The sequence below is a fragment of the Atractosteus spatula genome, chromosome 20, assembly GCF_055471065.1.
Source record: "Atractosteus spatula isolate fAtrSpa1 chromosome 20, fAtrSpa1.hap1, whole genome shotgun sequence".
Lineage (NCBI taxonomy): Eukaryota > Metazoa > Chordata > Actinopteri > Semionotiformes > Lepisosteidae > Atractosteus > Atractosteus spatula.
The window spans coordinates 14,062,748-14,206,926 of NC_142725.1; the positions used below are offsets into that span (position 1 = coordinate 14,062,748).

A 144,179-nucleotide genomic window follows, 5' to 3' on the forward strand; every position below is an offset into this window, starting at 1 on the left:
CTGTCACAGCTTCTTAGTAGTGTGACATCTGTGTTTGACCTAATTTAGGAGGCTTCTGAGATGTGTGCTTAACTTTCCGACTTCATTTTGCATTGAATTGTTTTAGAAAAATCTTTTTTTTAACTGAAAGACAACCAAATGCATACAAGCTTGGAGACCACATGCCTCTGTTATCCCTTAATTTAAGGCTTCAAGACCTTTTGCACACGCTGTCCTGCCCTTTGAGAAAACTAGAACAGCACAGAACTTTGTAGGGATTTTAAAAACAGTTCTGTGAAAAGTTGCTTAAAAAGTTGTATTTTCTTTTTAAATTAAACCGGTGTTTTATTTTTTATTTTTTCTAATGCAGCAATTTAGTATTACAATGTCTTGTGAGATTTGATGGATCATCTAGTTGAAAATAGAAATTGAAAAACTGTCACAAATATAGCCCTGCCTTAACTCTGTATACTGTTGATAAGTACCACGTGTGCTTTTTGAAAAGGATATTGCATGCAGTTTAATATGTTGTTTTTCATTGACTTGCTTCAATAACAGCACTGGACATTAAAATGCTTTTCTTTTGGTTGCAACATTACTTGACCACTGTGGAAGCTACTGTCCACAGTAGCCTGACCAATAGAAGAGTGTGTGTGGACTGTAGGTGCCCACTGTGAACAGAATTTCCTACAAGGCATCACTTCTCAGTGCCAAATACTTCATGAGCCACTATAGAGCTTGCAGATCAAAGATTGACTTGATGGATGAGCGATCCGGAGAGGTCCGTCACCCCATCCTCGTTGTGCCTGGGCAGTACAGGAGATGTTGCTGTGAGGCAAGACGTACAGTAAAGGAACAGTTTGTAATTCTGAATTGGGTAAGTATAGAATGTGTGAAAACAATTGTTAAAACTGCTAAGTTTTCAGCACATTGAGCACATTGCTATTTGATCAATTTTCTATAGTTGAATCATTTTTACGTTGTGAATTATGTAGTTCTGTTGTATTTAAATACATTTTGATTAGTTTCACACTGCATACAATACACAGTTAGCTTGTGTAGTGTAATTTAATATATTTTCTGGCACTGTGGATTATGTAGATAATGTCAGCTGTCAGTGTGTTTATTTTATAGAGCTGGCTCTTGGAATACCAGGCCCATCTCAAACACATCTGTATGTAGTTTAAAAAAAAACTTTTAAACAAGTCTTAATTGCAGAAGGGTGAATATAAATTTTAGAACACTCAGAATTATTCACCCAACTCCCCCCATCCTAAGTGACAGGTTGACAAAAGCTTATGTTGAACTCAGGCTGTGGTTGCCACGACAACAGCCACCGGCATGATCTCCGCTTTTAGATCTCGCTGTGGCACCACAAACTTTCCTCAGATTTATGCGGTTTGCCAAGTGACAGAAATTGTCCCCTATTGTCACTCCCACAAAAGATGTCTTCATTAGAATTCCAGCAGCACTCCAACTTACTTCAAATCTGTATTTATCGAATGTAGTTCCACTCTCAAATCTCAACTTGAAGTCTATTGAATGCAGTGAGCTGAGGGAATGTTGTTGTCACTTGGGTTGAAAACCCCCTGATGTCTTTGATCAGGACGTCTGGGCATGTGGACAAATTAAAAAGTGTAAAATGAACCAAAGAAACTCTGGAGATTAAAAATAAACTTTTTTGTGCAATTATTTTCTTGATGGAAATTGTTCTTAAAGCCCTGCCTGAAAGTTTCACAGGAACAAAGGTGAGGCGGGTGTCAGAAACATTTGTGTTGCATTTCTGACTGTTATAATTCTCATAAATCTGCCCTGGCTTTTTAAAAAAGGCGTTTTTGAAAAAAACATTTATTTCTGAACCCATAGAGACTGAAATCCTGTTTAATCCTGTCTGGTTTGTGATTTAAATTTCCTTTTTTGTTGTTGTGGAATGTATTTGCCAAAAGCAACATGCTTTACAAGTAAGACAAAAGCTTCATAGATGGTTGCTTATGTATCCTATTAATGACTGGCTGTCAGGAACAATAAACATCAGCTTGTTGTGCACTGAACAATCACATATTGCAAAGGGAAGAAAACTGCTGAAGGCGAATCTAATGGCTCACTCTTACACTATATGAGTTTCCCAGAGGTGACTGTCATTTATTAATGTGGCATCTTCTATGTAACATCATTTATCCCTGTAACAAGTATAAGCATCTAAGAGAAGCGGAACAAATATGCGTTTGCTTGCAAAGCACAAGCGGGTTTTCTCTTTCAGTGTTGATAAATGGCCAAAGATCCTTCTTTTTCCCAAATGTCAGGAACCTTTTTGTTCTTTTACTTGTTTTGTGATTTCTCTAATTTGGTTTTTGTTTTCCCCTCTAACTTCTAATTCATGTATTGAAAAATGTTTAATGTCTTGTTTTTTAAACTGGGCTAGACATGAACAGCTCAGCTACGGCATTAGTGTCTTTATCATAGCTCTTCTATAGCTTCCAAGTTTGTGAACGCAGAAATGTGTCCCAAGGCTAGATGCAATAGTACCATTAATGTGTTGAACTGTTGTTCACTTTATAACTTTTTTTTTGCCAAGGTTTACATAGTTGCAAGCCTTCTACAAAAGTCTTGTGATCAGAGTATCACAGTTTATTTTTTCTAGCTTTTTTCCAAAAAGATTATTTCACAATGTGATTAATTATGCATTAGTATGCTCCAAAGCCTAGTAAAGTGGCAAGCAGTCAGATCACTCCTGTTCTGTGGAAAAAATCTCTTTACAGTAGTCTTTAAAGGCAAGGCAATGCTTTTCTGTCTTTGAACTGGTTTACAGCAGAAAAGAACAGGAATTTCAAACACTTTGCTTAAGACATTTTCTAGGGAGAATACTATCTAGAAAATGGTCTTCTTGACCATTCTGGAAAAGGAGATTTATATTAGAGATGCAGTAAGTGTGTGGGCTGAATGGCTGTCTCTTGTTTACAATCTTATTTTTTATGGCGATAGCAAGAGAATATTATGAAAAACAAAACAGTACAATATTAGGAAATGAAGACATTAGAATTGTGACTACAGAGCTTTCCTGCAATTCTAGATAAGTGATTATTCCAAAATGTGTAAAATAGCAAATGCAGTTACATTTATTTGAAAATAAATAATGAATAAATGAAATGCTTTGTTCTGCAGCAGATTTTTTTCTTAAATCAACAGTTTCTGTGCACGTTCAGTATGTATGAGGAAAGAGACAAATGCCCATCCTGACAGACTGAGAAGTATTGGAAGTTATTTAAGATGAGATGCACTCCAAAAGCTCAGTATATTTGTTCTGTGTTGCAGCTGTGTTACATAACTGATCTGAACTGAGGAGGCACATTGAAGGGAGAGGAAAGAAAAGTATTTTTTTTCTGTGTGAAATTGACTGAAACTTGAATTCTGTTCCCCTTCTGCTCCCCCATCCCAGTGAAGAAGCCAAACAGAAGGTTCTCCCTGCACTCTGTGTCCCAACTGTAGTCTCTCCACCCACAAATTCTATTGGACACCCCACTTTCTCAAGGGGGTTTTGATGCATCATTTAAACCTCACTCTAATCCTTCACTCGAACACTTACAGTTCAAGGCACAGACAATAGTTAAGGTAAGAAATGCTTGTTTTCAGTGGGATTGAGCCTGCTTCACTCTAACTGTACTTGATATAAACAGTGTATGGATTTATATTAACAATGAGAAATAATCGAATTGTGCTTTTCACTTCTGTATTATTGTTTAGCATCCTTTTGCCCATAATTTGGAATTGCACAGCAAGAATTATTGTATTGTAATTGTACCATGTTATATACTGTATTTGCACCACCACTTGATACAATAGGAGTAATATGGATAAAGTACCCTTTCTGAAAACCTCAACAATCTAAATGATTAATTGGCATCTACTGTATCTTAAACCATCTATAAAACATCATCCATGAGGTTGTCTGTATTAGTATATCTATAAGAAATTATTAATGGTGATTTTGGACAAGTCAAGTTCTTGTTTTATATCTCAGGTGAAATTAATGCAACATAAATGTATTATAAATGTAAAAGTGACTTGCACTGAAATTCAAATTGGTACTGATATCACCATTATACTCTATAAATTCAAAAATGTGATTGTAAGCAGTATCTTGTAGTTTCTGTGACAATACTTTTTGAAATCAGACTGTAAACTACTGTTACATTGGTAGTAGAAAAAAACAGAAAGGAGAAATTTTAAATGTAGTTTTTGAAATTGTTCACACATTCTTTTTTACTTTGTTGCAGATAACATTATAAGTTTATATCATGTTTTACATTTTACATTGTATTAAAATAATCTAGAAAATATTTGTATTTAATAGTTTATTTTTACTTTTCACATCACAAAAGGGATGCAGCATGGTGCAGTGGTTAGCCTCGCACTGCTGGGAACTGGGTTCAATTCTTGGGGTGCTGTCTGTGCAGAGTTTGTTTGCTTTCTCTGTGTTCACATGAGTTTCCCCTGTGTGCTCTGGTTTCCTCCCACAGTCTAAACTCAAACTGGTAGGTTAAGTGGCTTCTGGGAACATTGGCCCTGGTGTGAGAGTGTGCATGTTTATGCCTGTGTGTGCCCTGTGATGGACTGGTGTCCCATCCAGGGTGTATCCTGCCTTGTGACCATTGCTTTCTGGGAAAGGATGGATAGATGGGCTTCACAAAAGGTTTCCACTTTAAAAATTCAAAATTCAGCAGTTTTAAGTAGGGATACTAATGTCATTAACATGTTCAGAATTTTTCACAAACTCTTAATATATCATGAAATTATATGTTATCTTGCATATTAATTATATTTGAATGTTCTTCTGTTTCATATACTGTAGTACTGTAGGTTATCTTATTTTCTTTAGCTGAAAGTGTGAATAACTATAAATAACCATACAGTATAGTGAAAATGTCAAAATAACATTGTCATTAAAATAATTGCTAATGGAATTATTTGTTAAGACTACTAGTATTTACCTTTGCTAGTTGCAAATATGCTGTTACTGTAATCATTGACTTGTACTGATGAATATGTCATGGTCAAAATGATGAATATACTGTAGCAGACACCTGAAATGTCTACCTCTAACAGTAATGAAGACCTCAGAATTTTTTAAAGATCTAATTATACTTAGACAGGGAGAGAAATTCCTAGTCACTTTGGAATTAATTTTACTAAGGCCACTCCTATTCATGCACTGTTTTTTAGGTCCAGATTGATTACAATGAAGGGGGCTACAATGCTGTTTCTGTGTTCTACTGTCCTGCTTCTAGTTGAATTCAGCTTTGCAGGTAAGGCTTCTAGAACAGGCATCATGAGCAGGCAGCCCAGCAATCAATGAAGTTATGTGCTGAAATTTGTGAAATGTATTCTTTAAAATCCTTAATAGTCTTTAACATCACTCGCTGGTGCTGCTGTTTGTGCACTAGTGATGGTTTACAGGCTAAATAAAAAAGGAAATTATTTCAAAGAACAGAAAGAAGAGACATTGAGCATTATTTCTGCTTTGCTTTAAGGAGCTGTTGAAAATGTCTGTCACTGCATAATTTTTGGCTGGCAATCCCTGTACTTTTTAGCTACCCTGCACAGATGCCCCTGGCTACCGTTATGATTGTGATCACCAGTCTAGGAAATCCTTGGTACTTTACTAATGGGGATGGCAGCTCTGGACTTGTAAGTGGAAGGTTATGGGTTCATATCCTAAGTGGGCACTGCTGTTGTACACTTGAGTAGTGTACTATACTTCTCTCATATCGTTCCAGTAAAATGCCCAAGTCACTAAGTGGGTATAAATCTAAGTTACAGTATAAAACGTTGCGATAAAGGCGTTGTTTAAATAAGTTAATAATACTTGTCTATTTGTAATAGATTTTTCTCAAGCTAAATTAAGCTGGGTGCCCATGCATTTTAATGAATTAGAAAATTGGAGTGCATCAGATCACTGTGTTTTATTGTTTGAAACAATACAGTAGTGTTTTTATTTTGGCTCATTCAGTCGCTCATATCCTGTCTATGATATTCAGATTAAAATGGAGAGGCCAGACATCTTCAGCTTGTTGCTGATGGAGAAAGCTGTTTGGGTTTACACTGAGGAATTTCCGCTGGGCATAGCATCAGAGTATCAGACAGCATCCTGTTTGGCACACAGTATTTCGCTGTGAAGTCAAAAGAGACATTAAAAAAACAAAGATAGTAATAAATCAAATCCATCTTTGCTGCCTAACTAGCAGCCAATGTGCAAGAGGAAAAAAAGAACGATAGGACTTTTAAGGCTTGTAATCTGTCATATTTTGAAAAGGAGGCAATGATGCATGTCACCAGCTCTCCATGATACTGACAGACCCCTGTGACTGTGTCTGCTCTCTGGCCTGTCTTTCTGACATGCTGAATTGACATGGCTAATGGCATTGGTCACACTTTGTGGTAACAAACAAATGTCGGTGCTGGAGGAGCTGCACCGGCCGAGCCAAACGGTCTCCGTTTTGGCAAGGCCAGTCCTCGGGGGCGCCGGAACACATCGCTGGCTGGCCCCCTCTTAAGTGCCGCGGCGGGAGGGGCGCAAGGATGTCAAAGCAGGCCCTTGTTTGACTCTCACGACTTCCTTGTGAGCCTTTTGTACAGCACTAAGAAGTGTTTTGACCGAGGAGAGAGGGGCTTCGGGGGGAAAAAAAATGCCAAAGTACAAGAGTGTCTTTGTCTGTGCCTGGTAAAGTAAGGAATTAGCAACCCCCACAAGGAAAATAAAAGGCACAATAATAGCCTTTACAAAGCCACAACACAGTTAGAGGAAATTATGCATTAAAAACAGATAATAACTTTAAACAAACCATTTATAAAGCTCGAGAGGCTGGAGACTGGAGAACTGTGTGTGGGAATAATGGGCTTTTGAAGTCTGTAAGTGCTTTTCTTCTTTGTTTACAATTTATTGTTGCGTGTTTGTTACTCTTTTCACCTACACCTTTGGTCTGATTTAACCATTTCCCTTACTATGGAAAGCAAACCAAATAAATCACTTTAGAAAGTGACAGGACAAATACACACACATCAGGAAAACTACTGTATATGCAACCTTGAAAGAGGTCTTTAGACACTTCTTTTGGAAATAGAACAACACGGAAAGGACTCATCAGGTTTAAATCCAGGTGAATAAAAGCCAAGAGCAGTCCATGAATGCATTGTGATGTCAAATTTTAATACAAAATCCACAGGACTTTGACTAATATCTTTTACATGAAAACATGTGGATTCTTTTTGTGAATTGTGACTGAAAGGATATTTAATCATTTTTTTAAATGGAATTTTAATCAGCAAGAATCAGAGATAAATCTTTATCTCTTCCACTATGGATAATCACCACAATTCAAAAAAGGCTTGTCAAGTCTCATTTCCAATTAAAAGCTCTTTTGAGAGATCTTTTCTCTTCCCTTCCTGAAAAAAGTTGATATTGACACAAGTGACATGAAAATAGCCCATTCAATCACAGTGTCTAGCACATCTACTACAGTAGTTTTGTTCTTCTCTGAAGGCTTGTTGAGATGAACACTGTGCCAAAACTACCATGAAACCTTAGGTCCAAACGCCACCCTGACACCTTAATCTGCTCCACACCTGCCCTCACACCCTTAAATATTGTAAGATGCCTCCAATTTATTAAACAATTAAATACATGCTTAATCCATTAGTGGACATTTTATTCAGGAATTTAAAAGTGAGTCATTCTGCATCCAATAACATTTTATGCTAATCAAACATTACATTCTCTCTGTGTTTAGAAAAGGTCACCAATTAATTTGTTTTATTTGTTAAACTTCTTCATTATCAAAGTATGGGTATTAATTTTGTTCTCTTCCTTTCAGGGTCTGCTGACTTGGAGGTACAGTAGGCACTTTGTTTCTGGAACACATTTACTTTTTAGGATTTCTTGTATAACAAAAAAAATTGACTGTTGGTTACAGAAAGAGATTTTTAAATGTAATATGATTCGTGACGTCAACAGACAGAGAACAGCAATTTTGTCTTATAATACCCAAAGCAAACATATACACACATTTACATTGGTATATTTAATATACAGTAGTGCTATTTAAATTGAAGTTTAAATTACAATGTTCCTACGTCATCAGGAGATGTCTTTCAGGTACCCTTTTATGAGTTTCTATTTAAAAAAGTATCAGGTAATTTTGCAGATTCCTAATTTGTCATTTGACTTTGCTTTTTATGTCTCAGTGTGCTTTTGCCATGATAAAAAGGGTTGGTCAAGGTAGCATTTAATAACACAGAGAAATACAAGATAGATACTGTAACTTAAACAGAAACATGGAGATCATTCATAAGGGGAATTTAAACATTCTCACAGAAATTACAGGGTCAAAGACACAACAGTCATAAGATATGATGGCTGGTGAATTACTTGACATACCAGTACAACCAAATGAGATTACAAATACAGGTATACTGTATAAATATTTTTAAAATCTGTTGATAACTGAAATATGTGTTTCAGTATGGGTAAGAGGGACAAAAACAAATTCTACAGACTAAAATCGTGTTCTGTTTTTCCCCTCTTCCAGGATAAGAGCAGAATGAGACGAGAAGTGAAGGCATTAACAGTCACCACTATAAAGGTAGTTCATGGGAGAATATTTACTAAACAGTTAAGAAACGGTAGTAATGGAAGAATCTTTCAGGGGAAAGCATTTGTTAATTGGCCCATTTTAGTGAATGTGACTTTTCAACATCTCTTGTGCCAAAATCGGTCTCGCATACAAATTCAGTTCATACTCCTTAAATTTCAGTTTTCAGCCTGTTGATTTACCTTTTTTAAAATGACAGTGACAAATGATGGGGTTTCATCGTTGAGCCAAATTGAAAAAAGACATTCTGGTCAGTAGCTTGTACATTACCATTTTATAGTGCTGTAAATTAATTCATTTCCAAGGGTCTGTGAGTCAAAAAACAAAACATTTCATTTGTGAAAAAAAAAACAGAATTGCCATGGCTTAATACACTTTTCTGCTGTGCATTTGTTCTACAGCAAGAGCCATACACAATGGAGAAAGGCACAGAATTTGAAGGCTTCTGCATAGACCTTTTGAATGAGATCGCCAAGAAACTGGACTTTAGATACAACATTAATCTTGTCAAGGACGGATTCTATGGACGTCAGGATGCGGAGGGCCACTGGAATGGAATGGTTGGGGAAGTCGTCCGAGGGGTGAGCATCGGACTGACTCGACCCTCTGTGTGGCCGAGAGGCTGCTTTTCTGAGACACTTTTCAAGGGGAGAAGAGTGACCCAAAAAAAAAAGTTTTAGAAAAGCTTTGAGGGCTGAAGCGGGCCATTGTAAAGTTCTTCCCTGTTCTTCCAGGAGGCAGATCTGGCTGTGGCTCCTCTAACCGTCACTGCAGTCAGGGAGAAGGCTGTCGAGATGACCAAGCCTTTCATGCAAACTGGCATCGGAATTATCCTGCGCAAGGATCTGGTCACCTCAGAGGCGAACTTCTTCGAGTTCCTCAACCCTTTCTCCAAGGAGACCTGGATTGGGATATTAATTGCTTACTTAGTGACGGCATTCTGCCTCTGCATTGTGGCCAGGTACTACAGTCAACCGTGTGAAAATGCAAATATGCCTCTTTTTTAATATTCTCTACAGATCTTTTCCACAGATGTACTTGCAAAAACCTTGCATGCCTGTTGGTACCCGTCGGAGCCATTCCATTTCATCTGCCTGGGTAACCTTTTCTCTCCTTGTTCAGACAGCTGTGGTTTTCACGCCTGTCATTCAGTGTTTCTGAGCCCTGCTTTATGACTTTTCTTTTGCTGCTTTGAGTTCGATTTCTGAATGTAAAATCGAATAAAATAAACATACATCTAGGGTGCAAGGAGGGTGTAGGGTGCTAACAAAGTGAAAGGAGACACAGCAAAGCTAGTCATGCTGTGAGGTTGTCCTCCATGGCCTTGTAACATTTCTCTGTTGGCTGTGCTGTCATTCAGGATGAGCCCCTGTGAGTGGAGCGAGCCCCAGAGTGAAGACAATCACTTCACACTCCTCCACAGCCTCTGGTACGCCGCTGGAGCCCTGACCCTACAAGGTACCCATGAATGCCTTGTGTGCTCTGGGAGCATGGAAGAGCAGATTCTGACATTTCCAATGGGAGTCAGCTCAGTGGGGAACAGTGCAAGACAAGGCAAACATGTTGTAGCGAATTCATTCCAGAGGAAACAAGGGGGTGGAGAATTTTTTTTCTTCTTCTTCATGGTCAAGAATTCCTTGTGAGGCTGAAGGAGTGGAAATTTATGTATATGCATGAGCATCATAATAATAAAGATTGATTTATAAACTTACACTGTGTGTGCATTAGCAGAAGTAGTCATGACATGGTTTTGCAAGAGCTTGTCTTGTTTTCTTCACTCGTGCTAAATTAAGAAGATATGTCAGACAGATTGAGCTTTTGGCTTTGTACAGTATGTGAGCTGTTTTAAGAGGAAGTGCCCTTTAATCTCAAATTAAAAAGGTCTCTCCAGGTTCACCTCAGGGTGGTAGCTTGGCAACTGACAAGAAGATATAAAATTGGTGTAGGTTTATGACATATAAGGGATTTTTGCTTTTCAGTGTAAGTTACTGTACATGATGTTATCTTTCCATATACTGTATACTGTATACTGTACACACTGAAAACTGCTGATACCTCTCCTTTCTACCTGTACTGTGAGAGATGAAAGAGCTTCCTAAAGGCTATAATATACTTTTCTTTTAACTGTCTTTTCACCTTAAGTTTTTGGCTCACTATTTCTGCTTCTCCAAAGGAACCTTTTCCCTTACCCAAGACTTTAAGGCAGAGGCATACAACTGAATTTCACCTGGAAATAAAACAGGAAAAGAGTTAACACATGTTGTGATGAGCTTAGATAAAACGTTAAGAAATATTTCTTCTGAAATTTACTGTACAAATGTATATTGACAGAGGGAAAATATTCTACTTTTATGTCTGTCAGTATAATTCACAATGAATTATTGTACAATGTGCAATTAAAAATGTGCTTTCTCAAGTGTTACTGATGTGTGGATATTTTAAAAATCAACCTATAAAAATAGAATGAAGAAGCGTGAAACTATAAATATTGCTCAGAAGTGTATTTTAAGTTATCTTGCACAGTACATTTTAGAAGTTGTGCATCAAGTGTTCATTTTTTAGAAATTTAAAAGCATTATTTCTTGATTGGTTATCAGGTGCAGGGCCACAGCCAAAAGCCTTGTCTGTGCGAGTTATCAGCACCATCTGGTGGCTGTTCACAGTAGTGCTCCTGGCTTCTTACATTGCCAACTTCAGCTCCATGCTGGGCTCAGACACCACCCAGTTCTCCATCGGGAGCTTCGAGGACCTGGCCAAGCAGGATGTTATTGAGTACGGAACACTGCGAAGCTCCTCCACCCTCGCCTTCTTCAAGGTGAATAAATTCTATGTGGAAGTGCTTTGGTCATGGCCTGCGGTTCTGCCATCTGTAATTAACCTTTTCTGACAGGTACTATTAGGCGTCATAAAGGGCACAAGCGTAAAGATGCCTTTAGCTCGTCATGCTCATTTTGCCTTTTTCTCCACTGTCACATGAATCATACGAGTCTTACAGGGAACAACCCCCAAGGATGGTGTCCTTGAATTCCCTAGAAACCCCTTTGGAAAGGGACAATTACAGTAGCCAATCAAAATCAAACCTAGCTTGCATGTCTTTCTTTTGAGAGGAGGAGGAAGGTAGGGTATTCAGCAACAATGCACTCAAGTATGTGAAGATCATTCAAACTCCAGGCAGAGAGGCACCCCAAGACAATCAAACCCTGGGGGTTTGGTTTGGTAGTTCTAACCATCTTGCCTTAGATTATACAGTATGCCTATAGTCTACAGTGTGGACTTGAATTCACAGCTCTCCAGTTAGGAGTCCAAAGCCATAACTGTACACGACACTACAACTGTATGTCTTTCAAATTGCACCAATGAACGTCAGCTGAATTAGACATACTTGCAGATCTAAAAATCAAAAACTAATCATCACATTGCTCTTTTCATGCAGTCCTAACGCAGGAACATTTTACAGTCATTTTCTTAATCATCTTTGAATAATATGAGGAATGTTATTGTTAGCCAGTGGCAAACTGTTTTTTTTTCATTGCTGCACTTCAGATTTCCCATGTGTTGATGTTACACACTGATAAATGTGTTTCTTGCTTTTTAATATGTTAAGAACTCCAAGAACCCCACCTACCGCATGATCTATGAGCACATGGAGAGGAGGCAGAGTTTTGTGAGCTCAATGGATGAAGGGATTCGCAGGGCCCAGGAGGGGACCTACGCTTTCATTGGAGAGTCTGTGTCTTTAGACCTAGCTGTAGCCCGATACTGCAACCTCTTGAGAGTGCCTGAAGTGATTGGGATGAGAGGCTACAGCATTGCAACTTCTCTGGGTGAGCAAAATCCTTCCTTTTCATCAGCATTATTCCCGGTACAGCAGACCAAGCTGTGTTAATGGTAACATTAATAAAATGATGAAAGTGTAGAGAAAAAAAGATAAACCACAAATAAATCCTATGTAAAGACTGGTCACTGCAGCTGAAATCAATCTCTATTCTTCTTTCATCCAGTGCCCCATTTAATATGTGTGTACATCTACAGAATAGGCTCCATTTTATTCTGTAAATGTATTTCTATAAGATATATGTTTATAATAATACTTATCATCAAAATGTTTTCTTTAATCCTCAGGATGTTATTCCCAAATGTAGAGGTTCGGTAGCTTTTGTGTGGGACCTCAGAAACAGGATGGAAAATAATTTTCCCTAATAAATACACACATAACAGAAGATACTGTAGGTAATAGGAAACATACAGTAGTTCAAGCTCAGTACAAATACAATACGATATATTTTATATTTATATTAGTAACATGGAAGTATTAAACATCAGTACAAAATGTAATGTTTAATTATAACAGTCCACCATTATTACAGAATAATTACTACAGCACAGTTTATATGATCATTACTGAATTACAACGAATATACAATGCATTGTACAATAATGATATCTGACTGTTACACCAGTGTCATAAAACACTGTCATTGCTGAACAAAAGAGCTATTCTACATCATGGTTCAATATCATTACTGATTGTTCTTCTTGCACAATACATTCTAAACAAGTACTGTATTATTATAGATGGTTATTAGTTTATAGAATGTCTTATAATAACAGTAAACCTATTATAAGGAGATTAATTTCTAGAATTATTTGAAGGCTCTCCCTTGGTGAAGAACCTGAGTGTGGCCATTCTGGAGATGAGTGAATCAGGGGACCTAGACTACCTGCGGAACAAGTGGTGGGCGAGTACCTGCCTGCAAGGGGACGTCAAGGGCTCGCCACTGAAGCCTCACAGCCTGGGGGGCATCTTCCTGGTTCTGGCAGTGGGGCTGGCTCTGGGGGTCTTCTTGGCTGTGCTGGAACTGGCTTTCAAGTCCAAGATGAATGCGGAGCAGCAGAGAGTAAGTATAAGCTGCATTGCTCCCGCACAAACGGTATTTCAGAAGCTAGCTACTGGTTCTTTTTGAGAAAAGCCATACTGATTTTAAATATAACATGCTTTTAGCTTTTTTTATCTTTCTATATGTATCTTTTGTACCTTTGGCCTAATAAATATCTGGGTCATCAGATACGTGTATTTCAGTGAAAGGGAGTTATTATTTTTTGGGCTTATATACTGCTAAAGAGTAAAGTTTTGTTGCTTCATTGACATGCACTGCACTGCTTCAGTTTTATAGCACTACAGTTTTTGAAACCCTCTCTTCATTTACTAAATTAACAGTTTCGGTTTGATTAAAAAACATGTTTACTGTAGCATGGTTTGCATTTGGGAAGGCCTGCATTTTAATGGGATCTGTCTTTTATACAGCACTTTGACTGGGCAAGATGAAATGCCATAGAGAAAATGATTTCAAAAAGCTGTTGCCTTATTATTCAGTTTATTTGTATTGCAAACTGTACATCCACTGTGAAAAATGTAAGCTTAACCAGTTACAAAAATGTAAGCTTAATGAGTTGAAATGAAAAGATCCCAATTATAGGTGGAAAAATACAAGACAATTATTGAGTCAAGCATATTGGATAAAGGAGTAAGATGTGCAAATTTCAGTTAAAATTGCATCTTGTCTAACCTCGATGAAACTGAGGGGTTATCAGCTGAGCTCTTATTTTCTATAATTTTCCAGTGCCTTAGGAAATGGGAAGGAGATGTCACTCTGTGTTGTTCATAGGCCACAGATCTCCTTTTCCTTTTTTTTTGCAGAAAGCATGCTGCTCTGTTTTCTCTGATGAACTGAGTCAGCGCTTCCGAAGCAGCACTGTGAAGAAAACCCAGGAACCCTCAGAGAAGAGCAAAGCATAGAAACCTCCGTGCTTGATTTCGTACTTTCTTTTATTTCACATCACACCACAATTAACATCTGGTAGGCAGGATAACTAACAGTGGCAGAAATACTGGCTGTCAAGTACTCCTCTTTATTTTGCTGGTCTGTCTTCTAGACTATGCTAGAGGAATGATAACTTTTGCCACCATTGGAAAAAAAAGCCTTTTCAACTGTGAAATGTTCAAATATGTAGACATATAGTCTTCTCTTTGTAATTGCCATGCATACAATATACTTTATATTTACTATAGCTTAGTCAATGTATTGTCAAAACAAATATCTTTGGGTTGTTGGATCAAGTGTTCTGTATTTTTCATACCCACTCTAAGCCTCCACTTCTTAGTTACATATGGTGGGTCATAGGTCACGGTACCTTCCTCCACTCAAGCAGGATATACAGTCTCTGTTTCTGATTGGTAAACTGTTTCATGTACCATTTGTATGAAGACCCCCCAGAAAAACAAACCATCTGAAATCAGTTCAGATTACCTCCGAAAATGGAAAATTATGAGCCTTGTCAGGGTTCCCACACATCCTAAAAGTCCTGGAAAATATTTATTCATTTCCAGGTCTGGAAGATTCACAGAATATCCATAATAAATTTAACTCCAGTGGTTAAACTATGGAAAATGAAAGTTGGTTGTGAGAGGCAGTGACAGATGTTTCCTTTGTTGAATTTTTGTAGAAAAATTATGGAAATATTCCTTGTGGGATAGTTGGAACCTTATTTTCTGTTGTAGTTGTTATTGGTGATTGAGATTTGCAACTTAAATTGATTTTTGCTATCTATACAGGAAATAACTATTCTTTTCTAATAGTACAAAGGAGTTTATTAAATTCCCTGCCCCACCTGACTGTTAATATAATCCCCGATGCCTCTACTGCCAGGTTCCACAGCCACATTCTGACATGCTGTGTCGTCTCTGACTGCCAGGAAACAGGCAGATCTTTCTTTTGTTCAGACTCTTAATCATTTACTGCCTTTCTAGAAATGATTTTTATTTTTGCTGTTGTGGCTACATACAGTATGTAAAATTTCCTTTTGGTATTGTTAGAAAAGTTTGGAAGCAATTAACTGGCTAGTAAAGAAAATTTAGAAAAAAACACCAATTAAAGAAAGTTGTTAATAAAGAATTTGGCTGTTATCATTGGAATAGTTTCGTGAAAGGGGATAATATACAATATGTAAGTAATTTGTGTGGGAAATATTCTAATTATGTGGCATGCGCTTTTAAACATTCTGATAATTATTACATACCTGATTAAATGAAGAATACAAGAAGCATTCTTTAGCATTCGTAACTGGGTCTGTTTTTGAGTGTTTTTACTGCTACTTGTTATATTGCAACTACTATCAATTAGGTGATAAGAATCATGACATGGCCATCAAATATTCCTTAGACATAGCCTTAATATATACTGTACGTGAAATGTGTATGTAGTCTCCTTTGTGTAGTTAAAGATTTGACATTCTTTCTTATGTTATATTCATGTGCCAGTCAGAAAGGGTATCAGGTTTAAAAGCACACTGCATTGTTGAACGCTCTATACACTGTAGTAGTTTTCTTAAGTTTGCTTCTCCTCCCTTATTATTGTAGTGTCTCGTTATAAAGCTATAGTGTTCAATTACAACTGCGGCTGAAAATTATCAGAGGCATTACTTTCACGTTTTAAAACTTATATCCAGGAAATAGTTCTTAAATGTCAGTTTTTGATAATCAAAACAATTATGTGCTAGGATGAGTACATCATTTTTAAAGAATTACACTCTGATGTCCTTGGATAAAAAAAAATACAGTAACCAATTTTAGAGAAATTAGCGTTTTGAAAGGTGCCCTAAATGAAAGACTTCAAGCTTCATATTGCAGAGTGTTGTATTAATCTCACTAAATGTACAAAATAGATATACAGTAATGTTACTTTAGAAATAAAAATAGAATCAGCAAAGAAATGTACACCCATCACTTGTTGTTAGATGTTTAAAAAGAGGAAGTAAAGGATTCTTTCTTTTAAGTCATTTCAACAGTACTTGTTCTCTTAATGCTTCTTTTTATGCTTCTTAAATAAAGACAAGATCTAACAGACATATTTGTGTTTATTAACATAATTAGAAGACTCCTGGCCTGAGACCAAAATGTGTGTATACAGTATGTACGTTGTTCATTTTCTATTTCAAATGGTAATAAATCATTTTCCTTACTGCATTTGCACTGGGTGTTAGATTCATTTGAAATTTTACATTAAAGCAAGTAGTTTTGAACCTATTATAACAGAACTAACTTATATCAAAGGAATGCATCTTGACCTTCATATGCTTATTAAGGCTGCAAACTCTTACTGCCTTTGGGAAAAGACACCTAAGGAATTTAACAATAAAGAAAACTGGGATTCAAAAAAACTAATGATGAAGGAACACCAGCATGACAAAAATCTGAAACCCTGGCTTGAAGATGGCAAATTCAGCAGTCCAACAATATTAACGTCTTAACATCAAAAAGTGAAATGCAGAGTTTCCTGCAAAGCTTTAATTTAAATGGATTGTGAATCTGTCTACTTTTATTGAGTGAGCAAGATGCCAGATTGATGAATCTTGACATCCTGGATTTAATTGGGGGAAGTCTCACACCAGTTGAGCAAGACTTGGCGGGTAGCAGAAAGAACTGCTGCTAAATCACTGCTTGTGTGAACTTTTGTTTTACAAAATTAGTTATGTAACAGGTGTTACGAAGGGCTAGAGCTGTTGAGGCCCAGAGGGTTACCATAGAAACAATTCCTAGCATTTAAGGGGAGCTGATGTAATCACCTATCTGATTTCGTTTCCCTTTTCCATTATGTGGAACCTTTTAACAGATTCAGCCACCAGATGGACAGTGGGAGATGACTGGTCTCCACCCTCTGTCTTCAAACTGGAGAATGTAGAGGAGTAAAACAAAAATGTATCAGACATTTTAATGATTAACGCGTTAAACACATGGCATGATGAAATGATGAAATCTGGACTGTAAATCAAAATCGATATTTATTCATAACTTTTTTCAATTTGTTGTATAAGACATAAAGAGGTGGATCTCTGTTAATTCTTGTAGACGTCATTACAAATATAAATACATTTTCTATGAGAACATAAAGTTACAGGCAGCAGAAGACCAATGGGTCAGACTTGACTGTTTTCTAGTAGCTTAGTGGTCTAAAGATTTCACCCACCACCTTATAATAGTAATAATTACAATAATGACCTGATGCTTCTGGAAGTTTCATGTTTATATGACCATAACCAGGTGGGTTTCTGATAATGAATGAATTGAAAGCAGTGCATTTTCATGAACGTAGAAGAACATCTAAAAAAGTCTTCAGTCCCAACCATAAGAAGTCCCTATATACATATACACTATTTGAAGAGACAACTTTTGGATGCAAATGAAATATTAAGATATCTACTGTAGTGAAAAGTTTTGGAATGCGCTAGTTAGACCTAAATATGAATATTTTATACAGATTTGGTCATGTCACAAAAAAGATCTTGTTGCTCTGGAATTGGTTCAGAGAAGAGCAACAGGATATATTCTGAGCCTTAAAAGATTACATTACTCTCAGATTAAAATAACTGATTCTTCTCAGTCTTGAAATGAGAAAACCTCAAGGAGATTTAATTTAAGTATTCAAAATCCTCAAAGGAATTGACAGACAATTCACTTCAATATTAACAGTGAAACAAACAACAGTACTCAAGTGTAATCTAAGATGAAATGCATTTAAAATACATAACGTCAGACACTTTTTTACACAAAGGATTGAGGGAGCCTGGAACGAGCTACTCAGCCATGTCGAGGAAGCTGATTCCCTGATTTGTTTTAAAAAGCACTTGGCTGATCAGATCAATTAGCCACAAGTAACCAGATGAGTGAGATGGGGCTGAATTATAGTTGACACTTTGTTCTTAAGCTAGACATACGTCTTAGGCTAACAAAGAATAGGGATTCTAAAAATGCTGTCGTATGTATTTCTAATTTTAAAATCTGATATTTTATTGTACTTTATGCGAGTTCTGTAAAAACCAAGGTAGCAATTCCTCAACACCGTACGTGCACACTGCACTACTGCTCTTGATTTGGGCGTGTTTTCATTCCAACTGAGCTGTTATTCACTAGTGCTAATTAATCCCTTTAATTGATCTACTTGCTCGTTCAGACTTACAGTATACGTACTTCTGCACTCCGGTTTTTGTTGGAAAAAATGCCATACTTCATACTTCAGAGGTGCAATTGATTACATGTCGGGAGCGCACTTGGATGAGTAGAGTTCTGAAACAAAGAATTTGAAACAGGGTTGAAATTAATTGCAAATCGCATTCAGCCAGGAAAGTGAAATCAGAACACCTGGCTAGCTCACCTGACTCCCCCACCGCCCCCTTTCCGTTGCTAAGGACTCTGTGCAGAGAGGAAGATGGCTGCCTCCCAGAAACAGCAGAGAAACTCCCAGTACTACATTGGAGAAGTGAAAAGCCTCCTTCGAGACGGTGCGTATTAAAACTTTGTATGATCCCTGTAGTTTATGATGCTTGGTTAAAAGTCCGTGGTTTCATAATAAAGTTAAAATATTGGTCATAGGCTGCAGGTTTTAATTTTGCACTTTGTCTTATTGTTCTTAGGATACGGTTTGTACGTTTACCCGAACAGTTTCTTTCGTTACGAGGGACAATGGAAATTGGGGAAAAAACATGGTATGTGTTTGATTGTTTTCTTATTTTACTCCATCCCACTACGCACCATCTTACTGTTGCTGTTTCCAAGGAATACAATCCTATGTAAACTATCCAAAACTGAACTTTCATGTCAAGATTTATTGCAGAAGGAAGATCAGCATCCAGTGCTAGGATGACCAATGTAAACAATATGTACTACTGTAGGTTATCCTTGTGGTTTTATGATATAAGGAATTATTTAAATTGTTGAACGAGTAATGTTGATTTGCATTTAATAGACTTGAAAACTGTTTGGAGATTCAAACGCAACCGCCTTAGTGTAATGAAACGCAGAAAACGCACCAGCTGCGTGCGCGAGTTGACGATTTGTTTCACTAGACGCGCTTCACGCAAAGTTTAATTGTTGCAGGTCATGGAAAACTGGTGATGAAAGATGGAAGTTATTACGAAGGCGAGTTTGTCAACGGAGAAATAGAAGGAAATGGGTTGAGATATTGGGCTTGCTCAGGTGAGTTTTACACTTTACTTGCAGATGGGTTTTTTTTTAAAAACTAGGTATTATTAAGAAATAATTCAATCAGGGGAAGCTCTACAGAGGGAGGTGCTTCACTTTCTTGCCCATATTCAGATATCTAATAAATGATATCACCGTTTGCGTTGCCCTTTTGAACCTCTCTGAGCCTCCAAATGCTTTAACGCTTCGTGTTGTATTGGCTTTCAAACGACATCTTATAGAAATCATTGTGTGACTAAACTGGATATGCATTCAGCTTGTCAATGCCGTTGGAAATAGAACTCAAGCTGATTATATCTATAATGAGGTGATGTAACGGCAATATTTCAGTATGTGATTGCTGCATTTTTTGGCATGTTAAAAAAATAAACAAGCACAAACGTGTCTTAGTACAAAACATTTTTTTTTACAGGTGCAGATCATTTTACTTGCCTAGGAGTACTAGTGGTACAGATCACACGGGGAATTTTGGAAATCGCCACTTAAATAAGTTTAAAACATATACATTACATTATACATAAAATGGGTAAATCTGCACTTTTTAACTTATGCTACTGCATGAGCATTGCACTTACAAAGTGTTACAGACAGAATCATTAAAGGTTCATTTAATTAGAATGCGTTTTGGTCTGTGTAACTTTATTTTTTTCCATTAGGTAATACCTACTCAGGACAGTTTAACTCCGGAGAGCTGCATGGTTATGGGGTGATGCAGTATGGCACTGGTGAAAGGTTTGAAGGGGAGTTTTCCTTTGGATTAAGAGAAGGTATATTTCATTAGAAATATCAGATTCACTGTAGATATAACATTGATTTTCCCATTTATTTCTGACTCCGGAGCAAGAATAAAAAAAGAATAATGCTTATCTGTATGTATTTCTTTTATTTTACTGTATAGGACATGGGTTTCTTGTAGACAAGGAAGGTCAAATCTATGAAGGTTCTTTTCACAAAAATAAGAAACACGGGGAAGGACAAATGACTTACAGGTAAAGCTGCTTAAAAATGTAAATGTCTTTGGATGCGATGTGGAAGCTTTGGTACTGTATATACAGAATGTTATGTCCCCGTGCGTGTCCATGCTTTTTTTTCACTTCCTGTATTCAGGTAACCCCCCCCTATTGGTCCATCACTATGCCGTCACTGTAGTTGTGACATCATCAGTCAACTCCCGGCCAGTCAGCAACCAGACCTCAAGTTTAAATACCTGAAGAAGCTTCGACTCCCTTAGCTCTGGCTCAACCTACAACGCTTATTCCTTGACCTTTCGCTTGTTTTGTTAGCTTCGGCTTTTTTGTTGTTTTCGCTTGTGCTTGTATTGCTTTGGTCGTGCTCGTTACTTGTCGTTTCCTTTTTTTTACCTTGCTTGTTCTCATTTGTTACCCTGTTCCTTGCTTGTGTATTTTCTTCGGTATTACCTGTTTTCCCATAATCGTGCAATTGGTTCACTTGTGTCGTGTTATTGTTAACTGTGAATTTGTTGTACGCTTGGGGGAAAATATGAGTATTGTACCTTGTCGTTAATAAGCTTCCATAATGGCATGCTTTGTTTTTTTTTGTTGTTTTTTGAGTGGGTGTTGCAAAAATACTAATGTTCCACTTTTTTAGATTAAAGAATGAATAGCATAAGACAGGGGATAAACTGCAGATTACTGCTTAGTTTAATTTTATTTAATGTGTAGTGTCTGATATACTGTAAGCTCTGGTGATAATGAATAAAATTAAAAAGAAACATCTGTGCTGTGGCATCCTAAAGGTTTGTATTATTTGTGCTTTGCAGAAATGGGGATCAGTATGAAGGAGACTGGATTCTTGACCAAAGACAAGGTCATGGAGTGATGCACTTTGCAGATGGATCAATCTATGAGGTATTTGAAGATATTTTATTGACCAGTTTATTTTTCTTCTAGCCGGCTGCACTCAGGCTGGTGGTGCAAATTTGCAGAGTGCAGTTGGGTTAGGGTGGGTGTTCGTCAGCAAGGGACTTCTGGGCATTTGGTGATATAGTGGGTCCTGCGATGAACAGGGCTCACACAGTCTTGCAGGTGTGTTGGAGACATGCCACTCCTCCAAGAGAGGCTACCTCTCCTGTAGGGTGTTGTGAATCGTGGACCATGTGTTGTGGAGTATGCTGATGGATCCTCCTTGTTCTTCACTTGGTGTACAGGAGTTGTAGTCAATGGGTCTTGATTACCAATTCCAAGGTGAGTGAATATATGATGGCATCTTTCATTTTTATTTAAATATCTCTATTAATTTCTAAAAAGTAGAAATAGCATTTGTGAAGTTAATTTATTCATGACAAGTTGTCTCTACTCCGTGGTTGACATTAAATGTTGTCAGTTCTCTATTTAGGTCTAAGATGTGATTAGCTGATGATGCACAAGTGTTTTGGAAAAAATAAATACATCCCGTTGATCCATCATTATGTTCAGGTAATTGACTAAGGCCTTTGGTCAGTATGTGTCTTTAACGTGCCTCAGGTCTGTCTTGTTTGTTTTACAGGGTGATGCATAGTTTCCATCTGTTTAAGAATAGTGCAGTCAAAGTGGGTTTACAAAATGCTTCACAAAACATTTTTAATTGGCCGTTTTTTAAAATGCAAGGAACAGGCTTAATGTTAAAAGGCAAAGAAAAGAAACGTGATTCAGCTGCGGAGCCTTCTACACACCTGAAGAAGTCTCCACAGCCGAAACATCTGTTTCTTTTCTTTAACTTTCAGCATAACAAAATCCCAGTTGTGAAGCTTAAATTTCCTATAATTCTCAATGGAAAAAATTACACAAGCTTCCTATTTAGTCTTCACCGAAGTTTGAAGTCTAGGTATTCTTATGAGTCTTATTTATTCAGGCAACAAGCTTACCCTGTTCTGAAGTGACTTGCAAAATAGCAACAAGTAACAATGTTAGGTTTTTAAGGATTTATATGTAAGCTGTAGAAAATGGTGGTGTTTAAACTGATTCATTGAGTGTCTCAAGCTTGTTATTATTATTATTATTATTATTATTATTAATAATAATATTAACCAATGCCAGCATCTAACAGCAAAAGTGAATCTTTTCCCAGATTCATCAGTTGTTCAACACCAGTGGTCTACCACTGGATGTCACTGTTACATTGTGGTTGACTGCATCCAAAGTAAGACTGTGGAGTTTGCTTTTTCATATAGTATACTGTGGACTGTTAACTGGGAGCTTCTTGTTAAAAAATAAGAATCTGGTTTTCAGTCAGATTTGTAACTCTATCAAGGCCTTTGAACTTGTCTTATCTGCTTTGGTGTGGAGAAAATACCTAATTTAATTTTTCAATTTTTAACAGGCATACATTTGTAACTGCTTTTCAGTAGGAAGCAATGCATCCCTTCTTTTTCTTCCAAAGACTGATTTTCTATGTAGGTGTAGAAGGGTAAACTGAGCAACATTCTAAGCTTCAACCTGCGCTGGACAGTGCAGCCTTAACCATAAATGTGTTGCATGGTAGCTGTGATGCATCTCTGAAGTTTATTAACGAAAGCTGTACTAAATAGTCAGTATGGTTTTAAATATCTCTGGAAAAGGGCAGTATGTCATAAATATTTTAACATACAAAAACCATCAGTATCATAAGTGCATATTTAAAGTGCTGCTTTTCTAAATAATTCCTCAGGAGTGCGGCGCTCATCTGAGACATTCAGCAGCCTCACTGTACGATGAAGAGAATTGACCAGTCAAATGAAAGGGAAACTGTAGGAATGCTAGATTGTACAAGCCCAGAGTGGGCTTTGGGTTGGACACCAGGCTTAACACCCTTCTCTTTCTGACAGTCGTGTGGGATCATTAATGAGGAAGTAGTCAGGACCTTGGTATGGTACTGTATTTCATCTGAAGAATAGCACCAAGTGCAGCATGGTATCTCCGGTCATTAGGGACATTGGTTTGGAAATTGTGTTCTAGAAGAAAGTGCCACCTCCTGGTCCTCCATATCACTTGCAGCAGCAATGTTGATCTCTGTTTTAAAGAACCTCAGAACAGTACATAAAGATCCATAGCAATAGTTTGGTTAAAAACTGCTTTTCAGTTCATTGTAACCCCTGCACTGAAGACATTATTGTCTTATCTCAGTTTATAGTGAAGACATACTGTATATGGAATGTGTGTAGTGTGATGGTTCTAATATAAAAACAAATACTGAAATCTAAATTGTTAAAAACTAAGTAAAGTTTTAGCCCAATGAATATTTTTGGTTACTGTATACATTTTTCACGAGAAAGTTATAGTGAAGACATACTGTATATGGAATGTGTGTAGTGTGATGGTTCTAATATAAAAACAAATACTGAAATCTAAATTGTTAAAAACTAAGTAAAGTTTTAGCCCAATGAATATTTTTGGTTACTGTATACATTTTTCACGAGAAAGTGTGCTGCACTAGATTTGCTGACATCTGTGGAAAGTCTTTAATTCACTGATGTCTTTGTATGAGTTGTAAAAGGAAGTGACCCATATGCCCTGTGACAATTAAGTTTCTTAATTGAAAATTCAATACTTAGTAGCGTCACCATCTTAATTACATAAGTGATACTAGATTGAAATCACTTGCTAATAAAGCTCTATTCCTCTATTAAATGCTGCCAGAGAGTGTGAAGACGCTCTTGGTAATAAAGCATTCTTGTAGATATCGCTGTATCCCACAAATCAAATGCACAAAATGTGGTTGCAAAACAAGAGTTTTGCTACAGTGCTGATTCCTGATTAGTACCTGATTAAAATGTTTATTCAAGCCATTTGTAGCTTATGTAGCAAAAAACATTTATTTTAACAATTTCTCTCATTTTTCCTTGAGACCATTAGCACCACAGGTCAAAATAAAAGTTGAACTCTCAACGTCAATCCTATCATACAGTACTTCTGTTTCAAAGCTACAGTATACCTTTGTAAATCTGTAAGAAGGGTAAAAAGGAAAGGACATACTCTACTTACTTCAAGGAGGATAAGAGTTTTAGTTCAGATATGTTATACAGCACTGAATGAGCAATGCGAAGTACAAATAAAAAGGATGGATTCCCCTCCTTCACGCAGAGGTTCTTTCATTTCTTAACTGTGCAAGGCCAGCCCTTCTATTCCTGTGCATACTTGGTATGCAGAGCCCTGACACATTGATTCTGCATCGGCAGTGAGGTGTGAATTCATGGTTTCTGAGTGCTGGAGAGCAGCCCAGTGTAGGCATGTATTGATTGACTGAACTACCAGCTTCCCCTTTTCAGCAGAGAATACCTATCGTACTGTACAGCCCTACCTGAGGTTTGCCCTATGCAGAAGGATTGGAGAACTAAATCAATGTGTCCTTGGCTGAGTGCAGGAAGCAGTGGGTTTAGTATGTGAGCCATACTACAAGGGATTAAAAACAAGAACTTCCAATTTTACCTTACTGGAGTTTAAGAAGTATAGTGGTTTTGCTTTTGTCATTTCCTCTTAAATGTTTGTGTCTAGCAAAAAAGGTATTTTGCAGTTGCACTGTCTGAGACTTGAATTTGAAAATACCCGCCATTCTTTGTCATATCAAGGAAGGGTAGAATATTACAAAATCATAATGGTATGCTGTTGGTTTTATACATTCCTCTTGAATCTTATTTCTTGTCAATTTATATACAGCCTTGGCAAAATATTACAGAATGGTCTGTTCAGTAGGAGAGACCTATCCTGTTCACATTAGTGGTATTGACCCAGCATGAGACATCTCCCATTATTCCAGATTGTGAAGTGGTAGGTGACTAGGTGCTGTCCTCAGTGTGTTGTGCTAGGGGAAGAAGGGTGGTTGAATGCACTATGCTTATGGAAGGATTGTTCATCGCCTGAGCCGGCAGCAGACCTGTCTAATGACTTAGGTCAGATAGCCTCAAGAGTTTACAGGCAGTACCTGGCAGATGAAATAAACTGCCAAAATGAAGCACCATTCAGGCTGCAAAAAGTTCCTGAATCAAAGTGATAGATGAGTTTCCCAACTTGAGAAGACTCCTGAATGATCCTCTAGATACACAAGCATCTGTGAACAGCAAATGGAATTGATATCCGCAAATAATTGTACAGTATGTGCTGTAAGTTACAAGTTGTGACGTTTCTGTATGTCGGCTGACTATTGATGTCGGAGCAATGTTAGTTTGCAACATGGGTAGCAAGCAAGATGTTTGCATTAGAACTTAGATTCTATAGGTTTATGTTTACTATGTTTGTAACCTGAAAACAAGTATATTATTGGCATTCAGTTATCTAAATCTTACTATACTTTCCAAAGCTTTGAGTTAGGATGAGCCTGTAATGTTATAGAATCACACAAATGTACTGATTTCTAATTTATTTTACAATGATATTTGTAAAATAGGAATGCTGTTAAATGCTGGCAATACCCTCAGAAGACTTGTTAATGGAATTTGTTTTATCATCAATTTTCTTTAATCTTTAAATGCAATGATGGATTTTATACCAATTTCAAACTGACTGATAAATGGCAAAGCCTAGTTTTAAAGCAAGATTAATATTGGGGTTGTACAGTATGCATTGTAATTGGTTTAGTCTCTAGTATTTCAAGGTTCATATATCAGTCAAATGTTAGTTTTGAACTGTTGCCTTTTTTCTTTCAAAAATCTCAATTTTATTAATGGAGTTACAAGATTGTTCTATATTGGTCTTCTTTCCGATATCTTTATAGTTTGAGTGTTGAGTATAACAGCATGTATTAGCACACATAATTTTATAAGCTATTATGTAAAGTCATTCTTTTTGTATACCCAGCACGTTGGTATTTAAATATATATAGTGCATTAATCTCACTCAGCTAGAATGAAAGATGAAATCTTATTACAAATGATCTCCTGTCAGAAGATTGTGAGAGCGACTGATTGCTTTCCTGCAATATAATTTTATATTTTATTTAGATGAATATAAAATTATATAGCAGCCTTGAGACATTTAATAATTGCCTAATAGCAGCCCCACCTCAGCCCCACGGTGTCGTGATGCAGAGTATTTAAACAGCAGTAGACATTATTAGCGAGACGAGACGAGTGACCGCTCTGTGTTCCTGCAGTGATTGATGTTGTCTGCCTGCGGCGTCAGTGTCTATAACAAGACCTGTCTTCCATCGCATGCAAGTCCCTTATCGTTTTGACAGCAGAAGGGTTTACCTTTTATTGAGTCAAAGTTTTTTTTTCCCCCCTCTCCTATGCTGTCCAAAAAGAGGTACAGATTTGACTGCAGTCTCTTTTCACTTTAACTGCAGAGCAGGTTCTGTACAGCAGTAACATCACTTCACATTGCCCTTGAGTTCAGTGAACTTGAAGCCTGGTGGAGAATGATTGGCCTTTAAAAGCAAGGCACGCACTGGTCTTTGTTCACTACTACAGCTTGAAGACATAAATAAAATGATTCCTCCTTCCATCCATCTTAGAATCCATCAAAGTCTTATTAGAAGGGTGTGTATTAAACCACGAGAATTTGGAGACGTGGTTCAGAATTGCAGCAATCCTTAATGATCCCATTCAGAATACACGATGCAAGAAAGAAAAAACAGAGCTGTTACCATACCTGATCTTATCAATACCATTTTTCTCTAGGGTTCGGGAAAGCTGTGTCTTGAAGGGGATGTATTTGTTTGGGTATGCAGATGTACAGAAATTGTGTAATTCAGTTACACTTTGACAAGGTTTGATCAAATTTATTTGAATGTATGATCTCTAGCCCATCCAATTTGATTTTCTATTTAGTTTTCAGATTCACAGTTTCTCTTATTAGTGTGGATTTCCTGAGCTGCTATAAATGCTTTAAAACTGTCTAGTTGTATACTTTTCCTAGGTCTGTGCCATTTTTTAAATCATTTGAATGCGCCCCCCCCTCCTCCAATATCTTCTCCCCAAGTGATGGCCTAGTTTTCAAAAGCAGATTGTGCCCATTCCTCCTAGCACTAGGCTTGCTGATGTGATCAGGATTAGAAATTCAAATTGTCCCTGTCACAGCTTTGAAGTATTGGTTGAGGGCTCCAAGTCTGGGACCCCGTGGATATGCAAGCAAAGCCTCTGCATTGATCCAGCTAAATGTGTCTGACTTCTAGATTCGCATTTCAAAGCGATGGCATCACAGCCCTTTGTTGTGCTGCCTTATAACTACACATTCTGAAAGTCATGAATTATGTGCACTAAATCACAAATGGAAAGGGGTCTGTTTTAAGAAATATTCTAATAAGTTTTCTTTCAATTAATGTTAGATAATCAGAAAAAAATTGTGATCCAAAAAATGTTTTGAGTGAAAAGAATTTACTTGCTTGTTGGGTTCGGAAAGCAACTGTCATTTGATCCCACTATCTGTGTTCCTCATCTGTTTTTCTTCTCTTTTCTCTCCACTAATTGAGACATTGAGTTAGCAGAATAATCGAGGGCTGTTGAGATATTATGCATTTCTTTATTGATCTTCTTGACCAAGAGGAATCTTTATTGAATGTTATTGATGAGCTCTTTTCAGGTCAGAAGATATGTTTGGGTGCCCAAAATGTATTTATGAAAAAAAAATTCCTTGTGATGTCAGTATGATTATTTAAGCTTTGATTGTGAATGTAAAAACCTAAATTTCAGCTACTTTAATTGCGATTACTGTCCTGTGTTCATAAAATCACTTTTAATTTTTTTTTCACTCTTGCCATTTGCTATACCCAGGTAATTGTATGAATATGGGTGGTGCTACAGTGCTCATTGAAGGTTCATTTTCATCTGCTAAGTAGACTGTTGACTCTTACAATGTTATTCTTGGTAGAATACAGAAGCTCCAGGTCAGGTATGTTATAATTTAACAAGACAATGTCTTCCATGGTTTGTCAGTGACTCCAAAGCTCACAAATGTAAAGACTATAAGTTGGACCAGTGATGGAGATCAGCTGGGCTCTGAAATGATTTGCATATCTTGAACTTCCCTCTAATCCAAGAACACTCTTGCAAAAGTTAAGGCTGCTTATTTTTTCCAACTACCTGTAAGTTTAAAATGTCAACAATGACCTGCTACTGGTTTAAAAAAACGTCAAATCCGAAACTCCTTTCAATTTAAGTGTTTTTATTCGAGGAGTTCCAATATGTTTCAGAATCTCTCTCATTCTAGTTTATCTTTCTGCTTTAGTTTATTCTGCACATAGTCTAATTGGGGTTGTTTTCAAATCGTTTTCTCAGAACGATATTGATAAAGTAATTTTTGAAGCTACAGTACGTTGTACTTCAGGTAGATCCTGACCTTCCTGACTCTCATGTAAAAGCACATTCTGCCTCTTGGTCCTTTTATTTCTAATATTGTAAACTCTACATACCTCTCCATTGTAGTGCTTTTTGATCTGATGTTGCAGCAGCTTTGCCATATTCTTAAGAAATCCAACTTTTTGATCCACTTTGTAGTGGACGTTGGCTAGAGAAGTTTCAACATACAGTTTTTGCAGCTTCATTTTCCTGAAGGCTTTGTATTTAGTCCTCTGTTGTTCAGAGAGTATCGTTAGCTGCAAATTACATTTCTTTCATACCCTACAAAGTTCTCCATGATCACGATATTCTATGTTTCTTGGAGCAATGGTATATACTCCATGTGTTCTGGTATGATCTTTGAGATCTACTGTACAAATGCTGACTCTGGTTGAAACAGGCTGCCTGAAATCGGATGGATCTTCAGCTTTTCGCTATTATGTTCCCCATCCTATTTGATATTAGACTAAAATGCTGAGTTTTTAAGTCAAAGTAGAAAACCTTTCTATTTGAACATGCTTTTACTCACTGTAGATTTTTTTTTTCCCTATATGCCGTGTTTTACGTTTTTCTCTGTGCATGCTCAAAGATGCGTCACCAGGAAGAGCACTATACACTGTATAAATACATTTGACTTGAATTGGCTTGGCTTGTTTATAGCTGATGGTGATGAAAGTTTTCTTCAAAAATGTTTTTGAGACTAGATAACCACTAACTAAAATTCCTGCACGCCACCTGAAGAATAAGTGGAGAAGAAGCATACTCTTCTAATTTAGGAACCATTTCTTTTATAGGAGAATGCCAAATCTGAAACAAAATAGAAAACAAATGCATAAGAACGGAGTCTGTTTCCCTTTTCCCCTTTGATTTAAAACCTTGAAAGAAGAACTAGAGCTGCATAATGTTTTACTGCTGCTGAAAACCTCAGTGTAATCTGATAAATCCTTCTGAGCTGGGTGATTTTACCAGAATGTTGTTTTGTACAATTAGCCTTCATAACTGAAGGTCAAAATTGGCAATGCCAAGACCTTTACAAGCATTAATCATTTATAATAAATAATGAACTGCATTGTGATGATATACTCCATTATCATATTGTAACTGTATATACTAAAAATAGGGGAAAAAAAACTTTAACTATCTCCTTAACATTTTTCTCAGCCAGTTACTGTGGTCTTGAATTCTTTCCAGGGACAATGGAGAAACAATCTTTTTAATGGTCAGGGGACAATGATTCACTGCTCTGGTGTCATCTATGAAGGCTTATGGACAAGTGGGCAGCCTGCTGGTGAGTACCATTTGATTCCAAAGACTTATTAGCAGCAAGAGACAGGGGTCCCACCCTGCTGAGTCTCTCTTAATTGATATTGCCTGTCTGCTGGCCCTGATATTTCTTAACAGCCTTTCATTTGCTCCATACATGGAACTTATCGTCATAGCAACAGCTGAGAATGCAATAGTTCACATCTGTAGGAACAGTTAAATTGAGGAGAAAGAAAGCTAGCACCTGTGGCTACTATTGCAGACAGTTGACTACTGTTTTTTTAATGTTTATTAACATTAATGCTCTTTTTGTATGACTTGACTGTATAGCCATAATGACTTAATTCCTTTTCCGAAGCCTATATTTTAGTGTAATTTTGAGTTTCTTTACCTCCTTTTTGTAGAAAATCTAAATCTACTTGAGTATTTTCTCCAGTGCAACATAATTAAGGCTTTAATGCTTACCTGTATAATCAGTGAATGTTGTTTTGTTTGATGCAATAGTTAATCTGTGCACAGGCATATTTCTAATTTGGTGAATACAATTAATGAGGTGTGGGGCTTGACATCTGTGATTATAGGTTGTAATAAAAAAAAGGTATCATCTTACAATGATGCATCTGCTCTAGTTTTGCATTACAGAGTATTGACTGTATTGTACTTTTTCTTTTGGTGAAAAGTAGTTTCTGCTTTTTTCTTTTTTTTTGTTGCTTTGATTTTCTTTTAAGTCTTAATTTCTCCTTTCTATTTTAATCAGAACAAAAACAATGAAATGACTCTCCTTAATTCACTTCAGCCTCTTTAAAGGTGTGTCGTTAATTATAACCACAAATTACTACAAAGGAATGTGGCTTATTTTTTTCCTGATCTCGAAGACCGCACTCTTTTTACAGGTTTCTAGTATTTGTTCAGGGAACGTCTCGGCAGAGATTACGAAGACTGAAATGAAATCTAGAGTAACTGAATATAGAATTTTGTGTTCTGTGGTCCTGTTTTGATTTAAAATGTTAGCAGCCTGTCCCTTAGTTTGTCTCCATGGCAGTTTCACATCGTTCACATCGTCACTGAACTGGACACCTTCGGTCTGCTATGGATGCCTGAAGGTGTGACTGCATTCTAATGGGACTGCTAGGGAATTTACACAGACAGGATATGATCATTTTCAACAAGCCTTTTCAATTTTCAACAATGTTCTTCAACTAGACATGACATTGATTTAGAATTCCTGTGAATGAAGCATCCATTTATATTGCACGTATATAGCAGATAGTACTTGTAAACTGTGAGCTGTTGAATATTTTTATTTCCTTTCTTAATTTGTGTGGATGTTTGGAAGTTAAGCTCTTGTTTCTTGAGACAGTCCTGTTTTTTTTTCTTCATGTCTGTTCTAAGTATTTCTAACAGTGTTAAATTCATGTACACATAAGGGTATGCCAAATGTATTACCAAAGTTTGTAGATGATCCTGTTAGGGTACAGTTTCACATGTTTGATAGAAACTACATTCCTGAGCAGTCCAGAAAGCAAACAGAGAAATCTAATCGCTTACATACATAGGAAGATACAAGGTTTCATAGTTTAATTTGCAAGGCCTGACTATGTATTCTGTATGTGTTACACTGATAATTCTACCAAATTATTCATTACAGGAAAGGCATGATCTTTTTACAGATAAAATGTTATTTCCTTTTCAGAAAAAACATAAATATATTTATTGCATAATAATGCTGGAAGTCATAGGTTACTATTGAAAACAGAATTAGCACTGTGTAAATGTTAAGTGCTTCCTTGGAACATTAAGAAATGCAAGAGATTTAACTGTTGCAAGAATACGTTTACTGCTACATGTAATTGATAAATGTAAAACTATATAGTCCTAAACCCTGATATTGCCCTAATAGTCTACACGTTTTAAACTTTGAAGGATGAGAGTCTTTCCCCAGCCATTAATACTAAAAATGAAGCTTTTTGGTTCAGCCCAGAAGGCCACATTGGAATATATAGTACACCAATATTAAACTGTCTGTAACATAATTGGTAGTTTTTGCCAAAAGTCTTTTGTATTTCTTTTGCGAAGAGATTATAAAGATGCAAATGTATCAGGGTAGAGATTAACAGCAGCTGAAATTAAATTTAAGAATATATATGCAGTGATTATAATATGCTGGGAAAAGCCATGAAATAATCCAGTTAAAAGAGGCCACTCATCCATCAGTTTAACTGTTATAACTGCCATTAAGATTATTCTGTGTTTTGGGCTTGGGAAGTGAGGAAATGTGGTGTTGTAATGCGCTGGCTTTTTATTTCATCTGCCAAGATTACTATCTGCATCAATTTGATCTGAGTGAAGGGGAATGACAAATGGTAATTCTAATAAATTATATAATCTTTAGTTATCTTTGAAGTGTTGAGCCATGGTCTACATTTATTTTGTCACAATTTATTCAGAGTTAGATGGGAATCGGTTTGTAAGATCTGCCTCTTCGGAATGCAGCAGTCATGAGGCATTCTTATCGGCCAGATTGTTGATTTAAACTTTTTTTTAAATTCATTAATTTTAATTTAAAATTTAGTTAAGACGGTCCACTTAATGGTCCGCAATTCTACTTGTTAGCGACAGATTCAAGGATTGTAGTGCACTTGTATACTACGTCTTCATTCTCAGTGCAACACCCAGGAAAGCAATAAGATTTCTCAATTTTAAATGGCACAGTGGAATTCAATTCCACTTTCCGTGCATTGCATTTCATCAGTACGTTAGAATTGGGTGAAAGCATATTTTAAACACTTTTTTGCTCTTCTCTTAAAATGCAGCTGGTATAATTGGTACAGCAAGTGAATCATGCTTGTTCAACACTTTTAATATGCTGCAGGTGGTGCATCTAAGATTGTAATTGAAGGAGGAGATATGCTTGAAGTGTTCCAAAGATCACCTTTTACTCTTGAAGTACAACTTCAAAATGAAGAGGGGGAAATCATTACAGGTGAGTTCTTGAGCAGAACCGCTGCATCACATAGGGGAAAATGCCACTACCAAAATAGGATGTTCTTACGGTCTTGTACAGTGTTTCAGTAAATCTAGAGGTTAACTCAAATTTAGCTTTCAAGATTGTAGACATTAACCAAGGACTTAATCAAGTTAAGATATTTTGTCTGCTCTGTTGACAGTGAGGTGATTGAAGAAGTGTAAGGCAAATGTGAACTTGACAAAGTATTTATGGGCTCTTTATATTATCACCTGCACTTCAGTAAAATAGCAAAATTGCAGGACGACATTCAGATTTTAGGGGAATACAGTAGTTTATTTGGTTAAATTAGTCTTTAAACCTTTTTAAAGACGTTTTTTTTGGATTATAAGGGATTGTCTAAATGCAAATTATCTGTGCTTTTTAAGTATCTTGTATCCAAAAGTATTATTGTGAGTTCTTCATACTAAATATTAAATTCAGCAAGGAAAGTTAAATTACATGTCAATTTTATGCTGTTTTTATGTTATTTTTCTAACTGTAGTCTTTTAACATGGTAGTTAAATATGGTAGCTTTTGTAAGCAGTTGTGTGTCTCAGAAAGATAGAAAACATCCCGCATTCTTTCTTAATTGCACTGCACACAGTCGTACTCCTGTTATTTAATTAATGCCCCCCGTTTGTTCTGAAACGTTCTGTTTTGTGTTGTATGAATTCTGCAAGTCAACAAGGCATGGTATTTTAGGAAAGAGAAGGCACTACAGGCATAGTGACTGAGGAACTCAAATCAACTTCATGTGTTTGTAATTTATATGTACAGTTCAATGACAAAACATTGGAATGTATCTAGGGTTTAATGTTGATTCACCTAGGTACTACAATAAAAAGGGAGCTCTGTTTTTCTTTAATTGTACCTCCTCTCTGTTTGCAAGGTGAGAATGGTCGCGTTTTGCAGATTTGGGCTGGTGTTCGCAATGTGGAAGTCCCTCCCACCTCTTCCTGCACCACACTATTAAAGCTGATTGAAGACATAGAAGAGAAACCTGTTCTAACACCATTGTAAGTAAGCAGAGTAGTCTTTTAGATTGATATTGATATCGATCGAATTGATTCCAAGAACCTGAGATTTAAGACATAAGCTTGAAGTTTCTTCATAATCATGTATCTTGATTGAAATTAGGGTTGCATGTAAAATGGTCTCAAATGCCTGAATACTTTTAAAAGTTCCTTTTCATGTTGAGGCAAAGAATGTATTGTTCTATATACTGTAGTTCCAAAGCAAAACAGTGAATGAAGATTACCCCAACTCCAAAGAAACGTCATTCAGTTTCCTTATAAAGGGGTAATGGAAAATAGGTGTGTATGCAATGCGTACATCTTAGTCTGCAGTTTGTGTAGTTTCTTTAATCTGAAGGGAATACTACCCCTTATTATGTATAAGCAGCTTTGATAGACTGATTGAGCACAGTTTAATTTAGAAGTTCAGCCTTCACATTCTGCTATTAAAAATAAGTAATAGGTGGCAGGAGGCAGTGAGCTTATGTATTATGGGACATAAGGGAGGTTAGATTTCTGGCTATGAGCTTATCAGAATTGCTCAAGATACTGAAATGTCAGTTTTCCCTTGCCTTATGCACAGCGGGTTTGAGTGTATTAGCTACCCTTTGATGGAGCGAGTCTTTGAAAGCGATGACTCCAGAGGCTCAGCCCCCCTTGCTGTGGCTAAATCCGGATTTGTGCAGAGGGACTCGCCAATCCCTGAGGGGGAATCGCAGTCTGGAAGTGGATCAGACACCGTGGCACTCGGAGGGGGTACCCCTAGCTACCTGGATGGTGAGTGCAGATAATCACAGTGCTGATTTGTCATGCCCATCTGTTTAAACTTTTTTTTCTCTTCTGTCTGTGCTGATAGCATCCCAAACCCAACAGACTGAAAACTAAGTGTGCGCTAAATTCTAAAGCTGAGCCGGTTATACCTTTTAAAAGAGTTATTTCAAAAAGTATTGGTTGCTCTCATTGGCTGTATTTAAATTCTTAATTTTTTGGTTTAATTTAATTTATAAAATATACAAATATCAATTACAGTTGATGTAATTGGCAATTTGTGCTTTATATACCCCTGTCTTCCACTGATGTGCTAATGTGTTGGTGCTTCAACACGCACAGTAAGATTTTGAGTTTTAGAGCAAGAGAGTCTTTGACATATAGCAAGAACTAAAATATTTTGAAAATCTTGAAAATATTTATAATTTGGTTTGTGCATTTTGACCACTAATCTATTTTTATTCAAAATAGTTTGTAACTCTGGGTCTTTCCAGTTATTAAACCTAAAACATGTTAAAGCAAAGTGTTGCATACTGCTACATGCAAAGCTTTGGTTTATGGTTATTGTTTTCAATACCTTTGGAATGTGGCTTTTAAAAAAGTTAGTCTTATGCATTCTGTAGGAATAGCAAATCACTTTCAAAATTGTTTTATTTGTGAATAATATGGAAAGGAAAGCACAAAGGAATTAGTTTTGCTAAGAATGTACAATATAAACAATCCCAATTCACCATTCCAATATCCAAACAATGAATAATGATTTTTATTTTAACCAGCATTTATTTTTACATAGCCTTGAGTTATAATGTCATTATCAAATGTGACTAAAGATGGGTCACAAGCTAGAATGTTTCTGTTAAAAGTTCTTTAAGAGTATGAATCTCTTATAAAAGTGAAAAGAAGTCCACCATTGGGAGAAATGAATCAAATATGATTTAAAAAAAATGAATGGATTGAATAGCGTGGTTGTCATTGGTTTTTCCAGTTAATTTGTACCATTATTGTAAATACTGAATAACTTGGTCATATCATCAAATGATACATTCGCACCACTGCTTTTAATTGGTTTATATCTTTTCACCAAGTCCTTCGTTTCCCTCAGTTATTGATTCAGGAAGGCCCTTAGTTTGACCCAACAAGTTGCAATCATACTTGTTTGGCAATGAAACATATGTACTAATACAGCAACTTCTCTCATGCTTAATGTGATACCATAAGATGTTCATAAGTGTTTTGAATGATATGAGTGATTAAGATTATTAAAGGCTCCACAGGAAATTAATCTGTGAATGTTAAGCTGATGTTTTTTTTTAACAACAAACATCTCCAGCATACATAAGTGACCCTTGCTTTTTTCATTTCCTTGCTTGATTTGTACAGTTTTTTTTTCTGCAGCACCATCATTTTTATGAATAGCTTAATTTGGACTTTTGCTAGTGTTCTTAAATGGGGCTTAGATGACAATTGATTAAATTAGGTATTGAGCTTGCCTAATCAAGCACTAGACCACCTATGTTATGACTTTTGTTTACAGAGCTCTCCAAAAGTATAGTATAGTATAGTATTGTTGTCAAAACAGTTTAGCAGTTTGTGCTTGTGATCATGAGATTAAGATGAATAAGTAATATATAATGTAAATTTCTTTTGGGGTAATTACATTTGGTGACATTAGAACAAAAACATACTTTGTGGTCACCCCAGTGATTTTAAATGACCATACGAAATTGGACACATTCATTTTACACAAATTTCAGCTCGCAAAAGTATTTTGTTTGATTTACTACATGAAACCAGCAATCCACTGATGTCCCTAAGCTCGGAATATTTTGCTGCAGCCACTTCCCTGGGTCCCACGGGGTTTATTCCCTGTTTCTGAAGTGTTCTGACTTTTTTAGCATGTAAAGTGCATGCTCTATTTGGATTTAAATCAAAAGATTGACCAGTCTAGGGCTTTTTCGCTTTCCTCTCCTGATGAATTCCGTGGCTGCATTGCTCACATGTTTTGAGTCATTGATATGCTGCATAGTAAAGTGCCACCCAATAAGCATTAATTCTTTTTGTTCAACATACTGTAAGTAGACAAAATGTTTCATCCTTCAATAAGGATGGGTCCGACAGCTCCATAAGGGGTCATGCGTGCTCAGGCCATGACAAAATCTTCAGTGTTTCACAGAGGGGGTGGTGTCTTGGGAACATCTGCAATTCCTTTTACCACACGTTTACCTCTTCCATCACTGTGGTAAAGGTTTATTATCATGGCCTCGTCTGTCCATCTAAAGCTCACCTGGCTTGTTTTCGCGCTCGCAAGCGAATTCTAATCTGGGTTTTCTGTTCTTGGTGCTGGTGAGGTGTTTACATCATATGATGCAGCCTGTGTCATTCTGTTGTCCATCTTCTGTGAATTGAGCATTTTGATACCTTCACCCCTGCACCTGCATTAAGGGTCTTAATGATTTCCCTGGCATTTGTTTGGGGTTTTCTGTTATCGCTCTGTCTGGTAATTATTCTTGTGGTTTCTTATTTAGTCTATTGCAGATGTTTAGTTTTGGGATGTCCAATTTTTGTGCTTTGGTTCCAATCTGAATTTCTCTTATCTTTCTGCTTCCAAATTACCTGCTTTTATTTAATGAGAAAGTCTTTCACTTTCGTTTAGACTTTTGACTATGGACTCCAAACACTGAAGTCAAAGCAAGACAGGTTGATAGGAGGTTCACAGCTCTGTGTGCCTAATTACCCAACAATAAACACCTGGTCAACAAGGGACACCTGTCAGCAATTTCTCCTTCAAAATGAAGAGGTTCAACACTATCATTTTGTTTAATTCGCAGTAGACCCGAATTGACTTTATTAAAAATGAAAGACTTAATTGTCCTTCATTCTTTTTCCCCATAATTAATGATTATTTAGAGTTAATAATGAGAGTTCCAATTAAGATTTCACTGTCCAAGTATATTTGGAGGAACCTGTAATTTACCTGGAAATTTTTGCTACTTGTTTCTGTAAATCTATGAGCAATCAACCTTGAAGAGATTTGTCAGTGATATTTAGTTAAATAATATTTATCAGGCTTACCTGGTAAATAACAGTTTGAAAACGAGATGTTAATACTTTTGTGTGTATATGATTGTCTACTCTGTAATGATAGTTTATATGGTTCTGCTATAAAGAGTACTGTCATGATTACCTTGTTGCCTATAGTAAATGTGAATACTGATCAGTATGAATTTGTTGGACACATTTAAAACAAAACTATTGCTAAGATTATATTCATATAGCTCCTTGAGCACCAGTCAGACCATATCTTCAGGGAAGATATGGGTATGCACTCCTGATTTTTAGGCCTCTTGCAGTCTTTTATTTTCTAGTGCACATTGTTTAAATATGACAGAATTGTTAAGGAGAGCAGCTGTGCATCCTACTGTACCCATTTGCCCTTTTCTTATATTTACCTGCAAAAAAGAAAGTATGTCTGTAGTATAACTCAAAACCAATGCAATGTACTGTGGTCAAATAAGAGATGTCATGTACTGTATACCACTTATAACATGTATACCACAAATAACTCTTTTTGGTTAAGAAGTGAGATGCTGGGATTGGAGTAATTGCATTTCTAACATATCCTTATTTCTAATTGCGATGCTGTGCTTGGTTAATAAAGTCTGGGTTCAGACTTCACTGAAAAAGTTGTTTTGCTCACAAACGTTTGTTAATTTAAATATTTCATTTTTGCTCCATTATTCTAACAAGATCTTTCCCTTTAGACCAGTATGTTACCTGTAGAAATGAGTGGTGAAAGCATGTTACTGCTTGGAAGCAGGGTGAACAACAATCCAATTTAAGAAATAAAAATGGTGGGGTTGATTCAGACAACATGGAATACCTCCAGGTCTCAAAGGTTTTTATTGTAAACCACCTTGAGGATTCATAATCTTCTGTATCTGTCTCTTAAATCACTTGTAAATATGACTGCACAGCAGTATTTTTTTTAAATTTCAATCCCTTAGTCAAAAGAAGACCTTCCAGAGAAGAAAGCTCAAGTTTACAAAGGACTTTTCTTGCCTGAAGCCATTTGTAACACACAAAAATCCAATAGGCAATCCATAAATCATGAAAGGATATGATTAAAAGATGTTGTTGGCAGAATCTGTGAATTAATAATACATGTGTATTGAAGATCCATCTCATCAGGAAGACCTCTGAGGGTTTGGTGAGCAGGTACACGGAGAAGCTTTGGACTTGAGAGTCTGGAAGAAGGGCCAAGGGTATTGCAGAACTCCGAAGCTGTTAAGAAAGCACTGACTGTGTTCTCCCCTGGCGTTTCCTCTCACAGAACATCCTGCAGATTCTGAGAGAACCAGTTTTCATTTTAACGTATCGCTGGAGAATTCCTTAACTGAGCAGAAGTTTCATATACTGCACAAAGCTGGCGAGTGGGCAGCCTTCATTTTCCTTGCAGTGTGAGGTGTGGAAGAGGAGTGTCTGGCTGCGCGGAGGATGTTTTTTTTAGCTGTTGCCTCTATTGGAAAGTATGATTTTTAACTACTGAGACAGCATACATAAAGAGTGTTTTTTCAGAATGTTGATGACGATAAGATACTTTTTGACTATTTTACAATACATATATATGAAAGCAGCAGAAGTATACTACTCTAACGACCAAAAAATGCATAAGATCTACTGATTGTGTTAATCACAGAATGGAAGTGCTTTAAACCAACTGCTATTTACACACTTATTGGTAGAAATGACTTCAAGTGTTCCATAAATCATTCACTAAAGGTTGAGTGTAGTTCAGATCCAATCTTAATATCAATTTTCTCACTCAGAATACACGCTGATTGAATCAGTGTATAGCATGCTTAGCTTGTGTAAAGGAGTTGTAAAGAGGTTATTTGCATGTCCATTGTGTTTATAATATATTTTCTATATAACAAACAACAGGTACATACTAAAATATCATATTATATAATGCATACAAATTTTTTAAAATCAGTTTAGCGACCTTGGATCAGATGGCATCTGTTTCAGATTTTGTATTTACTTCTGAAATCTTAGAAAGGAGTGCATGATTTCTCAAAGAATCATTATCATGAAATGTTTTAATTTAATTACGGTTTTAAGTTTTCGAAGCAAATCAATGTGAAACATTCCTCCCACCCCACATTAAAATGATTTATTATGCTTAAATGACTTTTATGGATTGAGAATTATCAGATTTATATTGTTAAAAATTTTATTAGAAATGATTGAGACAATTGTGACCTCTAATGAACCTATATCATAAATGAGTAGTTTTGTTTACCATGATTAGAAGCAGTCCTAGACTTCCTCACCAAAACTAGCATAAGATGCTCTTGAATTAGTGATAATTTCAGTTTTAGACAACTGACACGATTTTCTATGGAAAGGATAATTTTTTAAAGGCTAAAATAACTTCACACATGTATGCGATATGGATGCCAGGTTCGGGTGACAAATGTATATGCAAGTACTCAGTGTAAGCCCTTGCTCATGTTAAATAAGGGAGATGACAGATCTAATTGTAATCGATATCATCAATCTAATCTAAATACCAATTACCTGCTGTCAGATTAAAGTCACTTAATCCTGAATCCCCACCAAGCTAGTTTGCAGTACCTTGCCGTGTCAGAGACTGTTATCATGTTTGAAACGATTACCTCAACAGGATGAAGTCTGATAAATATTTCATATTGGTCTCCATTAAAGAAAAATAAGCACTTCACCTAGAAAGATGAAAGCAGCAGCATTCTTGTTGTCTGCCAAGTTAACGATCGCATACTTAGAGGAGATCTATCACATTCTATGTGGGCAAGTTGTCACGCCTCCGGAAATTATGCCAAACTTAGCTTGTTACTTTAAGATTTTTTTTAATGCAACAGTAGTGTAATATATTGTATTTCTCGGTTATCTTTTTGTTTTGGTTTTCTACCAACTCCCTTTCTCCGTTTCGTATTTTTAACCTTTGGGTAATCCAAAGGTAACTTGAAATACATTTCTTTGCAAGTCTGCCTTGACTTGCCCTTCACTACAGGAGAGGCAGCTGAAAAGATTCTCAGACACTTGGTTTGAAATAAGGAAAGATGTTCACTGAGCAAGAACAACTTGCTGCTTGGATCTATAGCAGTGTAAGAAGGAGTAGTGGTGTTTTGGAACATAAATTCCCAGTGTTATTATTTATTGATTTCTGAGAAGATCTTTTAGATCAATCTCTAGTTTTTATGTGCAAATACTTAGTTACTTCTAGCACCAAAACAGAAGTTTATTCATTTTGATTCTGTTTTTTCTAAAAGGAGCTAATTTAAACTGGAAGGTAATGGGAAATACAGGGTGTGAAGCTTTTGAGTTACTCGTAACAGGATAAGATGTGTAAACTGTAATTCTTTTAAATTTCTGCTATCTCTTCATTATGACTGCAAAACTCCGCTGTTGTGGTTCTAGTTGCTCAGTTCTTGCTACATTTAAGATCCAAGCTTGTTTAAAAACATTGCCTAAATCCTGTTTTCAGATTGGATTCACACCTATGTATGACTATAGAGTAATGAAAAAGAGTAGAGTTGGGTTTTTATCCTTATGATCATTTATAGTGGTACAATGTTTTTACTGTAGTTTGATCGTGGATTTTTCTGTAGTTTCCCATAAATTTGCTACACTATATCATAGGAGTACAATTATCAATGTTTAAAGAATTCTTCCTATGGATCAGCATTGTGTTTCTATGGTCTAGTATAGTAAAAAAATAAACATTATGACAGTCTGAGGTTGTTTAGCTAACAATTAGAAAAGCCAGATAGTTGATGTTCACATCCTTTTTTTCTCTTCAATCACAAGGATGGCCAATGAGTTGAAATCCAGACAGATGCTTCAAAATATTAACTTTCTAGCTCAGCATTCTGTGCAGTATGCATTTTCTGGGATTTTTTTTCTTAGATATCGAAAGACTAGCTTGTGTTGAGGAGATACAGCTACTGTACTTTAGAAATCTGTTAGCGTGCTAACAAGCCCATGTTGATAAGCTACAACGGAAAGGCTCTTATTTTGGGCGCCTGTAGCTATAAGACCCTGACTAAGGTATGGACTTCGGGATTGATTGTCACCCAGTCTTATACTGGTTGTGGTTATTCAATCCACTGTAGCAGCTGCCTGTTCTTTAGCAATGCAAAACTTTTTTTCCCTTTTGAGGGTGAGATCTTAACCCCCTAAATTTGGCAAGCATTCCCAGCTGTTCTAGTATTTGGAGGAAGAGATTTTCACATGTACTGGAGGATTTTAAAGCTTAATTTTTATCCCACATTTCCAGGAAAATTCCCATTTGAGAGACCCTCTCACCTCCATGACTGTGGTGCAATGTATGATATCTAATAATCGTAGAAGACCCAAAGAAGCACGTGTTGCATCTGGCCAGTCTTGCTACTTGATTTAAACCGTGGCAAATATGATTCCTTATTTATTTAATTACTCATAAAGATAGAGCAGTGTCTAAAAGAATCATGCACTTGTAGCAGATTGCTAGTGGCTAAAACGTTATATCTAAATGGATGTATACTTTGATCTCTTACTATTTAAAAGGTACATCTTATGTGAGTCATTGCTGACTTTGTTTTCCTATACAGTGCAGCCAAAGAGCATCTAAGATGAGTAGTGATGAAGGGAGCAGATTAAAGAGATGCTGTCAGTTTGATCCATTCAGACATTTATGTTACTGTACCTTGAAAAGCAGCATGAACCTCAAACAATTTGTGTATTTTATTGCCTGCAAGCTAAACATTTTCCAGTCTTAGCCAATTGGTTAAATTGGCTAGGCTTAAATATATGGGTTATAGTATGTTGAACTGGCAATCAATGCAAGTTCTTTTGACTCCCAATGGTCTCTGCTGAGTTTTTCTGTGAGTTACAGGACATAAATTTCAGCTTCCCTTAAAACAGAAATTATATTTTTAGAGAATTCAGATTTGTTTTAATTGATAAAGAGCAGTAGTGAATCTCCACATTCACTTTTAAGTAAAATCTTAAATGCTTACTTGCACTGATTTATATTAACATAAAATGTTTTCACTTTTGAAACCTGTTAAATTCCCCACTTGAAAAAGGGTCATTTATTACCTTTTATTAAAACATCATCTTCCAGTTTTGTAATTGGATATCATTACAATTATTATAAACTATATATGTTTGGGGTTTTACTATTTAAAAATGTGAAAAATCTTAAATTTGTGGAGGATTTAAAAATTACAAATAGCTTATGATATTCTTTCAATAAATGCACCATCTGAATCTAATGTTTATTTCAATGCCCTTACAAGGATATGAATGCCTCAGTTTATTAATTCTGAAAAACTATTTGGATCTAATTTTAACCTTTATTAGTTGTTGATAGAGATACAATAAAATAGTACACTTTGACATTCTTGTAAATTTTCTATTAAACTAGTAAATCTATATTTACTATCTTTAAGTCATCTTCTTATTTTCTGTCGTGTCTGAGCAGGGTGTTGGTAGTGATGTCAGATCCTATGTCGACATGTCCAGAAATGGTCTAACTGAGTTATCTACAAGGCTGCATTGAGCTCTCTTCCTAATTTAACCATCTGTATGTAATTAGCTTTCTTTGTTATCATTATGTATATATTTTCTGCATCTTTGCATCTGTGTTCTAGAAATATGGAAATATTTACTATCTAGTTATAAATGCTTATTCCAGTATACTGTACTAGATAATCTGTCAGGATGCATACAACTGTTCACACACTTGCAAATACTCATGCTTTCTTACTTCACATAACATGTTAAGGTATGCAAGTGCATGAAAATATATATGAGAAGAGAGAATCTTTCTCTTTCAGTTTCCAGGTGCTTAATCTGAAATATTCTAAGAAAAAGTTTCAGCCTAATCGGTAAAGAACTGTTGGCCTTGATGCTGTGCTTTTTTAAAAGGAGCCCTAGGATTTTTTTTTTGGATCCATTTCAAGTTGTATATTTCAGTCACATTTAAAAGAAATTCTTAAGACGTTGTCTGACCCACTTTTCCCTGTTTTCTTTTCTTTTAGGAAAAACAGATGTTTCAGATCAGATTGGAGAGGGTGAAGCTGCTGCTATTACTGAATCACTTTCAGGTAATTTTGCAAGAGTATGAGTTTTTATTCTCACTACTAAAAGCATGTTTTACGAACGAAAATTAAGATACTAATGTTTTTGTTATAATATTTGATATGAGAACGTGGTGGTAGTTAAATTACCAGAACAATACATCCTGAATTTGAAGTGCTACGTAACTGCTGAGGTTAGATGGAGGTTTTGCTATAGTATTGAGGTTCTATTTAAAGACGGTTTTTATTCAGTTGGTAAAAGAACATAGTGTGGCAATATACATGACCAATTGTATTTTTACATTATGGTAATACTCTTGGTTAGAACGAGCATTTGTCATTCCTTACTGTTCCGTGCGTGCATTAGTTCCAGAATATTCACAGGCACCATATCGTTTTTAATTTTATCGCATGTTGTAAATGGCAGTCTGAGCAAATACAGTATGTACAGTAATCCTTGAGAGAGATGGGTTACTGCTATGCTGTTTCATAGTACTGCTATTCTATGACAGCTGCAGAGGATCCTATGGATGTTAACATGTGCACGAAACATGGAACGTGCCTTCGCAAAATCAGCATACAATATTCTTTGCAAAGAACAGTCTAGGAAGCAAGGACTCTTGCTTTCTTGCCCTTAGAAATTCAGTGTGTTGGACTGCATTTGATTCATTGATGTTTGTACATTTAAACGCACCATTTCCCTTTTTTTACATATTTGCTAATACAGTAACTCGGAGGCAAGTGTCGGGTGTGAAAGCACACTTCACCGCCAGTGCCTGCTGGTACAAATGTAAAGGTCAGGGCCTTCTCTAAGGCTTCTGGCATCTGAGAAATGAGGGAGAGCCCTGTCAGAGGCAGTCAGACATGATGTGCATCTTCTATGCTGTTTCATTACAATTGAAAGAGGCTTTAAAATAGGTATCTGGTATGTTTATGCTGTGGATCCAGAATAATATTATTTTAGTGATTTTTTGCAATTTAATTTTTAAAAAATATATATCTTAAAGGATTCTATAATAATTTCCTTTTTTAAAAAAATAAGATGAGAGTATAAGTTATATATACATATAGTGTGTGTGTATCCTATACATCTTTGAAGCAGCTTGAAACATGTTGGTTTTATTAGACAGCTGTTATGTCTTGACTTCATTAAGATATATGCTTCTATAATCCTGTTTTTTTTCCAGTATCAATATTGTAACATAAAATATTGTTAAACACAGAGATGATTGTGTGAGATTTGCACCCAGATGTAAGAATGTATTAGAATAAATTTAATTGTACAGTATAGTGGTTTTCATGACTTTTCCAAGTTTGGTACAGGTCTACACACCGCAATCAAAAGGCCATCCAAATCCTTTACCTTGTATTTTGCCAGGGGGCTGAACGTTTGTGCTGTGTGCATCTCTTATCTCCCAGCACTGGCTGATTGTCAGGCTGCTCTAAAGTTCAGAGAAGCCCTCAGTCAAGTGGAAAGTAACTGGCGATAATCCATTGCTCTTCATGCTACAAGAGTGGTTTGAAATTTGAAGGTCAGACTGATCGTGTTGGATCACAAAGCAGCCTTGTTAATTTAACTGCCTGCCTCATTGCTTTCCTGTTAAGTTAGGTGAGAAAATTGACCCTTGCTAATTTTCCCTTGCCTCTGCCCTTATTCTTTTAACAGGGTCCCTGCAGTGCGGGCATCACAGCCCTGCCCTTAGAGAGTACTTCATTAAGTTCCCTAACAAAGAATAGGGACATTGTTAATGACCCAGAGCACCTTGTATGCTTAATTATCGTCAAACTAGAAACAAACAGCCATCACTCCTAAAACATATATTTATTACTTTGGTTTGCTTGTTAGCATGGCAGGAAAAAAATATTTGGTGAAGTAGATTTCATAAATGTGGTTTGTCCTTGCATAAGTCATTCATTGGAATTAAATTTAACTCGATACTGCAGCTGGTCTGAAGAACAACTTAATAAAACTTAAATGTTATATGATTGTGATGCCCTGAGTATATTTCTACGATTTACAGAATAATTTAAAGTTCATATTAAAACCCAAGAATGCACTATCAGTATTAAAAATTACAGATGACTGTAGCTCATATCTTTGTTCTTTAGTATTTGTGTACATCTGTCAGCAGCTCACTGTGTTGTGAATATTTCTGTGGACTGCGATGTGTATGTACTTGTAAGAAATCAGTCCTTTTCCCTTCTTTGGGAAAGAATCGGCTCCATTTGAGGCCAAGTATCAGCTGAGGCGGATGTATTCAGCAACTGAAACAATGTATTTCTTTATGGATCTATCTTGAATATTGATATTTAAGTAGAAGCTCTTAAGTGCTGTTACAATTAAAGTAACTAGGATGCTGTTTGTATTGTACAAGAGAACACTTTCACTGAAATTCCAAATCTTAGATTTTTCTTGTTTCCTTCAGCTCTTTTTTCAGCATAATGTTTAACTTGCATGTTTAGACTCAAGTGTGTTTTCGTTATGTCTTTCTCCCTGTACTACCTGAGAAAATGTGCTCACTGTACAGACACGATAGGAGGTAAGCAGTAGTAACAGAGCCTTATTTACAGTAAGTGCCATATCCTGACTTTAAAATGTAAAATTTACAGTTTCTCCATCTAGTTTTATAATATATCTGGTCAAATATGAAGAAAATCCAATTATGTTTTATTGATCATCAAAAATATCTGGAGGCTTTGGCCTTGAATTTACGAGGTAGGGGCTCTGACCTGGCCCAGGCTGAATAAATCAAGGTCATTTTCATCTGGTTTCAAGCGGAAAGCTTCCTGTTTTTTTCAGCAGCATGACCTGAAGTAGTTTGTTGGAGGATTCTCTTGCCCTAATCCCACTGAATTCAACTTCAGTGGCCATAACGATGGCAGTTTGATCCGGTCACCGATACCCTTTACATGGCAGTGCCAAGGCCAAAGTCTGGAAGTTCTCAGGTGATACAGGCATGCGTTTTCCCCACCAAACAATGAAGGTTTCACTGTCCCTATGAAAATGAATTTCTCCATTTGCAAATATAGAGACGTGCAACTTTTTTACTATTGTCTGTGAGAGGTGTTTTTGAAATTAATCTAATAAACTTCAGCAAAAAGAATAAAAGATAGACATAGGGACCTGAATGGAAATTATGAATATATAGAAAGTAGGACTGAAAATGAATCATTTTTATTTGCATAAAATCAATTTTGGATGTCTGGAACACAGTACCAAGCCATGCAGATAAAACTGAGATCCTACAAGAAACAGCTGGAACTGCCTCAATCCATTTCCCTGTGTGCTCTGTCTCATCTCTTCCTTTTATCTAAGTAAGGTTATAAACTTATGATTAACATTTGTGAAGATCCACCAATTACAAGCTTCTGCAGGTTTCGCTTAAGAGTGATTTCTTTGAGGAGACCAGAAGACAGGGATGCAGTGTTAATTGAGATCTACCACATCTCTGGGAGCTTAAGACAGATTGTCATTAAGTCAGTTTAATGAGCCATCCCCTGGATATCAGCACATGGTACAGCAATGCTGTCTTTACCATACAGACTGAGAAACTTTCCTTGTGGCAATGGGAATGTCCTAATACTATGGGAATAAAGCTAGAAAATTTTGGAATGCAACTTCAAAAGTTTGCAGAATACAAAAAAAAAATCAAGCATGTCCTGCAAAATTTCAGCATTATTTGAGCATTAATTAGCTCATTAGATATAAAATTGCAATTGAGATGCAGCAACCAGTTCCAATGTTTTCGCAAGAGTGTAGTGATTAACTACTTAAGAGTCCAGGTCCATGGGTTTTTTAAACTTGTAGCCTTCAGAAACAAGACCAGAGTTCAGGGACTTGTTAAGGTTAGCAACAATTTAGACGAATAGTAGGAAAACTTAATTGTTCCAGACACAGGTTGTTGGTCTCATTTTAACAAACTCAGTAACAGCGGTAATATCCACAGCAGTAAAATGACAGAAACTGAAAGTTGTAAGAGCTGGAGTGGGCACACTTGACACAAGAGCAGAAAGTGAGGTTATCAGCTGGTTATTAATATTTATTTTTGTTGTGAACTTGCATGAACGTCTTACACTGTACACTGTGACACCTCTCGGTCAGGCTGGAATGGAAGAATAGAGCCAAGCTCATGGAGGTGGCTCCGGCTGCCATTAGAGCATCTTTGTAGGCCACGTTGTGTTGTTCTAAGCCTGTAGATGGAACCGCCAGTCCCATCCTCCTCCACAGACACTCATGCTCCTGCCATCGTGAACTGCAGCTCATGTACCTGGAGAAATAAGCAAAAGGAGAGATGAGGTTTAGTGGAAGCTAGACAACTGAAAATTTGTGTACTTTTTCTTTATATAACTATTTTTTTCTGCTAGTCTCCAGTTTCTTATCAAAAAGCACTATAGATCTAATTAAAGATAATTTTTGTTAGGTGTGTAAATTCCTTTATTTCTTCTTTTTCACCTTTGTTAGCCAATTGTGCATCTTTTTCCTGAATTTAAATTAATTGCTTCTTTTGGAGGTGATTTATTCTGGGGTTTTTTGGCTGCTTTTTTATCTTTTTGTTCAGTTCTGCTGCTGCTGCATTATGTGTGTTGGAACGGACATGAATTGATTGACAGGCCAAAAAAAAAGGAAAAACAGCAATATGTAGATGCTCAAAATACTGCACAGCTTAAAACTTTCAGTTTTCCAGCCTTGGACTAACATTGTGTGGGTTTAAAATTTCAGCTGAAAGTATGAGATGAAAAGGGAAGAAGCCAATCCGTCCAGTAGGCATACATTTTATTCACACTTCTGAAGAAGGCTCCACAGCTGAAACGGTTTCTTTTCTTCTCTTTTCAGAATGGAGTAAACCTTTACTTGTTCCATAAATTTGATTCTGTGCACTAAAATAAGTAATTAAGATGAACTATTCTCCAACACTGATGGCATAGTGGTGCAGTGTTTAGCATTGCTGCTTCAAAGCTCTGAACCCTGGGTTCAAGTCCAGACCTAGAGTGATATCTGTGTGGCGTATGTTCTCTCTGTTTGTGTTGGGGTTTTTTTTTTTCTAGGTGCTCTACTCTTCTCCCACAGTCCATAAATATACTGTTAGGTTAATTGGCTTTTGGGGACATTGGCCCTTGTTTGAGTGTGTGTGTGCCCTGTGAGGGACTGGCATTCTGTCCTGGGTCCTGTCCTGGTCTTCTGTCCTACCTTGTGCCTGGGATAGGCTCCAGTCCTCCTTTCTCCCTGAATTAGGAGAAGTGGTTAGAAAACGAATGGATGGATTTTCCAATTTGCAAGGTGATAGCATACTACACAGGTTTTTTTTTCAGATTTTCCTAAATCTTGGGCATCATCTAGAATGTACAGCATATCAACATACAGTACATGATGAGATTTTTTCAATTTTAACAAATATTTTCTAAAGTTTCATATGGGGAAAAATTGTTATGCATGTAATGTTAAACTTCCATTAGCATTTTTCCTTTAGCTTCTCTGTTGAAGTACGAATTGCTTGAAAAAGACTCTTGGTGTATCCTCCCTGTCCAAAAACAAGATTACGTCATTTCAAGATGGTAATACAGCAAGCTGGGGCATTTCAAACCTTGATCAGTAATTGGATTTCTCAATGGCAGGGTATCCAAAGGGAAAGAAAAAAATGGCTTTTAGGCAAACAAGGGAGTGATAACCTCAGCTTACCTTCTTTTATTACTAAGGACAAAATTAAAAACCAGTAGGGGACATTTAATATTAAAATTAATGGTCCATGTTTTTTGCTGGTGCCGAAGGCAATTTGCTGTGTCCCCCTCCTTTTTTAATGCACTTTGCAGTCTATATTCTGCAAAACCTTCCTGTGCCTCTGCAGCTATTTTAACAGTAATGTGATTTAATACCAGTGTGTCCTTGTGGCAAATGAAGTGGGAAGTGCACAGGCAGTTCAAGATCTCCTGGCACTCTAGGATTTATTTGCAGTTTTTGTCACTGTGCTTATGCTTGGGTAGAGGTGCAAACGTATCAGTACAAACACTTTTTCAATAGCCCTGGTGGTTATACCTCTGTCAAGGTGGCTAGGTGGTAAATTCCAATAATGCTTTTCATTTGTTAATTCTTGCTCCTGGGACATCACGCCTTTGAAAAGTCACCTGACAAAACTGCAGTGCTTTGCAAACATTTAAATCATTGCAGCTTTCACATTTTGCTGCTTTAAAGCTTGCGCCCGTGACACTTGAGTAGCAATTAGTATTTGTTATATACACAAGCTACTCCACACATTCAAAGCAGAAAACAAACAAGAAGTAAGTCATTTTTGTATAAGAATTCAAGCCCTTTGCTTTGACAAAACCTAAATCAATTTAGGTGCCCAATTTCCTTAAGCCACACAATTAGTGAGAGTGCTCTGTCTGTGTGCAGGAATAGTAGTTCACATGATGTCAGAATAATTACACCTGTCTGTGTCAGGTCCCTCATGCAGGTCATGCATTTCAAGCAAAGGTTCATATATTAAGACAAGGATCTGAATAACTGATGGACAGAGCTGAAAGGACAGATCAAGAGAAGGGTATCAAATATTCCAAAGACCTAATATTAATTTCTTCTTTGCATGGTGAAGTCCATTAAGAGGTGGAAGGCACCCAGACATGACCAAGATCAAGCTGACCATCCAAATCAAGCAGCTAAGCAGGGAAGTAACTGAGTTGGGATGCTTCCATGAGGCTAACGGCAACTTTGAGTTACAGATTTCACTGGCTGGGATGGAAAAAAATGTCCAAGGGTCACTCCATAAAGGGGGATTGTAGGGAACTGAAAAAAATCTCAAATCCAGAATGAGATTTGCAAGAAAGCATCAAAGTGATACTGTAAACATGCAGCCAAAAGATTGTCAAATAAGACAAAGTCAAAACTATTTGGTCTGAATGCAAGGTGGTACTGTACATCTGATGTAAACCCAACAGAGTGCACCATTTATTCAGCACCATCCCTACTGGCAAATGTGGTAGTGGCAGCATTATGTTCTAGTTCTGCGTCTCATCAGCAGGGACTGGGAAGCTTGTCAAGACTGATAGGAACATAAAGGAGCAAAGTGCTGACAAATCTTAGAGGAAAGGCTGCTTCTAACCTACTGTTTAACTAGAACAAAAATTCACCTTTCAGCGGGACAGTGAGTTTAAAAACGAGACCAAAGTGACCCGATCAAAGTCCTAGCTTGATACATTTGAAGAATTTATGGAACATCTAGAAAACTGCTGTCCATAAGGGATCCCCAAGCAACTTGAGAGAGCTTGAGCACATTGGTCTAGAACAATGGGCAACAATTGCATCAAGAGAGTTTGCAAAATTGGTTGAATGTTACCTAAAAAGAGAGAGAGCTGTAATTACTGTCAAACGTGCTTCCACCAAATGTTGAGTTGACAGGCTTGAATACTGTGAATATGTATGAAATCAAATTATTTAAGGTTTTTTTCTCGACTTATTGCTAACATTTTGCTGTAACATATCTTAATTGTTGAAAGTTTTCAGCTTGACTAATAGGTTTTAAAAGTATCCATCATTTTGGAGTTTTACAAAATGGGACACCATAGGAAGAGTGAATACTTTTGCAGGGCCTTGCATATTTGCAAAAAAAATTTTTCCATTATTCTAAGCAACTCCATTAATGGGGTTTGAACTATTTTTTTTTTACATTTTCAATTTTTAAATTTATATTGTGCTCTCCAAAGCATATTGGAGCACAATAAGATTTATGCTTTTTACATATTGTTCTTTGCACAACAAAAAGTATTTTTTTTTACAGAATAATTTTGATTGATATGCTGCAATAGATCTTTTTCTTTTTTACTTTTAATGAATAGCTTCATATCTTTTTCTTCAACACTTGTGACTGATGGGTTTAATTTAAATTGGTATGGGGCAGGAATGCATTTTGATTTGAAGCCCTTCTTGGTCTTATTAGCAACTAGTTATTGTTTCACCAGTGTGGGGGACTTTTTTCCATTCCTTGTTTATGGCTGCCTTTTTGGGAAAATATCCTCTGAGATGTTACATTAACGGTGAAGAAACTACAGTATATACTGTAAACGGATGACTGGAAAGAACCCTCTGGTGGATGGCAAGCCCCCAAGTATTGCCAAAGAATCAAATGCATGTGAAGCATCCTGCCTGGCCTCAGAAATTCAAGGTGATGTCCAAGTGTAAGATAAGGAGATCTTTACAATTGGATCTACATCTTACTTAGAACCCATAACTCTGTCCAGAACTGAAGAGGAGGTAAGTTAGCTTATTCAAAAAACCCGAATTTCTACAGTCAAGTCCTTTTATCTTCTGATCAGCATGTTAACCTTCCATATTCATAACAATATTGATACAGCAGGGTGCATCAGATTTAACGATGCTTTTCTTAACCTTTGGTTTACAGTTTCTGTTCGTTCCTCGTCTTAGAATCTCTGTTCCTCGGAAATCAGTCTTAAATTACAATGAAGTATCTGATTACATATTTCTGTGAACTTTAGTAAAACAGAGACGGGGGTTCTTGCTAGTTAAGTAAATATTGTCTTGCTCCAAGTTGCTCTGGTCTTTCATCTTTGAGCCTTGTTTCTGCTCGTTAAGATTCTCTGTAGAGGAGATCAAAGATGGTCTTTATGACACCAGAAGTCCTTCAAGAGAAATTTACTGGTTTCTCACTCTCAAAGCTGGCGGTTAAGAGATGAGCTGCTGGTATAGGTAGAAACAATTCTTGAATCTCATTTAATTGACATCAGCTTTTCACTAAATTAAAAGGCAGAATTAACCGCGGATTGTTACTGTATAAGGTTTGATGGGGTGGACGTCTTTTTAGAAAACAAACAAATGCAGATTGAATTCATTTCAAATACTGTACAGTGTAATGAACTTTAAAGTGTTTCTGTCTAATAAAAAGGTAACTTGACAATTTCTTAGACAAAATGTACATGAATGATGAATAGTGCAGAATCCAATTATAAAAAAAAAAAGAAAGAAAAACTAATGTCTGCTTCACATGAGGCATTATCTCATATAGAGATCTGCTTGTCGGGGAGAATAACTAGCAAAACTAAACTGTCGATGACTCCGGCAGGCTATAAAAACAGAGCACATTTCTTTCTTCCCCCAATGCTGTCAAATGTGAAGATTAAGGCGTGTGATGTTTGATATATTTATTTATTCAGTTTTAAGACGGAGGCCTTATCTGAAATTATTATTTTTTTGCTTCTTTCCGACTTTTTTTTAAAAAAAGTGCTTGGAATGCAGCACAATCAGTCCTTTTGTTTCCCTGTTTTATTTCAGTTCAGTGTTCAGTGTTAATCTGATAGCGCAGAAAATATCAGTCTTTAAAAAGAAAACCACAATCTTGTCTGTAGAGTATGCATATAGAACATGGGAAATGTCAAGATTATTTCTTTTGGTAAAATAGAAAGAACAGGTGATCATTTCTCAGAGGCAGATTGCTATAATGCACGTTTCAATTTCTTTTGATAACATCTTTTCCTGTAAATATCATATTTACTGAATTACAGTTATCTTTTTGTGCAGTTTATCAGTCTTACTCGAGAACTGCAGCAAGGTGAATCACCTCTCCTAGTGTCAATGTACCAAGTGCTAATTTGACTGGGGCATCCATAAGAAAAGAGAATAGAAAAACACTTTACTAAGTAACGGACACTCTTCTGTGTGTTTTGATGAACTCCTTGAAGAAAGATTGCCTCCTTATCCCTCCTAGTTTTGCAAAGCAGAGTGCAGTTGGTGCCTGAACTGCTGTCTTGCCGAGAGTCTGCCAAAGGTCTCGCACCTGCTGTAACAGAGGGATGGCGAGGCAGGGGGTGGTATTTATACAGGATGGGTCTACTGAGAGGAAGGAAAATTGCTGTTCCAGAGCTATACCACTCCTTCTGAGTCAAGTTCAACAGGAACCAAGAACAGTTAAAGCTCTTCCCTGCAGAGCACATCCGAGCTGGCTTATATAGATGGAAAGAATTTCAAGCAGTAGTGGATGAACAGCATGTTCAAAGTCTGACATGAATTTAAGTACCTTAACTCTGAGCTTTTGTGCTGATACTGTATACCAAATATAATATATAATAAATATAGTCAAAATACCCAATACCCAATAAATACTCAACTAATTACAAGGCCTTTTTTCTTTGTATTTAGTTAGCAAGACGGTATGCAACAATAGTCTTCATCTTTAATCTTGCCACTGTGATGCAATTTTCCATTTTTTTCCTTCTTTTTTTGGGTATTTGTTTTGCTCTAATTTAGTACATTGTGAATTCTGATTATAGTATTTATCAGTACAATACTACAGCAATTTGCGGGCTATATTGGTTTTTGTTAAGCCTTGGTTACGGCAGCATTGCTGCATCTGCCCTGTGTATTGTCCCAGGTTTGCTCAAAACTGCCAAACAGATTTTGACCATATTAATTCTAAATCTTTAAGCTGCTTAGAATTACAAAAATGTTGCATACAATACCTGTACATTTCTGAGTATTTGTTTAGAATTCTGCTTTAGGATCCCTATGAAAATATTCACTCTCGCACACACGCCGGGGAGAATTATGAGATGCCAGTGAGTCTAAGCCACAGGTTTTTGGACAATGTTCGGTAACTGGAGCACCTCCTGAAAACTCAAAGCTGCCACAGGGACAACTTGCAAACAGATCACACATGAGGCACCCCAGGTCAGACTCCAACCCAGGACCTAAGAGCTTTGAAGCACCAGAGCTGCTTACCATACCAAAACGACACCCCTATTCTATGTCTTGATGCATAGATAGTTATATTGATAGGGAAAAAAGAAACGCAACACCTCCTCCTCCACACTCTGGCCCTCCCGCCTGCGTGGAACAAGCTGAAGAGTGACTCTGGCCTAAGCCAGTCGGGTGTGACTACAGGAGCAGTGAGCAGAGGGCCTCTGACAGTTCGCCTTGCTCTAAGGCCAGCAGCATGGAGCCTCACTGTCCTGTCACATTATGTCATTATGTCTACCGGCAGTTTCAGCAGCAGTATGGGTGGCAGACCTGAAACGATCTCTCAGATGGACCAGTCTGATGCGTCGGTCCTGCTCTGGTGTGGTCACTCGAGGGTGACCAGATTTTGGACGGTCATCTGTCCTGCCGGTCTGCTGAAACCTTCTCTGCAGGTGGGACACAGTGGAGCTGCTTACTCCATAGTGTCTGGCAATGCTGCCACATGACATGCCTGCCTGCAGCATGCCAATGGCCCTCTCCCCTGCTTCTGGTGACATTTGAGACATTATGGAATACACAGAAAACTTACTAAGAGTGGCCTTTTTCTTGCAGTGACCTAAGCTTTGAATTAAGGCTTTTTAAAGGATGCGATCAGGCATTATTCCACCTCAACCTCGTTGGGTAAAAGTGCACCTTACGAGCTTTCTTGTGATTGGCAAGTTGCAATGCCTCACTGCACAAGCTGTATTGCTGGTCAGAGGCCTTAAAACAAATTGACAACATTTTGTGAAAGTACATAAGCTCTAACTATAGTATTCTCATTCCAGAAAATGTTGCGTTTCTTTTTTCCATCAGTGTGTATATATATATAATTGATTGTGTATTAGTATACATTTGAACTCTCTTTGTTTCTTATATGTGGCAGATTGCCTGTGTCCAAACTTTAGCCAGGAACAATATAATAAAGGCCAATGTTCTGTGCCCCCACAAAAATTAAAAACATGTTAAATAATTATTCTGTGATTATCCTATTTCAAAACTGTCAACAACTTACGCTGTGTTCTCCTGGATAAATGTCTTTAATGACACCCCCTCTAACATACTTTCCACCCATTTAAAAAAACAACCACCTCAAGGAGAGTTTTGAATGGAAACACACATGACATAAGATCTATAGATAGGTGTGGTATTATCCTAAGCTCTCAACAAGTATTGAGTTTCATAATATTCTGGCAACAACAACACTTGTGTCCATTGGTTACAGGACAACTCATGTTTTTCAGGCACATGAAAGTGGTCTGAGTTAGTGGAGAGGGTTGTGTCTTAATTGAAGATCTGTTTTTGCAGGGCTTTGCGGTTTAACCATGTCTGCGGTCCTGAGAGGTTACAGCCATTGCTCCTCTGTAATAGATATCAAAATTTGAATTTAGATTAACTGTGGAAATAGTTCAGTCAACTTCAGTTAAAATATAAGTTACTCAAGGACACACTTAATTTCAGTTTTATATTTGAATTTTTCTAGTTACAAACCCAATGATGTTATTCATTGATAAGTGCCACAAGATATTGTTCCCTATTTAAAGAAACACCAATGTTTATTGCTCCAGCATAGCAACTGAAATATCAATGAAATATTTTAAAACAGAAGGAAAACATTTATTTCTGCATTTCTGTCCACTTCTTTCCTAGAGATGAATGTTGCCATCCATTACTTATGTAACTATTTTTTTCAGAGACAAATCCTTCCTCAGACATAATTATAAAGCTTTAGTATAAAAGCAGAATTTCACTTATCTGCCTATATTAGGCTTGATTTAATCTGTATTTTCCTTAATCACTATTGGTTGGATTCCATAACTCGAAACAGCTGATTATTCGATGGGTTAGACAAAAATCCTGCAACTGTAATTAATTGTGATATTCTTGTTTATTAGAAAAGGTTTTGGATAGTCCCATGTGGCCTTTCAGAATATCTGCGTTATTGTAATCAACAACTCAAATATTCTTAAAGAAATTCTGTATTTATCAGTCATAGAGAGGCCTGAAAAGAGAGTTCAGTGGCATGGTGAATTAGGTCAAAGAGAGAATTTGTATGCAGTCAATTCAACCCAAATAAAAAAAGAGTAATGAAGAGGCACTTTGCATTTTTATGTTTGTCACAGTATGAATGGTTACATTTCTAGCCTTTTAAAATTTTAAGCAGAAATAATTAGGCAGCATATATGTTTAGGAATTAAATGTGTTCCTGTTCGAATAGAAAAGAAAAGACGTAAAAGGTTAGACTACAAATTAACTCCAAATTAGCGATACATTCCTAAAGCTGTACTATGGCGAGTTACACACTTATACTGGAGTATAACATTATTCTTTTTAAAGACCTTTCACCAAGTCCGTTAGGTTCTATACATTCATAGAGTGCAGTATAGTATATAGTGTATACTTCAAAGGTATTTTAAACAACTATTTAATTATTGATGCTTCCCAAATACTCTAGGTAACTATTTTTCTAACACAACAAAGCCCAGTGGTCACTGATTTCAATTATGTGAGTTAAAATGTGAGTTTTTATAGAATTTATAAAATTCTATTTCACTTATAAAATTTATAAGTGAAATAAGTAATAGTATTTTAAGACTCATTCATAGTACACTTTGAAGGCCACATGCATCTGAGTGGGTGAGACAGATTTATTTTCAGTAAAAGGAGAATGGCAGGCTGATCAGTTCTGCAGCGATGTTCTGTATTGTGATAACATGGTGACATCAGTGTCAGTACATTCATTGGAGATCCTTTAGCTTTTTGTCAGTGTCTCTTTCCTGTTAAGTGTTTGTTCTTCTGGCAGCAGCCATGTTGGATGGAGCATGTAAAATTCTTCTGGTTAGTACCACTGCTCTCGCCCGCTCTTCCTCTGCTTTCATTAAGAAGTTCTCATTTGGACTAATTGAGGTCAACTTTGGACAAAAAGGGGAAAAAAGGTGTGATGTGCAGCTGGTCACCTTTGAAATAGACCAAGCTTTCGAAATCTCATTTTATATCTCCCGCCAGGCCAATAAAACCAATCTCTTTCATATGATGAAAATATTACTTCACATAGATTAGCTCATAAAATGCCTATAACTGTTTATATACTATTATTAGGTCTTGCATCTGCAGATTTAATGATGATTGCTGATGTCTTAGGTAGTAGTGATGAGCTCCCTCCCTCCATGCAATGAATGTGCCCCCCCCCCCCCCCCCCCTCAGTTTCTTACCTGCAACCCTCTTCAGGTGATTAGTGGGCTATAATTGAGTTGGCTGTAAAAAAAAAAAAGGATAATTAACTGACATTTCTGTCATGTGGGGAGGTCACATTGCTCTGCCTCTCTGTGGCAGTTAGGGGGATCGTTGTACCTGCTGGTTTGTCCCTGAGGCAAGAGTCTAACCTTTATCCAGCAGGTCTTGTTATAATTGTTCTAATTAAAAAACGCACACGGGGGGTCAGAGACAGAGACTGGTCTCTCCCTGGTTCCTGCTCCTCTCCAGCCTTGCTTCTTAAAGATGCGCTTCTCTCTTCCCCCGAAGTTGCAGGGAAGAAAGCCTGCGTTTTGGCAGGAGTGTCGCATCCAGATGTACAGGAAATTACAGACTAGCAAAATCGAGAGAAACAGGCTCAATGGATTAATCCTGCTAAACAGCAGCGGGTATTTGAAGGGCAAGTAATGGCTAGTAATAGCAGTTAATGTAGGAAATCATACTGATTGTTGCTTTGAATGCCACTTGGCACTTAAATCTTCCGTAATTATTTTAGAAAAATGATTATTATTGAAATGAAATTATATCCAGCTTTTTTTGGCATGCTTTCCCCGAATACCTCACTGCTATTTTAATATTTGCTTTGCCACAATAGAGGCTTACAGTTTTTAATAAATAAAGGTTTCCTCTAGTTAATGTTTCATACATTTTCTCCCAGGTCGTATCTTTGTTTTCCATGTGGATATACTTCTGTCTTCTATCAGTGTGAAGGAAAAAAGGCTTTAGAGCTGATTCAGTGATGGCACGTTCATTATTTACTAGGTCTTTAGCGTGTAGCTAATGTTGCAATGCTACTCTGTGCTTTTAGAAATACTGTTGTATTACTGCTGCATGGCTTTGTTCTTGTTCGAGTCAGTTCCTAGCTCTAGCTGGAAAAACTACAGAAAGGTGCACAACTCAAAGAAGCCTCCCTTGAGAATCTTCTATGGAGGTTTCATAGAATCATGCATGGTGTATCAATGTTTTAAATTACTCTACTTTTAAATGTTGATACCAATACTTCTTGACATAATTCAAAGTGAAGTAAAACTATTGAGCTAATTATCCATTGTGGTTTCTTTAGTAGCAAAACTGTAGGTATTAATTCTGGAGAATGATTTTCTGTAAGAGCTACTGTTTGTACTGAATGTGTATGCAGAGCAGAAGTGCAAAGTGTATCCGTCAGAGAGCCCTGTTTGGGCTGCTCAATTTATTCCTTATCCTTGGAGGAGTTTCTTAGATTCAATAAATAAAACTGAAAAATCCTCTATTGTGCTAGGCAGGTAAAATGTATACTTCTGTTCTTTCATTGTGATTTAAGTTTTTTTTTTTTCTGGAAACGACAATTCTGTAATGATCTTGAGACCTTTTAAAATAAAGACTCTTGTTCAAATAAGATTGTATGTCCCACCCATAGAGCAGCAAAGTTATTTAATGACCTATTTCATTTCTAGTTGTCTGCTCTGCATTAAGGCTAATTTTGGTTCAGTATAGGAACAATTTCTTGTAGCTGAGCTAAACTGGAGTCAGTGCAATTTTCGATTCAGAATGCATTAAGTAAAAAAGCTGCTCTGCTGGAGAATGCACTCCATGCTGCCTGAAAGGGCACTTAGTGCTTCCTTGCACTGTGACATATTGTAAGATGTCATGCCCAGGGGTTTCCAAGGAGACACACAAATGGGAGCCTGGTGGATGCGGAGAAGCAAGCAGTCTTGAAGAGCTACTGTTGAAATGGACATCATTTAAAGTGGATTTTAAAGTTTGATCCCTCTTCCCTTGATATAACCAATATTTTCTGGACAGGAAACTCATTTTTGTTCTGTAAAAAAACAAAGTAATGTGTAAAAAGACGCTCCACTGTGACAGTAATTCTTGGTCAATGAGGCAAGACATCCCATAATCCTGTGATGTTTACAAGCTCAGTGATACCTTGATCGCCAGCATCAGTGGTTGTATTAATGAATTCAGTGCCTACTTCAAGTGAACTGTGAATAGTGACTTGCCACTTAACTGAAGAAAGGCCTTCAGTCTGATTTTCCCTATGGGCAAACTGCCCACCCCAGGTCATTGTTCAATGAGCAGGTTGGACATTGTTTGCCCACAGGGCAAGTAAGAAATCTATGTATAACATGTTTTAAGAAGCAGTATTTGAGTTGAGCATTGTTACTGACAAATTAACTATTATCCAATGCGAGTGAGACCACTTGTTTCTTCAGTGTAGTTAGTGAATCCAGTGATCTGCAAAACTGGTGAGCTAGTGATCTGGAGCCCCTTTCCTTATAGTTTCCTTATAGAATAGTTATGTGATTGCTTCTGTTTTTTGTGGAGGTTTTTTTTATCAGTTTTATAATTTTTAGAATAATGCTATCTGCAGGCATATACAGCATATTGCAGGTAACAGAAATATAATCTACAAATATGTAATGATATCAAAGAGAGAAAGACTTAAATGTTTGTGTAAAAAACATTTTAATCTTCCAGGCAATTTTGAAAATATAGTTTAAATCATATCTTTAAATCATATCAAAGGAGATGATGAGCTAAAATGACTAGACCTTTTTAGTCTTGATCAAAAAAAGACTACAATGGGACCTGATTCGTGTATTCAAAAATGCATTGTCAAAGTGAACCAACTAGAAAACACAAGCAGAACCTACGAGGAAGAGCAAAAAAATAAGAAGAGGCTCTTCTTTATACAGGCAGGTGTAGGAGTATGGACGAAGAATACCCTGCCCTGCTGCTGGGGCAGATACACTAGCTCTGTGAAACGTTTGGATCAATTAGCTACTGACAAAACCAACTGGATGATCTGAACGGTCTGCTCTTGATTGGAGGAGACTGTGGGGCAGAGCGGTTGCACTGTGGCTAAGGATCTGCGCCTGTGGCTGGAAGGTTGCTGGTTCAAATCCCGCGGCCGGCAGAGGAATCCTACTCCGTTGGTCCCCTGAGCAAGGCCCTTAACCCCAGCTTTTCCAGGGGCGCTGTATAAATGGCTGACCCTGCACTCTGACCCCAGGCTTCTCTCTCCCTGTCTGTGTGTCTCATGGAGAGCAAGCTGGGGTATGCGAAAAGACAAATTCCTAATGCATGAAATTGTACATGGCTAATGAAGTGATTTTATCTTATCTATTGTCACCTTCCTTGTATTGTTGCAGGTTTACGTAGGTTTTCAGAGCTAGAAGAAGATTGGCACCCACCTCCAGCCAATCAGCGAGTTGAAGCGGGACGTGCAAAATTCCAGAATCTCATGTTAGCCCCTCCACCTCCCAACTACCAGCCTTTTCTACTGGTGGATGAAATGGAGAAGGTATGACATAGATACTTTTATTAAAAACTGATTTGTGTGATTAGAGAAATCCACAAGGCCAGCATTAACTGTAATTGTGGGCTGCAGACAGGCCAACAGCCATATCACCCTGCAGCTCACACCTGGCAGACCACTGAAGCTCAGCAGGTGTGAGCCTGGCCAGTACCTTGATGGGAGACCTCCTGGGAAAGCTAATGCTGCTGCTGGAAGAGGTATTAGAGGGGCCTGTAGGGGGAGCTCACCCCGCGTTCTATGTGGGTCCTAATGCCCCAATATAGCGACGGGGACACTATACTGTAAAAAGGTGCCATCCTTTGGATGAGACATAAACCGAGGTCCTGACTCTCTGTGGTCATTAAAAATCCCAGGTTGTTTCTCGAGAAGACTAGGGGTGTTACCCCAGCGTCCTGGCCAAATTTCCCATTTCCTATCATGGCCTCCTAATACTCCCTATCTCTGAATTGGCTTCATCACTGTGTTCTCCTCCCCCCGATAGCTGATTTGTACGTACTGGTGCACTCGGGCTGCCGTCGCATCATCCTGGTAGGGCAATACATTGGGGTTGGTGGAGGGGAGTCCCCGTTACCTGTAAAGTGCTTTGAGTCGAGTGTCCAGAAAAGCGCTAAAGAAATGTAAGGGATTATTTTTGCAGTTGTTTTCATTAAAATTGAAGATCTGAGGTATTAGGGAATGTTCCTCAAAGGTGGTTGTTTGCTTTTGAGCTCATCATTTTAAGTTTGTGCTGCTATTTGTCTGAAATATAGTGATTGATTCAATGATGAATAAATATTTTTTTTTTTGGTGCAGAAACTGATCCCTACAACAGGATCATTTATATTCTAAAATATGATTTGTTGTACATCTGTGCAGGCTAAGGATGCAGGTTTCTTTGTATGAACTTAAAACTGAATTAAGCTTCCAATTAGTTGGTATGATTTGTTTTTCAATGTTATGTTAAAACTTTGCAGTTTTTCTATTCGTTGAAAGCTACAGTATAGCTGTTTTACAGAATGAAGCAACCATTCAAATATTGCCTTACATGTGAAAATAAGAAGCCAGACTTGCAATACACAACACTGTGTATCATTGTGAACTGTAATTGAATTTGAATGCTGTTTATGTTCCTTCTTATGTTGTTGTTCTGCACGTGTATGTGTGTGCTTTAAAGTGCAAAGGAAAAGGCAATAAAGTATTTGAACCAAGGATATGAAGGGTGAAGCCTCTGTTTCCTTTTGGCAATTTCCTTGTTTTTCTCTGCCCTTGATAATAAGATCATATTGTTAACTGCTTGTGGAACATGCCATCATGTTCTTTTATCTGAAATTCAAAAGTTTTGTTTTTCGTTTTTAACTATGAGTATTTTTCTCATCCCTCAGCAAAAAGGAGCGAAGAAGCCAGCTGGCAAAGGGCCTTCAGAAAAAGCAGAGAAACTGACATCATCCCAGGAGAAGAATGCTGACAGCAGGTAGGAATCTTGGCTTTTATGCCGAGATAAAGGGACTTGTTTTATGAACTGCAAATTTGATATTGAAATATGTGCCTTCCATCCTCCTGTGTAATGTCACAGCATGTGTAAAAGGGTGACCCTTATACTTCTCCTTCAGAGATCATACTGGAACTTGAAACGTTGAGGTTTCATTTATCAAATTAAAGTCCTTGGTTGTTTTTTTCCTTTTTATTTCTGAAGTGCATTATTTGTTTTCAAACGTGTTCTCTGAATACAAGCAATCAGAACCAAAAAGGAACGCTCAATTCAAACATCGCAACACTTTAAGCAAAAAAAAGTCTGACATTTTAGTCTCATGTATTTATTTGCCTATTAGTGCAACATCTCAGTTACTGGACACTGCTTCACATTTTAGTGCAGAAATAGAAAAAAAACTATAAAGTGTTAATAGCACATTACAGTCTTTAAATACATTACTGGTGTTTTTTTATGTGATTTTATTTTTGACATTAGATTAAATAGCACTTAGTGATTTCTTCAGAAGACTGGTAGTAGTGTACTATGTACACAGCATGGCATTAGCAGGGTTAGAGTCCCAGGTGTTAGCACTGGCAGGATATTGCTCTGAGGGTGGCTTGCTTCTCTGTCAGTCTCTCCTTTCTGAGCAGACAGCTGGGAGGGAAAGGCTATTTAGGAGTTCTGCAAAGGACATAGCAAAATGAGAAGCTATAGAAAAAGGTTACTATATAGCCAGAAAGTTGAATAGAAAGCAAGTTTTCCTTTTTGGAAACCTCTAACAATGTAAACTCTCACAGTTAACAAATCGCTAGTTAATTGCTTCCCCTCCTGACATCCCACATCAATCAAAGACAGCATAATTAAGGGGGGCAAACCCACTGGGGGTTTATTCTGCCCGTATCCAGTGTTTGGAAGATAATTGGACAGTAGGAGTTTTCTCTTTTTGTCCCAGATTACTTCTGTAGTGCTCCCGAATGCTCTCTAGTGGCCTACTCAAGCATTTTATAACGAGTGATGGAATTTCACTTTTATTGTTTGGGCAAATAATTATTTTGCATGTTAAGAATTTCCATTGCAAAAGACTTTATTGCTTAATTTTTTGCATTGTTGTTGATCAGCCACCTGTGAAACAAAACAAAAAAAACTATGGATTTATTTTTTCAGAGTAAATGGTAATAATTATTTAATTTGTGGATCAACTCTAATAAATTAATCCATGGTGGAACTGAAATGCAGATGGTGGACTTTGCATGTCAACTTTGCAGTTGGACTTTGCCAGTATCTGTGAATTCAAATGTGCACAAATCAAGACTTTAGGACTTTAAGATGACCTCAAAAATCTTGTTTTTTTCTTCATGAAGTAGTATGATCTGAAATGGCAGCAGAAAAACTGCATATTACACCAGACTATCAAAATTAAACCACATTTTAAACTGTACTATATATCAAACTCTATAGAGAATTAACCCTCTGCATACCTTTAGCATATGTATTCCGTTTAGCTCTCTCTCTCTGAAAAATAGTATAACTCCTATTTTTTTTTAATGGGCATTGAGCCATTAGCATTCCAGACACTGAAGATGTAACAACAAATGTATTTGTTGTGCTGAGGTTACCTTGGAAACTCCAGCTTGAGAGCCTGAAGTGTCTGACTCTAGGGGGTTAAAATCATATTGGCTCAAGTTTTTCATGTATGTCATTCTGGAAATAAGGAGGCCTGGTGCATTAGTCAGTTAGTACTTTTACTTGACAGATTTTTTACATGTGAAAATGATAATTTTATCATGTTACTTTCACTAAAAGGAAGGAAGCTCCTTAGGGGTATTTGATTTTTAACATTTAAATCAAGCCAACTGTTTTATTCTAATGCTCATGCAAAAAGAGTAAAAAAGATTACAAGCACTTGAATGCTTTCTAGAAGATCAAGCGACCTACCTTAAATAGTAAGTACAGTTCTGATGGCTCTTTGACAGATACATCTGTACCACAAGCTGAGCCATCAACACCTTGTATTTAATCACTACTTTTCTGAGATTAGCGCATTTTCCTATTACAGTTTATCCCAGGCAGTCTCAGTCCCATTAACCTTGGCTTTAGTTTTCCAACCAGCAGTGCCATTTCAAAACCTGTTTCCACTGTTCAAGTATCCACATATGCAAAGTGCTGAAAAAGTAACCAGCTGGTGCCAGGCTTCAAATGGGGCAGGTGGTGATAGGAAACAGTGCCGAGATCCCGGAATAAGAGCACTTGTTATTAACTTAATTATACAGTGAGTGGAGGTGGAATGTGCACCACGTTTTCCCATAGAGATTTGACAGTTACATGTTTTCATCTAGTCAGGTCTCTTTGTAGTCTCCTTCCTGTGTGCCAGCACCTGTCTCCTTTGAGCGCAGTGCCAATCAGTGCCCATTGTGGCACAAGTGCTTAGGCTTTTCAGACAGGCAAAAATGCCTGTGTAGGTGTGTGAATTCCTGAAGTGGAGCATGTGAATGAGCTCCTAACACTATGACAGGAATGAAGTTATGTACGAAACATGCTTTATATATATATATATCGATGGATGGCCCATGATTTTGTCTTTCATTCATTCAGTGATACGTAAAGGGATACACACATTCCCACTTTGGAGCACTAACTCTTTACATGACCTTGGGCAAATCGTTTGATGTCCTTTTGCTTCAGTGTGGCAAAACTATAAAAGCTTTAAGAAGCAGGGCCTTGAATAGAAGATAAAACTGCATACCTTACCTGGTGTGGGCTTTCGGAAATCATTTCTGAGGCAAAATATTAAAATATGACTCTGCTTATGTGGATGTGCCAGAAGCAAATTCTCGTGCATAAGAGCAAGGTCCCAGAAATGGCAGATTGCGTTTTAACACAGAGCACAGTAAAAAACAGTCCTAGAGATTCATCTGAATCACATTGTTAAATCTAAACCATTATAGAACTTTCTCATGTGTATACAGTATATCATAGGTACATGAATCACACACATGGTCTCCTATTTTATAAAACTGAAAACATGCAGGAGAAGAACATTTCTTTTAGACAACTCATATTAGTGTGAACAAATTCAGTAAAATAAAATGAAAATGACAAAACCTTGTAAAAAACTGAGAGAATTCACAATGAAGCATTTGGCTCTTAATGTTGAGCAATCAAGAGCACTGTAGCATTCTGATCATTCATAAACACATATTTTTGTATGTTCTGTCTTGGTAATGCTAACAGCTAAGAAAATAGCTTCTTTATGAAGGCAGGTTTTCAATGTTTCTTCAAATCATGGAGATAGCAAACCTAAAATTGCTGGTTGCTGCACTTTTTGGGTCTGTGTTTTTAAAAAAATGTGTATAGTAACACATTCTGCCTTGAGGGAAAGTGCACTTTCATGATGAATTCTCAAACACAGACTGGATGAGCAGGGTTTTGCTGGTTTTGAAAATACTCGCATACTTGGCTTAGACACAAGCATGCTGAAAGAAGCTCTGACCTCTGTGTGACCTGTGTACAGTACTTATATTGCTTAAGACAAACACTGAAAACTGTTTCAGTCTTCATTCAAACACATCTTCATAAAACATCACACCAGTTTGTTCAATGGCTTTCAGTCACTTCTTCATTTTATAGATATGTTGTTGCTTTCCCCCATTTTTGCTGTTGAGGTATTTAGGAGATTCTGTGAGATTATATGGGCCTCCATGCGTGACAAACATGACAGAACCCAATGAGCTTGAAAATGAGGAGAGAGAAAAGTTTTCTTAAGAATGCTTTTAAAAATGGCAATAAAAGAAAAAAAAGATTGAAATAAAACACTCGGCTGGAGGTGATTGTGCAGTTGTCTGACGACCACCCACCTCATTAACAGCGCAATTATTTTAATTAAGAGCCTGTCGAATAATAAATTAATCAGCTGTTGGTCCAGGCTGATGGAAGTGTTCAAGGCTTTTTATCCAGCTTGAATAGTTGATACAACCATCTAAATTGAACTCCTAAACCTGTCATTTACACTTGCCCTGTCAAAGGGAAAAGTCTAGTTATTGGAGGAAAGCCAGAAAGGAACACTTCAAATCTGGGGCATTCTGAGAAAAACACATTTCTTCATTTAACACTTGAGACAATGTTAAATTAATCCACTCTTAATTTCTCAGTTTGATTTTTATGTATAGAAAAAAGTAGCATTACTTTTGGGAATTTTGAACTTCAGCAGTTTTTTAAAGTATTCTGCAAGCCACAAAATTAGTCCAGGAAGGAGAATTCTAAATGCATTTAAAGTCTGAAAAAATACTCTGATTAATTTAGATTAAAAACACTTGAACAAAATACACACTAAAAACAACATAGATTATGTAAAGCATGGCTTTATTTTTTTCCCCATCATAGTCTTGTTCCATAATTACTTGTAAGTTGCTGTCTGAGCATTCAGAAAAACTCAGTTGGCAAAAGTATGGTCATAGCCAAATATAGACAGGCACATACTGTGTACGCAGCATTAAACAAAATGTAAAAGCCTTTTCTAGATGAGAAGGAAGATATCTAAAGCTATGGCAGATGTATAACAGCTTTGAGTAACTGGAGTATAAAAACGTCTTAAATATACTGTGTATTGTGTGAATTTGTTGTTGGTTTTTTTCTTTCACCAAATGAAAAATAATGAGGATATTTTTTAGCATTTTAATTGATGTGTAACTATCTTTCTGAAGGTTAAAGTCAGATGAACAAAGTTTCAAGTCAGAACATTGAATATAAAGGGATGGTCTTTGTAATAAGCTGTATTTTGTAGGTCAAACGCACATTTTTGCTTTCCAGGAGACTCATCTGCTTGATCTTCCATAGAAATATATGTTATTTCAGCTTCTAGTTTCTTTGCTTTAGATTAAAAATAAATAAATAGAATTAAATTGAATCCAGTCCAGCATATCTGTGTTCAAACAGAAGAGAATTTTAAAGCTTTGAAAGTCTGGAAAGAAATCCTTAAATTGCTGAAGGCTACAACAGGAGCCCTGTGATCTGGAACTGTACTGATATAGTCTTGCATCTGGCTCACTATAACTCTGAGCTCTTAATGATGCACTCTCTGTATTCCATCAATGAACATTGCAAATCCCAGTTAGAATTGGCTACAGTATGTGTTCCAAAACATGACTTCATTACATCAGAAAAACAGTGCATAGGGAAGATTTGACCCCTGCTTGACCTATGGAAATACAATGCAAAAGATCCCCCTTGGAAGCAGCAGGAAAATGAAGACTTCTGTTCTAATAAGTTAGAAAGGATTCAACCTGTCCCACATGGAGTGAACTTCAGAAACAGCTACGAATAACTGTGTTAAAGGACTGGCTAAATGTAAGATTCACACTATGATCTGTGAGAAGAAGACATTTTTCTTTGCAGTAGTAACTGAAAACATTTAAAGCAATTTTAGGCTGAGGAGAGTCTAAGCTGGAGGATGAGCAGTCAATATTGTGTAGGTGATTATAGTAAATGATGAACATCTAAGTTCTAGTGCAAAATGGGTTAACATCAATGTGGAGTATGACTAGGAAAGTACTAGGTTTAATCCTCGTATTTTCCACCCATCAATTTTTGTCATTTTCAGACAGAAAGCAAAAACAGCATAGGAAGGAAGTTTAAACAACCTCAGCTGTGTTGCAGTAAATTATACGCACACTAGGTTGTTTTCAGTTTTCAATCTCAGTTTGTTTCGCCAGACATTCATTAAAGAACCTCTAGAAATGCGAGTGTGATTTACATTTCACATTCATCAAAAATTGCAAAACAAAACCAGGGCAGTAAGTTGGCTTCTATTATGGTGTGGGGGTTATTCTGTTATGGAGGTAATGACTTGGAAATGTTCCGTTATTCCCTTTTGTGTAAAGCTCTTGTTTTTATGTTGCCGACTTTGTCCGGATGCTTAAGTGGATAGGTTACAGATTGTGACCTTGTCATATCACAATGTATATTTTGAAGCTGAAATGTGGTGGCAAAAGAAGCATGCCAGTTAAATGTAAACCTTTGAAGAAAATTGTTATTAATGTAATCTAATGGGCTGCAGTGCTCTTTGGTTTAGTCTGAGACTACCCTAAGATCTGTGACTCTTTGACAAGACCCCTTGCCCAAATGTATATAAAAGAAGGAATGCATTAACTCTTATCCTGGCTGGAAGAAAGAACATAATTAACATTTTTTTATGTAAAACAACAACTTTTCATTAATGTAGAGTTCAGCAACTTACTTCCCTCAGGGAACTTAGTGCAGCAACTGTGTTTGGGCGCATTCCTCCATAATTGTAGAGCACAGCGTGTAACTGCATAGGCGATTACCCATCTGGAACTGACAGAGAAGTTATTCCATGTGAAATGCCTGTAACCTCAACTTTGTGGATACAGCACATGGCTTTGTGTTGTTTTTTTGCTGAGTGGAAGAGGTAACCAGGTTTAAAAAATCTGTTACTGCGAGGAGGAGCAAAGTGACTTTATTTGCCCAAACCTTGAGTCATTTACATGACTTGTCTTGACTCATAATACCTGCAGGCTTTTTTTAGTTTTATCTTTAATTTTTGTATAGTCTAGAAACTGTTAAAGTGGAAACAGAATGTGAACATTTTATTCACATTTAAAGGTGGGTATCAGGTAGCTCCAAGCACACTCTCCCTATTTGTACTACCCTTGATCATAAACACAGCAGCTTCTCCGAAAAGAGGAGCAACTTCCAATTTGCATTTCAAACTTTATCATAACCCTTAACCTTATTGAAAGGTTTAAATTCAAACAAATTATTTTAAAGTCCATGATTAAACAAAAACTGATAACGATCGATTGCTGTCTCATATCCAGACGGTGACTGACATTATTTCTTGTTAAAAAAAATCTGAAATAGGAGACCTCACACAGATGAGAATTTTTATACAAGTGCCAAATGACGTCTGGATACCCTGTAATTTCTGTATGCTACTATTGTTTAAATTCACCCATGTGAGATGCAACATTTTAATCATTGATCCAATTAATTTGAAAACCGTTTTCCCCCTCTGTTCATTAAACAAAAGATAGAAAAGCACCAATGAAGAAAAAAGGTTACAAAAGGACTGATTTCATACTGTGCAATTTTCATGATTGACACTGGTGCCACAACAATGTGTCACCCTGCTAGACAACCTCACCTCACAGGCCTAGCTAACAGGCCTTTGGGATAGCAGTCAGGCGAAACTTTTAATAGCACTGCGAACCAAAGGGCCTGTATTTAAAGGTAAGATTTTAAAGGTTTCTTAAACCATGCAGTTAGCTTAATATTACACTATTTTTTTTCTTCACAGTAAACTCTACAATAAAATTCAGTCCCATAGCAGCTTTAAATAATGTCAATCTCCATTTTTAAGTATTTCTATAGGAACTTCAATTTGCCGATTTTTATTTCAAGAAAGGCAGAAAATTGTACATATATTCCAAGCCACATAAGAAATGAGTATTATTCTCAGAAACATAAACATTTTGGAAATTGTTTGTAAATTTAATTTGAACCAGGTCCCCAGATCTGCCGCACATGACCTCAGGAGGGTTATTACCAAGCACCCCTTTAGAGACCTAAAAATGCTTTAATCTGGGAAACATTCTAAACTGCAGCTGCATCTTTCCTGATTTATCTTTCTTTGTCAAACATGTCCCTCTTCAGTTAAAGCTGAGGATCCTGCGGCAGTATTTTTATTGTTATTTCATTTTCTTTCAACTAAACTTTCCTGAGATCAACTTCCCTAAAGACATTTCTTTAACATGAGGTAGTATCTCCACAAAACGATACAGTAATTCTCAAAAGGCTGTCCTATATGAATTCATAATACGCCCTCATTGGGGTAATGGATATAACAAATGATTGAACCTCAGAATGTAAATGTCATAAATATTAATGGAGAACACAGCTTGCGGTGAGCTCTGAATAAGCGCAGGTACAAAGACAGTGCCCAGGGAGTGATTATCAAAGGTAAATAAATAAATTGAGTCACAGGGGGTTAAATTCCCAGTCATCTAAAGCCTGCAGCAAACACCATACTAATTGAGCTGCTTTTTTCATTCAGAATAAGTGAATTACATGACAGTCCCCTTATACTAGTGGAGAAGAATGCATTTGGGGAAAATGCTGTACAAATTATATATTTTTAACTCGTGTTTTAATGCATGTTGGAGTAATACAGTGTAGATCGGTTTCGGTTTACTGTTGCCTACATCTTTTTTTTTTTACAAATTGCGGTTTAGGAATATGTCTGAGGTTTCTGAACCTTCAAAACTATTTTTTTTAACGAAATTGCAATACACTACTTTTCTACAAAATGTTGAAACCTGAATATGCAATGTATATACAGTTCATACATGTGGATATATAGGCAAGAGTGTGCTCGCTAGGTACAGGAATTATACAGTATTTTACACAAAATGCCTAGAGTTTCACCTGTTGAAAATCTGACTCACTTTTATCAGAATGTCTTTTATATGAAACCTTCCATGAATTAATCTCTATTTAACACCTTCCCAGATTGGAATCACCAAAATATTAATCATCTTGGTTCACTGCTACAGCATAGGATGAACAAGAGTAGTTTATATTTTTGCAAACACGCCTATTGTCGAGTGCTTTCCTTTCTGATGCAGGTGATAAAAGTGGTCTGTCACTTATGACAGTGCAAGCTCACAGGGGCTCAGCAAGTCTGTTTTGTGCTCAAACTCCCTGACACTGAACAACATTCAAGAAATTGTGGTTAAGGAGTCCTCAAAATTACGTAATGACATAGTCATAGTCAAAAACGACATACTCCAAAGTTTAAAAAGCAAGAATGCACTGTGCACCATTGACTTTAGAGATTGGGTTACCCCAGAGCCCTTTCCTGAACATTTGCAAAGCATTATTTTCATGAAAAATCATTACACCTAAACCTGAGCAGGTCAGACCACCCTTATACAGGTGGGTGGGTCTGTTATTAAGGTGAACAGGTGTTGATTAAATATATTTAATATAGTTTATTTAAAATCACCCTGGCATGACATGTAGTAAAAAGTAACAATGTTTTCATTTTTGTAATTTGCTCTTGTACCCTAAGGAATGCATTTCAGAGACCTATCTGTGCAGAATGCATTTACTGCTGCACAGTCCAGCACAAACTGTGTTGCTGTTTTTTTTAATTTTGTTATATATCTTGCTTGGCTTAGTCTATGTGCAAATATTGCCAACGCAAGGTTAATATTAAAGCCGTTAACTAGCATCACAAAAGGCCTTGAAAACTTGAAAAGTAAAGCATTTAAAGAGAAAGAATAATTTAGTTTCATTCTTAGATCAACTGATAGATCTACAGCCTGCCTAGTTTCCAATGAACCTCTTGGAGACTGAGAGTTCTTTCATTGGAATGAGATATAGCTGTGAAATAAATCAATGGGGACATCATCCCTTCTACATAGAGAATAAATGAAAACACACAATGGCAGCAGAGAAACAGCCTTTTTTGTCATTTCTTTGCCTCTTCCCAGTGAGTCCAAGAGGAGAATACATTAACAATAAAACGAAAAAGCTCCAAGTTCCCGTTTTTTGCCTATTGAATAGGTTTGAAGTTTGAAAAATGAGCCTGTTCCCATCAGCAGCAGAAATAATAAATAAAAGCAGGTGCGAGGGGTCAGAATTGAAACCAGCTGGATATGACGGATGTGATTCGGCTTCTCTGGGTTTCAATCTTTAATCCCTGTGGCTCAGCTCAAATATCTCTCATCTGACGTAATGCAGAAATTAAAAAAAAATAATAATCCAAACATATGGAGAGAATTGTATGGCACTGCAAGTAGACTTACCCCTTCCAAAACACATCACAACAAAAAGGCCTTAAAGAGGTTTTGCATAAAGGTTTTAAAATGGTAAGAATGGAATAATTTCTGCCTCGAGCAATTCCTCTTGCAAGTGTCTACTGCACTAAACCAGAGTAAATCAAAAAGGAAGGGAAAAAGTAGAAAAATAGAATCCAGCATGACAGCAAAAACAGTCTGGCCACTTTAACTTCATATAGTTATGGAGCTCTTTTTGTATTAAGTTTGGCAAAATGGGATATTATGTCTAGTTTTTCTCTGATAAAAGTTTGTTCATCTGTAACTCTTAACTGTGTCCAACATGCATATTTTCTTTTTTGTGAATGTTTTCCAAACAGTACAAAAATAAAAAAATAACAAAACCCCTTCACCATTCCCAAAATGTGCTCAGTGCTACTCTTCCCATTGTTTCTAACTAAGGCCTCGTAACAAATGGTCAAGCCACTATAATGTAATCAAAGAGTAACTAGGTGTTCTCAGTACACTGTAAGTCCTCACAGTCACTCACTGGCTTTATGGATCTAGGAGTCAAAAGATCTCTAAAAATAATGTCAAAAATGTCCACAGTCCGGCGATGCCAGGGGAGAGAATGAAGAGGCTTCTAACACATCACCAACAGCTCTGTGCCTATAGTCAGGCCAGCCAACAGGGGCAGTTTCTTCCCCTGCAAGAAATTAAGATCTTCATCCAGCACATGGAATTTCTCAATTTGTAATAAAGGCAAACAAGAAGCAACCTGTTTCCAAAGCTGACCCTCTTCTGGACACTCCCCATGCATGTGTAAAATGGTGACAGTGGTATCCTGGACAGAGTGTACACAGGGATCTCGGAACTAGCCTGATGTGGACATGTGTGTGATATCCAGTACACACAGGAAATTGAAGTGAATCATTCAGTGATGAGGATTTTGGGTGGCAGAATTTGTATCCTAAACACTATCACTGAGGAAATAGCCTCGTTTGCAACATGCATGTCCCTGTGCTCTGCTACTAAAGGTTTATATAAAGTCTGTAATAAATAGACAAAAAATTGAAAGCCAATACATTTGTGCCTAAGGTCAAACAGATTATGTATAGGGTATCTAGGGTATCTTATTGTACAGTAAATTTGCAAAATCTAAGATTAGGCTTTCTGAGTACACTCCTAACAAAGCTTGTGTTCAAGTGTGCTCCCAAAGTTCATTAGTCCCAGGCTGTTCATGACCTTACCAAGTGACATCCTCTTTCCAGGGTTCCTCAAAAGGCAACTCCACATCCTGTTTGTAATGGGTTCTCTGAACTTCAGTATTTCAGTAAAATAGTTTTTTCTCTTTCTTTCTTTTTCTGCTCCATGTCGGCAAAAGCTGGGATGTTCTCCCTTGGGGTTGTGAGAGACAGAGAAACATACTCTGAAAGATACCCATCATATTGTATATTTAATGAAAAGGGATGGCAGATACAGGGTGACTGTACCTCCCAGGCATTCTTTGTAACTTGTTTTTTCAGATCTTTCAAATTTGCTTTCCAGCAGTACAAGTGCAATTGCAGGTTCACAATGCCTCGCTATTTCTTTTTTCATTTTACAGAAGTAGGGCTCAGGATTGTTCTTCAAATGGCTCTTCTTATTCGGAAGAACTACTCCACTACGCCCAGGTTCAGATCGCAGTCTGTTCGGCATTCTTGTCTCTTAATAGCATCCAACAGTGCCTGTGTTTCATGAAAAGAGATTCCTTTAGGGAGACGACAGAATTGAAATCTGTGCATTTGTAGACCAGTATTATGTATGGACAAATGAGCAAAATGGAGCCTTTATAGAATGTAGCTGGGAGCAAATTAATGGCAAAAGACAGCCCTGTGACAAGGGAACCATTGTGCAGGAGGTTAACAATGTTGAGTAGACCCTGTCTCATATGCTCTGTGTACGAAAAAAGCCCATGTGCATGCACTTCTGTTTGCCAGCAACATCCACTGACATGACCACTAGCTTAAAATCTGTAGAAACATCTCTTTAAATGAAAGTGCACAAAGTTGAAATAATCTTCGAAAAGGTTAGTCAACTGGTAAATAGCTGATGTATATAGAGGAGCTGGATTGTAAGGTCAGTTCCCACCACTTGATTTGTTTATCGGTTACTTTCCTTCTGTTGAAATTTTTTTAAATACCCAAATTTAGTATCGAATCTTACGCAACAAAGTGAATTGCACCATAAATTTGTTAAAGAATAAAGCCCTTCCCTTTTTTCCCCAAGATGTGGCTCAGTTTCTCAGCATCTCTCTACAACCTACAACACCCAATGACTTCCTCTTTCAGGCTTTGCCTTTTCTGCCTTTCTTACACTGTCAAGTCAAGGATGTATTAATGTGTAAAAATAAAACCACTGAAAAGTAAGCAAGAGGGGAATTTATGCATATGAATTGGACCTCGGTTAACCCATTTCCTGCGTATTGTAGTTTATCTCTCATGACCATCTATTGCATTGAGTTTGTATAACAACATTGAGTATCAAGCTTGTTTTCCTATTCTTTATGTGGATGAGGTAACCTGCAGTAGGACGTATTGAGGATCTATACAGTGCCTTGCGAAAGTATTCGGCCCCCTTGAACTTTTCAACCTTTTGCCACATTTCAGGCTTCAAACATAAAGATATAAATTTTTTATTTTATGTGAAGAATCACCAACAAGTGGGACACAATTGTGAAGTGGAACGAAATCTATTGGATTTTTGAAACTTTTTTAACTAATAAAAAAAGGAAAAGTGGGGCGTGCAAAATTATTCGGCCCCCTTGCGTTAATACTTTGTAGAGCCACCTTTTGCTGCGATTACAGCTGCAAGTCGCTTGGGGTATGTCTCTATCAGTTTTGCACATCGAGAGACTGAAATTCTTGCCCATTCTTCCTTGCAAAACAGCTCGAGCTCAGTGAGGTTGGATGGAGAGCGTTTGTGAACAGCAGTTTTCAGCTCTTTCCACAGATTCTCGATTGGATTCAGGTCTGGACTTTGACTTGGCCATTCAAACACCTGGATACGTTTATTTGTGAACCATTCCTTTGTAGATTTTGCTGTATGTTTGGGATCATTGTCTTGTTGGAAGATAAATCTCCGTCCCAGTTTCAGGTCTTTTGCAGACTCCAACAGGTTTTCATCCAGAATGGTCCTGTATTTGGCTGCATCCATCTTCCCCTCAATTTTAACCATCTTCCCTGTCCCTGCTGAAGAAAAGCAGGCCCAAACCATGATGCTGCCACCACCATGTTTGACAGTGGGGATGGTGTGTTGAGGGTGATGAGCTGTGTTGCTTTTACGCCAAACATATTGTTTTGCATTGTGGCCAAAAAGTTCGATTTTGGTTTCATCTGACCAGAGCACCTTCTTCCACATGTTTGGGGTGTCTCCCAGGTGGCTTGTGGCAAACTTTAGACGAGACTTTTTATGGATATCTTTGAGAAATGGCTTTCTTCTTGCCACTCTTCCATAAAGGCCAGATTTGTGCAGTGTAAGACTGATTGTTGTCCTATGGACAGACTCTCCCACCTCAGCTGTAGTTCTCTGCAGTTCATCCAGAGTGATCATGGGCCTCTTGGCTGCATCTCTGATCAGTCTTCTCCTTGTCTGAGCTGAAAGTTTAGAGGGACGGCCAGGTCTTGGTAGATTTGCAGTGGTCTGATACTCCTTCCATTTCAAGATGATCGCTTGCACAGTGCTCCTTGGGATGTTTGAAGCTTGGGAAATCTTTTTGTATCCAAATCCGGCTTTAAACTTCTCCACAACAGTATTACGGACCTGCCTGGTGTGTTCCTTGGTCTTCATGATGCTCTCTGCGCTTTCAACAGAACCTTGAGACTATCACAGAGCAGGTGCATTTATACAGAGACTTGATTACACACAGGTGGATTCTATTTATCACCATCAGTCATTTAGGACAACATTGGATCATTCAGAGATCCTCGCTGAACTTCTGGAGTGAGTTTGCTGCACTGAAAGTAAAGGGGCCGAATAATTTTGCACGCCCCACTTTTCCTTTTTTTATTAGTTAAAAAAGTTTCAAAAATCCAATAGATTTCGTTCCACTTCACAATTGTGTCCCACTTGTTGGTGATTCTTCACATAAAATAAAAAATTTATATCTTTATGTTTGAAGCCTGAAATGTGGCAAAAGGTTGAAAAGTTCAAGGGGGCCGAATACTTTCGCAAGGCACTGTATATATATACTGTAGTTCAGAGATTGGTACTTGGCTTTTCTTAAATATTTAGTGATATTTAACCTGCTTTTGTGGGGTACTTAAAGATCACATTTAACTTTTGAACTAATATAATCATTACAACCTTTATGGAGTTTTATGTTTAGCAGTATGTACAGTAGTGTTAAGTGACTGAGCACAACTATTACATATCAGGATACTGTATATACAGGGGCTCTGGTTTTCTCCCACAGTCTTAAAACGGGTAGGTTATTTGGTTTCTGGGAAAATTGGCCCTGGGTCTCAGTGTGTGCGTGGCATCCCGTCTAGGATATACCCTGCCATGTGCCCGTTGCTTGCTGAGGTACGTTCCGGCTGCCTCAATGACCCTGAATTGGAAAAGCCACTAGAAAATGGATGGACAGATATGTACAGGTACTCATTTTAACTAACCTGTGCAGTATTTTGGTATATACATAGGGATATGATACAAGCGGTCAAAATCCTATTGGGAATTGACCAGGTCAACTTCTCTAAGATCAGTAGTTAAAGACATGGGCAATATAAGCAGAAACTAAATTTAGGGCCTTTTAAGACCAAAACCAGGATGGGTTTCTTCACACATTGGATTATGTTAGTCTAGTACTTCTAGACTACTTCCAGATACTTTATTGGAAGTTTACTTTTTGAGATCCTTTAAGAATGGAATAGAAATGGAATTTAAGACCATCGACCAAATGGCCTCCTATTGTTTGTAACATTAGTTACAATATGTCTTTGCCTCAAGTACTCGGATCATGGTGCAGAATGTCAACTATAAATTAAAATACATTTTGAAACATCAGTGAATCCTGGTAAAAACATAGGCTGAATTTTAAAAGCAGGGTGCTAAAAATAGATCATATTCAGGTATCTGAAAATGAGCCCAGATTTTATGGGTCTCGGCAGAATCCCATCGGTATTCATCTAAATATAGACTACTCGGCCTGCGTGGATAGATTTGCATTGGTCGTAAAATATATTATGCTCAAGATGGTGATTTCAATGATTGTCCACTATGGGAAGACAGCCTCACAACCCCCTGAAGAAGAATTTCCACACCTATGTTTCCTTGTCAGACGTCTTGGGTTGAAGTAGCAATTCCTATTGCCCTCTTAAAGGGACAAGTGACTGCCCAAGGAGTCTTTACTGTCCAGGTCCCATTAATTTTAATGTCTGAGCTGCAACCATTCGTGAGCTCTTAACAACGTTAGAAAAGGCTCTAATCCGTACTGCATCACCGTACTAAAACAGCACTTCTATTGACACTGCTTTCATCTTCAGACAAAAGATGGAGAATGCAACATTTTTCACTCTGGAAGACGTGTGTTGGTGGATAATATTTTTTATTTATATGTTGATAAAGTGGTGATTGTTTTTACCTTCCCAGAGAATTCACACAAAGTCTGCTTCTAGGGTGTCTTGCCAGTTTACAGATTTTTTTTTCTGGGCATGCCTGCTACTTTACCTGCGGAAGTAAAATCCTATAAACTATTTTGCATATAGTACACAGTACTGTAAACAGGTTCAGACATTTGCATGCTACTATTTGTGTTTAATTAGCTTTTTAAATATAGTAATGCGCAATGCGTGCTGCACTGTGGTGTAGTAGTTAGCATTGCTGCCTCGCACAGCTGGGACCCTTGGTTCAGCTCCTCGGGTGCTGTATGTTTGTATGTTTTCCCCATGTTTGCCTGGCTTTTCTTCTGGTGCTCCTGTTTCTTCCCACAATTCCAAAGGCTTTACTGGTAAGTTAATTGGCTTCTGGGAAGAATGGCCATGGTGTGGTGTATGAGTGTGTGTGAACCCTCCGATGGCCTGGTGTCCTGTTCAGCATGTACAGTGTCCTGCCTCAGGCTTCAGCTGCCCTGTGACCTTGTATTTCTTAAAGCAGTTAGAAAATTGATGGAATAATGCACGATGCGAATGCAGGTCTAGATTTTACACCAGCAGCTGATTGTAGAAGTGGACCGACAGTGTCTTCACAGAAGCGTAGGGACAAAAACCAGTAAGAGGGTCCCAAATTTGCAAACGATATATTACAGCCTGTTTGGGAATACAAACTGCAGCTTAAATAAACCACATATACAGTATAGATGGCATAATGGACAATTATTTTAACAAGGCATATGCAGGTCCTACAACATCAATATTTGCTTTCAGTTGACCAGTGTAGACACTGCCACTCCAACATAAGCACACATCAATTCAAACAATTGATTATATAAGATTTCAAGAACATTATGGCCAGGCAAGCAACTGGCATTTAAATGTGAGTCAGCCTGCTGTATATCCTATGGAAGTCGAACAGGCTACCTTGTTACTAGCGTGTGATCATTTTTATGCCACAAAAATCAATAAAACACCCTTGCGCAATTTGGAGTGTAAATAATATTATCCAAATTCTCCTCACTCTGAAGATCACATTTGTTATCAGTTGGCTTAATTGCAGAGTTGAGTTATGGAAGTTTGTAAAAGGCTTGCCAAAAGAGGCACTGTTAATTTTTGCGGTATTTTCCTTTGCTTTTTTATCATACCTGACTTCTGCAGCTTCTCCTTTTTCAGTGAGTACTGTAATTTGGTGGCATGTTAACATCAGCTGATATGAAGAATATATTAAAACATATGTGCAGTTAGTAAAGCTAAATGTAGCTGCCTCAAAAGAATGACTGTATTTTTTAAAGAATAAATTGCTAGTTAATTGTATAAATGGAAATCAGTAAGAAATGTTGGTAATTCGGTGTTGAGTAAGTACTGTGATTCTGTTTTTAGACCCTGACTTTCTGTACTTCCTACTTCGACTGGAAACATAGTAGATGTAGCTGTCAACAATGGGGCAGCCACATCTGCTATGTCTCACACACAGTTCTAGGTTTTAATCACCAGTAGGGGGAGCTCCCGCTACCCCCCCCCCCCCCCCACTATTTCAGCAGCAAGCTTATTGGGTACATTAATAATGTTTACACCTTCAGTAGTCAGCAGATTGGCTTGTTGATTGTTTTAGTATTATTCCTTATCATAACAAAATACTGAACTGAAGACGTGATTTCATAAAGAACCCAGCTGTGGTATTTGAGCCAAATTAACATTGCCAAAAAGTAATGATTTAAATGAATGCAAGAACAGCAATTCATGCTGAAAATTATTCATGCTGTACTTGAAGAATAAAGAATAAAGATGATTCTTATCAGCAAGAGAAACTGTCTGGAGAACAAGATGCCCTGCTTCCGCAACTGGCAGTCTAGTCCAGAAAAGCCAGAAATGTGTCTGTATGTAATACCAGCCACATCCTGAAAGGCGGAAGGTCACCACAACTGACCAGGACAATCTCATTCATCCGATTCATCTGTATATTCATGTACAGATTGCCGTGGCTTTAGCATAAGAAATCCCAGGAAAAAATAAGCCACTCACCAGCAGCATGACTGTAGCTCGCAGTACAGTATATATGGAAATGATCCACTTTCATGGAAGCTATTTAGGGGTAATATCTTGGAAGCTAACAGATGAAATCGCCACTTTCTGTGGGTCATTGAACATCTGACAGAGAATGGTGGTTTTGTGTTGTGCAAGTCAATCTTAGCGATAATGGAGCTTGTGGGGAGGAATCTCCATTAACTTAAGCACTCCTTTTGTGTAAATTGAGGGTTGTCTTACTGCTCAGTTAAACCTTGACAAAGTCCTTGAGCGAAGTGTTGATTTTCCAGGACAATTTAAGACCACACAGTGCTTCTTAAGACATGTACAGACTTTAGGAAAACAATGCTGATTCTTGCCATACTGAGCTTTCTTATCTGACGTGAGCCCAAACATGTAGAACTAGAACATGTGCTGGAGCAGTTCTCCAATGCCATCAACAGGAGACAACTGTGACTGACCAAGCTTTGCCAGCTCACTTCAGCTCAGAGAAAAAGTGGCTGAATATTCCAAAGTAGTCAGGTCAATGTGTCAGTGCTGTCAGTATCATGATCAATCTTAGATACTATATATGTGATACTTGCATTGTGAAGTTTCCATTTTGATAATATCTCATATGTTATTCTAAAATCACACTTATTTTTTTTTCTTTTTTTGTTGTATTTTATCAAATCTGTTTAATATATTTCATTTTAAATTTAGGCCTCAGGATTTACTTTGAGTAGCACTGTAATATTTTTTTGCTAAAGTTTTGTTTCCTTTCAGGTCTCGAGCGTTAAAAGTTATTCAGGCCCTGACTTATCAGAATCCCCAAATGTTTTGTAATGATGTAAACACCTGCGAATACACTGTAACACATTGTGTAAATGTGTCTTTTTAAATGGGCATATGCAATAATAACAGAAAATCCACTAAGGAGATGCAAGACAGTTTATGCTCTCTGACGTTCTTTAACTACAGAAAGAACATTTTCTCTTTATCAAATGAAAGAACCAGATCTTTTTAATGTCGTTTAGAATGACATCACTCTCCTGGCTGTCTCAACGGCCAACACCTTTATCTGGCCCAGGGTGTAAGAAAGCCTTGCTGTTCCCAAATGTCTGTTGGAACTTGGCAGAAAGTCTTTGGATAGTTCCACTCTTCTCAACTGACTTTATTTAATTTGTTTCAAAAGCTTTACTCATACAGTTACCCAAGATGCAAATGGAGTTGAGCAGGAACAACCTCAAGAGGCGCTTTAATTTTAACTGAAAAAAATGGAAGCATATCAAGTTGGCCGGTTCCAGACTTCATCCTTCAAATGTACAGCAATAAATACAACATCAGTGTTTCTGGAAAAGGCGAGAGAATAATGATGTAATCATATTTTTTTTTCCCCTTAATAAAACTTGAGTCTAGCTGTTTAAAAAATACATCACATAGTTTTATAGCTTGTACAGTATCTGGCCTTCTAATTGCACCCCCACTTTGAGAGCATTGTTTCTCAAATTTGGAGCGTAGTCTGTTGGTTCTACTTAGCAAACTATTAATTTAACATGTACTGTAGTTCTTTAGAGACAGTGGGAGTTGTCAGGGGAAAACATTACTTTTAAGTGATTCTCTGCAATAATAAATGGGTGTATAAAAAATAGAAATTGTGATTTAAAGTGTCCTTTGGCTTATGAAGTTGTAATCTGATGGGTGAGCTAATTTCTCCTTTTAATATAACCTTGGTCATAATCCTCTAAGAAATGTAAGGTGACCAGTTATATAATATGCTGTTACATTTTCTGTAGATCAGCCCTGTAGATTAGAATTGTCTAATTGTCTGTAGTGCTTTAGGAGGTCTCTGCCATTGGAAATCACATTCAGTGGGTGGATTTTTCCTTTTTGTACTTAGTCAAAACATAGATCGCTGACCCAGTGTTTTATAAGTCTGTATAGAACATTTAATTCTTTCAATGGGAATATGGTTGTTTAACTTGATGGGGTGTATTAGCATTTGATGTATGTGCTTTCATTGATAAGAGATGTTCTGATTTTTTTTAATTCACAGAAGAAAGCAATAGTTATTTTGTGATTAGCTAAGGAAGCTTCTTTCAACTAAATAGATTTCTGAATTGATTTACTTTAGAAATAAGCAAGAACAGTATATTTAATTCAGCATATGCTGCACCATTTGAATCTATGTGATGCAGTGTCTACACAATTTGATGCCCTAAAAAGAAAGGGCAAGTGAGAAACTAACCTCAGCAATAATTATTTTATGTGGTAGATAGGTCTGAGACTAAACATTGTAGTTGCAATGCTGTCTTAGAAGAATCAAATTCTAATACCTAAAGAGCTGTAAATTCTGTACACAGTGTTAACGTGGGTGTTTTTTGAGACTTGTGATTTAAAGTAACATGGTAACATACAGCTGCTGAATTAGTGAGAAGATTTTAACTCAGAAGGCCTTGTAGCCTCTAGGAAACAATTTCATTGTTCACTAATTCATCACAGTTTATTGTTAATATGTAATAATTAATCGTACTAATAAACTTTTTACATTGTGCCTTTAATTTTATGTAATCAATCATCTCAAAGCCCTCTGGGATTTTTTAAATAGGACATATTGGATTTTGTACTTACTATACTGTATTAGAAATCAGAATATTTACATAGTTCGGTAGCAGTCCCTGGTGCTATAATTCTGTTATGTGGTCATGTTCATGATCTCTGATGTCCTTTTTGTGTTGTAATGAATGCATGAATGCTGAGTTAAAGGCATCAATGACTTAACTCAAAGTTTTAGTACTTGGCTTTATTCAATAACATTTAAATCATGGGGCACAAACACATCATGGTAAAAATGACAGGCACTTGTTTTTCTTAATTTCCTAATGACATAGTATAAATTTACTGGCAAACTAAGTGTCAGGTAAGACACCTGTAACAGTGAACACATCTTGAACGGTACAGTAGCATGTCTGCAATGATTAATATGGAGACACTGGTATCGGCTTTGATATTGATTTGCTGGTTCACCCTGCCATGTTTTCAAACTATGTCATGTAGCGACTTGATAAAACCAATAATGGCCATGGTTTCAAGTCAGAGCCTGATTTCACTAAGTGACATAAATTCTCTGTCTCGCATTGAGAAAAAAAGAAAAATGATCAATAATTCTAGAAGAGAGCTTTTTTTTGCATGTGCTGTTTTCAGAACAAGCAATCCAGACAGAGACTGACAAAGTAAAGAATATCATCCTGTACTTTGCCAGACATTCTCTGTTCAGTAATGTGTAAAGTGTGAAAAGCAAATTTCTATATTGCTTTTAATTTTCCCAGCAGATCCAGTGTTGGAAGCCGGCTGGGAGTAAGCCCGAAGAAAGATGCTGCAGACAACAGGACCGTTAGACCAGGTCAGAGCCGATCGCAATCTGACACAGAAGGGTTTTTGAGCAATGCTAGCTCACAGAACAAGGCAGGGCATCTGGAGGCATGTATAGTATCATATGTATTTTCCTAAGAAGCACTGGGGTGGAAATCATTTTGCTTACTTAAGAATGCAGTGCTGGAGACATCAGTGTTTTGATGTTTTTGTACTGTAGGTTCTGTGTATCATTTCTGCCATCATAATGGTCCTTGTGGTTTAATGATAGTATTTGCCCTTTTGTTCTCACAATACATGCAGCTGCATTGCAGATGAGATAATTTGTTATTTTTCTAATTATCATTTATTGTCAAAGCAGGACAATAGTGGCACTAGAGTACTGTATGCATTGGGAAGGACCTTGATTTTATAATTCAGCTGCTATCTACATGGAAATGAATACGAAACCAGGATCCATCAGTCTGTGGCTGTATGCCTTTGACTGAAACTGGTGAATGAAATTGAAAACTCACAACAGCAATTAAATCTTTTCACAGAAACACTCTCAGGTGGGGTGTTATCCCTCGCAATGCTTGTTTTAGACATTGGGTTACTGTAAGCTTAAGACTTTTCTCTGTCTCTTACCATGTGTTGTTTTCCTAATTCCTTTGCCATTTAAAGAAAATAAAACAAATTAAAAACTTGTTTTGTAGCACAGCACCATTACATTTAACTTGTTATACCACAATTGTTTTCTGATATTCAAAATAATAAGTGGGCTGTTCATCAAAAGGAAAAAAGTGAATTTCAGGATTGTTTTTGTGTGCCCTGGAGCTGGATTCAATCTTAGCGGAAGCAATGTGCACAAAAGGAACTAAAGCATAAAAATAAGTTAATGTAGACAAAGTGTGTGTATGTGGCGGGGGGTGGGGGTTGGGGGCAGGAAAGCACACAGGCGATTAGTTTTTGTTTTTTGGCTCTTGTTTTTGATGCTTGCTGTTGTATGTTCCTTCTGCCAAAAACCACAGTGCTCACCCACTGCTTTCCCCATCCTTCAGGCTGATACCCTGATATAATTCCGTGCCCTGCCAGGTGTGAAAATACTGTCTCCTGCTCCTGTTTGTTTGCCAGAGGTTGCTAAAATGAAGTGCTTTTTTTAAAAAAATAACTTTTTTGTGTGTATGTGTGTACCTTATTTCATCAAGAGAAACAAACAAAATTGTTTTTTTTCAGCGAATGCTGCAAGAGAAATGGATGTTTATTTGTTAAATCCCCCAATTGGTCTCCTTTTCTTCAATGCGGGAGATGATTCTTCAATTAAAAGACATTAATAGAGCAATAACTTGATATCATTTCATGTTTATCTTCTCTTACATTATACATTTACAGTTACTGACAATCAAGGCGTATAAAGAAAGAAAGCCCTTTTATAAATGTCTTTTACAGTACCGTTAATTAGATGACCACCAGCATACATTTATTTTTTCCCTTGCATTTGTGAACATTCAGTTATATTTCAACAATTTCAGCAAAAAGTCACATTTCTCTGCAGTTTAATGAATGATAAAATATTGCCAGAACTCTTGATTAAAGTCCCAGCATTTCTGTGGTTATTGCACTGAGTCTCCATTCTGAAAGCTGCAGATTTAGGTCCAGGCACAGGCCCTTAGTCAGCAAGTTTGTAAAAGGGCACTTGTGTATAAAAATATATACAAGAGTGGAGTGAATCCATCTTGTCTTTTTACTGTAAGGTACTCTTTCTCAGCCGTGCTGTAACTCACTCTCAACATCATGGAATCTTTCCCTGGTACAGGTTTTGTGTTGCAGACCTGTACAGTATCATATTACATTGCAACTGATACCACACCAGAGAACAGGAAAAAAAAGGTGGGATATGATATGAAACATTTTTAGCACATGGAAGTCTCATCAGTTGTGGTTCTATGTATACAGTAAGATGCATTTTATCTGATTGGTAGAATTTTACTTCTCTAGTTTACATCAGTGATTTTTCCCCTCTGTTGCTTGACCTGTTGAGCTGCTAATCTCTGTAATGTTTGCCAAGATGTTTTTCCAACATGAATATGAAAACCTTCTGAAAATGAAGATAGCACAATTACAGGGGCGTTTGGTCACTGAAATATATTTTATAGATTTTGCCTGTCTAATGTCTACCCATGTATTTAAAAATAAGTGTAATGCTGAAAGGCTCAGATTACCTTGAACGTTTGATCTCCCAGCTTAACATATGTGTTATAAAAGGAAGCAGGAAAACCATTCTTTTTAAAAAAGGAAAACAACATAGAGTGTCTTGTTTCACTCTAAAAGCAGTTAGCCTAAATTACACACAGCTGCCTGTTTTTCATGCTCAGCTGCATTGCTGTCAGCAGTCCCTGTAGCAGAAAATCCATGCAAAACCTTCCTAGCCTTCTATGTTTTAAATGCATGAAGTTTATGAAATGTCAGCTTCATGGCAGCTACAGTAGATCTAAGCCAACAAGTTCTTTGTTTCTGCTCACATGCACGAAAAGCATGTCTAATTCCAAAGTTTGTAAACTAGATATTTTTCCTGTCTTCTTTTTTCTGTTCTTTTACTTTGCTTCTGCATGTGTTAGTACTGTTTAGATTATTTTTCTGTACTGACCGATTTGATTCAATTATCAGAGAGCCCTAAGTTAGAACACTAAGCAGTTAAAGCACATTTATTATTTATTTGTTAAGCCATTATTTTAAAGATGGGTTGCAGGTGGAAAAACATAATACCAATACCAATGTAGATTTCACTTTTAAACTATGTATATTACTTTGAAAAAGCTCTCAAATAAAGCTATCAAAGTATATTCATTTCAATTAGTATAAATGAAAATAATGGATCTGAGCATAGCCTTCTGAAACTTTATTGATCTTTACCGACTATTTTATTGATTTTGAAAATATCAAACAGCACCTTCAATTGTTTCACTTGGTCAATTTCATAATTGCTTTAGCTTATTCTAATTGAACCCACCGTGGAAACAGTGCAGAGAACGTGCTGGCTAATTAATGCAGGTTATATGTGTAATTTGAATGCAGTGAAGTTCCATTTTAAAGCAAAATTCAAAGATACTTGTTTGTGTTTTGAAGATACTTTCAAAATGTCATGCCAGTGTTTTTTAATCTTGATGCATTCTGTAGTGCTCTCAGCAGATTTTAACATGTATCCATCCATCCATTTTTGAACCGCTTTATCCAGTACAGGATTACACAGAGCACTGGAGCCTAACCCGGCAAGCAATGGACAGATGCCAGTCCATCACAAGACACACACACCTTTACAATCCTCACACTTTTCCCCTCTACCTCCATGTGGAATACTGGCAAATAAAAATACACTGAAAAAACATTGAACATATATTTAATGTACAGAATTATTTGTTTTAAGAATCGAGAATTTTTTGAGAATTCTCAGTTATTTATACTTATGTTTTTTTTAAAGTACTCATAAAGAAAATTGTCTTGTTATGCTGTTATGGTCATTATTTTCACTACTACTACTGTGCTGGATTGTTTTTTTGTGTGAATTTGTGAACAGTTTAACCTCTGAACAGCAAATGAACCAATTACATAACTGGAATGTGTTGACCAGCATTTTTCTAGTAGTACTTTTAAATGCTTTTTTGCCATTTGTTTTATTCCTGTCCATGGACTGTGTTTATATTGACCATATTCAGACATTGATTTTTAATCTTCTGAACTAATTAAATCCTATTGCCTATTCTCACATTCATACTTTAAAACATTATACAGAAATACTTTCCACACACTTGCTAAAATACAACAAGATTGCTCTTCTTTTTTCTGCATGTTTTCTACTACTAGAAAGATTGTTTTTCTTCTGTCCAACCACGTACAAACTACCTATTTCAGCCATCCATACAAGAACTTTCAATCTGTTCAATCCAAGCCTATAAATTTCAATAGTGTCCACAGTGGAGCAATATCCAAGGGCCTATAAAAATAGATAATGTGGGTCAAAGGTCACACGCCAGCTTTTCTTTCTCTTTTTTGTGGCGCTCAGAAGCTGCCAATAATATGTCGCGTACTTCAGAATTAGAAGCTCTATGAACAAGAAGAAAAGCATATAGTAGCTTTTCAGAGCTGAAAACATACTTCTGACCTTAAAGGAATGTTTTCTGTATCACACGTGTCTGCAGTGTTTGCATAATAGAGTTCTTCTCAGCTAAGAATGCATCAGTTTGCTAACATGATCATAACCTTTTGGTCTACATTCAGTAAATAACTCTTTAGAGTGTTCCATCTCTAGAATCCAGGGCTTGGACAGAACTGCTCCTTTTGCAGTTTATAAGTGCAAACAAAGTGTTATTTTACTTTGTTCTCCTATCTCTTTTTGTGACTTACCTAGGGTAATTAAATTCTTTATGCACAAGAATCTGATTTTCTATCTAAACCTGAAAAAAGAATGATAGTTTCTGTCAATTCATTCATCACTAGTCATTCATCACTTAAATGTTCGTGCAATAACAATAAATAGATTTTTTGTTTAAAAATGAAAGAGATTGATTATGATGATTAGCAGAGTGAGATGTGCTAATTAAACTAAAGCGTTTGTAGTTTTAATTGATTTTGTTAAAAACGGCAGGTGTTTGAAAGTGTTTGCTCTTAAGTGGACTTTTTTATTAATCTATTCCAATTTATTTAAGAAAACAGGTTACATCATCCTTACAAATGTATACAATTTCAGAAAGGATCACCAAGTTCTCCTAATATTAGAGTTTCTGTGGTTAATTGTAATTAGCTACAAAATCCACTATAAATAGTGAAGTGTTTAGGTTCAAATGTGAAACAGTTAAGCATTAGTCTACTATAAAAAATTAACTGGGAAATACTGGAAATTCTGTGAACTATAACTTTTACCTAGTGGCATCCTTACACTGAGGAAAGCTAATCAGGAAAGCCTGTTGAGGTCCTTGCTATGTCTTGACCACCAGTTCTCATCCAGCAATCAATCACATACCTAATCACCTGTAAACAGTAAACTGCTTTCAAACTGTCAATACTCGAGCGAATCAATGGAATCAGTCAATAAGATTAGTTAGAGGTTTAAGACAGATTTGTTGAAGACCCTTTAGTGTGATAGGTCCCTGATCGCTCAATTCATATTAAGGCTGAATAAAAAACAATAGTGGAGAAACTGCCCTTTATCTGTTGACACATGCATCTGTTGAACCTTCTTGATCTCACAGTGCCTTATTTGATTTCTTAAAGCAAAGTCAGCAGAGGTTAGAATAAATAAAATTGCTAATATTGGAAAATTAAGAATTGCAGTGTTCACAAATCTAAAAATTTTATATGATATAATTATAATACATAAAAATATATTAGTTCAGGTGGGTAGCTGCGTCAGCATGCGTAGGCTGCAAAGGAACAAGTAATAGGTTTATTCCATGCTGAAAAAAAGAAGAAAGAAAACACAACGTTTCGGCTCCACGGCCGAAATGTGTTTTCTTTCTTCTTTTTTTCAGCATACATAAAAATAATTAAATGTATTCCTAGTATTCATTTAGAGCTTTTCTATTAAAAGGATCCCAAAGTACTTTATATATCTGTGACGAGCCACATCAACCACTACTGAAGTGCAATACCAACTTGACATACAGCCCCTATAATGCACCATTCTACTGTACAAACAAGATGGGGTGCAGTTGGAACTTGCTTCACCAATCAAATTAACAGGGACTTTTAGGACAACCAGGCTGTATAAACCCTCAAGTGGAATTTATTAGAGTTATTACCCATAAGAATCTTTTGAAAAATGATTGAAAGTCAGATTGAATGCAAGTCAGATTTTTAGTCACCAGCCGGTCCTCCAGCTACAGCAACCTGGTTTTCCTCAGAGGTCCCCCATCTTAATATAGTGTTGACTCATCTTGTTCATTAGATATTTGTGTGTGACATCCCCAGGGAGGCCTCTAGGATCTCGGGATCTGAAAATCGTAATACAGTCATACCAGGAGGACAGCAGTTAACGTGTACTTGTCTTCTTGGGTTCTTTTCTCCCTAATGTATGCTGGTTAATAGCAGTGTCTTTATAGGGAAGGCATTAGGCTTCACGTGTGGCTTAATTCAGCTGTGTGCTAGTGCAGTGAAGTCTCCTCAGCTCAGAGAAAAACAGTTTAAAAATGCATTTTAAAAGTGAAATGTTGTGTACGTTTTTTAAGATGTGGTTGTGCATTCAACATCTTTTGACAGCTGGCATTTTTGTGAATCTTTTCTTTACTGCCTTGGAACTTATCAGTCAGTCATCATTAAGTCTGAGAAACATATACCCTTTGTGCAGAATAAGACTATTTCAGAGTTTCCTTGCAGTGGTTAGCGGTTCCATTCTCTCTAATCTCCTAAAGTCTTTTCTCCAAATGCTCCAAAGCTTCTCTCCAACTGCTAATGCAGCTCTCACATGCCACCAATAAAACCTTCTGTACTAGTTCCATGTGCTTACTCACAAGACTTTGCATGTCGATCTGACATAGATATTTTTCATATATTTCATTTATGTAGATTGAATTCAATATCCCTTCTCAATTTAAATGCCAATCAGAAAATCTTTAATGTGGGGGGGGAGGCAGAACCGATATAATTAACATCTGCCGAAAACATCCACAGTGTGCAGAACCTCACATGAAGCCTGTAGATTCAGGGCATGCTGAAAAAAGGAACAAAATGTTTTGAAAAAAAGTCCAGAGAATAGTGTTATTGTGCATTTGAATGGGAATAAATATTGTAGTGGTTTCTTCTACTTTTGTCACTGGAATTTCAACTAATTACTGTATATTTTCATTTTTTTAAATTATGCCACTGTTGCAGTCATTGAGCAATTAATTTTTAAACTTTTTTTATTGCTCATTATATTTTAACTTTATAACACTAGTTTCAGTATTTTACATCAAATGTGAATAACTTTAAATTTCAGGATCTTGCTATTTTTCTGAATTGCAGAAAGTCAAGAACTTAGCACATTTTTGTTTAGTGTCAATATATTCTTTCAGTTTTTGTCCTTCTACACTGATTGTAGACTGTCCTTTTGTTCATAGTGTTTAGTACAATGCCTAGCATTTACAGTATATAGTGCTTTTCGTCCCTTTACTTATTAGTTTGTAATATCTTGTCCAGAAGATAGAGCACCTCCTACTGGTCCTTCCTTGGAACTGTCCTGTCTCAGGACTGACCATGTCCACACTTGCTTAACTTCTGAGATAAGGTGGTCAGGCTATAAGTTGGGAAACTGACCCACCAGTATTGTTGAAGCTGATACCCTAGCTCCTTTCAAAAATAACAGGATACGGTTTTGCCTGTTAGCTACTAGCTACAGGAATAAATAACCTTCTCTCATTTGTAAATCATCTTATATTTTTAAAAGCTTGCATAGTTTCCTGAAGCCATTTCTTAACCTAATTAAAACTGAGAAGAGGGATGAAGACAAAAATCTTAGTATTTGTACTTACAAACAGAAAAGAGTGTTTGAAAGTGATTTGCATGCTGTTTATATGTAGAATGTCTTTTCATTAAAATAGTTTTCGAAATGCCCTTGTGTTAAACAAATGGAAGAATTAACACTTGGAAAGCAAAGTGACGTTAATTAAAATTGGACCACTAAAAGAAGATGGTATTATCATGCCCCTTACTGTACGTACTGCATGCATGTCATTATCTGTTCTTAATGGCCATTCCCTTCTCTCATTAACAGGAGAATGACCTCTAATTCTTGGCTTGTGGAGTGTATTATAGTGTATAACCTGGAAAAGCCAATACTCATACTATCTCATCATTCACTCTCCTTTGCTAGGTGAATATGTCATTATGGTCAAGGAAGTGACCAGTCCACCCTTCCTTAACCGCACCCTGCCTTCAGCATTTGTGCTGCTGAGAGTGGTTCCTCCAAAAAGCAAGACCAAGACAACCAAGAAGGAAACCCTGAGGGTGAAAAGTAAATGACATCCCATCTCAACAGCCATCAACACCAGGACCTTTCTGAAGCCTTGCAGGATTGACAAGACAAGTCAGACAAGAGTGGATTATCTCTTAATAGAATGAAATGAGAACTGGCAGAGTTACATTTCAATAGTGTATACATGGCTAGCATTTGTGTACCACACAGGAGGCAAATAAAATTCCCTGCTGTGGTCTTCCTGCTCTCCTTCCAGTTTCTTTAACCTTCCAGATCAAATGACTTGGCATGGGTTTGGGGGATCGTGGTCTCGCTTTTTGAAAGGTCAGCCCTTGTAAACCTTGAAGTGTTACACTATATATGAAGTAACATGCAGCATTTAAATATGATTCCTCTTTTAGTTCAGTGGGTCCTATTTATCATTCCTCACTGCATCGTATTGGGTTGCATTGACTGCAGTCAGTTACTGCTTTCAGCTCCTCGACACCTGCCAAAATCCTGGAGAATAAGCCATTTCAAAATTGTTTAAACTTATTTCTCAATGACTACATACTGTGTGTATCCACTACTTTATCATTGTTTTTTACTAGCATCTTACTTTATAAATTATTTGCAGCTTGTAACTACTTCTACCAATTTATTAAACATCCACTTTTCTGCCCTGTTTAATCATGAGGATTTTTCTCTTGTCTCACAGTGAGTAAGTAGGAGAACATAAAAAAGGCTGAAAACAATGGGTGGCGTTTTGGCCTGTCTACAGTGTTCACCTCATCCAGCCATTTCTTGAGGGAAGCCAGGGTATCGACTTCAACAGCATGGCTAGGAAGCTTGTTCCAGGCTTCTGTTGCCGTTTGAGTAAAGACATGCCTGTTGTTAGTCTTGAAGTCTTTCCCTTAGTTTCCACTTTCGTCATCTTTCACCCTCTTTCACTTTTTTTTCGGTTTGGGGTTGTCGATTGTTTCAGTGTCCCGGCTCCTGCACTGTGTGGGGAGAATGAGGAAAGGCAGACGTGCTCCTCCAGCCTCGTCTCCCGCCAATCTATTCATCCTTCGGCATGTCACAGGCTCCACAGTGAGGACTGGAGGGGCAGCACTTCTCCTGGTGACATCATCGGGAAACTTCAGGAGCCCCCTGAAGTTGTAGGAGCTCTAGGGTTGTGTGGTTGTGTAGGGAATCTTGTGTGGCCATGTCTCCTTGTTTGCTCTCGCTGGTTCTCTGAGAGGCTTGGCTGACTAATCTCAACCCTGCCCTGGCCACTTGGAGAAACATGGAGTGACAGTCAGATAGTGACATGACCCGCACTCATCCCTGCTGTCTCTGGGCCATGCTCACTGGCTGAGCCCCTATTCACTTATTTTCTTGATTAGCAACTTCACGCCATTACTGATAGTTAGGGTAGCAAATTTCAGTAGAACCAAGGTTTTTTTTTTTGTCTTCTACTTATTATTCTCCCTTAATAGCTTTTAATAACAGGTATGAAATCCTTACAGGCCTCTAATATGATTGCACACTATAGAACAGAATTATTAAACACAACACTCCAACATTCACACACACAGGTATATTTCTTTCCTTCTTCCTTTTTTTTTTTGTGCTCCTGCTCTGCACCTGCATCTTTTCTGCCTGGAGCGTTTTCATATTCCTCTGCTCTTCAAAGTCAAAGCAGGCTCCTTTGAATATCACATCTCCTATTCCTGTTTGGCGCCCCAAACATCAGGAACCTCTTGAAATTTTCCACTAAATCAACACCTTAGGGTAGAATGCCACCCTTTACAGAAGGTGGGAGACAGAACGGGAAACCGTAATGCATAAAAAAAGCTACTTTAGTAACAGAAGAAAGCCTTAGAGGCAAAAAGAGGAGAAACAAGAAGACACAGCCACACACAAAGATACCTTACACAACCGCCCAACCCTGGAGCTTATGGAGAGGGCCTGCATCTATCCCCAGTAGTTCAGATGTCTCTTTTTGATGCTATAACATTAAAAATCCAATGTTTCCTCTTGTCAGTCATGCAGTAGTGTCTTCACTTACTCCAAATCCTGGAAACATCAATGAATGCCTTAGGGCAGAGGCGCAAGGACTGTACAGTAAGGTAGAACTGTGAAATCCTTTGGCTGGTGGGGTGGTAAAGTTGGGCTGTGTAGTCCAGTTGTCACTGGTCTGAAAATGATCTGTCATCAGCTATTTTACCAGACGTCCTCCGGCAGCAGCCCACAGTTACCCAGTTGCCACTTGAAGGTGAGCTGTGTTTAATGTTTTGCTATGTAACAGTAACCTGTTTAACTTCAGACATGCCTGTGAGCTTGGTGAAATATTGTTATGAGCTGTTCCTGGCCTCCTTAAGATTCTGTCGTTGGCGTTAGGGTGATTTTTGGAATAGAAGCTTGCATACCATCAAGGAAATGAGGAAGTGCACATGTCTACATCAGTCCTGTGCTGGCCAGCACCTGTTTTTATTAAGAAATACAATTGGGAACAAATAACTGCCAGTTCTATTGCAATATGCTGGGATGTCAGTCGAGTTATTATTGATTATTCATGTATTCATTAAACTTTGCATTATAGTAAAAATGTATTAATCTATAATTATTTGGTTTTTGTTGCCCTTTCTATGCATTGCCCTATATTACTCTTTTTCCAATCATTGGGCTTTACTTATCTAGAGTGAGTACTTTAAGAGTTTTGTCAGTGGCTTAAAATCTCATTTCCTTATTCGTGTCTCCATCCACCTGAGATACAATTGCATGCTTTTTAATGCACAATTTCATATTGCGTATTTGTTGTAATTCAATATAGTCATGTAAAAAGTTGCATGGCTGTACAGATTTGTTTTTTGAAGGAAGAAGAGACCGTCATAGTTTCTAATGAAATTTGTTATGTTTTACTATTTAAAACAGACGCACATATAGATTTAGCTTATTTAAAACATCAAGTCACATGAAGATATTTGCTTTTGGATAACAGATTAGAATTTATGCATCATAATCAAATACAATATATACTGTTTGAGCATAGACCCCCCACTGTTTTCTGCTTGGACATAAGATACCCACATGACTTGTGCATGATAAACATAATCTTACAGTGTCTATTTGAAGATTGTACGTAAAAGAGCTGTAAATCCTTGAATATCCAATGGAATCCATATAGCTTTTCTAGTTATGTTTTCGGTGGTGTTCAACAATGAGAAGAATGAGGCTACACTAGAGAGAAGGCTGCACCTTGACTCCTTGTTGGCGTTGTTGTTGTTGTAAATATCTGTAGACATGAGACATACTGGATCTGTGCTTGCCTTAGTCTTTATACAACTGATCACTCCTCTGAACTTTACCCCTTTATACACTGTTGTCATATAATGCTCTACCCTGTACTTACCAAGGTTTCACACTGGATGCTATTGTGTGATAAATTGCAGTGTCACACACCTTTTCTTTTCAGTGAGGAGTTCTCTATCCTATGGTATTTCCAACCTATTACACCCATGGACTCGGTAACTTGCAGTTTATTAATTACTGGAGCAAATTTAATAAAAGAAACAAGTCCTAGGATAGATTAATTGGTACGGATCCTCAGAGGCTTGTAATTGTAGGGTCAAATACCCTGTTGTAAAGTGCTTACAGGTTTTTGTTTTGCCATTAAAAAACTGCAGAGGCACTATATAAGAAGAGAGCCAATTTAATGAAGTTAGAAAAATTTACTGTAAATATTGCCGGGTAATGGAACACATACTCTCCTCTGTGCTTGTAAAACAAAAGATTTTAATAATTATATTTTAGTGCTCCCATATGACTGATTCCTTATAATGAATACAGCAAGCTCATTGTTGTTGCATTTTTGCATCGAACAGTTCCCATTAGAAAACTTGTAATATGACACATTTATAAAGCTTTTTTTCTTCACCTGGATTGAAATTACTGATGCCTCAGCATTTTACTCTACATATCTGTCTTTGTAATTATAAATTCAAAGACAGATATGTACAGCTTTAAGTACATGCTACTAATTTTCTTTTTTCTATTCCAGTGCATATATATTTTCACCATTTATATAATATGTAATATCATGGATAAAGTTACTCATAGTCGTACTGACCTAATTTTTTATTAGGAATTCTTAAATATTACATTTAATGTTAGTAATGCTTAGTAATTCTATGAAATTCAATGGTAATAAAAATATACTGTGTCAAAGTACAGACACGGTAAGCTAAAGGATATCAGTAATCGCTTGAGAGGAAATTATCTGTTTCTCCCAAGCATTTATTTCCTTTGAGTACATTTTATGATCATGAACATTTTTTAACTTTTGTGAGGTTGATCTTTTGAGTGTGTGCACTCAGCAGGGAATTGAGTCAGGAATTGCTGTTGTATTCTTTTTTATATCTACATTAATACATGCAGTATGTTTGTGTCTTTTATCTCACTTGTTTATTTCAAGATCCATGTGAGCCTTTCCTTAATCCACAGAGGACTTCAGAGACTGTCTCTGGGATCACCAGAAAAAAAGAGAACCTTTCCACCCACAAACCCAGCAGTGTGTATAAGTCGGTGTTCTCACACAGCAGATCTGCTCAGACAAGGCTTATGGTGGATCTGTTGATGTGCAGATACTCACATTTCATTTTACATTGAGTTGTATTTGGGTGTCCTTACTGAGAGTGAACTGCTAAAAAGGAATCCAAAAGAAAGTAAACTGAGGGCCCTCCTAATATACTGTATACATGTTGAACTGCAGTGTACAAAATATTTGGCAGAAAGTGAAGGAATTTGTTAAAGACAAGTATATATAAATTAGATCATCTGTGAAGCTATCTTCTACATTTTCTTCTACAGCTCATCAGTGAAATATTTTCAATAAGCTCAGTTTTAAATCATGAGCACCCTTGCACTGGGCCATGTGTTTAATCTGCAGCTTGTAGATGTCAGAAAGCCCACCCTGCTTTAGGGTGCTGTAGACCCCTAGCCAGGCAAGAGATGAGGGACAGATTTGTTATTCTGTCTTGAGTGGTTGAGTACAGAAGGATCTTTGACAGGCTTGCCTGGGGGACACACCAGTGCTTGTGGAATATCATCCTGCATTGAATACAAGCAAAGCAGGATAATTATGTGAATATATGAGTGTAGTGAAACGTTCTGAACATGAGTGCTGGCTCTGGTACCTGTGTTTCTGTATGCACCTTCTTTTGAAGTGAAGCTGATAAAGGGTAGTGTGTGAAATCTATGAAAGGTAAATGGGAAAATTATCTTAGTAGCACTAACGGTAATTCCATCTTTCTCCATGATTCTGTGACTCCTACCTGCTACACAAGTGTCTTTCTAACAAGGCATGCTCCTTTGAATTAAAAAAAGACACTAGCTAGATATTCATCATTTTCATTTGTCAGTGTCAACTATGTTATTCACTAGAATCTTTGACCTGTGATGGTAGGGGCCAAACATTAACACCACTGCAGTTTGGTTTTAGGGGTCCTTTCAGAATGCTGTTATTTATTGTACAGTATGTTGTAATTGCATTATTGATCAGGTAATATGGCTTCATAGCTATTTGTTATAAAGCTGCAAATGTCATGATTCAATGTGTATTCAGTTCTGTTGTTGCTCCATTGATTGACAAGCTAACAAACACAGTGACCCATTAAGATGTGTTTATAAAAAGATGAAGTTGCACCTTATATAACAGTACACTTCTCCAATACATTCTTTGAGTGTGTTTAAGTCACTGGATCTTTAACAGAGGTTTCAATGTGTTTAGAGGCTCCGTACCATCAAGCTAGTGTTCACTATTTTTATGTGACATTTTCATTTTGGTCCCAGGTGATCAGTAATATCATATTGCCTTAAGTAAACCTATACAACAATACGACAGTCAACTTTCTACAGAAGCAACTTTGTATGCTAGTCCAGGGATCTGCTTTTAGTGTTTTTTGTGTGAGATGATAAGTACTACAGGAAAGACAAATCGTAAAATCTGAGCATTTGGTTGTCATCTTTATCTATCCATCCTATATCAGAAAGTTTTATATCCTGATGACAAATAATAATAGTATGCAAAAATGACCTTCTGAAAGCTGGTCAATAGCCGAAAAACTATAAAGACATCACAAAATGAGTTGATATGTTTTACAGCATATGATTTTGTTAATTATGATCACAGAATTATCTTTCTTAAAATGCACTGCATATTCCTTTTGAAGATTTTCAAAATTAAGCAATAAGAGCAATAAGCACTGATAAAAAGTGTAAATGATCAGATTGCAGTCAGACCATTAAATAGATTAACTTGACTGACATGCTACAGTACCAATACAGTGAGTGTGCATGTTGTGGAGTGATCTAAAATACAAAGTTGTTCAAATCACCATGCATGAAATCTTATTTACATTTTTATCATTTGGAAGAATAAAAAAAATATCCTGAGGCTAAAAACAAGGGTGCTTCAGGGCCTCATAGAATCATGAAAGATAACATATTGTTAGACCAAATCAGTATAATATGCCTTGACTTTATATATGCAAAAGTCAAAATGAGAAGTAGTAATAATGATCTCCTGTAGCGTTGTGATTGGACTAAAAAATAATTGATATTGTTTCCCATTATTCACTGAAGCAGCTGCTCTTAGCTCCCACCCTAAACTTGAAGGCTGTTCATTATAATATTAGAATAATATACCTCTGGATAATACACTGCTTTTCCTGGATTCCATATGCAGTTCTACATGAAAGGAGAAGACAGATCATATTTATTTTTTAACCACAAAATTGTAGGCTTATTAAAGCCAACTTATTCAATGTTAGTTTATTTTTTGTAGTCTCTGAGATCAGAGAATGTTTCATCAAGAGGGCGACACAGGACTGCACAAAGGTACAATTTAAAGTTCAGTTATTGCAATGCAATTGTTTCAACACCCACCCCCACCACAACCACCCCCAGCTATGACCAGCTGAGACTCAAATTATTATTATCCTCCCCCCCCCTTGCAGATGTTGGCTTGACTTTGTGGTTTGTCATTTCAGCACAAAGAACGCTCTGTTAATCAGTGAACATTCGGAGAGGTCTGGCACTAGCTTGGACTTAGGCCAGCATAATCTGTCCCAGACAGCGGCCTCAGGGACGGAACAGCAGAGCAGGAGTCTGCAAGCACAGAGAGTAGTTGAATTGTGGCACTGAAAGCAGTCTTCGATTTTATTTGTGCTGTAGTAATCTCATAGAAGTCTCGAAATGATTGCAGGCTGTACTTTGATAAGATCTCTCTGTGATCATCATTTGAAATTTCATGTGCATTTTTTTTAAATTGTATGTGGAAAGGCATAAGTGTATGTGTTTGTCATTTTTACACTACATGTTATGTTCTAAGGGTTTTGCAATCCCATAAGCTCTTTGGGAACCGTTTGTAATCATCCAATGGTCATGCAGTGGTTATTCCACCCCAAGATGAATCAGGAGAGTTGGCAAAAAGTAATTTCTGACGAAATTTCAGACCATCAGAATATGCGGTATGCCATGGATTTGTTTAAAGGTCACATCTATGGTTATTGCAGCATTTTCTTAGTGAAAATATATATTGAATTATGTCTTATAAAAGTAATATAAAAATGCATATTCAAATCATTGTTGTGTGAAGACCTTATTTTTTGCATGAAAACAAGACTGCTGTAGGCTTTTGAAATCTTCAAAATTTCAGCTTTCCAAAAGGAAACAGCTTTCTAGAAATGTGCCAGCACCTCCATGCAGTGATAACAATTACTGGCTTTTAGCTGGGTTTTAATTATCTGCAGATCTTGTGTTAGCTTGTCAAGGCAGCATGCCGGGTTCGGCTTCTGCAAGCAACCTACCCTTCAGGCTCAGGGCTTTGAGAGAAAACAGTCTGAGCAGAAACCCAGGTTGTCCAGGTGCTCCTGAGGAAAGCCTGGCTTAGAGTCTGTGTGAAACTGGATCTGTGTGAGTACATGTGCTCGTCGCCTTTGAAAAGCGTTGTATCTTGTTGTTCAGAAAAGAGAAGGGCACATCCAGGCAGGCAGGCGAGTTAAAAATAGTTTCGTAATGAATTTCCAAAAATGTCATTTCCACACGCAAGTGTTTGTGTGTCCTAGGACAACTGCTTGATTTTCCCCTTTGAAAATAATTCTCTTGTGTTCTTCATCAATTAGGATAATGTGGTGGTAAACAAGGAAATAAACAAAAGGAAAGAAAAAATAACATTTAGCAGATCACAGAATGCATTCCCACTGATAACAGATGAAACCTGAATATAACGGGGCTTGTGAATGATAAATCACAAAGTATAGAGTTGATATGTACTGTATAAATACCAAATCGACTGTTCAGGCTACAATTCATTTTGCTGCTGTTGTTTTTTTTAATTTTTTTAATAATTGCAAATAGTATTAATGTCACTCCTACATGGTGTTACTGAAATAAATCCAATTGCAGCCGTGTTCCTAAGAATAAAAAGCAACCATGACAACACATTTAAATTGCACGATCTCATGGAATCAGATAAATTGGTAGTTAGCTTCCTGCCAATCTCCAAAAAAATAACCTACAAAAATCTTCCAACAACTTTTTTTGCAATAAAATAAAGTTCAATTTTGAGAACTGTTGGCTTTACTGAAATATAGAAATACAGTGTCCAGTTTCCCTTTTAAAACAGTGGATTATCTTCCAATTAAGGATGTATCTGGTTCATGCCTAGAGACAGACTTTTTTGTTTTCCTTTGGAACAGTTCTTATTTTACAAGTTATCAAGTCATACAAATATGCTAAATGTACATAGCTGCAATGAAACACACACTTGCCAAGATTTATAATTTAAAAAATCTGCAGTAAAAAAATATCTGATGTCAAGACCCTGTGTGGCAGATCCAGTTTTGGTTAATGTTACCAGGTGGAATTTCCAGGCCACAGCTTAAATGGAGCTGGAACTGTAAGCTGGATGCAGTTTACAGATTTGCCATGGAAACCAAAGATGTACTAATATCAGAAGCATGCAGAGCTGAAGCAAAAGCCTCTAACTTTTTGCATGCAAGGTTTGAATTGGAGGGCACAAAGCATTCTTTGGGTGCTGCTTTTAGCACACAAACACTTAGCTAAAAGAAGCTTCTGGAGGATGTTATGTGCATTATATATGTATGTACTGTACAGCAGATGCATTTGTTTATTTTTTTAAATCATCAGTTTAAATGGTTTGCACTTTTAGCCACAGATCAATGGGATTTCAAATCCAATTGCGTTATCCGGATGTGTTGTTACCTGAGTGGTACAGCTATGATTTTGGATGTGTCATTTCCACTTACTTAAGTTAAAGTACAATTTGCCAGTTTTAAAGTCTTTTTCTTCCAGCTTCTCTCTCCTTCCATATAAAGGTTTGTTTTCCCAGTATGCCCTACTTAGCCTTCTTTTCAATGTAATTAAAAAACAGTACAATTTACCAAAAAAGGTACTGTATCTTAGAAATTTTGTTGAGAAAGCCCATAATTAGATTAAAAAGGGGTACAGTTTATATTTCTATCCTCAAAACATGCTATTTCATCTTTTCCTGTTTTTCCCCCTGTGTAAACCACAAGATGGATGGTAATTAGTGTTCTACTCTGGCACAGTGAATGGCATTTGTCTTCACAGAGTGAATGACAAATAGGGAATATGACTTCTAATCCTTCTCAGAATCTAAAGTTAGATGTAAACTCTAGACAACTGCCATGTGCAAGCTGACCACACTTTGTCACATCTGTAGTTAAGCAAAGCCACTACACTGGATTCTTCTCAGTGCCAGATTTTGAATGGATATCTGCCTGCTTTTGAGTGTTACTTTGTAAAACATTTAAAAATATGTAGACTGAGTGGAATTATCTGACACTGTTTGTGTCCTCATACAAAGTGTCTTGCTAATGAATCCAGACCCTTTTCATGTCAATTTAAATTACATATCTTGTAGGTTCCAAATGTTTAGTATTTAATGTGACAAATCACTAGAACTGATCAGCAAGACTCAGAAATGGTGGTTCAATTGATAGATTCCTTTTAGAGTTTATTGTATGTCAAATTGGCTACACCACCTGTCAGTCGATTACGGGCCTGTGTCACCTGGCATAGTTTCATGGAACCTTGAGTGGGTGCTGGTCTATGTGGAGCGACTGTGGAACAAATGCCATCTTGAAAACCCTGAACACGGATCGGGACCTGATTCACATGTCGGAACTGTCCTGTTAAATCAAGGTCAAGTGGTCACTTTTGTAAAGCTTAATACAGTTCCCAGACATTAATGGCTAAAAGGCATGAAATAATAAAACTTTAAACTTTATAATGTACCTATCCATGTATATAACCATATTAAGATCTTTGCAGTTTTTCTTTGCTGTATCATGCACATTTTTTAAATAACTAATGTTCAAAAGGAGTGCTAGTTTCCCAGCTTTACCACACTAAGACCTTCATCAATATACTCTACAGTTGGATTCCCAAGTTGGCAATTTGTTGCTGACTGATTCTTCCTCTTCCTCCTTTTGATTTCTTTTATATGCTTATATACAGAGCCAATTGTTCTTGGCTTTACACAGGCTTGAATTAAATGTCTTCTGAAGGCATAACAACTCACAAACACCTCCCTAATTTTCCACCGTTCATGACATCATCACTCAAATCAGGTTATCAAGCATGTCAGCTAGATAAAATACTTCAATCTTTACTCCTGCGAGCTATTTGTTAATTTATGGTTCCTTCTTCTGCCCTTTGTTGTCCTTCATTTTGCCTATAACCAAATGGAGTGGTTATTGTTAATATTTAAATTTATGATGTAGTGCTTAGTAGCTTCTTTTTGATTAAAGCAATTGGTTTTCTTCTTTCCTTCTATTTTTATTTTTTGGAAGAATGTGGGATTTTTGACTGTAATCAGAAACCCGACTAAAGTATGTTAACTTCTATGTCCGTGTAGAAATCTGTCCAGTGGACTGTTAACTGAACCTTGATTATGTCTTCAGTCACTTACCTCTGTGAATGTCAAGGCATGACATGAATCTAGACAAACGCTGAACCACTGAACTCTTCATTGTCCCTTTGAACTGTGACTAGATTTGCTGTTAGGCTGATCTTGGTCCTCTTCCAGAGATAAGTGTGCAAAAATAAACGATCAATAGGACGATCAATAGGACATCCATCACTGCTGAGCTCTTCGCTAGTTAGCTTGAGGTGCTCCTTGAGTGTGAGAGTGTCTAGATCAGTGTGTTGCCATGCATTATAACACTGAAGGTGGCTTGCAGAAGAATTTCTTACCCCAAATTTTGTTTCCAGTATTTTGTTCCTGCAATGTAAATATGGAGTCATCTTAGGAAAGTCAATGATGGACAGAAAAGATTATCCATTTGAAATAATAGGAGAGGAGAGATCAGCAATTTACAGAAATGTATTGGATGTTGTAAGTGTAGGTTATAGCAGACTAAAGGGAATTACCATCAGCAGTAGGTGAAACATGTATTCTTCAAGGTTTTCATTTGCAGATATCTGATCAATACAACTTGAATGTTATTTGCCTTTGGAATCTGACGCTGATGTGGTGATTGATGGATGCCTTTAAGAGTTTAGTTCTCTTTTGTAGCTTTAATGTCGGGTGATTTACTATCTGTACATCCAGGTGGCTAAATGTGGGTCATCTTTCTACACTCCTGGCCTTTGATAATAGTTCATGATAAAGAATTGAAGCCTGTTTTTAACAGACTTGTTGTGCTGTTTGTTAACTCATGGAGTGATTTAATGTTCTAGCTGTTATTATATAAACACTTTGCACAACAAGTAACAAGTGGACAGCATAACACATTCAGGGAGTAAACGAAATAGAAATGGTTTGTGTTATTTCCAATTTATAATGCTCTTCCAGTGTGTTTACTATGGATGTTAGAACTGATTGAATAATTACAATTATGTAAGTGTTTTTAGTAGACTGGTGTATTTATGAGACAAAACAAGTTTGTACTTTGCATAAGTAAACAATGTTTAGTCATTGTATTGTTCCACAATTATCTGAGCTAAGCACCAGTATTAGTGTACATATTTATTTACAGTACAGTATCTTTCAAATGACAAACAAAACCTCCATTTGCAAATGAAGCTTCATGCTATAGCTTTTCAATAGCTTTTTCGTTAACTTTCTTTTCACATATTTTTGAAGAGATACTCCAAAACATGTAACTTTAATGATGTGGGGTTGTATAGTAGCCCAAAATGCAGGTTGTGTTCTTATTTAAAAGTAGTCAGGGTGACCTGACCGAGGTGAATGTAAAAAGAGTACAGAAAATCCTCATGAGTGATGTGAAACTGCTCTGCAGGATCCAAGGGGCTTATTTTATGCTCCTTCTGAAAGGGGTGGTGTAATGAAGTGCCTTTTGTACCCTGGCAAAACAGATCCAGCTCTGCAGATGGTGTTCATGGTGACTAAAACAGGTTCTCTGCTTTCTGCTGGCTTACAGAGTTTTCCATTTACGTTTATTTTTTAAAAAAGCATGAGGAATTGCACGGTGATTACCAAGACTAAAACAGAAGTCAAACAGAAAAACTGCAAGTAAGTTGCAGCTTTTGCAGTTCAAAGTGAACCTAGGTTAAGTTAAACAGCCCTATCTGGTATTTGCTTAATTTAGTTAATCAGTTTGATCCTCAGTGGATTAACTTGCTTTCAGCTGATGCCTCAGTGCAATTTCTTTGCTTTCTCCACTGCCAGTTACTGTACCTGAGCCAGCTGACGATACTGAAGCAGCTGGACTGGGGATTTTATGTATGGGGCCCACATCTATCTGCTGTTACAAATCGCCTTTTATTAAAGCTGTAATTAAAGAGAATAAGCTACAGAGATGACGTATCGACATTCAGGGGCTTTTTCTTGGAGGTCTGGGTGATAAAACCCACAAGGAAGAGAGTAAGAGGATCCTTCTTCCAATAGTGCGTTTTCAAATAAGGTAACTCTAGGACTAAAGAGCCCCCTTCTTCTCATTCTTTAAAATGTTTTCCACAGCTGCCAGAGGGAGAAGTTCAGGCTTGTTCTTCCCTCTATTAAAAAAGGCAGAAATAATTTCTTCCACATTTACGTGATGTAGCATGAAATTTCCACAGTCATATTTAACATTTGCACATGATTATGTGGGACATCAAGCACAAGTGCACTGATTAATCATTTTCAAGTGAATAAAGCAATTGGGATGCATTTCAGTGCCCAGCCCTATGTCAGGACTAGATCAGGATCTGGTTATGGCTGAAATTACATAATTTTCAGGTGCAGCTGTACAGTATAAATGTCTCCAGCCAAAGTCTACCCATTCATTCATTAATCAATTGCATCTTGCAGCAAGTAGTGCCCTATTCTTGAACTGTGATTAGAGGCACCTCTTGCACTTGACTGTCGGGAGGGAGGCTTGTTTTGAATAAAGCTCTGGTTCAGTTACAGACCTGTGTGATCTAGCAATGCAGGGATCTGAGCCAGGGGATGACAGCATCTCATTTCTGTTGTCTCTGGGATCTATAAATCTTCCCTGCTCTGGATTTGTGCAGGCCTGTTTCAGAATAAGCCATTGTTTAATGTGCACAACCCAATCACAGCTGTTGAATCAACAATAACAATACCGCATTAAACGGTTTGATTCCCTGGTTTCAGGGAGCACAGCTCGATCTTCAGAGGAAAAACATCATTTTACTGCTTGACATGCAGGGTTTTTGTCATAAAATGATTTAATAAAGACTTCCAAATGGTATTAATGTATGTACTGTAGTAAAAATTATGTAGCTATATATTATGGGAATTAATATTAATTAACTATTGCCATTTCACAATGCCAAAGGGAGAACTATCTAAAACTTGTCTAAAGAGACAAACCTAGCAGCTACAGACAGTTGTTGTTTTTTTTTCTTATTATGTCTCATCAGCATGACAGTTGTTTAAAGGTATGTATTCAAATCTGCATGCTCTTAACAGGCACTACAGTACATCCCTGATAGTTTTCCTTGTAAGATGAACTTGTATATGTTCAGCTCACTAGTCATAGTATGGTATGTCAAACTGATGAACTCAGGGTAAAACAGTGGTTAATGGCTATCAACTTTGACTTTATATAAGATGTACATCATGCAAGGATGTTATTTGTTATTAAGAGGAAGCAAGTCGCCATTCTAGAAAAATCCATCCATTCATTTTGAGGCTTTTCGTTGTGAGTGTGGCAGTGTGTAAATTGATATATTACATTTTTTTCTGTGTATTAAATGGATTTGTACAAAAATATTTCTGCTGAGACATATTTACTTTTTCAAGTTCAATGTACAGTATATATTTTTTTCAAGTTTTGTAACTTTGTAAAAGTTTTGACCTGGAAATTTGGGGTTTTGGGGGAGAGTGCTTTTTTTGTGAATAACTGTGCGGCTTCATAAGCGAGGTTAATGTATAAATGGGCATTAATCAGCATGTTCAAGTAGGTAGCTGCGTCAACAAGTAAAGGTTTATTTCATGCTGAAAAGAGAAGAAAACACAATGGTTCGGCTGTGGAGCCTCTTGCAGGTGTGGCACAGCATGTGTATGATCAACATGGATATACAGCCCTGCATTTGAATTTGCAAAGATTCCAGGTATTTCCTAAGCCTATATAGCACAGGGACACGTGGCGGTAGTGCTTGTGATTATGGACAGTTGAACCATTGATGGGGTGCTCAGGTGGTCAAAAGCCTTGTAATTAAGCCTTTTGAAAAAAGGATGCATGAACTGCAGGGCAGCAGATCTAGTGAATGTTTTAAACAGGCTGAAAGAAGTTCCAAATTCAGCAGAAAGCAATGCGAAATGTAACAACTTTTTATTTAAGAATGGAACAACGGTTACAAACGAGAGGCAGCCAAGCTCATTTGTTTTTTTAGCAGCTAATTTATCGGCCATTTCACAAAGGAACCCAGGGTATCAGCTTCAACCACATGGCAGGGTAGCTTGCTCCAGATTCCCACAAGCCTTTGGGTAGGGCTCTGGTGATAGAATGTACAGAGCAGAACAGTTGCCCTTCTCTGGGGCCTCTGGCTTAATTCTCATTTAGTTTTATTAGGCCATTCTCTGGAAATCTAAAGTGATTCCCATGGGGAAATCATGTCATGCCATTTGTTTTATTTTAACTATACTCATAATAGCTTTGGTACTTCACATTTAAACCGATGGCAGGATTTTAACAGTGGAAGTTGAGGAGTCTAGGTTGTTCAATCAGTTTGTTACCTTTTGTTTTACAGAAATCATATTCCAAACCTTTAGACGTCCACTGAACTGCAGCACTGCTTTGTCTCCAACACTATTCCTGGAAGATTGCATTCCCCAGGCTCCAGAAAATAGCAGGTGTGTCCTTGCTATACTCTAAGCAGATGTACATAACTCTGGCAGCCCATTTAATGCCCTTGAATGTGGAGTAAGTGCTTATTAATCCCATTATGCAAATGGCAATGATAAATTCTATGTTTTAATTCATAATGCCATTTGCAAGCTATTGGATATCAAGTACAGCTGAAAGTGAAACACTTGAAATGAGACCTAGGGGAACTCCTGGGACAAATTGCTTTATGTCACATGTAAGGATGGGTCACAGAATTGAAAGGTCAAGGCCAGTTGCCTCGCATTGCCGAAACATGGTTGCTTACCCACAGGTCTTCGCAGATTGGCGTGTCTGTACCCTAACCTGGCAAGGCTCAGTCAGCTGGGGATGATTTGTTTTACCATGCCACTGTGACCCCTGCTGTGCAGGCAGCTGGGATGACTGTGTGAGGTCCAGTTTAACAGAGCAGCCATTCTCCCAGTGACGTGCCCATTAGTTTCACCTGAGCAATAAAAAAGAATCTAGCATTGACCGTGGAATCTTTTCATTCTAGTATTTGCAGGAGCTCTCTAGAGAGCTACAGATTTGACATTTATGTGTATGTGCCAGGGAAGAATTGTGCAAAAAGAATAGACATACCAATGAGTCCTCACTGTTTTTTATGTTCTGTTTTGTACTGATGCTAAAGTACGGAGAAGATTGTTTGTTACGGATGTCAAGGAAGTAAAATCTAAGTGATGTGTGAGAGTTCTTGAATGCGCCCCCCATTCCATTAATTCTAAAATCGGGTGTAAAGCTTGTTTTTGACTTTGTTTTAGCTTTGTAAATTTACAACAGTTGGAAATGTCATTTCTCACAAATGGGAGTCGGAACGTTTTTTTTTCTGGTCAACTTTACACAATGGCTCTAAATAGATGCAAGTTGGGGATGACTCATCCACGAGATGGCTGCGGGCAACTCAAGCCTTCACTTTTTTTAATGAGCAAACTTTCTAACAAAGTTAGAAAAAAACTGCTGAAAGGCCTGCCTCACTCATTGAGTTGACTCCCAACATACTATGTTGTTTGGTAATCCAAAATTCCATAAAGCAGAACTTCTTAGGAGTAAAAAAAAAGAGACAAGACATACATTGATCTTTTATTTTTTCACCTCTAGTTTGTTAGGTTTCAGTCTGATTTCTGTGCTCTGTCAATGTGCGTGTGCAATTTGTGATACATCCATTTTTTGGACAGCTACTTATTCCTGTTAGGGGTGGTTAGGGCTGGCAAACCCAGAGTCTTTCCCAGAAGCAAAGGAGGGCAAGTTAGAAATACACCCTGGATGGAACACCAGTCCATCGGAGGCTCGTGAACAATTTGGAGACTATAAATTATGTGCTCCTTTCAATTAATCAATAAAGCAGCTAGAGGCCTCTAGAATTAAGCTTTAACCCTATGTACAGTAGGTTCAGGAATTTAGTCTGTTGCATTGAGACACATTTCTTTCACCATCCACTTAATCATCTCCTCCATATTGAAATTGGGAAAATTTGGAAAAACACACTCCTATCAAGAGTACACTGCATTAATGGGCTTTAACCCTGAATTATTGCTGAATTATGGCAAGTTATAGCTAGGGTTGCTCATCATAAAGTAATGTTGGCATTATGCAGTTGTTATATTTTACCTCAAAAGGAAATTCAGGCGGCTGACAAGTTGCAGTTTGATTGTTCTGACTCTTTCAATTTTGTGACACTTTTCCTTTGTGTTTTCTGCATATGAACTTCATTGCATGTTGACCAGTTAAATATACACTTTATACTAGCAAGATCTTATCACTTATTAGCAAGAGTATCACACCAGTTATAATAGTTCAAGTAGGTACTGTAGCTGCATCAGCAGGCGTAGGCTGCAATGGAACAAGTAAAGGCTTATTCTATGCTGAAAAGAGAAGAAAAGAAACACAACGTTTTGGCTGTGGAGCCTTCTTTGGTTTCACTTCTCTTTTTAGCACGGAATAAACCTTTACTTGTTCCTTTGCAACAAATATAATAGTCTTAGTAATAATAATATAGAACACAGTGCTCTGTTATACTCTAAAATATAGCTTTGAGTATAAAGCTGATCTGTGGTATAAAAATAAAAAAGCATTGGCAGTGGACTTCTTTTCTAGTTTCATGTATGTTAGTTTTATTGCAGTTATCAGCTTTCTGTAGAACTAACGTTTTTTTTACCCGGGAACAGATACCAGAGAGATGTTTCTACAAATATTTTTTTTTAAATTGTATATTATCATCTGAAATGTAACAATGCATTTTATTGTTTTTAGAATAGCTTACAGTGATCAATCTTTAAACTACTGATGATCTGAACAACTACACAGTTCCTTTTCAGTAGAACAGAAATCCTGCACGTACAGTGTTCAGCAGTGTTTTTCATGCAGTTCCTCAACATTCATCACACATCTGCCTACGAGCTCTATAATGTGGATGGTAGGACTTTTTTGGAAGGGGTATTTGACCTCCACAGAGCGCTGCCACGCGTAGTGTACACCAAACCCGCCGTAAGACGGAGCTGGTTCCAGGAAGGCAAGCTGACTGGATGGCTGAAGCTGCTTTCGTTTTTCAAAAACCCATGACAGGAATCCTGAACTTGATCCAACAACATTACAATACAGAATGAACATAAATCTGCCTCCCAGTGAAATTATTCCTGCCTGTTCCAGCAAAGACCATTGTTTAATGCACAGATCCCACTGCAGCTGTTAAGCCCACAGCAGTTTTAAACCCCTTCCATGCTGGAAGCTTTCTGTCCAAAAACCCAAAACCAAATGCATTTGTGGCACACTGTAATTTAATTTATTTTTTTAATGATCCACAATGTTGTGTTTTGGCAAGTGGAGTTTTTCTCCTTCCCATTTTAACAGCTTGCAGAGCTTGTAACACTGCGGCAAAGGCAATGGCTCACCTACCATGGGGTAGATGGTAGAAGTGCTATTTTATAAGTGGCCGTGTGGACCACCTTTGTTAGAGTAGTTTGTACTTTTTCACAGATTTCGCACTTCATCTACTGGATATTAGAATTTCTCAGAAAATCTCTATATAGAAAATAATTAAATATATTCTTGCAAAATTTCATAGTAGATTTGTGCCAAAATGCCTTGTCTATATTTGTTACTTCTTAATAGTTTTTGGAATAAGTGTTTTAAATTATATCCTTGGTGGCCGTAACTGAAACCAGATTAATACAGCAGTTCTATGCCTTGATTCCCAGTTTCCAGAGATGATAATTCAATATTGAATCCATTTCATATATAGGACTGTATTATAGAAAATGATTTGATGTAGAAATAAAACGTATTAAGTTTTAAAAAAGCTATAGTCCGTATGAGCTTAACTGACAAAATCAGTCAATAAAGCACAAATGATGACTCCTCATTTCTGTGCATCTAAAATGCATAATGCAGTCCTTTGCAGACAGTTTGTGTAAATGAGTGCAGCTATGTCCTTTTCCACTTCTGTTGTTTGCATTGAGTATTTTTTAGTTATTACAAACCTCTGCATCTAGTGTTGATTTTATGAGGAAGAAAGGAGGTTCAAACATCAGGTCCTCAATGGCATTCAGGAAGATAAACTACAACAGTGCAAAGTGTTTATTTTTTGCAGCCATCCGAGGAAATCTTGGGTTATAAACACACAGAGCCAGAAAGCAATTACTAACCAACCTCCCAGCCTTTCTCTGTTAGTCTGTAGAACATGGACGTCTTTAGACTTGAAGTAAATTAGTGGAACTGCGTCTTCAAAACATGCTCATCTTTGGCTGGGAGTCTAAAGAAGACTTCGGATTCCACTATTGTACAAGCTAAAGTTGCCTTGTTATGCCTGTAGCTTGCCCAGGGCACTTTCAGCATTTCATAAAAATAAATGCTCATATGTTGTCCACCACATTGCTAATCAATACTGCACCAAGCAGAAGGCAAGCAGATAAAGCATCTTGCTCCACAGGTAAGGCAGACATCTGGTCTTAAAAAAAAACAATGATCCCATAATTATTATTCATCCTTCTTTGAAAACTAAGACGCAGCAGCAGAAGCTCCATGGCTTCGTGGTCGACTTTCTTGGAGAACCCTCCCCTGTTATTATCCTTTAACGAGCAATGACAGAAACGTCTGTGGCTGGAAAAAAAACCTGGCGCACCCATCGCTATGGTTTTTCTTCAACCGCTGCAAAAGCGGAGAGAAAAGAAAGGAAGAAGAAAAGAAATGCTGTTTCCACACACCTTAATTGCTCGCTTGTATTCATTGAGTGCACTTGTTGTCACTTATCTCTCGAGAGAAATCTGTATCCTTTCGTGCAGCTTGTCAATTACTTTAAACAGGGTTATTTTAAACGTCTTATTCTACAATGCTCCTGGATTAATGGCACTAACCAGACTTTATACCATATATTATTTTCTGTATTGTACAATATGTGATGGTGGGTTTAAAAGAAACTCGTGATAATTTTAAATGCAACTTGTGTTTTTCGTATTTGCCCACATACATGCAAAGGGACTGCTGATTAAGCAATTACATGGGACAGTGTATCCCAGATACTTGGTGCATTGGTGCATCCAGTCAGGTGCTAGCCTCCTTTTTTTCTGTACTGTCCCCCTGACAAGAGTGGCTGTGCTTGGACCTGTGCTCAGATAAGTAAGAGTAAGAGCTATCGATGTATACAGAGGCTTGCAAATGTAAAGTATTACGTTATGACCTATTTTATTGAATTAGAAATGAAAGACGTTAAACAGCAGCAAAAACTTTCCCCTTTTCTTAGACCTATTGTACCTAAATTATTTAAAATGCACACAATAACTCTAACAAAGAATTGACATAAATGGTGAAATGCACACCCAACTTTGATTACAAATACTTAAATTTTCATTTAAATTTTAATTTAACTGTATTTAGTATTTGTATTTTCCAGCTGCTTATAAACTTCAATGGAAGGTATTCTTTCTGACTCTCCTCTACGTCTCACCTACATCCACTTGTAAACAATGAGGCACCCACACTGGTGGGCTAAGAGAGAACTTGATTTGCTGCTGTGTGGCTCTCTATGACTCACAGCTGTGGGGATGTATGGTTTTTGAAAAGAATGTTAAGAGTTTGCTTTTGTGGAACCTTTGTGTCCCTAGATATCTCATCATGAGGTCATTCCACACGGTCACTGCATCTGACTGTCTCCATAAAGATAATTGTTTAGTAGGCAGATATTCAAACCTAGATCCCCCAGACAGTCACCCCTTCACTACCACTGTCAACTCTACCCTCTACGTAACCACTTTTTTATACTGAAGTTATATAATAGGCATTACCTCATTGCCAGCCCAAAGGAGTCTAAACAGAACAAATGTAATGTTGCCATAACAGTTCATTAGAGACACTGTCTGTCTCTTTCAGCTGTTACACACAGTGTGATGCCTGCTTGGACACATAACCCTGGAACTTAAGACCCCAAGGGAGACAGGGATTCCAGCTTCTCGCCACAGTCATTATGTGCTGAAGTGTGATTTATTTTAGGGGTAAATTTCATTTCCAGATAAATCTGAATGGCAAACACAGCTAAGGACAGTTTTCTGGAGACATTGCTTTGGAAGGTATTGAGCTAAGCCCGCAATGTTAGGTGGCACTAACAAAATTGTTCTTTTTACAAAACATCCCACAAGCTGTTTTCCAAGAGCTTCCAATCCAATACTGTAATTCATTATATACAAAGAGAACTAATATGAAGATGATTCCCTGCCCAGACTTCCATTCCCTTTCCAACAGCTCTTGCTTCTTTTTCATAAAAGTGAAAGAAGATAGCTGCAGTGCAGCTACTCTGTACAGGTCATTACATTAACACTCAAATGTGCACGTGGGACTATTTTAATACAATGAGTATAATTCTTGGGTGACATGATGGTGCAGTGGTTACAGCACTGGGGCCCTGAGCTCAATTTGACCTGGGCTGCTATCTGCATGGTGTTTGTATGTTCTCCCTGTGTTTGTGTGTTTTTTTGGGGCTCTCCAGTTTTCTCCCACACTGCAAAAACAGTAGGTAGGTTAATTGGCTTCTGGTAAAATTTGCCTTAAGAGGGAGTGGGTGCATGTCTGTATTTGTGTCTGCCCTGCATTGGAATCCTGATAGTGCATGCTATTCAAATCTTTGAATGTGCTGCAATGCACAAGCCTATTGTATAAATATTCTGTTTTTTTGTTCAAAATTCAAATACTGAACCGTACCATCATATTTTGAGTTTATTACTGAAATTTTCACCCTATAAAGAAGACATCCAATTTGCATATCCAGTCTCCGAGCATAAAATAATTAAATTTGTCAGCTGAATTAGTCATTGTCAGATTGTGTAGGAAAACAAGTTGAGTAGTCTTAAGAATAGCATATTTTCTTTACTCAACATAGTTATACTTATGGTTGTGATCAAATAAGCATATATTAACTATTCATAGTTCATAAAGAACTTGAAAATCATATTAAAGGATTATTACCTATCTAATGGAACTAGCAGTCTCTCCCTGAAGAGAATCCAGCAATGAACATTATTCCATTCAGTTTCTAACACGCCGGCGTCTGGTGTTTGTTCAGCATGGAAGTTCAACATGATGAAGGAACAAGTTGCAATCTGTACCTTCTATTATTTCCAAGAGTGGAGAAGAGAATGGCTTGGAACAGAGCCGCAGATTGCTGCTGAAACGAAGAAAATTGCTCGTTATTTTAAGGTTTAACCAGCCCACACAGTAAATTGAGGAAAACATGATGTGCTCACAGCACTATGGAGATAAAGTTATGATGAAAAACATACGTATTGTGCTTGTTTGTTTAATGTAATTTAATTATATAGAGCATAGATAAAACAAACCAGGGGTATTTGACAAAGTATGTTCCGAGCACTAGTAGCATGCAAGCACTGTAATCTTGTAAATAACTGTAATCTAAGTGGGTGGGATCTCACCCAACAAGTCTGATAAGTACACAAAATATTTGGAAAATGGTTTGTTTTCCTTAGGTATGTGGGATCCCTATTTTATTTATTTATAATTTATATTTATTTATAATAAATTACTTGTCATTCATTTTTTTTAGTTGACCATTGGATTATAGCCACTATTCATGAAGACTGATTGGCCTATGTGAATGGTGAAAAGTTCCTCATTGCTTTGGTAGGTCCCTCCCTTAGAGTGTGAAGCCCCCGGTGGACATGGGGACAATGCTACAAAATGCCAAGGAAGGAAAGTGTATTGTTTTCAAATGTTAAAGCGACATCTGTATGTGGAAGCATGCTTCCTTTAAGATTGCTCTAGCATCTCCCGGGTCTTGCAATGAGATCTCTGACAGGGTTAAACTGGAGGGGCTGCTAATTATAGCCTCAAGGAGCGTGCAGTGCTGTCGGTTATGTTCCCAAGATTGGCTCAAACCCAGCCTCGGGGATTTAGAAGCGGGGGAGGGGAACTTTGTTCCTGAGTTTCCTGTCTGAAAGGTTAGGCTTCCCACCACATCCATCTTAAAACACCACTGGGAACATCTGGATCTCCCCGCCAAGCCATTCCTCTGTGTGAAGGGATCTGGGCTGGAGGGAAAAGGTAGAACACATTCCTGCTATAATCCAGAGATGCATAGGAAGCCCTTTACTACATAGGTTTCAACATTCTACTTCTAACTTCTTTCTCCAGTTCAGGTACTGTGTGTTCTGGCTTGCACTAATGTATAATGACATGTTAGCATGGTTGCAGACTGGCTAGTATTGCTTCCTTAAAGCACCGAGGCCCTGGGTTAAATTCCTACATTGCTATCTGCATGGATTTAGTATGCTCACTCCATTTTTATTTAGGTGTCCTCCCACAATCCAAAGACATAACGGTAGGTTAATTGGTTTCCGTAAAAATAAGCCCTGGTATGTGTATGAGTCTGTATCTGTGTGTGCCATCCAGGGTGTATCCTGCCTCGAGCCTGTTGCTTACAGGATTAGGCTCTGGTATGTCCTGTGAGCCTGTGCTGGATAAAGTGGTTTAGAAAATGGATGGATGATAAAGTCTGTGTGGTTCACCCTTAGAGCGTGCAGCGCCAGTTATCTGTAAACCAAAGAAAGTTTGTTCTCGCTCGTTTAGGACCCAGAGCACCCACCATTCTTTCCAAGGGTGGAAGGACTCTCTCTGGGATTTGAGAGCAGACAAACTCCACAGCTCCTAGGATTTGCGAAACACAGTGATGGCATCAGAGGAGACACTGAGGCCTGAGGCTCCTCCTTCTCCTGCCACATCCTGACAAGCTGTTCCCATAGGAGCCCTCTCCTGTTTTGACACTCATCATATGTGCAGACTTCTCACAATCTCCTAGGGCGAAACCATACACGAAAATAATGACTTGAGTGTCTTTTAGTCAAATAACGTGCACGCAAAATTACTGCAAAATGCAGAACTGCTGTCGATAAAAAATTTAACCGTGTTAAAAGGGTACACATGATGACATCAATATCTTATCCTGATGTAACACGTTTATGTGAGCATTTACTATATGTGGCATTTTTGTAATTTTATATCCAGAGTCAAATAAATCTCACGTTGATTGTAAGAACCCAGGATATGCAGTCTCATCAAAAATTAGATGTTTAAAACTTAAGTCTGCATTAAAATTCTCAGGACCCTTTAAAAAGCTGGTGCTCAGGATAGGGCGGGCTATTGTTTACCACAGGGGAGCTAAAGGATGTAGACAGAACTCCTTCCCGTGTGAACTGCAGGCCCATCAGCATCGTGTCTCTAGGATGGATTTGAAGCCAGTCTAGGATGAAGAGGGACAAGCTGGGGGTGCTTGTGTGGAGGGGGGGGAGTTGAGCTTTTTAAGGCAGCACGTTAATCCACTATACAAACCCCCCACCATCACTATTTCCCTATCCCTCCCTCCTGTCCCATAATTGCTTTCCTTTCTTCATTCTCATACTGTGAGGAGTTTGACAATGTACATAAACGAAATTCCAGGATAGCAGCAGGATATGGAAAAAGCACATGTGGAAGTGGTTTGTGGGTTCTCTCGAGGGGGTGAGGCTCAGCAGTTTTATGGATTTGTACTAACAGAAGATGCAATTATTAACGCACAACAGATAGGTAGCAGGTTTGGATCCAGTGCAAGAAAGACGCTGCTTTGCAAGTGCCATTGTGACCCTACGTTTTGCGTGAAGTGGGCCAAGAACAAAGCCTTGCTTTATGTCTTTCCCTCTCTTTCTCTTTGGCCTCTTTATGCTAAACAGCACAGAATGTTTAATGAAACTGACCTCGCCTGGCACTGCACTCATTGGCGTCGACCACTGGCTCTTTTCAGAAGGGTAGACCCACAGATTGGACCAGAGAAAACAAGTGAACCAAGAGAGAAAGGAGTTTGGATTGACATGTATTCAAGGCTTTATCCTCCTTGCACTTTGGCCTGTATGCCAGATGACTCAAATCAGTCCCCCCTAATCGTCTCCCTGGTATAATGGCAAACCCATGTCCATACATAATGTTTTATTGTGAATCATGAGGTCAGTCTTTAGTCCAAATACAATATTTATTGTTTTAGATTATGGAATATTCCTGGGATTTTCAGGGCCTCTTTCACACAGTGGTAGCTGTGGGGGTGACTCATTTTTGCAAATGTCCCTCATCTGCGAAGGATGCAGTTAGCATTTACTGTAGAATACTTAAGATGTGGGTCTGTGGGTTACAAATTTACACTTCATACTCTGTAAATGTAAACTCATTGAGAATTCTAAGTGATGTATTTTGGGTAGTGTGGGGGTAGATCAATATTATTTTAAGTGTCCATGAAAACTAAAAAATCTGAAAATAGCAGGAGTCAGATCTGTGCAATTCTCCCTCTCCATTTAATTTGGAGGACGGTGCGGGCAGTGTTTCCTAGATTTCTTTCACAGGGGCTGTGGCAGTATTGGAAAGAGTGCAGAGTGTGGAAACAAGCAGATGAAACATGAGAAAGAACAGAGTGGTGAAGTATTTGAAAATGCCATATTGTTTTTGCAAGTTTGTAGCGTGAGCCCAGGAAAGCACTGTAACCGCAAAATGGAATATATTGCATGTGTTTTAGAGGCTGAATTTACTGCACTGAGGTCTGTCAACTCTGGAAGATGTGGGCTCGAGACTAAGCCTTATTGTCCACACCCCTCTAAAATGCCTAAAATATGCTCCAGGCAAGGCCTGCCTGTTGTCTATGTTTGTATAATCTTTCCCCACAGACACTGTAGTTGCTGACTCTTATGCTTTGTGATCATTTACCTTACACCTTGCACTATGTTCGTGATAGAATCACACAGTGTCAGGATGTGCATGAGCAGTTCCCCATATTGTAATGCACAGTATTTGGAGTGGGTTTCATTAGACATGTTAACCTATTTTCGCCCAGCTGAACGTTACACTCATTCACCACTTCACCAATTAGGGACTGAACAGCAATCATATGACTTCTCATATGTATTGTCTATATATAAAAAAGTATTATTTGGAACTTAACAGTTTACGTGGTGAGCATGGGCAATTTCTGTGCAAGCTCCACATTCCAAAGCATAAAGCAAACTTCAAATGGAAGGCCTTTGCTATATTCCATGTATATATATGTATATATGTGTCTGAAACTCTGCAACTGCTAAGCTTATTCATATTTTAAAAACTTCAATATCACAGTGTTAATGCTTTACTATTAAATCTAAACCATTTTTTTTCTTCTGCTCAGTATCAACAGACGTGAAGGTCTGTTTACTGGTGTTTTACTAGAGAAAAAAGGTCATTATGCAGCTCTGAAAAAAGCCATGGGAGATCTTGAAGGAAAATGAGATCCAGATGTTTTTTTGGCATTGAATGGCAGGGAATATAGATTTTAAAAGTTATTGTTAGCATATGTAAATGTATATATAACAATAACCCCCTACTCTGTCCATTTACATGACATCAACATATTTTTAAACATACCCCTCTGGCCACATTTATATTGCACTACCTGTCATAATAAAGAATTAACAGCTTTCAAATCAGTACCAGATACTGTATTCTACTATATGGTAACAATCATGTTTCCCTTTTGGCATTCCTCACATATTTTGCAAGCTGTTTTGAAACGGATATCTGTCAAAGGGGGAGATAAAACTTATATTTCAGTCACTAAAAGAAAGGACCCAATGCATCTAAACTTGCTTCCCTTCTGTAAAAGGGAGATGCAAAGGGAAACACATGGTACTGGCGCATGTGGAATACTTCACTGATGGGGTTCAGAACCCTGTGCCATGTTAACTTTGTCCCAGCTTAATTCAACTGCAGTTGGCTGTTAGTCATCTTTGAAAAATTAGTTCTTACAGAGCTTATAAATTAAAAGATCAAGAATGTCTAGAAAAAAACACATTTTACATTCATTATGCAGAAAATGCCATGTTTGCTAAAAGTCTCAGCTTTTAGAATAAGTCTTCGATAGTCAGTGATGCCCCATGTGAGTTTATACAGTATGTTATATAAAGGTATGTCGGTGAGTCTCACCCAATGACCTGCCAAAGTATTGAACCACATTGGCCCATGCGTTTTTACTTCTTAAGCAACTTGTTATTCATATCTGTTTTCTAATTCATGTGGGTAAGTGCGTCAGTATGCGTAGGCTGCAAAGGAACAAGTAATAGTGTTATTCCATGCTGAAATAAAGAAGAAAAAACACAATGTTTCAGCTGTGGAACCTTCTTCAGGGCTTTATAGTTGGCCCATTAGGTTCTCTTTTCATTTATCTGGAAATCAGGTAAGGACTGGAAATCAAATAATATCTTGTCAAAGAAACTGCAATTTAATATTTAAGGACTGTCTGAGATGAAGGCAGGCTATTTAGCCCTCCATGCCTGTACTGTACACATTAAAGGGCCCTGATGTAGAGTTCAGTGCAGTAAACACAGGTCTTAAAGATATGTATGAAGAATGTTGTGTAAAAAATATTTGAGTATATCATTTACAGTGTCTATAGAAACTCTACACACCCTTTTTAGTGTAACACATTTTGTGGCCTAACAACCTAAAATCAAGACGCATTAAATCAGAATTTATTTAACCTTGATTTACGCATCATAACACACAACCTCCAAGTGAAAATCAAATTGCTGAAACATTCCGAAAGGTAATTGCAAATGAAAACCTAGAAAAATGGGTTGGATTGACGTACACACTCCTTAGTAACAGCAATTGTAAATTCAAACTGGTGTAACCAATTGCCTTCCAAACCACACCACAAGCTTATTAGCCTGATAATTTCAGAATCAGCTGTTTCTGTAGATCTCCTCTGCTCGGTACTCAAAGTAAATAGTCGACTATGGCCTATATGGTTAAAGGTAAAGTGATACTGCAAACATGTGGCCAAATGTTTGCAAACTTTATAGCCTAAATGCAAAACTACATCAACCCAAAGAACACCATCCCTACTGAGAAGAATGTTAGTGACAGCATCATGTTACTGGGTTGTTTCTCATCAGTAGGGACTGGGACACAGGATAGGAAGAAAAATGAATGTACTGTAGCAAAGTACAGAAAATTCCATGAGGAAAACCTGCTGCCTTCTGCAAAAAAGCTGAAACTGGGACACAAGTTCACCTTTTAGTATGACAATGACCCAGAGCCCACAGCCAAAGCAACAGTGGAGTTGCTAAAGAACAAGAAGGTAAATGGCCTCGAGTGGCTCAGTCAGAGCTCTTGACCTCAATCCAACTGAAAATCTGTTGAATGACTTGAAGGTCGCAGTCCATCAAAGGTCCCCTCACAATATCAGTTATCTTGAACAGTTGCGAAAAGAGGAATGGGCAACTATAGCCATATCTAGGTGTCCTACATTGGTACAGACATTCAGACAGAATTATGGCTGTAATTCAAGCAAAAGATGCTTTCACCCAGTAGTAACTCAGGTGTGTGTATACTTATCCAACCCATTTTTCTAGGTTTTTCCATTTGTAATTATCTTTCAGAATGTCTGCGCATTTGTTTTCCACTTGGAGGTTGTGCATTGCAATGTGTAAATCAAGGTAAAATGAATTCTGATTTGATGTACTGTATATTGATTTCAGGCTCTTAGACCACAAAATGTGTTACATTGGAAAGGGTGTGTAGACATTCTATAGCCAATGTGTATCAGCAGGAAGTATTGGATAGGCTAACACAGTTTCCTTAACACATCGGTTGCAATGGGCATGACCTCAGAAAGTACGCCAGGATAGACTGAGCTGATTGGAAGTGTCTTTCCATGTCATTTCAAGCTTCCCCCCCTCTCTCTGTTGACATATTTTGGAACCCCAACATGTTGACTGAACAGTTCGATATGATGGATGTTGTTGCATGTGACGAGGGAGTTATTCCTGGACCCTGCCAAACAGTAAATTCTGTAGGGGGCATTTTCTTACATTTTTACGCAATCCAAAAAAGGACAGCTCCTGCCAAAAATGTGGTTTCTATCTGGAAAGTGTTAATATTGGATATCATAATCTTTACAAAATATGGAACTTCAATTCATAAACCCTGTGAGGTATGTTGTTTGCAAAAGAGGCCATTGCTCCAAACCAAGTCATTAATGCCAGTCAAATGATACTGGAAAACATTGAACAACAGAGAAACTGGTTTTGAAGACGTCCAAATGCTGAGCAATATTTGTAAAAACAATTTTACGCAAAGAAAAAGAGAAGCACATTTTTCCAGTCTTCAGTGCCACACTTTTTAAGTTAATAATAATTATAAAAGTGGCTTAGGGGTTTGCTTACCTTAGCGTTACCACAGTAACCTGTTTGCTCCCAACTGCTGTGCTAATCTTAAGCTTCATTAGATCAGAATTTCCAAATGCTTGAATGTTTTTATATAGATCTGTCAAAGCAGTTTCTCTTTTTCTTTGACAATAAGAATGTAAGTGTGTTGTACAGGAATATGGTTATACACAGTACTCATATAAATACCTGGCCACCAGGTGGTGATGTTCGCTGTGTAAAAATCCCATTGTGACACTGAACAGAACTCAGCTACTGAAATATCTGAAAATTAAGTGTTTGGAATATCACAGCATCTGTATTACTCTGACAGTTCCTTGTACTTGACAAGATACTAAAAGTGGGCCCGCTCATTATCAAATTGGGCATTTTGTTTGGATGTAGGCGTAAAAATCCAGACAGGAATGGAAATCACACTGCTAGGATTCCAATCATCTGAGACTAAGCTCCTATTAACAACATGCCTCCCACTCTCACCTTTTTGCATCTGGAGCCTGTTAACATTCCAAACTTCCTACAGAGACCAAAAAGGCATATGCCAGCATACCTATTAGACGTGTATGAAGAGGATCTCCTCTCCTACTTCTGGGGCCTGGGGTGTTCCCATGCGGACCCACCCCTAACAATTCCATTCTCGGCCCACTCATCTTTGCTGTAATTTATTTATGCCTTCATATCTCTTGGAGCAAAATCAATATTTGCATAGCTTTGTGCTTATTTGTGTTTGTCTGAGCATACAGGGGGGAATTTAGTCTTCCATTTCTTAATACAACATTTCTCCGGAGAGGCTCAGCATAAACATACACTCTCCTACAATAAAGAAAATAGGATAACTGCACATCCATTTTCTTTTTTTCAATTTGAGGATCAATGTGCATTACAAACAGGTCACTGAAAATATTGTCTTTTCTTTAGCTCTGATGCTAAGCTAAGGAATCCTCAGCAGAGGATGTCATTTCACAATCAGTGCTTTCTGTTGCATTCATAAATACGCAATATCTGTTGTTTTTTAAGTTTGCTCACATCTACTTTTTACTTGTTTATTAATTCCTTTGCATGAACATACTTGAGCTGCACAATACTCCCGAAGCACCCTACACATGCCATGCACAAGTTTTCTGTTTGCATGTTTAAATACATTGACAGAGATTTTCATGTGCACATGCACGTATTTCAGGGTGAGTTGTATATGCACTAGGGACGGGAGTCCCTACAGCCTTAATTCTTGTGCTGCTATTCTCAGTGAAATAGGGAAGCCATCTGTCAATTATACTCTATGCATTGCAAAATATGTGCTGAATCTTTTAAAGCTCTTGATGATGCAGAAGAATTATCAAGATGCATGAACTAGATTCACTTTCTGCATATTATATTACTACGTCCAGAGGCCTAAAGAAATAAGAAGGGATGATGCTTGAAGGTTTGGATGCATGCACATTCCTCCACCTCTTGCCCTCCCCTCCTACCCTTTTATGTGCTTTGTTATATGGGCATTTCATTTTATGGCTTTATCTTGGAAAAAGACATTCATTTATTTTTTCAGCTGTGCTGGTTCTGACTTGCGGTCTCTCATCAATCCCAGCAGCTGTGTGTAGCCATGCTCTGATCAGGATCTGTGTAACCTTCAATCACACAGTAAGACAAACTGTACGTAATTATTTTTCTGATGCCTGCTTTTGTTTCATGCTTATTATCTGATCTCTGCAATAAGCTTGATGTGACGATGGAGGAGCAGAAAATCATCCATGGGAGCAGAACTATTTGTTTTCAACTGCATTTGACTGCATATACTATCTTTGTTATGCTTAACTTTAAACATTCTACTGTAACATCGTTTCAGGTAATACTGCTCATACAATATCACAAGAATATGTAAACCATATTGTACAGTGAAATCTGTCATGGAGCACCTGTTTCCTAAGGACTGTTTCCTGTCTTTATGATTCATTTCTAGTTGATGATGAGGGGGAAAAAAATCATCGCTCTTGTGGTTTATATAAAGCTCCCGGTTCCTATGTTACTCCCAGATTTAAAAAAAAAAGATTTATACATTTAAGATGAATTTTTAAGGCACACTACTTTGCAGCCGCTAATAATAATTGTGTTCTAGCTGTGTAGGGCAAAACAAATAATTTGTATGTTTTGGCAAAACACTTAAACCTTTCTTGTGTCTGTTGACAATCTGCTCAGGGCACAAGCCTCCCTGACTGTGCTTTTACCAGTATTTGTGGAGTTTCTGCTCAGTCCAGAGGTAAAATTATATTTTGAGACTACTTGTTATTTGGCCTTTATGTCATATCCCTCTGAGAGGTCTGAGATCAGCAAACCCACAGCTCTCATAGACAGACTTGGATTTAAACCCTAGCTTGTAGAACAAGGAAGGCTTAGGGGTCAGTGATCTAACCAGCTTTGCCATCTAGCCTTGTCGCTTTGGCCCGGTTTAATGATTGCATGATAAGAAGCCCTGTATTCCTTGCTTGTTAGTGAGTGGGCTGAGCCACAGCGCAGAAGGTCATTGCTATGGTCAGATACCAGATGCTTCCCTCCCCTCTCCATTGCAGCTGTGAACTTGAACTTCATTGACAGTTTGCATGTCTCTGGCTCTAGGTAATATGTCACTGCTACAATTCCAGTCATGCATATTGAAAGCGCAACATTGAAACTTCTATGGATCCTTAATAGATTTTGCAAGCTGAGGGCATGCAAATTGCCTTGCCTGTGGTGGGGAGTAAGGCTAAAACAAAATGCATGGACTCAGGGTCAGCGTGCGCAAATCTAAAAGAAACCTTAAGCACCCAGAATGCTTTTTTGGGTCATTTCCACGCAGTTTTGCTAAATACAAACATCTGCCACCAAAAAACAAAGCTCTTGTAATAGAGGCCATATTCTTAACTAAGAAAGATTACATTTCATTTTCCTTAATGAGAAAAAAAACTTTGGCACTATCCTGTATGTTTACTTGGGTTGTGTAAATCCACTGTACTTCATGCAGGTTGTGGCATGAATCAATCTTTGATTGGATTCTGGTTAGGCAGACAAAGTTCATTTGTAAAGTTCATTCGAATTGCCTATATCTTGCCTATAATGGAAGGTTAAGAAATGCTGCACACCAACAAAGATCCATGCAGCTCATTTTGGTGGGAAAGACAGGCCAAGCAGCTGTGAACTCTTTTATATCTGTATGTGGCTCCTGACTGACTAGCTACTGTATACTGTCAGAACCAGAACGTAGTATGTCAATGAAGACTTCCAAGAGACATTGCTTCAGTCTCTTTTATGCGATGCTCTAACATGTGGCCTGAAAACAAAGGTTACTGTCAAGCTCAGCGGCTGAAATAATTTAAAAAAGCGGCACTCTGCTGTCCTGTGTTTCCAATTATTTGTTAAAACCCACCCACACCCCCAGCACTGCGTTAAGTCCCTAGAGTGGTTGTATTTATACATAGTGTTTTGCATACCTGTTGCTGAACATGGGTGTGTGCACATGTTTGTCTTTCCCATTTGTGTTTAGCTATTTTAGGTGCTTCTGTTTTATCTTAACAAATGTTTTCCCATTTTCTGTCTTCATTTAGCCTGGTTTTGTAATATCAAGGAGATTTGGAGATAGCAATGATGTAGGTGGCCTTGCAGGTTTCCCCTTCTGCAGTGCCATTGCCAAGGGAGGAAGAGAAGGGGTTAAGCCCACTGCTGCTCCATTCCCAACAGGAAGGCACTACTCCGGCTCGTCTCCAAACAGATGTTCGATTGTTTCAGAGCTGCGGTTAAATTGTTGGACGGTGTTCCAGCACTCAGGGGAGGGGGTGGGATTAAAAACTCAGAGGATCACAGCTGCAGAGACAGAAAGAAGAAGAAGTTTAAAAAAAAAGCTATGTTTTTTGTAACAAAAAAGGCGTGTTCCAAAAAAACACTGCCCTGGGGGAAATGAGGAGGACAGGAAAATTCAACCAGTTTCTGCATAAATAGGACTTTGAAGTTTAACGTTAAAAAAAAGACAAAATTAAGCCGTGCATATGAAAGCAGCTCTCTGTCAGGTTTTTGTTGGGGTTTTAGATGAAATATGTTCTCCCCTTGGGGCAAAACTGAACTGCATACTTTTTTTTTGTCTTTCTTTCAGTTTACCTTTTCTCCTGCATACTTTAATCTTATATCTTTCATAGTTAACCCTTAGGGTGCTTGCCATATACTTCTATGAATTACTGGGATTCATGCATCCATATGTGGTACAATGAATGTTTGGCCATCATAACAACCAACCTCAGATGTCAACCATATTTTCACAGTTGAAATAGAATTAACCTCAGCAAATTCACCATTATTGTACGGTCAGTGGACTGAAGATGCAATGAATCTGCTTAGAAACCATGAACGTCTTGTACTAATCATGCAGAATGTTACAAGACCTGTGAAATACAAAAACCCTTACTGAGCTGTGCAGTAGTGACACCCACAGGACCATCTGTAAGAATAAATGTTTCATAAAATATATAACGCTGTAAGTTTTCTCTCACAATTGTTTTTACTTTTCATAGTATCACTTCTTAAATTTGCCTGAAAAGTTGGATCTCATTGCATTTGTGTTAAGTGATAAGTAACCCTTTGAAATTTCAGAGAAACGGTTCCTTTCATTCAGAATTGCATTGTAATGTTGAGGTCTAATGTTGAGAACCATGTAACCATTTTTGTAACCATGGCCCTCTACCCAGCTACTGTTGACCAAAGGGCAGTAAGCTACAGTTCTGTAGGCTGAGTTTTTTTCAAGAACCTCCAGTGTCCCTCTGAGGTACCTCTGCTGTTCTGTCTACAACAACAACAGTCATCCACAAATCTGTCTGCCGCTCCAGGTGGCTTCTAACACCTGGTTGAGAATGTACACCAGGATGAAAAATATTCCAGTGTTGTCACAGCTTGTGCCTAAGTGAATAGGCTGCTTATCGTTTCTGATAAAACTTGGGGTTTTCAATTCATGCAGGCCCCAGCTCCCTTGGCAGACTGGATAAGAGAAAACAGATATATATTGTACCAGTGGGGCCAATGACGCTGAAATCTCACTGTAGGAGCTGTGGGAGAATGAAGATTTGGAAAGTAGAAGTGTTCAGAAACAGAAATGTTTGTAAGAGGACCTGAGTTGTCTGTAAGATTGAAGAGGATAAATGACATGCTCAGGGGAAAACACAGTGATTTAGTTGTGCTGAGGGATTAAATACAACACTAGACTAAGTGGTCTTAAAGTTGTCAGTAAGGCATTTTGTGGTTGCACATTATAAAAGGACATTCATATGTTGTGAACAATAATGACAGAATATCCTGTACCATCCAAAGAGCAAAGGTTTCAAAATTGTTTTATAAGGTCAATTAAAATATTATGGTGGATCATTTTCCTCACTATCGTGAAATGCTTTTTGATGTATAGTGTACTTTCATCTTCAGAGAGAAACACTTTCTAGCCCAATGTTTTATCATGTTATACACTACTGGTTATATCTTTGATCGGTGCATCTGAAAAGAGAATATGTAGGACTTCATGAGAGGTACAGTTTTAAACTGGCTTAGTTTAGGTAATCCTGCCAAGATATGCCTTTTGATTAATGACTTTGGAGATGGAAATTACCAGCATCACCTATTTATTGCATTTTGTCAGTACAGCATGAAACTTAATCTTGGTTTTACTTCAACAGCTGTGTTTCGAGAGGCAGTTTAGAATTGTTTTGTGGCAGCATTTTGTACACACGTTTATAGGTGGTAGCAATTTATAGCAGTAAGCTCTCCAATCTTATCATTTTTTTCCATCCCATTTTCTTTTTTATCAGCTGCATTAGGATCAGATAAGAAAAGATAAGAGGAGAGAATCTGAAAATAATGTACAAGCCCTAATTGGATGGTCAATGAAAGTTAAGGCCTGTATGAGGGAAACATCAATAACACAAGAACTCTTGGGAAAATGTTTTTCCCTTGCATTTCATTGAGTTCTGCATGGAGATATGATCATCTACAGGCAGCCTCTGTCAGCTCATTGCTTATGCAGTCTCTCCTTAATGTTCTAAGTAGGAGGTTTATGATTTAATGAACCAAAAGCAGACCTTTGAAAATCTATAAGCAAAGCATCCTGCCTGATTCCACAGTCTATTGATTTTATAGGTAGCCTCATTAAGCCCCAGAGTTTCTGTAGTTATATACAGGATGAGGCAGACTAGACAGAACTTGGCTAGCCTTCATTATGAAGTAACAACCAGGCTGCAAAGCTTTGTGCATATTTGTGATAAATAATGCAAGTTGCGAAAATCAGTACGCATATCACAGATTGATGTTGTGTGATGAATTCCATAGGAAACAGTGTATATTCATGCATACTCAGGGTATTTACATTGATTGCAGAGTTACCATGGGCCTCGTTTGATTAACTTTTGATGTGGGGAAAAACTGTTAAGGAAATTGCAATGAAAACTCATACAACATGCAAAAGGAAAACAGGGTAATCAGACTGTACGTAGCATCATAGGCCGCCATTCCTGCATTAGGTTACATTTGCAACTGCTCTGATTTTAGCAGTCATTTTCATTACCTCCTGACTGCGCTAATTTGAAAGTATGCAAACTTTACTAAAGGGAGAAACAAGAATGTCAAGAGCTACCAGACATCTAGTAATACATATAATATCGGCATTACTTAGGCTTGCTTTGATGCATACAAAAATAAGTTATTTAACATGCATAATCTTGTATCATTTGTAAATATTTAGTTATTCAGGTGAAATAATAATGGCTGTGAAAGAATGTGGTGCCCTGCCTTCACAAAGGAGTTGGAAAGCCTCTTTTCCTTGCTGGGAATTGGCTTTCCCATCACGGGGAGAGAGAGTGGCACAGACACCAGGCAACAGAGGCAGGCTCCAGCTGCACAGTGCCTGCAATACACCTGGGCCCTCAGAGTAAACAGCTCTGCATTGTTCTCGCTTGGCTGTCTGCTCAGACGGGAGGCTGGATGAGCGTGTGTGCAGGGGAGAGCGTCTGTCTGGATTTTTTCTTTTTTTTCCTCTCGCTGCCATTTTGTGCACATTTAAAGGAAAGGCGGGAGGGGGAGAGGGCATGTATGAAATCTGTTCCTTCTTCAATCTGTTCGCTCCGATCCAAATTGGAAAGCAAAGCGAAAGGCGGACAAATCCTTCCAGCGAGATGACAGCAAACTGAGATCTTGCTTAAAAGGAAGTATAGGCCCTTCTGGAAAAAAAAACAAAACAGGAAAAGCCAGGGGTGGACATAGAGGCCAATCTTTCTAGCAGTGAAAGGGTTAGAATTTACACCAAGCTACTGTACTGTTCCACAAATAGAGTGTCTAAGAGCACTTCATTTATATTGTACATTTAATAAATAATACAACACAGAGCTACTGTTGGTCAAATCCAAGTTCAGAAAGATTCTTTTTTTTTTCAATTTGGCTTCAAAGAAGAGCAGCCTTCTGTACAATTCACATGGCATTTGGTGCTTCTACATTTGAGGGAAGGGCCATTCAAGCCATTGAAATCATAGATTGCAATTCCTGATGTCATGATATGAACCAAGAAGATAGGACATGTCTATGAATAGCAGATGAGCTCCTTCCAGTGGCCTGGTCGGGAGGTATTACGTCTGTATGAAGAAGTTACTTATTCTGATAACAAATAGGCTGTGTATTCTGTTGTGCTTAAGTATCAAACAATTGTAAAAATTGATGCATAATTTAACATGAGAGGGACTTTATAGAAAGGGGGAAAGAAGGAGTATTATGGCAGATTTATTATATATATAAATTAGATGTTTGTGCCCCATGTCTGTTTTTCCTAAACGTTCTGTGCTTAGTTTAGTGCAGTTTAGAACATTGTTATAAAAGTGATTTTCTCACTTGGTGTTGTTTTTGCTGTTGCTTAGCATTGTACAGGCAGCGACAAACTTCACAAGTCCTGACAGGCTGCAGTCCCTTTTGAGAAAGTCAACAGCTCTCCAGCACTTCAACATTTAAAATAATATTTTTTGCAGTGACATTGATTATAATTAAACAAATGAGGAAGCCACAAAAACTAAATTTGTTTATTGTACCACTACACCAGCACTATTGTAACTGAAACTACACCATTGCCAAAAGCAAAAATAATAAATACATACCAAATACACAAGAAACTATCATTTAAAATTGTGTGTAGATAGTCGGAATTAATTTTACAAGTTATTACACATAGCTCTGATAAGAACGCAGGCTAGAACTCTAACATAGGTGCATTTTTGATCAATATTTATTTTTCAAAAGGGACTGTGTTGCACAAAAGCATATTTCAAAACACCAGAAACCCCAAGCCCAGCTACTTGCAAGCTGAAACAATACTTGGAATGGAGATAATTAACCACGCAAGCCTGACTCAACCTCATGGGCCGACCGCTTCCTAGACCTGCGGCCTGGGTTCATCCCACAGGGCTGAGTGAGTGGGCCGTGCAGCCTCTCACCCTGAGAGTTCAGAGTTTCACTCGAAGAGCTCACAGGATCTGAGGGCCACAGAATCCACTTGCAATGAGTAACAGTCTGTTGGCTTTTCTGTCTAAGGATGTGTCCTTGTCTAGCAAAGTGAATGTAGATTTTATTCACTTTGGTTTTCTTCGTCTTATGTCTTTCACATTAGTCATGAAAAAAGCTATGACTTGCAACTGTGGTTAATCTTTGTCTTTTACCCAAGAATTTTCAATATATGTGCTCTCGTACTCATTCTTCTTCTTGTTTTTTGTTCTTGTTCACTGAACAGATGCCTTTATCCAGGACAAGTTACTTAGTTCACAAAACTTCCCATTAAGTGTAACTACAATCTAACTAGCTAATGATGCCCGAAATAATAATATGATTATACACAAGTGCAATAAAATTACAGAAACAAAGTAAAGGTAGGCACAATGAGGTTGATTAAGCACATCACCATAAATACTGTTCTATATTTATTAATTTGCTATGTATTCTTCTGAAAAATCGAATAGCCTCTTATTGCAGCTCTAGTCAGTTTTTGTTCTAATTCGTCTTTCCCCTGATTATAATTTTATATTTTCAAGTGAAGAGCTGTTTCCGGGAGACATTGGAAAACAAATAGCCTTCTTGATCAAGAACATGTTTGTGCCGAAAATGAACAAAACATGCTTACATCCTTTTAATATTAATCAGGGGCTTATATAGAAGATTTTTTTTGTGGATTGCATAAAATCAAGGTATGCTTCCCTACATTTTATGTCACTTCCGTTAAGTTTTGTGTAGTGTTCTACAGATTTTATTACCCGGTGTCAGAAATTCTGGATCATCAGGTTCTCACTGGGGATTCTGCAGCTGTAGTGCATTCTCCACCCCAGAAATAAAAGTAGTCTGCCAGCAAAAATCCCCAGCTATGAGAAATATTTCAAAGGGAGAATTATTGCAGACCATAGTTTAAATTACCTCAGCAATATGTCTTTTTGGAACCTTTTCAGCAACACCTTTTTGGCCGGACGATGACATTTCATTTAAAAAATTTGGCTTTCTTGGGAAACATTTATCGCAGGCAGCAAAAACAAAAGATATGGTACCAGGATGTGAAGTGAAACATATTTTTAAAAAATGCACAGGTTTTTAGCAATTCCTTAGTGGCAATAACTTTTAAGTGATGATTCTCGAAGTATTTAATCTGTGCTAGGAGGGAGTCTGCCCTCAATCACTGCCAAATGGACTCAAGCATTTTTACAGGGAACATGGCTTTGAATCTAAACTGACAGGTGAAACCTGTACTTTTAACAGGTGCTGTTTTAAGTCAGCGTCTAGCCAGTCATACAGCTAGTGAGTCATTGTCTAGGACTCACACATCCAGGATGTGTGCTCCATAGAAGACAATGGAGTCTATAATTTATAAACTGTTTGCAGCAGATCGTCTCTGAGTCATTAAATGAAAGGCAAATGAATTCAGTGTATAAAATAGTACACGTGCAAAAACCACAAACCACTTAACCATGTTCAGTTCATGAGACAGGGTGGCGCAAGTTAAATACCTTTGCACGCATAGATGCCTTCACTTCTCAAAACTAACGATACAGTTTGTTCTCAAAAAGGCTCGCTAAAGTGAGTTCCAAAAAAATCCTAGCGATAAACACATCTCCCTTTCTTGTGTACCAATAAAGAGTAACAGTGGGTATTAAATACTGTGCTCTTCCAAATCACAGCTGCTTTGCAATGAATCGCATGGACTCAGTTAATGCAAACACAAGCAAATTAATTATAGCTGTATAGGTTTAGCCGATACAAAAAGCAATTGAATCATCTTTGAATACTGGATTAAGAAAGTCTTGTGTTTAGTGTACATTGAATATGAGCACAGTTGTAGTTTCACTTCAGTTCTCTTTTTTAATTACCTCTGCATTATACTCTCGGCATGTGTAGCTTTGTGCTAATTTGCAAAAGTATACAGCACTTGCACTTTGTGTACCGAAAGAGATTTCTTTTAAGTCATTTGTACAGACTGACTACTGCCCCGCAACTTCGGGAGAAACAACAAAGGAGTGCCCTGTCAAAGAAAAAAAAAGACAAACAGTGTTCCCACCTCTTCAATTTGACTGAAATAAAATACAGGGATGGGTAATAAATCAAAAAGAAAAGGAAAAGAAATAACAGCCGCCTTCACTCAACAAGGTATTACAGTAGCTTAAATGTTCCGAATCTGTAATTACAACATAAGGGGAGTCAGTGTTCTGAGAGCATTACTAATGCAGAGTCCTGTGCCTTCTTAAGGTATGTGTATGAATTTACATATGGTGGGGAAACCTAACCCTTAAGAGCCAGACTCACACTTCGTGAAGTCTCTGCTTTTGTTTTGTTACTATAGGAACTGTTTGTTTGAAGGGAAGGGTTCATCCTTGAGCAGAAAAGCAGCTACAGCAACCTTGAAAGAAGGCTTTTAATTTTTTTTTTACCCATTGTGACAGCATGTTAGAAGAAGCTAGTCCCTGAGCAGGTGAAGGGGGTACAAGGAAGGGAAGGGAGAAAGGGATTGGATAAGGCCTGCTTTTTCTTCCTTGTCAAACAAAAGGTTACCGAATGTGATTGTGTGGGATTTGTTTTCCAAGCACCGTGCAAAAGTGATCAAATGGAAGAGGAGCTAGACGCAGAAGTGTAGTGTTAGACTTCACTTCATTCCTTTTTTAAAAGAGGAAACACACTGATAGAACAATTCCAAAAGGTGAAACTACTCATTTTTTTCCTTAACCTTCTATGGAATTCAGTAATATCTGAGGTAGACCTGATGTTTTTGCACTTATGAAAAGAAATAAACAAAAATTCAAAAGTACCAGTGTTATGAGCAAGACAACTCTAGGACTAACTGACTCAAGGTGTTTTTTTCTTTTGAAACCTATATTTTATATTTTCCACCTGAAATTCGCATCAACATGTCTAGTACAAACCCGAAGGACAGAGTGTCACGAATCTCTATTCTAGAGTCACACTTGAGAAAAAGAAATAGTGTCGCAGATATGCTGTCCCCTTGGAGGTGGGTGGGGGGCAATTTAGAGTTCCCACTCCAGTCAAACCTGTTTGTCTCCGGGAGGAATGTGGAACACCTGTTAAAAAACAGACTAATCAATGATGCACACGTCCTAAAGAAACAAAACCAGAACTGAATTTAAGAGCCTGCAGGTGTGACACACAAGTACTGATTACCATGCCCTCCAATTGCAGGGTAGGTAAAACTGAATTCAAATGAGTTAATTCACACAATTAACGCAGCTTAATAATTGGAATAACTGATGTGCTTGCAAATAGGATTGGGATTTAGTCACAATGAGGTTTGTAATAGGAATGAAGCAATATTTCCAAGAGAGCACTCTACATTTATGCCAGAGTATTCCTATTTTTTACATATTGAGCCTTAAGTGAAGGAATGGAATTACCATTAATTAAATCGAAAGATCTATATGCACTCTACAGTAAATAAAATATGAAAGCAAAGTTAACAAATTATTAGCACTGTAACAAAAACAAGACCCAGAAGCAGAAAAACCTCAGATGCCGAGTTGCAACATTATATGATGTTAAAACATATTCAAGCTTGATTGTGTGCATTATTAAGGATTAGGAGGCTGTGCCTGTGAATATGGTATTATGTATGCCAGAGGTCAGGAAAGGATCTTTCAATTCTTGGTATTTTCACTGTGACCCTTGTTATCAGATGTGGGCTGAGAATGAGTGGATGTAAAGGATAATATTCATTTTACTACCACTGATGATAAGGAAGTCTTTTCTTTCAGCTACATTGCAGATACTTAGTTTTTGTATTTTTGTCTATCAACCTTGCTATTCTGAGAACATGAAGCTTGTGCATGTATTTGTTTTTGTCCATCTGCACTAATGACCTAAATCTCATCCAATAGCTCCAACATCTAAGAAAAGAGAAAAGAAAAGATTAACTTTAACGTTTAGGAAAAAGACTAACCTGTCAGTGGTTCAACATTTTGACTTGAGTGAAGATAGAATTGCAGCTTTTAGCAAGACTATTTAGCACACATCCTGCTAAATTAGTGGCCTGTTTTCCGCCTTTAAAATAAGCATGTTGACCAATACAAATAGTAGCTTGGCAATACCTAGGGTTAGATTGTACTTCACATGCACGGCATGTGAAGTACAAAAAAGTTCAAAAGAATCTTTCCCATGCTGTTTTGTGTCTAAGAAAATGTTGTGCGTGCATACTTGTGAAATAATTTGTTTCTTACAAGCCATTTTAACCAAGTTTTCGATTTCCCTGCGGTCGTACGTTATGTGTTCAGAACGTTGACTGGGTCTGCTGTTTGATGGAAGGGAGTTATTTGTTCTGGAACAGAACAAGTCCTGGCAGAACAAGACCAGGGTAGTAGCAGACACCCTTTTGGCACAATGTGCGAGCGCTGACGTTTATGTTTTAGAAATTGCTGGGACGGATGTCTTTATGAGCTCAGTGATTTGGTCTGCAAACAGTTTGGATGGATTTCTGCCAAACGCAATTTTACATTTTGACATGCAAATTGCATCCATTTCTTTGGGCTGCTTTTGGTTGATTAAATATCTAAATATATGAAGACAAAAAGGTGATTCCCTCAATATATAATCACCTTGCTTATCCTTAAAACAATCAATCAAAAATTGCTTTTTTGCAACTCTAAGAAACACAATACACATTTATAGTAATTAAAATCATCTGCCTTTGGAAATGCGTTAGGCAAATGCAGTTCATTGTGTACTATTATAGAGAAATCGCAGTATTAGCCTGATGATTTCTGAAAGCAGAAACTACCTCGCATTTCAGATTTTGCAACATAAAAAGCTCTTTTAGTAAAAAAAGAATGGAGATTATATTTTCTGCTCAGTATGCAGTTGTATCATAACCTTAGTTATTATACTTTTATCGTTACACATATCGAGGGAGTGGTTGTTGAGGCTCTGGACAGGAAGGCTGCATACACATCCCTGGTGTTTCACTGTTGTTCCTTTTAACAAGGTATGTCACTCAGTCAAATGACCTGTTTGATAAATGGGTACCAATGCACATCACTAGCAGTAAAAGCTATTCCCAATACCTGTTCTGTATTTTTTACATATCTTGTTTAAAATATGTCTTAGTGTGATTTGTACAATCCATCATTTTAATATGTTCTCTCTTATAAATAGCATAATGAAAGCCACTTAAATCACAACATACAACAACACACAACATACAACAACAGCTACAGCATCACTAAGCAAGTGCTCTCCTTTGGTGTAGCAATAAGATTGTTGGTAAGGTTGTCGGTTACTGCAAATTGGGTTCTGTAGTGATTAGATATACATGAGTAGAGTGATAATTTCTTTCAATACTCCGTATTGTTTTGAGTATAGTATTTGTGTCTGAGTTGGAAAAAAAGCTGAAATCTTACATATGTTTATACCAGCAGTCCACCTGTGCAACTGTGAGCTATAAAGTACTGTATAAATTATATATGAACAAACACAATGTTTGTAAAGCACAACAGGCTAGTTTAACTGACTTGCCTTCTCTTATTTGTAACATTTTTTTATGTTCTTATGTATTGTGTACATAATGTTAAGTCGGATATCAGACTGATTACTTTAGGCTTAATCTGATTAATTCAGCACCAGGTTGGGGTGGAGTATTAGGAGGCAAAGCCTCTGCTTTATTAACTGGGTGTTTCCATTGCAAAGGGCCGTCACCTCTGACTGCCTACACAAGTGAAGGATTTCTATGTGATTCACTGGATCACAGCAGCACATTCATGTACAAGAATCTATTCAGCAGTCACCACTGTAGAAATCTAGGAATGTTTGTCATTATAATCCTGAGCAATTGCATCATATTGGAACTTGCATAGCTAGTACCAGTATATAGAGGATGCACATTTATATAATGCTCTGAGTTAGGGTACCTATACATCTATCTGTACAAATAATCAATTATGATATAAACTTCAATTTTTAACTTTATTTAGGTCAATTACCGATAAGTAAAACTGTGAGAATGACACCTTTATTCATTATCCCGGTCTTTTAAAGTACAAAGGTTGTAATAACAGTATTATATCATTAAAATATAGTATGGTGAATAATAATTTGCCAAATATATATACTTATCAGATTTACAATTTGTTTTAATAGGGTAAATTCCTATATGTGCTGTAAAGTCAACAGAAGGTTAATTGAGAAAGTGAGGCATTTTGAATTCTGTTGAAATGGCAGAAGGGTGAACAGAACCAATCCTTCTGCTGCACTGTTATAGAACAAAGAGCCTTGAATGAAACAAACAAGTAGGAGCATCCTTGTTCAGTTAAAATCTTACGGAAAACAAAGCTGGAGAATAAGTGGTTTTCAGAACCAAATGAAATGGGCGATAACCTTGCACAGCAGCAGATGGGATCTGTGACTTCCAGGGTTTTGTTTGTACACAGCATTACGTCGAGAAGGAAAATGAAAGAGTCTGATATATTTAGAGCATTTGTCTCGCAGTGGCAAGGTATGTGCGAGACTCGCTGTGGTGTTAGTGTGGGCCCTCCACCCTTCCTATATAGAAGTCTCTCAAAGGTTTGCTGGGAGGGGTTGTTAACAGGAGCTATTTTTCACTTTTGTGTCCCGTTAGCAATAAGTGTGGTTTACGAAATCAAGCCTCACTGCGTAGACATAACATTGTCTTTAGAAAGGGATGTGTTTACATTCCTGTTGTGTGCCAGGATGCTCATATGTGTCTGAAGCCTTATCTCTGGCATTTGGTTTGGGAAAGACCCGTAACAGTGCACAGCTAACACACAAACGACAGAACAGGTTTGGACAGTGCTCCACAGGGTGAAACAAAGTTTCTGCAGTGCAAAGTTCAGCATCACACAAGGGGAGAGACAAAGCTTTTTCAGTTCTGATCTCGGGGGTAAACCTTCCTAATACAGTCAGTAATTTACCAATAGTCTTTTGAAACTGGTTGGGAGATTGAGAATGGGCTGAGGACAGGGTCTTTAGTTTAATTTTTTGACTAGACTCTGTGAGATAAGGTAGTGTCAGAGCACATTCAAACCATTTATATATCAAGACCTTCCTGTCAGGAAGGCAGAAGCCAACGTCTTATTATTTTTAATAGCACAAGCAGTTTTTCTGTAATAAAATGTAAAATTGAAAAAAAAAATATGCATTCATAGTCAACACTCCTTTTAAGCAAATTGCAGTATACAATTTACTCTGCAAAATGATTGTTCATAACTGGAAGCCATCCAGCAAGAAAGATAAAAGGCACTAATGGGAGATCTTGTCTGCTCATCCCCACTCACTGAGCAGTGCAGGAAAGAGTGCTAGAAGCCAAGACATGAAGACATTGTTGGTGATTCCTCATTCAGAAGGGTACACAATAAAAAATGTTCTAAAGCACGTTTGAAAACTTGTTCGCGGCTGTAGTTTTCTGACCGAGAACCAAGAAAACTCTTCTTTAAGAAGCTCTATCTTCTTTGACAGTTGTTGTCATATTTCAACACACTGCGATTGCCTGTATTTGGTTATTCATGCTTTTGTTTGTTTTTTTTTTCATCTTTTGCCTCAAAGGCACCTTTAAGAAAACATGGGATTATAAATTCAGCAGACCTGGCTCTTCCTTCTAGTCTCTTTCCCAGTCTAAGGAACATTTAAATTATATGCAAACGAATAACAATAATGTACTGAAAAAGATCAATAACACAGAGAAAGCAATAGACTAACCATCTCTTCAACCTGCTCCTCAATTTTCTAAATAAATAGCCCCTGTATGCAGAAAGGGATAGAGTACATATAGTATACCGATTAATAGTTTTATACTGTGAGCAGGTATTGTGGCTTGCAGGAATTATTGTATTTCCTGCAATGTGTTTTTTTTTTACTTGGAAGCCTTCCGAGAAGGCCTGCCAGTTACACTAAACATCCCTTCTGCACTTTTCCTGAGCACCCCAGTAGTGTGTCATGTTGATACATGGTGACATCCCCAATCAGCGGGGACCCAGATGCCTTCAAAAGGCTGAATCAGATTCAACCCCAGCTTCCACTGATCCTCCTACACAAATTGTTTCCCTCTGTGCAAATGTATCCGGCCACAGGACACAAATAACTAGATACAGCTCCCTATAATGACATACAGTGGACAAAAGGCTGGAATTATAAAAAAAAATCACTGCTTTCATCATTCCTGCTGTTACTGCTGCCGTCTGCAGAGGCCTGCTTAGAAATTTAAAAATATGCCAGCATAAAAGAACAACAAACACTCCTAACAAAGCTGTAGGAGGGGGACAACATAGGTTAAGGTGAGAGTAGATCGGTTTTCAAACCCCCACTCTCTATATTATGAAGGTAACAGCAAAGGTTTTAGGTGATATCAAGGAAAGAAAATCAAGACAGTCTTAATAATTTTATTTTTTCCATATTTGTTTCATATTAAACATTTAATTCATTTCCTGAATTCATTCGTTTGCTGAGTTAATCTTGCCTTACACATTTACTTCGCAAAAGGGTCCATTCTACTTTGGCTTGTTTTGCCTAGTGTTGTCATGTCCCCTGTGCTGCTATGGTCTTCGTTGTGCACCACTGGAACCTTTGGCCAGCAAGCACAAAGGATTGTGTTGAAGAGGTATTGTTGTGGTACTGAAAGTAACCTAACAAATCTGCAGCATTTGTGAAATCAACTGAGATGAATATTGTGACTGTACTTGTAATTTCTAAACATATTTTCACATTTGTTGAAATACACCAACCCAGTATGTTGACTGTATGTGAGGAGCATGCCCCCCGTATTTCTTTTTTGTATGTAGTGCCTGTCTACTGTTATCAGATCCTTCTGAGGAGGCCTGGAAGTGATTAGGGCATAGTGCAGCATTCAGGTATGTTTTTAATGCTTTTTCATGTACAGGGCAAAGGGAGTTTCAGACTTCAGCAGGCTTCCTTAGAGAATAAAGCCCCTTCTGTCCTGGAAACGTCTGGACAAAATCAAATCAGACGAAAAGTATGGTGCAAAGGAAGGCTTCAGTCACTTTCAGCACCGGCCAGCACTTCCATGAATGCAGGTAAAGCAAAGTTCAGCAGGAAATCTAATTAAAGGGCAGAAATTGTTTTAAGCGTCTGGCTGCTGCACCATATTTTGTCTGACAAAATAATTATTTAGAGGAACAAGTGCTGTCTGCGAGTTTTTCAGTTCAAACACCAGTGCGCTGATATTACAACTTTTTTTCTTCTCAGAAAAAGCCTACTGTAAGCAGGTTATTAGCTCAAGGAACTGCAATTACAACTCAGATAAACTGAGAGCAAATTAATAACTTCTTTTTTATCTGTGCCCTCCCAGCACACTGCGAGTAAAAATACCGTTGTGCCTCATATAAATCTGAACATTGGACCAGTCTTATCTGCATTGCCTGGAGTCTCAGCCTCAGTGCAGGGTTGTAGCTGTTCTCAATCTGTCATCGCTTAACTGTATTCTGCAAGTGCTGAGGTGAGCTCTGTTATGAAAGGAATTCATTCAAAGAAGTCACTTGGGTCTGTAATAGAAAACCCAAGGGGAAGAGAGAAGATTAATTTTGTTTGAAAATAATATAATTTTTTTAAAAATAAGGGCGTGGGGAGAGTGGTTAGGGAATTGGCATTGAATGTAATTAAGAGTGGGCAATAGAGTTTTCAAACTCTAAATGAAGCTGACATTAATTTCTGGTTGAATACTTCCGTTGCCCGTGGCACACAATGAATCCACTAACACACAAACACAAGGCTCTTTAATGAAGCCTAGATTTTTTGTTTGTTGTTTTTTTTTAGACTATCCCAAACTGTAAAACACAAGTATCTGAGCGAACTGAGTAAACAGTGGAGTGATGCCTGGAGTGCAGATTAATGCAACTGAAACACCACTCTCCCCAGAGCCTTCTCCAGTGCTTGCTTAGTTGCCATGGAGACCCGGGCTCACAATAGTCTCTCATGCTCCCGACAGGCGAATCCCAAGTGCCCCCAGGGACGGTGACACTGGGACAGCATCTCCTGCACCTGGCTGAGCAACAAGGAGGGAGGCAGGCCTGCAGAGACAGGCCCCTCACCACAGATGTGCAGCACCTGTAGCTCAGTGCGCCACTGCCGCCTTCTACACACATTCATGGAAAGAGAAAGAGGGAAAACAGAAACTTCCAGATTTAAAGCAACATGTCTAGGAGCTGTTTCTTATTTTTTTCATCGGATATTGGCAATGCTACACAGCAATCACACGGATTTGCATTTGGAACTTGAACAATGAGCAGCAGCCACACTTAAGTGTAACCACTTCTAGGACATGAGCAGGCAGGCCATGGCCACATGGATAGTGATCTGGGTTATGCAGACAACCCATTAATTAACATCTGGAACCCAAAGCAGAAAAAGCCCCTGGCTGTACATTGACTGTATGCACCGTATTTAAGTAGAGTTTGAGAGCCATGTGGTTTAAGACGTGGCTTCATTTTTTGTCAGCATAGCCCTTGTTTCCTTGAAGATCATTTGGTGTTTCTCACATTTGCAGTCTCTGGCACTTTGCATATAATTTTGGAGGTGATGACAAAAACTCTCTAACTGATTGAAAATGGCAGCAAGCTTGCTTTACAATAATTACTAGATGTCACTGTTTGAAAACGTTACTTTGTGACTCACATCTGAATCTAAGTGTTTTAAATCACTGCGTGAACTAGTGCTGGTTTGTGCACAGAAAGCAAATGAAAAAGATTTTATAGGTGTCAACTTTTAAATGGGCCAGTTGAATACGTTTCAAAGGCTTTGATTAAGGCAATAGATTAATACTTTCTTTTCTGGCTTAAGGCTTAACCAATAACCCCCAAAAAACCTTTGAATTATGATCTCATTTTCTCCACTGAGGGACAGCATGATCCATTACAGCGGGCGATCATTCAGTTACTGCTGGGTATAGAATATTAGATCATCTTGGCCAGTGGATTTTCCTGTCCATTGAGTTTTTATTTTAGTACTGAATCTCACTATCCATTTCCCAAAAAGGCTCCCTTATCTTTTTTTTTTCTTTTTAATTCTGATTTGTTTTTAATCTCTAGACCCTTTTGCTTCAACATGGTAAACTGACAAGCCTGGGTCATGCTGTCATGGAAGACCTGGCCTTTTTCCTGAGCATCCTGGGATTTGTAGTCAAGCACTCCCAGACAGCACCAAGGCGGCTTTTGAGCAGTAAATTGGTTAAGTTCATGAAAGAGCAAAGGAATGAAACTACGGTAAATGGCTTCCCACTCTTTCACATTGTGGCGACTCTTAAACAAACCATGTCAGACCCCAAACGATTGTCTCTGGTGCAGTAACTGGCTGCCAGTTCTGTTATAGCGGAGGCCTATTTTTAATCAGCAATATGTATTCCATCTTGGCTTTTTTGCTATGAGGAAATGCAAATCAGCTGAGTGCTATGCGTACAGGCAAATAGATTTGTCATTCAGGAAAGACTAATGCTGCCATGATGCCTTGCAGACGCAATCTGACGACGAGCTGAAGGGAAATGGGGTCCCCAAGGGGCCGATAAGCCCAGTCCTGACTGTGGAAGGAGGGGGGGAAGGTGGAGTGATAGTAGTCGGGGGGGGGTGACGGGAACAGGAGGGTGGAGAGAGGGGAACAGCAGGCTAATTAATTACACATTGGCTTCTGGGAGTTTTGATTCTAAATGCCAGTTAGGTCCCCATGAGGCGACACAGTTAACAGCTTGCGCGCTATGCACAAAACAACAGGGTGAGGAGAGTGTCTATATCTGTACATGGATGAAAATGGCTGGGGGGGTGTTAATTGGAAATAGTTCTCGATGGATAGTTGCTTTGCAACTCTTCTACTTCTCCAGCAGCCACCAGATGGATTATTTTTCTCTCTTTTAAGGAAGCATATCCCACTGCAATGCTCTGATTTCCAGTCATGTATAATTCACCGGTCTTGTTTTTCCACAGTTCAGCTTTCTTCTGAGGGGCACATTTGACTTTCTGCAAATTAGCCTTATCTCTTTTCCTTTGATGAGAAAGGATGCCACACAGTCCCAGAAATAAAGACATTGAATACCTCCCTTTGTGCATCACTGAAACATTTTCTGAGGTCTCATACACACATGAAGTATTGTATAAGTATGATTTATTAATAACCGATGTATCATCCTTTTCTTCCCATGGAAAGTAGTACAAACAGATTGATTACTGTGCATGGACCTGTGCAGACCGGGCCACTGACTGCCTTTTCCCAGGAGTCCTCAGTGACCAGACAGGATACCGAAATGGCCCAAACCGAGACTTTTAAGGATGGGAGTGAGTAGGTTGGGTTTTCCTCAGTCTTTTGCACTCGATGTCCTTGGAGAAGTCACCCGAATTCCCTCGTTTCCATTTTGCTTCTGGAAGCAAATAACTCAAACTGTCAAAGTTTCTTTCTCTGTGAACAATCTCCACCCAAATAGGCGTGTGGCCGTAAGTTTGGTTCAATTGCATCTGGTGATTCTAAATGAGCTTTTAAAGGTTCATTATAAAGCACAAATTCCAAATTAAACAAAGACAAAAGAGACTTTCTTATTCTAATAGCATTGATTCTCCACAAACAGGAAGTTTAAAATGTTAATGCACAAATTTGTTTGTGCTAAACATCTCTGGGAACTATTTTTAATTCTCTTATAGTATGTAATATAACACATGAACAGATTTTATAATCTGTACAAAATTGAATTGCATGTGTTCCAGGCTGAGTGTAATATAATTAATAATATTATGCAAATAATAAATCATTTATCATGTTTATTCAGTGCGTACCAATATGTTACCATATGTACTAATTCCTTTCCTAGCTGCTGCGTGCACGTTGTGAACCAATCCATATGGCAACATACATATCCAATATCTTAGAATTAATGTGAGAGCTGTGTCACTCCTGTTTGGTGATAGTCTGTGTGAACGTTCACAATCTAGACTGCTGTCTGTTTGGTCAGGGTGGGCAGTTGTCATTCATCTTCTCCACTTCCACAATATCTGCACTGAAAAGCTTCTGGTCCTGCTTTCAGAAGTGTGCCTTTTGCCTCCAGTGATTGGTTTTGCTCCTTCTGGGTTCTGTGGTAATGGCATGTTTCCATATGGGAAAGTTGGCAGCCTCTTTCTGAAGATTCCTACCATATGTTCCACCGCCTTACAACTGGGCTTTCCAATATGTACAGTGCCTGTGGCCTATGTACTTTACATGTTATAATGACAATAAGTCTCTGCTCTCCTCTCTGGCTCATACGCTATATCCTTATATATATTTACATATATCTGGCAGTATATCTAAATATGTTCTCACATCTACCTTTGTTTGGATTTAAGCTCGTATTGGAAAATAAGCATGTCAGTAAACTTAAATATAGTATAAAAACTACAAACAGAATCTGTCCATTCCACCTATATTCTTAAGGATTTTTACAAGATCAAATGCCAACCTGTATGCACCATGACTTTCCTCTTTTATAAAAGCCTAGAAATCAACACATGCATTGATTATTGTTTCATTGCATTGGTTTTTTTTCTTCGTTTCAGAAGTTTTGATACACTGGTACCAGGGATGAAATTAATGTGCATTAATGTGCACATGCAGTACAAATATTAAAAGAAGTTTCATTTTCCCAACCAGATGGTTATTTTCACTTTGTAAGTTAATTCAGCTTGATACATGTAATTTAATTCTTTTAGCAAATGCCTCCTGACCTGTGATAAAACCAAGCCAAGCCGTGTAAGTCAATCGTCAAACAGCTTCCCAAAGCTATGAACACAGGTCACAGTTTTTTGTCCTAGCAAGCTACTCGGTGCTGCCACTGGATGTCTTAGTTTAAACAAGAGACAGTTTAAACAAGAGTAACGGTCTTAATCTCAGTGTTGTTCTTCCTCTTTTCTTTAATATTTCCTATGGTCTAATCATACAAATTGTGAATTTCAGCTGAACACAAGCCAATATGATTTGAATGTGAAATAAAAATACTTTCATTTTTTTCTGTAATCACATTTCATGTTAACCTGAGCAAATAGTGTTTTATTTCCCATATTTAGTGTCTAATTTGGCTGTGGTTTTCATTAGTCACATATTGCAGTATTAGATAGTGGCACTTACTTCCCCGAGGGACACTTTGAAAAACTTCTGTTCCCCTGAGTGTAATGATAGTAAATTGCTGAACAACCTACCTGCAGTGGCTTCTGTTAAGGATATTTAGCAGTCTTCTAGGCTTGAAATGAAGACTGAATGCAAAACTGCACTGAAATTGACAGTGATTCTGCAAGAAGGGGCAGGAGATTTGGGCTTTCGTAGCTTTTTTTTTCTTGATTTAGTGTTGAAATCCTCTTTTTAAGGGCACTTTAATAAAAGCTCTTTGGCCCGGCAGAAGCAAAGTACTGCCATTTTCAGGGCTGGAAAACATGTTCAAGGAGTCTTTGACAAGAGGCAGATCAGAAAGATTTGCTCTAGCTTTGATCTCTAAGGTGGGTTCAAACACAGTTCCCAATGTGAAGAGACAGGGCTAAAGCCTCACCGAACCTCAAACTGACTGGGGAGTTTTTGAAGATACTAGTCATTCCACCTGCTTAGCAGTAGACATCATCTCTTGCCGTGTGTTTGTGCTTGCACGTCATTAGAGCCTTCTCTTTGTTTATCCATTATCATGGGTCTGATGTCCTTTTTCTCTCCCAGTTGGACAGAAGGAGTGGGTTCATGGCACACTTCTTGCTACATTAAAGTTAGATGTATTCTCTTTGAAGAGCAGGGGCCCCCTTGTGCTGCCGAAAGGGAGGCTGGGTCTTGTTCCACAGCTTGTAAATATTTCACTAATGAGCCGAACTCTTTCCTCCCTCGAGCTCCATAGCTCTGTGGACCTGTGTCCAGCTGATTTAAAACAATGTAACTGAGTTGTTTCCTCTGATTTTTTTAGATCACTTAGACAGCAAAGCAGACTGGAATGATACTTTAAACAGTGCAGTTAATGTACAGATACCTCCTCTCAGTCCATTTTGACTATAACTAAGAGACAAACAAGGCGTGCCTGAAAACTAAAGGACTGTCTTTTAATTCCTAAATAGCCCAATCATACCCCTCTGCAATGCTTCTAGAGA

General features: G+C 37.6%; 2 protein-coding genes across 2 annotated transcripts; both read left to right on the forward strand.

The window, feature by feature from the left end:
- Nucleotides 1-3,403: 3,403 nt before the first annotated feature.
- Nucleotides 3,404-16,647, forward strand: LOC148817598 (putative glutamate receptor). Its single transcript, XM_088937905.1, has 11 exons — nt 3,404-3,588; nt 5,200-5,282; nt 7,848-7,864; nt 8,562-8,615; nt 9,026-9,205; nt 9,359-9,585; nt 9,985-10,082; nt 11,222-11,439; nt 12,229-12,448; nt 13,278-13,522; nt 14,323-16,647. The coding sequence occupies exons 2-11, from the start codon at nt 5,216-5,218 to the stop codon at nt 14,419-14,421; spliced, it is 1,425 nt and encodes a 474-aa protein (XP_088794031.1). The 5' UTR covers nt 3,404-3,588; nt 5,200-5,215; the 3' UTR covers nt 14,422-16,647.
- Nucleotides 16,648-18,886: 2,239 nt separating this feature from the next.
- LOC148817599 (MORN repeat-containing protein 1-like) lies at nt 18,887-91,902 on the forward strand. Its single transcript, XM_088938494.1, has 12 exons — nt 18,887-18,959; nt 19,555-19,653; nt 20,316-20,426; nt 20,558-20,648; nt 21,440-21,527; nt 30,095-30,191; nt 34,063-34,189; nt 34,770-34,963; nt 61,162-61,313; nt 62,690-62,778; nt 83,536-83,609; nt 91,401-91,902. Exons 1-12 carry the CDS (start codon nt 18,887-18,889, stop codon nt 91,547-91,549), a joined length of 1,344 nt encoding a protein of 447 aa, XP_088794620.1. The 3' UTR covers nt 91,550-91,902.
- Nucleotides 91,903-144,179: the final 52,277 nt, after the last annotated feature.

What these genes read in the sequence shown, in the direction of transcription:
- LOC148817599 (XM_088938494.1), top strand. Translation starts at nt 18,887, where the DNA reads ATGGCTGCCTCCCAGAAACAGCAGAGAAACTCCCAGTACTACATTGGA. An exon ending in AAACCTGTTCTAACACCATT is followed by an intron (nt 34,190 to 34,769) that starts GTAAGTAAGCAG and finishes CCTTATGCACAG; the next exon opens with CGGGTTTGAGTGTATTAGCT. An exon ending in TGGTGGATGAAATGGAGAAG is followed by an intron (nt 61,314 to 62,689) that starts GTATGACATAGA and finishes CTCATCCCTCAG; the next exon opens with CAAAAAGGAGCGAAGAAGCC.
- LOC148817598 (XM_088937905.1), top strand. Translation starts at nt 5,216, where the DNA reads ATGAAGGGGGCTACAATGCTGTTTCTGTGTTCTACTGTCCTGCTTCTA. An exon ending in CCACCCTCGCCTTCTTCAAG is followed by an intron (nt 11,440 to 12,228) that starts GTGAATAAATTC and finishes TAATATGTTAAG; the next exon opens with AACTCCAAGAACCCCACCTA. An exon ending in TGAATGCGGAGCAGCAGAGA is followed by an intron (nt 13,523 to 14,322) that starts GTAAGTATAAGC and finishes TTTTTTTTGCAG; the next exon opens with AAAGCATGCTGCTCTGTTTT.